We start from the raw sequence: 119,435 nt of genomic DNA, 5'->3' as shown, positions 1-119,435 counted from the left end.
AAAAAAAAAAAAAAAAAAAAAAAAAAAAAAAAAAAAAAAAAAAAAAAAGAAAAGAAAAAAAAAAAGTCTTCTCCAACACCATAATTCAAAAGCATCAATTCTTCAGTACTCAGCTTTCTTAATGGTCCAACACTCACATCACAATGCTCCCATGACTACTGGAAAAACCATAGCTTTGACTAGGCCCACCTTTCTGTTGGAAAAGTAATGTCTCTGTTTTTTAATATGCTGTCTAGGTTGGTCATAGCTTTCCTTCCAAGGAGCAAGCATCTTTTAATTTTGTGGCTGAAGTGACCATCTGCAGTGATTTTGAAGCCCAAAACAATAAAGTCTCTCACTGTTTCCATTGTTTCCCCCCCAAAAAAAAAATAAAAATAAAAATAAAAAAAATAAATAAATAAAAAGCATTTAAGGAAGATATAATATCAATATTCCAAACAATTGCTTTTAGAAAATATAAGAGAAAACACTTCTCATGAATTTTATGTGCCTAGGATTATCCTAGGCACCTATCACAACCAAACACATTATAATACAATAAAAATAAGGCCAGCATCCCCCCACAGACACAAAAATACTCAATAAATAAACTACTACCAAGAATAAGTGGTACATATACACAATGGAATATTAGCCACAAAGAGAATAAAATAATGTCATTGGCAGCAACATGGGTGTATCTAGAGATTATCATACTAAGTGAAGAAAGTCAGACAAAGACAAATATCATATGCTATCTTTTACATGTGAAATTTTAAAAAAATATGCAAATGAACTTATTTACAATACCAAAGCAGACTCACAGACTTAGAAAATAACCTCGTGAGTACCAAAGGTGAGAGGCATAAATTAGGAGGTTGGGATTAACATATGTATGCTACTATATATAAAATATGTAATCAACAAGGACCTACTCTATAGCACAGAGAATTCTGTTATTCTGCAACAACCTATATGGGAAAGTAATCTGAGAAAGAAAAGATATATGTATATGTATAACTGAATCACTTTGCTATACACCTGAAACTAGTACAACATTATAAATCAATTATACTCCAAAATAAAATAAAATTTTAAACTCTACTAGCAAATCTAATCTAGGCATATATAAAAAGGGTAATACAGAATGACCAAGTTGGCCTTACCCTAGGAATTCGAGGTTGATTCAACTTTTGAAAAACCAATGTAATTCATCAGAGTACCAGACTAAAGAAGGGAAAAACCATGATTATCTCAATAGCATTTGACATAATTACACATCTCCTCAAAATAAAAGACTCTCAACGAACTAGAAATGGAAGAAAACTCCTTAACCTGATAAAGGACAACTACAAAAAATCCTGAAATTAATACTGAACATAATGGGAACAAGGCAAAGATAATCTCATTTTACTACCCCTACTCAACATCACAGTGAATGCCCTAACCATTATAATAAGGTGAGAAAAATAATTTCAGGTTATAAGAGTGGAAAGTACTCTATTTGCAAATGACAGGATCCTGTATATGGAAAATCCCAAGAAATATACCCAAAAAAGTCCCTAAAACTACTAAGTGAAGTCACAAGAGAAGAGATCAAAATACAAAAATCAATTGCATTTCTATAAATTAACTTTGATTTATAATTTTAAATACAGTATTATTTATAATAGCACCAAAAAATGAAAACATAGATATAAATATAACATACTATGTATAAGATCTACATGCTGAAAACTATAAAATGCTGATTAAGGAAATGGCACCCCACTCAAGTATTCTTGCCTGGAGGATCCCCATGGACAGAGGTGCTTGGCAGGCTACATACAGTCCACAGGGTCACAAAGAGTCGGACATGACTGAGCGACTAAGCACAGAACAAATAAATCAAAGAAGACCTAAATAAGTAGAGAGATAGATCATGTCCATTATTGACCTCACTCAGTCATTACATTCACTCACTCATTGCACTCAATAATGTTAGTACTAAATTCTCTCCAATTTGATGTAAATATTCAGCATATTCCCAGTCAAAATCTTAGCAGAACCTTCTGTAGGTATCAACATGTTGATTTTTAAGTTTCTACAGAAAGGCAAAAGAATTAGAGTAGTCAAAATATTTGAAAAATTAGAACAAAGTTTGGAGGATTACACTTCCTGATTTCAAGAAATACTATAAACCACACTGGTCAAAAACAGTGTAGCACTAGAAGAAAGGATGGATAATCTTTCCAACCACAATGTTAGAATAAGCAAAACAAAATACCTAAAATCCCAGAATCTATATCTCACACCTTATTTTTTTAAAGGTCTAAATAGATCATAGATCTAAAGGTAAAACATAACATGACACAACTTCTAGAAGAAATAATAACAAAAAAATCTGCATGATCCAAAGTTAAGCAAGAACTTTTTCTGAATGACACCTAAAGCACAATCCATAACAGAAAAAATAAAAAACTGATTAAGTTGAATTCTATTAAAAGTAAAAACTTTTGCTCTGCAAAACACCATCCAGAGAATGAAAAGACAAGCGGTAGACAAGGAGAAAATGTTGTCAAATCACATTTGACGTGTAGCTCAAAAAAAATCATCAGGGAAAAAAATCCACTTCATTTTAATTTTTGTTTGTTTTATTTTTGGGGGGGAGGCTTCCCAGGTGGCGCTAGAGGTAAAGAATCTGCCTGCTAGTGCAGGAGACATAAAGAGACGTGGAAAACCCATTCCATTTTAAAAATGGGCAGCAGGTATAAACAGACACGTTATTATAGAAGATACATTTATGTCAAACAAGCATATGAAAATATGTTCAACATCCCTAGTCACTGAGGAGATGTGAATTAAGCCCCAAGATATCACTAAGCACCTACTAGAATGGTCAAAGGGGAGAAAAAAATACTAACACTATCAAGTGTGGATAAGGATGAGAAGCAACTGGGAATGCCATACATTGTGGATGTGTATGCAAGATGCCAGAGCCATGATGGAAAGCAATTTGGCAGCTTCTCACAAATGTGAACATATAGCTACTATATAATCCAGCAATCGCACTTCTATATATTTATCCAAGAGAAATAAAAAATTTATTTTTACACAAAAACGTCTATGCAAATATTTATAGCTGCTTTATTAACAACCCTCCTCCCCACCAACTGGAAACAACTGAGATGGCCTTCAACCAGTGAATGAATAAGCAAACTGTAATATACACATTCAGTGGAACACTAGTCAGCTACAAAAATTAGTTATTGATCCATGCAATAACATGGATAAATCTTAAATGCATTTGCTAAATAAAAGTGGTCAGACCCAAAAGGGTATGACTCCATTAATATGACATTTTGAAAAAGAAAATTTATGGATATGGAAAACATGTCAGTGGTTGCCAGAGGCTGGGAGGTGGGGGAAAGGATTGACTATAAAGGAGCGGCATGATAGAATCTTGAGGGTGAGGAAATTTCTGTATACAACTGTGGTGGGAGAGAGAAGACCCTGTCAAAATTCTTTGAACTGTACACCACAAAGAGTACATTTTACCATATGTAAATTAAATAAAATAACATGGATTTGGATAGAACACAAGTTGGAATGCAGACTGGGACACATACATCTAGTTGTATTACAAACACATCAAATAGCCATCCTGAAGCAGATGAAGAAGAAAGGAGTGACTCTGGAAAGTGGTATTTGGACTCCGTAGTATAAGGCTAAAGGCAAAAACAACTGTGCCCAAGCAACATGCTCTAACTTTAAATATGTTTCTTATCTGGTTTGGATTTTCAATTTTTAAAACTGCTTTACATGCGTACTAGGGTTGAACAAACAAGTAAATAAATTGTAGAAAATGAGAGCCAGGTTTTTTACAGTCACAGAAAGAAGTTAAAAGAAAGGGTCAAAAGTTATAATAAATTGTGGTGCTGGTTTGAGTGGCAATATCACTATGAACTCATGTTCTATTTATATATCCATGCATTTATATGCATGTAATATATATATATATTTATATATCCATGCATTTATATACATGTAAAATATATATATATATATGCATATATATATATATAGGCTTCCCTGGTGGTTCAGTGGTAAAGAATGAAGGAGACTTGGGTTCAATCCCTGAGTTGGGAAGATGCTCTGGAGAAGGAAATGGCAACCCACTCCCAGTATTCTTGCCTGGGAAATCCTATGGACAGAGGAGCCTGGCAGACTACAGTCCATGGGGTTGCAAAGAGTCAGACATGACTTAACAACTAAAGAACAACAACGTATTACATACAGGCACACACACATATATATATACACACAAGTAGATACAGAAATATACATATATTTATACATATATTTTCTATTTCTCCCTTCGGAGAGGAACTAGAGGCAGTGATAGCCAACATTCAGATTTTAAATACTATTCTTTAATTTAAAAAAAGAAAGAAATAGGGCTCCTTGCAGAAGTGGTTGAATCCAGAGATGAGCCAGGAAAATACAAGATGAGCCTGGAAATTATGCAATGATAGACAGTAGGGAATTGCTTAGGAAGAAAAAAAGGAAAGACACAGAAGCTCCTTTAATGGTCTCTGAATGACCAAAGCTGGAACAATTTCAGCAATAAAAGAATGATTTAGGTTAGTTTAATTTAGTTCAGTCGCTCAGTCGTGTCCAACTCTTTGCAACACCATGGACCACAGCAGGCTTCCATGTCCATCACCAGCTCCTGGAGCTTGCTCAAACTTGTGTCCATCGAGTCAGTGATGCCATCCAACCATCTCATCCTGTCGTCCCCTTCTCCTCCTGCCTTCAATATTTCCCAGCATCAGGGTCCTTTCCAATGAGTCACTTCTTTGCATCAGGTGGCCAGAGTATTGGAGTTTCATCTTCAGCTGCTGCTGCTGCTAAGTCACTTCAGTCATGCATCAGTCCTCAAATGAATATTTAGGATTGATTTCCCTTAGGACTGACGGGTGTGATCTCCTTGCAGTCCAAGGGACTCTCAAAAGTCTCCAACATCACAGCCCAAAAGCACTCAGCTCACTCAACTCACAATTCCTCAGCACTCAGCTTTCTTTATGGTCCAACTCTCACATCCATACATGACTACTGGAAAAACCATAGCTTTGACTAGATGGATCTTTGTTGGCAAAGTAATGTCTCTGCTTTTTCATATGCTGTCTAGGCTGGTCATAGCTTTTCTTCCAAGGAGCAAACATCTTTTATTTTCATGGCTGTGGTCACCATTTGCAGTGATTTTGGAACCCAAGAAAATAAAGTCAGTTTCCATTGTTTCCCCATCTATTTGCCATGAAGTGATGGGATCGGATGCCATGATCTTAGCTTTTTGAATGTTGAGTTTTAAACCAGCTTTTTCACTCTCCTCTTTCACTTTCATCAAGCGGCTCTTTAGTTCCTCCTCACTATTTGCCATAAGCGTGGTGTCATCTGTGTATCTGAGGTTACTGATATTTCTCCCAGCAATCTTGATTCCTGCTTATGCTTCATCCAGCCTGGGATTCTGCATGATGTACTCTGCATATAGGTTAAATAAGCAGGGTGACAGTATACAGCCTTGATGTACTCCGTTCCCATTTGGAACCAGTCGGTTGTTCCATGTCTAGTTCTAACTGTTGCTTCTTGACTTGCATACAGATTTTTCAGGAGGCAGGTAAGGTGGTCTGGTATTCCCATCTCTTGAAGAATTTTCCACAGTTTGTTGTGATCCACATAGTCAAAGGTTTTGGCCTAGTCAATAACGGAGTAGATGTTTTTCTGGAACTCTCCTGCCTTTTTGATGATCCAACAGATGTTGGTAATTTGATCTCTGGTTTCGCTGCCTTTTCTAAATCCAGCTTGAACATCTGGAAGTTCATGGTACACATACTGTTGAAGCCTGGCTTGGAGAATTTTGAGCATTACTTTGCTAGCGTGTGCAATGAGTACGATTGTGCGGTAGTTTGAGCATTCTTTGGGATTGCCCTTCATTGGGACTGGAATGTAAACTGACATTTTCCAGTCCTGTGGCCACTGCTAAGTTTCCCAAATTTGCTGGCATGTTGAGTGCAGCACTTTCACAGCATCATCTTTTAGGATTTGAAATAGCTCAAGTGGAATCCCATCCCCTCCACTAGCTTTGTTCGTAGTGATGCTTCCTACGGCCCACTTGACTTTGCATTCAAGGATGTCTGGCTCTAGGTGAGTGATCACACCATTGTGATTATCTGGGTTGTGAAGATCTTTTTTGTACAGTTCTTCTGTGTATTCTTGCCACCTCTTCTTAATATCCTCTGCTTCTGTTAGGTCCATACCATTTGTGTCCTTTATTGAGCCCATGTTTGCATGAAATGTTCCCTTGGTATCTCTAATTTTCTTGAAGAGATCTCTAGTATTCCCATTCTATTGTTTTCCTCTATTTTTTTTGCATTGATCACTGAGGAAGGCTTTCTTATCTCTCCTTGCTATTCTTTGGAACTTTGCATTTAGATGCGTATATCTTTCCTTTTCTCCTTTGCGTTTCACTTCTCTTCTTTTCTCAGCTATTGTAAGGCCTCCTCAGACAACCATTTTGCCTTTCTTTTTCTTGGGGATGGTTCTGAGCAATGTCTCCTGTACAATGTCACTAACCTCCATCCCATAGTTCTTCAGGCACTCTATCAGATCTAATCCCTTGAATCTATTTGTCACTTCCACTGTATAGTTGTAAGCGATTTGATTTAGGTCATACATGAATGGTCTAGTGGTTTTCCCCACTTTTTTCAATTTAAGTCTGAATTTGGCATTATAGAGTTCATGATCTGAACCACAGTCATCTCCTGGTCTTGTTTTTGCTGACTGCATAGAGCTTCTCCATCTTTGGCTGCAAAGAATATAATCAATCTGATTTCGGTGTTGACCATCTGGTAATGTCCATGTGTAGAGTCTTCTCTTGTGTTGTTGGAAGAGGGTGTTTGCTATGACCAGTGCATTCTTTTGGCAAAACTCTATTAGCCTTTGCCCTGCTTCATTTTGTACTCCAAGCGCAAATTGTCCTGTTACTCCAGGTATGTCTTGACTTCCTACTTTTGCATTCTAGTCCCCTATAATGAAAAGGACATCTTTTTAGGGGGTTAGTTCTAGAAGGTCTTGCAGGTCCTCACAGAAACATTTAACTTCAGCTTCTTCAGCATTACTGGTTGGGGCATAGACTTGGATTACTATGATATTGAATGATTTGCCTTGGGAACAAACAGAGATCACTCTGTCATTTTTGAGATTGTACCCAAGTACTGCATTTTGGACTCTTCTGTTGACTATGAGGGCTACTCCATTTCTTCTAAGTGATTCTTGCCCACAGTAGTAGATATAATGGTCATCTGAATTAAATTTGGCCATTCGGGTCCATTTTAGTTCACTGATTCCTAAAATGTCGATGTTCACTCTTGCCATCTCCTGTTTGACCACTTCCAATTTACCTTGATCTGTGACATTCCATGTTCCTATGCAATATTGCTCTTTACAGCATTGGACTTTGCTTCCATCGCCAGTCACATCCACAACTGGGTGTTGTTTTTGCTTTGGCTCTGCCTCTTCTTTCTGCTGTTATTTCTCCACTATTCTCCAGTAGCATATTGGGCACCTATCAACCTGGGGAGTTCATCTTTTAGTGTCCTATCTTTTTGCCTTTTCGTACTGTTCATGGGGGAGAATGCTGGATCCCACCAAAAAAAGATACTCCACACCCAAGGGCAAAGGAGAAACCCCAGCAAGACAGTAGGAGGGGTGAAATCATGTTTAGAATCAAACCCCATGCCCATGAGAGATGCTCAGAGGGCTCAAACAAAAGCTTATGTGCACCAGGCCCCAGAGACTGAGCCAGACGTGTGTTTGAGTCTCCTGCAGAGGTACGGGTCAGCAGCGGCCTGCTGCAGGGGCAAGGGCTCTGGGTGCAGCTACCTGGTCACACAGCCTGTTGCATAAGCCTTTTTGGAGGTTGCCATTAACCTCACCATACAGCCACTGAGCAGACGACCGATAACCTGCAAAACAATTATAGCAAAGAAATTCTCACACTATTAAGAAAGTTCTAGGACCCAAAACAGATTTCCCAACCTGGGGATCTGGCAAAAGGACTGAGAATCCCTAGGGAATTTGACTTTGGAGGCCAGTGGGATTTGATTACAGAACTTACATGGGACTGGGGAAACAGACTCTTGGAAAGCATGAACAAAACCTTGTCTGCACCAGGACCCAGGAGAAAGGTGCAATGACCCCACAGGCCCAGACTTGCCTGTGAGTGTCCAAGAGTCTCCGGGAGACGTGTGGGCTGGCGGTGGCCTGCTGCAGGGTCGGAGGCACGGAGTGTGGCAGTGCATGCATGGGACCTTTTGAAGGGGGTCGCCATTATCTCCATCACCTCCACCATAGTTTGGCCTCAGGTCAACAACAGGGAGGGAACACAGCCCCGCCCATCAACAGAAAATTGGATTAAGGATTTACTGAGCATGGCCCTGCCCATCAGAACAAGACCCAGTTTCCTCCAGAGCCAGTCCCTCCCATCAGGAAACTTGCACAAGCCTCTTATTCTTATCCATCAGAGGGCAGACAGAATGAAAACCACAACCACAGAAAACTAATCAAACTGATCACATGGACCACAGCCTTGTCTAACTCAATGAAACCATGAGCCATGCCATGTAAGGCCACCCCAGATGGGCAGGTCATGGTGGAGAGTTCTGACAAAACATGGTCCACTGGAGAAGGGAATGGCAAACCACTTCAGTATTCTTGCCTTAAGAACCCCATGAACAGTATGAAAATGCAAAAAGAATGATAGTATTGAATTATAGGGCTTCCCAAGTGGCTCAATGGTAAAGAATCTGCCTGCCAATATAGGAGATGTGAGAAATGTGGGTTTGATCCCTGAGTTGGGAAGATCCCTGGAAGTAGGAAATGGCAACCCACTCCAGTATTCTTACCTGAAATATTCCGTGGAGAGAGGAGCCTGGCAAGCTGCAGTCAAAGGGGTTGCAAAGTGTTCAACATGACCGAGCAAGGCACATATAGGCACCCCACTCCCACAGTACGGAATTATAACCCAAAGAGTAAAATAAATATCCATAAGCTCATACTGATACAAATAACTGAATAAATAAATAAATGGGAGAAAACATAGAAGTCTTCTCTGCACAAGAATTCCAAATAAGAAATGAGGAAAGAGAAAGCCACCATTAAGACATCATAACAGCTAAATCAGTTCAATTCAGTGGGTGAAAGTTTGAGAAGAAACAGGATATTTGCATAGCCTCAGAGTATCTCTCCCCAAATCCTTATTAGTTACAGAGAGGAATACAGGACGATTAGTGGAGAAATCTAACAGACTTCACCTTAAGAAAGTGATGAACAACAGTAATAAGACAGATGTATCATATATCTCCAAATAGGAGGCATGAAGAAATATACAGTATCACTTCTGTGGTATTCTTTCCAAACTGCATAACCTCAATCTAGCCATGAAAAATCATGACAAACGCAAACTGAGGGACATTTTACAAAATAACTGACCAGTAATCTTCAAGACCCCAAGGTCAAGAAAGACAAAGATCAAGGAGAGACAGGACAAGTAAACACAGAATAGGATCCTGGATTATGTCCTGACACAGAGAAAAAGAGATTTGTGGGAAAATTAACGTTTGATGAAATCCTAATGAAGTTTGCCGTTTAGTTAATTGTATTGTACTGGTATTAATTTCTCAGTTTTGATCATTGTGCCATGATCACATAAGATATTAATAGCAGTGGAAGCTGGGTGAAGGGTATATCATACTGTTTTTGCAACTCTTCTGTGAATCTAAAATTACCTGATAATACAAAGTTTGTAAAAATTATCTTGGTTGGGATGAAAAATTTTAGTCACTTCTATTGATTCCTTATGTATCCTCCCAGTACTTATTTACACAGATATAAAATTCTTATCCCCTCTGTTATCCCATAACACCTTGTTTTTTTCACTTAATGTGTATCTTGGAGACTTTCCATATAAGTACATATATATTTTCTTTTCCACTTTTTTATTATGAAGAAAATTTTAAACATAGAGAAAACTGGTAAATATATACCATCACCTCTATTTCCTCATTTTCTTTTCTAAATGTGTGGCATCCCATTGTGTGGCATTAACTCAAGTATATCTCATCTCATAGTTAGATGCTGAAATGTCTGTCTTGATCTACTGTTGTCAGAATGGAGTAGAAAATGAGTCGGAGATGGAATCAAATTGAAAAGCATAGGCTTTGAAACCAGACAGATCCAAGCCCAAATAACCATTCTGTCACTGTCTGTATGGCTCTAGGCAATCTAACTTCCTCAAATCTCAACTGCCTTATCAGTAAAATGGGAATATAATTACTACATCTTAAACTTACAGTTGGGATCACGTGAGGCAACATACAGTCAGCCTTCCATATCCATGAGTTCCACATCAATGGATTCAACCAACCTCAGATATAAGGTTTTCGGGGGGAAAAAAATTCCTGTAAGTTACAAAAAGTAAAACTTGAATTTGCTGCAGAGAGCAACTATTTACATAACATTTACATTAAATTAGATATTACAAGTAATCTAGAGACGATTTAAAGTGCAGGGAGGATGTGCATAGTTTACATACAAATATTATCCTATTTTATATAAGGGACTTGAGCATCCTTGGATTTTGATATCCTGGGGGTGGGGGAGTCCTGGGAACAACACCCTGCAAACGGGGAGGGATGACTGTATATAAAACATCCAATTCAGAAGATATTCAATAGATCATACTGTTACTATGATTTAATCGGAAAATTTCAGAAATACCTGGCAGCTGATTTAAGTCAACTTCAAGAACACCCATGTTTCTTCCTCCTGTTGATTATGTCATCCTATTAATACCAAGAGTACTCTTCTCTTAGGAAATGGAAAACAGAGCTCCAGCAACATCCCTATAACCCTGACTTTATTCTTCAATTGGATCAACACCACAATGTGAAAATCTGTTTGACGACACAATGTGGTTGCTAAAGCTAAGTGACAGAGACCTTGTAAGAAGCACTGCTACCCTAAACTGATTCAACTAACAGATTCATATATTCAACTCTGGGCTGATCACCAGTTCGTTAGAAAGTCAGAGAATCCTCCACATTTTAATCTCTATGGGTGAGTTGTGTCTGACTCTTTGCAACCCTATGGGCTGTAGCCCTCCAGGCTCCTCTGTCCATGCGATTTTCCAGGCAAGAATACTGGAGTGGGTTGCCATATCCTCCTTCAGGGGATCTTCCCAACCCAGAGATCTTTTATGTCTCCTGCACTGGCAGGCGAGTTCTTTACCACTAGTGCCACCTGGGAAGCCCTTTGGAGATGGCAATGGCAACCCACTCCAGTACTCTTGCCTGCGCTTTTAATCTTTAATAAACCTGAAGCCAATACTTCCATCAGAAGGTCTGGACTGACCACAGAAGGTGAAGAACCAGTTAGTGAATTTGCCGTTCTCATTCCTCCATAGTACCACCAACATATGAAAACTTTAATTTTGTGTATGCATTTCTTTTTGTGTTTGCATTTCTTTGTCCATAGAGTACTTTCCAACTCTAAGGGGAAGTGGTTGCAGATAACTTTGCTGCCATTGTTTAATTGCAACGTTAGATCATTCCCAGGTGAGGAAAAAAGCAGATGCCTTTTCCTGGCCTACAAATAGAATATATAAACAGTCAGGAGAGTGTAGAAGCATTCTGTCTGTAGTAGCATTAAAAATTTATTCATTAATTCATTCGCTAAACAAGGATTTACCAAGCTTCTACTGTCTGCGAGGCCCTGTGCTCACTGTTGAAAATTTAAAAATCAAAATGAAGAGAACAAAGGTCTTGCCCTTGAGTAACTTACAGCCCAATCCAGGGGAGGTAAGACACACTGACAATTCTAATGCTGTGAAATAAATACTTTGGGAGGGAATAGAATGCCTTTACAAAAGACATAAATCTTTATATCGGCTTTGAGTTCACCAGAGTGAGGGCATGCCTGGCAGAGCAAGCAGACCCTGCAAGGGCAAAGACATGCCTGTAGGCTTGAATTCAAGGTTTCCTTAGGGGATAGGTGCATACGAGGCTTGCGGATGAGGCTGAAGCTATTAGCAGTTTGGGCTTCATACTTTTCAATGGAAAACGACAAGTTTAAGTGGGAGCTATTAAATGTTTTTAAGCAAAAGACTAAGATAATCATGTTACTTTCTCAAAAGATCATTTTTGTAATTATATGAAAGATGCTTTGGGAAGAATGATTATAAACCCAGTTAGAACGCTATCATAGTACTGTGATGAGAGAGAAAGTGGTCCTCATGGAATCCCTAGGATTTCCATGGCTGAAAAGACCTTACTTTTTGAATGAGGCCAACAAGTATGAAAACTATCGAGTTGGCCAAAAGATGTTACAAAAAACCCAGATGAACCTTTTGGCTAACCCAGTATTTATCAGTTGAAATCAAAAGGGAAATCAGGGAAAAAATCAATAGGTTTAGGCACTTAGAAAAAATGTCTTTTAATATAACAAATTCTCAGGTGTCCAGAAACTGGTTCTCTAACAGATGAACTAGTTTATTGAAGATTTCAGATTCTTTAACTTTGTAATTGCTAAAGTTTTTATATGGTTTGCCAGATGGTAGACAGAGGAAAATAAATTAAAAACACTAAATTTAAACAATTTGGCTCCCTGACTACTGCTTAATATGGAGATTCAAGGAGAACCTGAAAATTCTCATTACACTGAAATGTGCAGATTATGTATTGTGCATACATATACCCCGTACCTCCACGCATAAATCAGAAGTCACTGCAAGAAAAAAACGTAAGAGAAAATGACTCTGTATTGACACTTTAAAATACTCTCCCGCTTTTCATATTAAAAGCTTTATATGGTCCCTTCACTTGAATAATATATGAGGTGCTCATCTCTTTCACCGGATGGGCTTACAGTTTGAAGAATGTCTTACAGCTGTGGTCTGATGGACATTCATCTCACGCGGGGCTCAGCTATCTGACTAAGAACAGCGAGATCAGTTCAGCCAGCCACTCGCTAGGCAAATGAGGACTCATCTCGGATTGACTGCATTCATTTGAGGGCGAAAGTTATTCTCAGCTGCAACCCCAGGGAGACGAGAAGAATGGATTAATTGCCCTCGCGCTGGTAAAAGGTTTTTGCTTAAAGCAAAATCGCATTGTCTTTTCACTGTAGAAGACATCGTTAAGTCTGAATTCCCACTCTTAAAAATCAGAAACGACTGCAGTTTTATTCTCAACGCTATCGTTGAGAAATACCTACTAATCTGTACACAAGACAAGAAATAAATTACGCCGAAGAGATAGAAGACAAGAGAGCGGATCCCCGGTGTTTTACTCTCGGTCTGACCATCATGATCAAAGATGAAGACGGACTTTGTTTTTTTTTTTTCTTTTCTTTCTTTAATGAGAAAAATGTTTGAGCTCGGTTTTACCATTTTTAAATACTCATTTTAAAAATCCTATTTTCCTATTGTTCAGGAAAACTTGATACTTTCCGTCCTTCTAAAAACATTTTCTTTTCTTGGACTCTGGTCTGCTGTAGGGTGTCAAATGACCCAGAAGCACAAGCTCCGGGGCAGGAGAAGCTTAACTGCAAAGCTGGCGCCGCAGGACCTCCGGGAGGAGAGTGGGCGGAAACTACCTATCCCGGCGTGCCCGGCTCGCGAGCACAATGGAGCCTGTCGTCATCCGGGTCACGGGGCTGTGCGTTCCGTGCGCGCCGCTGGATTCCGGCCTGGATCCCGCCCGGGGCGGAGGGCCCTGTAGGGCCGGGAAAACTGCGATTCCCGGCATGCCCTGCCACGGGTGCGCCTGCGTACGGGAGCTACCGCGCCGGGGAGCGGGTGGGTATAAAGCGGAGTCTTGGTGCCTTGGAAACCAGCCTGCCTGCGGCCGGACGGATCCCCGGGCGGCAGAAGGGCTGTGCGGTGGGGCTGCGGGGCCCTGGGGGGTGCGGGGTCCCCGGGGGCGGGTCGGTGGCTCAGATAAGGCCCCCATTGTCTCTCCCTGCCGCCTTCTCGCTGGCGGAGTTTAGTCTCGCCCTCTAGACCTCAGGACCCTGGGGGTTATGGCACTTCTGCACTGGATTCGGGTGAAAACTGTTTCCATTGACCTGGCTCCAGCGACGGAAGGATAGCCACCACAGAGGGTCTGCAGATAAACCCCAGGACAGCTTTTCTTTACATGTTAAGTTGGCGTTATAGGTTCCTGGGAAAACCATTTAGACGTTAATTATTTCTTAGTTTTGCCACCTGTTATCTTCCTTCACTTGCTTGTTAGCTACTAATTATGATGGAACAACTTAATTTTTTGCTCAACTATCCCCGTTTGCTACCCTCAATATCCCATGTACTGTCCGGCTCTGGAGGTAGAAGTGGTTAAAATATGACCTTAGGTGAAGCTCGAGTTGATCAGTCTTGAAAGTCTCACAGTCATCTTGGAGCGCCCAGGGCTAGGTCTTTGAATCTTTTCTGTTCTCTTGTTATCCAGTCTCCACGGCTTTAAAAGCCATGTCTGTATTGACAACTTCAAAATGTATATCCCTATTCCACGGCTTTAAAAGCCATGTCTGTATTGACAACTTCAAAATGTATATCCCTATTCCACCTTCCTCTGCTGACTCCATATCTACAAGTTCAATCATGTATTGGGCATCTTTCCTGTTTTAAATTTAACATTTCCAAAACAACAAATTTGTTCCAAAACAAATTTCCCCCGAAATTTGTTCTTCCTAATGGACTTTCATTGTCTCAACTAATGACAACACCCTCCTTCCAGATCTTCCTTTCCCATGTAATCGATGAGCCAAACTTGTCTTGAAAGTATGTCTGGACACTGACCTCTTCTTACTTCTTAGTGTTCCATTGGAGCACCCTGGTCCTAGCCTTCGGCATCTCCCCTGGATTATTGTAGTTGCTTTCCAGTGGGCTTTCCTACTTCTATTGTCTTTCTGCCATCTTTCCATTGTCTTGGCTACCGCCTAGGCAAAGTGATCCAGTTAAAAGTTGAGTTAGATCCCAGCACTTCTCCATTCTAAAACCTCCAAGTGCTCTGAGAAAGGCAGACCTTTACAATAGCCTCCAAGGCACTGTGTAACACAGTCCCTCTCACCGCATCTCCCAGTGTTCTCTCCTTCACTTTGTCCTCCCCAGTCAAACTGACCTCCTTACTGTTTGCAGACCCATCAGACATTCTGACTTAAGGTCTTTGCACTATATTCACTTTTTCTGGACTTTTCTGTCTCCAGATATCCACATTCACTCCTGCACCTCCTTCACAGGTCTTTCCTTAAATAACATCTCAGTGAGGCTTTCTTTGACCACTTTGTTTAAAACGGCAGTCTGTACCACAGCCTCCATCTCATCCTCTTTCCAACTTTTTCGTCATTGTACTTACCACAAATGAACAAACTAAACATTTTACTTATTTCTTCAAATGGAAAAGTTCCAGGAGAGCGAAGAGTTTGTCTCTCTAGATCATGGCTGTATTCCTTGGTGTCAAAACAGTTTCTGGTTCATGGTAGGCATTCAGTAAATGTTTGTTGGACATATGAGTTAATGAAGACAATATTACTGACAGAATTATTTTTTAGTGATTGTGATAAGCAACACTGAGTCCCTGGCCTGTTTTTGGAATCAACAGTATATAGTTGTAGTTATTGCCGTGTATAAGAATGGAAGCAGAAGCAAATGTTGCCTTTTCAGAATCACCTGATTTACTAGATATTGCTTATGACATTTGTCTTATTCAAGCCATGCTTTCAGTGAGGTAACCTGAGCTTTTTGAAAATACTTTCCCTAAACATAAGGACAGAACTGTATTAATTTGATAATGACACATTTATGAAAGTAATTATGAATTAACTTTTTTAAAAATAAAAGCATATATCTTAGTATTTTTATTATTGTTGCTATTGAACTTCAGGACTTAGGATCAAGGCTACATTCAATGATATTTACTCCTTTTCAGAAATAGCATAGCACAGATATGTTTAAGCCATATAGTCTCTTTGTTAGAATATTAGCAATTAAAGCTCTTTCCTTGTAAGAGAAGTTATGGCTTCTATCCCCTTATGTTAAAGAGTTGAAAGTCTATTATAACTTAATAACTTATAGAATTGCTAGTCTACTGAATATAACATCATAAAGTTCTGGCCACTGGCCTCCAAGTGGCCCATGGATTGTGTGAGGGCGTGATATTTCTGTTGCCTTTGCTTGGACCCGCCTGATAAGGGAGGAGAGGCAGGGGTATGAGTAACTGCAGTGAAAATGAGTCTCCCCTGACCCTCAGCCTCAGCTCAGTAGATTCATGTGATCCCAAGTCCTTCCTATACCCTGACTCTCGCAGGCTTCGGGGACTTCTTGGTGGACCTTAGGCTGTCCTGCTGTCACTGCTGGCCATCGTTGCCACTTTGTTTCTGAGGATTCTCCTGACCTTAGCCTTGTTTGTTTCCCCATGTGGAGAGGGGGTGGGGAAGAAGAATTTTCAGCTAACCCTGAGACCTGTATGTAGTCAATCCTCCAAGGGATAATTGGCTTGTTTAGTTTTTGAATCAACCTCTTAAATGACCTGAACCTCAGTGACAGACTAAGAGAATATTTTGGGGACAACGCCATATATTTCACACAAAAACTAGATGCCCTGCACACCATCAGTTGGTGGCCCAGGCACCTCAATCTCTCCTTCTTTAGGATGAGTTTTCTATAAACCACCTGTCCCTCAGAGGCTGGGGGCCAAGTTTCTTCTTCCTTTTTGTTTGAGAGTATTTTTTTCTCTCCAGAAGCCTGAGAAGCTCCAGTATAGTTCCGGTTCAGGTGGGTGTGAGTGATGATGCCAATCAAATTCTTACCTAAATGTATATACACTTTTCTCTTTTCTAAGCAAATGAAGCAACTTGAGTTCTTTTACATCTTGTTTTATTGACTGAATGCATGCACACCCTGTAAGCATTTTGTAAGCTTTAATGTAAGCATAATGTAAGCATTTTGTACATACTATGGGTACCTTGAGAAAATAGCAGCAAAACTATGATATTTCAATAATTACATGAAAAAATTTTAAGTGGAAATCTACATCCTACTAAAAATAGATGGGGAACTTGTACTCTATTTTCTGTATTTTTTCCCCAAAAATGAACTTTTATATTTGTGTTAGTATATTTGTCTGACTTCTTTTAATCAGACAATCCTTTTTATTATAACCAGCTCCCTGGGCATAACAAGTTGCCCATAAATTGCCCTTCCCTCCCACCTCAGACACTGCTTGTCATTTCCTTTATCTCCTCCTCCTCATTTCTCTACCACCTATTACCTGGGACTACTGTGTATCCCAGGAATGCTATTTTTGCAAGAAACAGGGAAGAATGACTAACGAAAGTTTGTATTTCTCACATAAGCAAAGTTCGGAGGTTACTAGTTTTAAATGTCAGGTTAATGTGAGCTACCGTGGCCTTTTCCATGTTCTCAGATGCTGGTGGTCCCTGACTCTGTTTATATTTAACAGTGAGGCACTGCATGGCTGACTCTTCTGAGGGCCTTCAGAGCTCTGGGCATCGCACAGGAGGAGGAAAGGACTGGTGCCACCATTTCTGTTCTTTTTATCAGGAAAAAAAACACCTTCCCAGAAGCTTCTTGAAAAGTGCCTAAAGCCTCGCTGGCCAGGATATGTCACATGGATGTGCCAGCTATAAGGGAGGCTGGAGATGTGAACTTTTCAACTTCTTTTGGAGAGAGAGGACAAAGGAGCCAGCTGTCTATCATAAACCAAATTAAACACCCTTTTCTTTTTCTCACAACCCTTGGCTGGTTTCTTTCTGTGTTGGCAGTAGCCAGACAGCAGGTGAAAGAACGTGGAATGGAGGGTAAATCCATGCTGTGTGTGTTTCATTGCTCCTCCTCCATTCTCTCCCCACCCCCCACTACTGGTGGTGCCCCCAACCCTGGCCCTAGTGTCATGGCAGTAGAACCAGTCCTAGGGTTTGTCTTGTGGTTCTTCTGTTACCTGAGGAACACTATCTTTGCTCCTGTGGTAACCTGGGCAGGAATCTCGAAATACAGCTTTTTCCCAGAAATGTAGATGAACCTCACTTCACATCTTTGTGTATCCAGAGACTCCACTGGTATCTGCCTGTACTTCTGTCTTCCCCTTTAAGAATGCATTGAAAACATAAGAGCATCTTTATGCCATATCCTTAAGTTGACTGTTAACATAGATCTGTTAAAGAACTCAGAAAGGTTATGTGTGTGTGAGAAGCGCGTTATGCTTTATAGAGGCGCACGGAAAGCCATCTTGGTCAGAAGACTAAAAAGAAAATTTGTACGCTTTGACCTTCATCATTCCATTTCCCTTAGCCCCTGGCAACCACCATTCTATTCTGTTTCCATGAAATTGGTTTTTTTTTTTTGGTTTGGTTTTTAGATTCCATATATGAGTGATATCACACACTTCTTTTCCTCTGTGCAGCTTAGTTCACTTAGCACATGCCCTCCAGATTCATCCTGCAAATGGCAGGATCGCCTCTCATGTGGCTGAATAACATTATAAATCACATCTTTATTCATCCACTGAAGGACATTTAGGTTGTTTCAATACCTTGGCTCTTCTAAATACTGGTACAGTGAACATGGAAATGCAGATAACTCTTAAAGACACTCGGAGAAGGCAATGGCATGCCACTCCAGTATTCTTGCCTGGAGAATCCCAGGGACGGGGGAGCCTGGTGGGCTGCCATCCATGGGATCGCACAGAGTCGGACACGACTGCAGTGACAGAAGCAGCTTTAAGATACTAATTTTACTTCCTTCAGATATTTACCCAAGAGGAATTATTTACCCAAGTGGGATTGCTGGATCTTCTGGTAGTTCATTTTTAATTTTTTGAGGAATCTCCATACCATTTTCCATTATGTCTGTACCAGTTTACATTCTCACCAACAGTGCATAAAATTCCCTTTTCTTCACATCTGGGCCAATGTTTATTGTCTTTTTTTTAAAAAAAAATAGCCATTCTAACAGATGTGAGGTGCTATCTTGTGATTTTGTTTCCCTGATGATTAGTGATGATAAGCATCATTTCATGTACCTGTTGGCCACCTGTAAACCTTCAATAGAAACGTAGCTTTTCAGATCCTCTGCCCATTTTTTAATTGGATTGTTTCTTGGCTACTCTGCTATATGTGTTCTTTATTTACTTTGGATATTAGCCCTTTAATATGGTTTGCAAATATTTTGTCCCATTCTGTAAGTTACCTTTTCAAATTAGAGGATCTAGTGTATAACATGGTGAGTATAGTTAAAATGAGATTGTATACTTGACAGTTACTGTGAGAAGGTCTTTAAGCATTCTTGCCACAACAAAAAAGTTAGCTACATTAACTATACGAGGTTGTTAATTTTGTGGATGTAATTATTTTGATTTTGATAAACATTCTTCAAAGTATATGTGTATCAAATCACATTGTACACATTATATATATTCAATTTTATATTTGTCAACTATGATTTGAGCAAATACCCGGAGATAATGAAGGGCAGAGGAGTCTGGCATGCTGCAGTCCATGGGAGTCACAAAGAGTTGGACGTGACTTAGCAGCTGAACAGTAACGTTCCTTGATAAAATTTTTTCCTTTTATTTAAGTAAAAATAAATAGAAAAGCTATTCTCTGGGACCTATAGGTGAAAGATAGAAGGTAATTGAAGAGCTACTCCAGGATGAAAAAATGTCTTCAACGGCTATAGCAATATTACGTTGGCAAGAAGCTCAGCCTTTCCACAGTGCCCGCCCCCACCATGGGTCTTAAATCCTGCCATCAATTTTAATACTTACTTAATTCCTTCATTGGTTCCAGGGGACCATCTTCAGTGACTTGAACCTGAGGTAGTCTCCACTTTCATTGCCTGGGAGCTGAGGGGAAGAGAGAGTATCTGATTACACACCAAGTTGGGGAGAAAGATGTGTTAACAATATCCCAAGTGGGGCCTTTGTGAGCACACGCCCATAGGTACAGTCTTGCTAGTGATGGTTGAGGTGTACAGTCTGTTTAGTGTAGAAATGTCTGTACAGGATGGAGTTACAGGAGAGTGTTCTTAAAGTTTCCACCAGTGATCTTGTCATCGAACTTTGGAAAGGTGATTCAGTGGTGAGAAAGCTTTTAAGCTAATTCCGCTTCTGTAATTAATACCTGAAAGAGTAGTGTCACTACTCCCAATTACTCTTGTGTGGTCTTGAGGGAGGAGTCTAGTAATTTGATGTCAGTAGCTGTAGAAGAGTCTTTGCTGTGAAGTTAGTTTGCAAGTTATTTTTAAAAGTCACTGCTTCAAGGTATTTGATAAATCTATTTTATGGCAACTGCTCAGAGGTCCAAGTACTGCAGAGTTGTTTTTATCAGAAAGTTTGGATGGCAACATGTTAAAATGAAAATGGCTGGTAACAAAAGAGGTAATAACTCCCTCAGCCAAGTTATAGATCCCAGTGTATGTCTAATAGTAGCAGACAGGATAGGTTGTGATCAGTAGCGAACTACCCAGCAATCTGCGGCTTGTAACAACAGAAGTTTATTGCTCACTCACACTGTGCGGCATGAATGGGCCACAGTTCTGCTCCCGTCATCCTTACTCTGGGATCTTAGCCTGTGGAGAAGGCCCTATCTGGGATGTTGCTCATCTTACAGAGAAGGGAAAAGAAAGCTGATGAATGACATGTTGGCTCTTAAAGTTTCTATGTGTGTCTGTTCAATTGCTTCAGTCATGTATGACTCTGTAACTCCATGGACCATGGCTCTCCAGGCTCCTCTGTCTATGGGATTTTCCAGACAAGAGTACTAGAGTGGCTTGGCATGCCCTTCTCCAGGGATCTTACTGACCCAGGGATGTTCCTGACCCAGGGGCCAAACCCTCATCTCCTGCACATCTTCTGCATTGCAGGTGGATTCTTTATTGCTGAGCCGCCTGGGGAAGCTCCTTAAAGCTTCTACCCACATTTAATTGACCAAGGCAGGGCACATGGCCTTTTCCAAGCTAAACAGGACAGGGATGTATAATCCTCCACAGGAAGGGGCAGTCGCTATCTTGAACAATAATATAATCAACTACGCTAATGTTGTAACTTTATTCTCAGGTGCATATGGAAACTACAATGTCCAGACCAGTCCTCTCTCCAACCCGCATCAACGCTACAGCTTCTGAAACATTCACAGTACTTCAGCAAAGGATGAGAATAGTTGAAGAACAGACCAGTTCTCTGAGGGATGACCTGATAATGTTGGACTTTGGTGACAAAAGGTAGCAAATGAAAAATGAACCCTGTAGGTTGAGTTTTGCTTCACCGGTTACAATAAGGAGTCACAGTACGGATGGTTTGGCAGTTGAAATAAGTATTTAGAAAAGAATTGAGGAATAACCATTTCACATAGAATATTAATTAGAAAATATTTGCAAGATAAAGGGTTGTCCTCCTATAATAGAGCTACTACCACTTCTAAACAGGTATTCTAAGTGTGTTATATTCAATACTTGATTAAAAACAAATGTAATTATTTACATAATTAGAAAAATATTTGATCCTTTTGTAAAAATAGACTTTGATATTAGTTAAGATGAACATCTCACTTGATTCATGCCATTAATATGATCTGTATTTTCTTTGTCCAGATTTATTGTAAATTAAAAGAGAGGTTTTTTTAAGTCTTAAAAATTCATAGTTTAAAATGGTGCTGCTGCTGCTAAGTCGCTTTAGTCGTGTCCGACTCTGTGCGACCCCATAGACGGCAGCCCACCAGGCTCCCGCGTTCTTGGGATTCTCCAGGCAAGAACACTGGAGTGGGTTGCCATTTCCTTCTCCAATGCATGAAAGTGAAAAGTGAAAGTGAAGTCGCTCAGTCATGTCCTGCTCTTCGCGACCCCATGGACTGCAGCCTACCAGGCTCCTCCGTCCATGGGATTTTCCAGGCAAGAGTACTGGAGGGAGTGGGGTGCCGTTGCCTTCCCCGAGTTTAGAATGAAGTACTCAAAAAAAGAACTGTATTTTTCCTTTGTGCTGTGGAAGAAGTTATTCCCATTAAAAGTTAGGTTGTTAAAGGCCTGAGGAATATGGGTGCTTACACAGCCAATATTGAATTTACTGGTGTGATTTTCTTTAAAATTACATATATATATTTCCTGAATGTCTCTTATGAAGATCAAAAATTAGTATGATTGGTGTTATAGCACCTATAGAGTAAATAACTGTTCAGCAGTTAAAAGATTAAAACTGTACCAATGTTGAGTATGTTAGAACAAAATAGGAATTTTTATTATGTCTTTGTTTAAAAATTTTCTAAGAAGGATGTGAGTATATTGCCTCCATGCTAACTAATTCTTAATTTTCTATTATAGAATTAGCATTTAGCATGTTTTATGTATCACTTGTTTTTACATACCAAGCAGGTTTACGAAAAATTCAGATTAAAATGATCATTAAAATGTTGGTAACTTTTACCCCCCACCGCCCCCCCCCCCAGCCCCACTGGTCTCATCCTGCTTACCTAGTTGTTGTTGTTTGGTGGGTAAGTCACGTCTGACTCTTTGTGACCCCATGACCTGTAGCCCACCAGGCGCCTCTGTCCATGGGATTTACCTAATAGTTCTCTCTGCAGTTAAATTTGCAGAGGCTATCAGATATTTGTTAACTAAAGAACTTATTGTTTATTCTCAATAGAAATGCAACACTGACTCAATGCTTTCAGTTTCAGTTCAGTCACTCAGTCGTGTCTGACTCTTTGCGACCCCATGAATCGCAGCACACCAGGCCTCCCTGTCCTTCACCAACTCCTGGAGTTTATTCAACCTCATGTCCATTGAGTTGGTGATGTCATCCAACCATCTCATCCTCTGTCAAGCCCTCCTCCTCCCGCCTTCAATCTTTCCCAGCATCAGGGTCTTTTCCAGTGAGTCAGCTCTTCGCATCAGGTGGCCGAAGTATTGGAGTTTCACCTTCAACATCAGTCCTTCCAATGAACATTCAGGACTAATTTCCTTTAGGATGGACTGGTTGGATCTCCATGCAGTCCAAGGGACTCTCAAGAGTCTTCTCCAACACCACAGTTCTAAAACATCAATTTTTCAGTACTCAGCTTTCTTTATAGTCCAACTCTCACATCAGTACATGACTACTGGAAAAACCATAGCCTTGATCAGACGGACCTTTGTTGGCAAAGTAATGTCCCTGCTTTTTAATATGCTGTCTAGGTTGGTCATAACTTTCCTTCCGAGGAGCAAGCATCTTTTAATTTCATGACTGCAGTCACCATCTGCAGGGATTTTGGAGCCCCCCAAAATAAAGTCATCCACTATTTCCACTGTTTCCCCATCTATTTGCCATGAAGTCATGGGACCAGATGCCATGATCTTCATTTTCTGAATGTTGAGCCTTAAGCCAGCTTTTTGCCTCTTCTCTTTCACTTTCTTCAAGAGGCTCTTTAGTTCTTTGCTTTCTGCCATAAGGGTGGTGTCATCTGCATATCTGAGGTTATTGATATTTCTCCCCGCAATCTTGATTCTAGCTTGTGCTTCATCCATCCCAGCGTTTCTCATGATGTACTCTGCATATAAGTTAAATAAGCACGGTGACAATATACAGCCTTGATGTACTCCTTTTCCCTATTTGGAACCAGTCTGTTGTGCCATGTCCAGTTCTAATTCAGTGGTTGGGATTACTTTATAATATTGTTATATTGGCATCTTTGTCCAGGGGCCAGTTGGAAACTCCAAAATGTTTAGAACAACCTGTGAGCCAGAACATCACTGGACCTATCCAGAATGAGATAATTTATTCAGGAAAAACAAATATTTTGTGGAAGAACTGTGAGTTCCTGGTCAATCGAATGTGCCGCCTGGAAAGTCTCATCCAGTCTTTGAAGATGAACATCTTCCGTCTGCAAACTGAAAAGGATCTGAACCCACAGAAAACAGGTACGGAGAGAAGAGAATCACCAGAAAGTGGGTCCTGTGTGGGTGCTTGATGAGTTCGTGATTCTTTTCCTCACCTTCTTTAAGCTGCTTTATGACCCTCTGTCCTGTCTGGTAGATTTCCTGAAGGAAAGACTGAATACAATACAGGAGGAGCATTCCAAGGACCTCAAGCTGCTGCAACTGGAAGTGATGAATTTGCGCCAGCAGCTGCGAGATGTAAAAGAGGAGGAAGACAAAGCGCAGGATGAGGTGCAGAGGCTGACTGCGACTCTGGAGATTGCCTCTGAGACAAAGGTTTGTGTCCACGTTCTGGAAGACAAATTCACCATTGTGTGTTAGCTGGAGGAGGCAACAGACCCAAAAAACTGACTTTTAAAAATAGGTGATGTTGATGTGAAGATTCTTGACATTTGAAATTTATCTCCATCGATAGTGTAAAGCATTGTGTGCTATTAGTAACTGAATATTTATAGATCTCTTCTATGCGACTTTTGAGGACCCAGAGGTGTGAGGGAGTCTGAGTTCTTCAAAAACTTATATGCTTACTGGGAGAACAAGGCAAAGCAGGAAACTAAAGAGAAAAAATAAGGGGGTAAGAAATATTAAAGGACAGTATAGGACAAATGGAAGCCAATATTGCCAGCTAAGTGTTTTATGTTCAGGCGGGTTTGAGAAGATGTACATGTCTTGTCTAGAACAGATTAGGCTAGGCGTCAAAGAAGAGACAGGACCTGAGCTGAACCTTTAGAAGGTAAAGCAGAGAGGTGTGGATATTTCAAAGAGCACTCACAGAGGCAGCAGAAAATAAAGACTAAGGAAAGAAATATGTCTTCCCTCCATAGGCCAGGCAGTATAACAGAGATTGTTTTGTTTAAAATATGTTACTTTGCTTAATCTCTGCAAAACCTCAAGGTGTAGGGTATTATTGCCCTTATGTTAGTGATAAGAGGACTGGGGCCCAGAGAGAGGTCACTTCTCTGAGATCACACTTCCCTGTATTCTTCTTGTATCTCAGATTTGAACCTGCATCTTTCTCCTGGGTGCAGTTAGGGGGAGATGCATAGGCTAGCCTGACCAGAGTGAAGATTTGTTTGTGTGAAGTAAGTTGGAAAGCAGCTAGGGCTAACTTCGTAAAGGATCTCAAAATCAAGAGTAATCGAGTAGTTGGGCTTGGTTTTAGGGGGAGTGATTAGATTTTTGATAAGAAAGTGAAGGTGAAGTCGCTCAGTTGTGTCCAACTCTTTGCGACCCCATGGACTGTAGCCCACCACGCTCCTCCATCCATGGGATTTTCAGGCAAGAGTACTGGAATGGGGTGCCATTTCCTTCTCCAGAGATAAGAAGTGACATAATGAAAATAAGAAAACTAACCCAGAAATAGTATAGGACAGCAGTCCCCACCCTTTCTGGCACTGGGGAATGGTTTCGTGGAAGACAGTTTTTCCACGGGGATGGTTCAGGATGATTCAGGCACATTGGTTGTGCTGCTGGTCATCTGTATTTGCAGCTGCTCTGCATTGTTAGCTCCACCTCGGATCGTCAGGCATTGGATTCTCCCAAGAAGCACGCACCCTAGATCCCTCACGTGCAGTTCATGGCAGGGCTCACGTTCCTGTGAGAATCGAATGCCGCCGCTGGTCTGTCAGGACACGGAGCTCAGGCGGGAAGCTGAGCCATGGGCGCGGCTGTAATCACGGTGGGAGCTTCGCTCCCTCACCCAGTGCTCACCTCCTGCCATGCGGCCGTTTCTGACACCCCACAGGCCAGGCCTGCTCCATGGCCTCAGGGCTTGGGGAGCCCTGGCGTAGAGTATCAGTTACAGGAGGAGAGGCTGGAGACAGGAAAACTGGTTAGGAATCCATTGCATTATTTGAGGCATGGACCTTACTAGGTCTGAACTACAGTCGTGGCATTTTGAAAAGAAAGGTATGCTGGAATGTGGTATTGGGCAGGGGCTCAAGGTAGGGAAGAAGGCATAGATGACTCTGAGGTTTTACATCTTAGATTGTGGTGCCATTAATAATAATAGGAAAGAATGAATAGTGAAAGCTGCGTTTTTCATCCTCAACTCCTAAGCAAAGTTGAGGCTAGAAGAATGATGTCTATTATTTTAGTCTCCAAGTTGTGTCCGACTTTTTGTGACCCCCATGGACTCTGTGGGGTTTCCCAGACAAGAATGCTGGAGTGTGTTGCCATTTCCTTCTCCAGGGGATCTTCCTGACCCAGAGATCAAACCCACGTCTCCTGCCTTGCAGATGGATTCTTTAGCTTTGAGGCCACTAGGGAAGCCCTAGAAGAAATAGAGTACTTAAAAAAAAAATAGGAATATATCCCATAAGAAAAATATCTAGCAGTTACCAGGTTTTCCTCTGATGATTGAATTTTACATAGGCGATACCTGTGACTAATCATTTTTTAATGATCTAAAAGGGAAAATGATAGAAGTCATGAATCAAAGTAATAAAATAACTTTAAATATCTCATTGTAATAATTTCTTTAGATTCATATTAAGAAGTATTTATAACTGTAGTCAGAATAGTTTTCATGGATTTCCCCCAAAAGTCTAGATTTGATATACCTATGGACAGTTTATTCCTATCAGATTTTAGAACCTTTTCTACTTCTATTTTTAGAAGAATGCAGCTATTATTGAAGAGGAACTGAAGACCACAAAACGTAAAATGAACCTTAAAATTCAAGAGGTAAGGTAAAAGGATGCTGAGCGGGTGGAAGGGGCACTGGAATTGTAGAGGGGGACGCCAAGAAAGTGAATAGAGTGAGAGGAAACCACTGAAGAAGAAAATGGTGGCTATCAGGAAGGTTTTTAGAATATGCTGCTTGAAGTTATACCTGTGTTTATATGACATTAAGACTTCCTTTCACCTCAATAATGCCATAAAACTGAAAAAATAAGTGCGCTGAGTCGGGAGGGAAACAGTAACCATGGAACTCGCGTGGTTGCCCGTCCGCTAGAGTTAGGGGACCCCTTCACACAAAGACCTTTTACATCAACTTAATGTTTAAAATAAAAAGCTTTTAATAAGTCTGCTCATCTAATTTTACCTTATAACTTTCATTTCAGCCTCTATTTAAGTAGATAACAGATTGGAATTATGAAGTAGGTGGCTACTAAAAGTTGTTGGACTAAAAATTTGCAGCTGAAAACAGTGAGAAGAGTCAGAATTACTAACTCAATATACCCTGACAGTGTCCTAAAAACCTCAGTATTCCCTGACAGAATAATTGACATTAGTCCAAATCAAAAGGATCAAATTATATTTAAAATATTCTGTTCTACAAAACAGATATACTATTTTAAAAATTATAAATTTTAGTGTGCTTAAGGTGGTAAGTGTAGCTATATCTGGAACATTCTCTTATGTGAAGTGCTTTATTTACCAGTAATTACTGACAAAAGCATTATTGTTCATTGCTGGAATATATTGTTTCACATTAAAAAAAAATACTTTGGATATTTTAATAGACTTTTTTGAGCACTTTTAAGTTTTTAGAAAGATTGCACATAAGCAGAGTTCCCATATACCCTTTCTCCCCACCCCCAGAGTTTCTGCTATTATTAACATTTTGTATTAGTCTGGTGCCTTTGATTTGTTATATTTGATTATGAACCAGAATTGATACATTATTACTAAGTCCACAGTTTAGATTGTTTCATTTTTTAACTGATTACAGTATACAAAAGAGTTTCACTTCACTGCCCTAAAAATACCCTCTGCTTTACACACTCATCACTACCACCCCCTTTTTCCCAAGCACCTGGCAACTACCGATCTTTTCACTGTCTCTGTAGTTGGAGTCATACAATATGTTGCCTTTTTGGACTGCCTTCTTTCACTTATTTAGCATATGCATTTAAATTCTCCATGTCTTTTCATCGTTTGATCATTTATTTTTATCACTGAAGAATAATCAGTTGTCTGGATGTACCAAAGTTTATCCATCCACCTACTGAAGGATGTCTTGGTTCCTTCCAAATTTAGCAATCATGAATAAAACTGCTGTAAACATTCATGTGCGGGTCTTTTTTTGTTTTTTGGCCATGTTTGTAACTCGTTTGGATAAATACCTGGGAGCGTGATTGATGGATCATACGGTAAGCTTGTGTTTAGATGTCTAAGAAACTGCCAGCCTGCCCTGCCGTGACTGTACCGTGGTGCGCTTCCACCAGCGATGGATGAGAGTTCCTGTTGTCCCACATCCTCATCAGCGTTTGGGGTAGTCCGTGATTCGAGTTTTTGCCATTCTAATAGGTGTATGTATAGGGGTATTTTGTCTTAATTTTCAGTTCCTTGATGATGTGATATTCAGCATCTTTTCATATGTTTATTTGCCATCTGTTTATCTTATTTGGTGAGGTGTCTTAGATCATTTCCCCATTTTGCAGCTGGGCCTTTTTTTTTTTTTAATCTTACTGTTGAGTCTTAGGACTTCCTTTTATATTTTGGATACCAGTCCTTTATCCATATGTGTTTTACAAATATTTTCTCCCAATCTGTAATTTGTCTTTTCTCTTAACAGTGTCTTTTGCAGAGCAGAAGCTTTTCATTTTAATAAAGTTCAACTTGCCACTTTTTTCGTGGATTATACTTTTGGTAATTATATCTAAAATATTAAAAAAAAATATTGCCAAACCCATAGTCACCTAGATTTTTCTGCAGTATTATCTTTTAGAAGTTGTATAGCTTTGCATTTTACATTTAGGTTTTGAATTGCTACTTTTGTGAAAGGTGTAAGGTCTGTATTTAGATTCTTTGTATGAGTTTGTATATGTCCAGTTGATCCAACACCAATCTGTTGAAAAAACTGTCCTTTCTCCATTGGATTGCCACTTAGCGTTGTTTTTTATTGGAAAAGTCTTAATTCTTGGTGCTGTGGTAAAATCTTGAATTTTCGTTGAGCTCGCTGAGGACCTGAAGGAGGACTCTGTGAGTCCAGCAGGAACGTCTTGGGGCATGTGGGACAAGGAGGGTGTGTTCTGCTGGGGCTACCACACACTGCCACACGCTAGGCTTAAGCAGTGGAAGTCTTTGTCTCACTGTTCTGGAGGCAGCAGGTCCAGGATGAAGATAGCAGCAGGCTTGTTTTTCTCTTGAGTCCTTTCTCCCTGGGCTGCAGGCGGCTGCCCTTTTTTCTGTGTCCTCACATGGTCTTTTTTCTGTGCACACATCCCTGGCGTCTCTGAGTACACATTTCCTCTTATAAAGACACCAGTCACGTTGGATTAGGCCCCCCTCAGTGACCTCATTACTGAAATGACCCTTCAAAGGCTTTCTCTCCATTTATGGTCGTATTTTGAGATACTGGGGTTATGGCTTCAACATATGAATTTTGGGGAGATACAGTTCAACCCATAACAGAGCTATACAAGGAATAGAGTAAATGCAGTGTGTATCCTTTCTAAGAGATAAATATATATATAAAATCTGATTCTGATAAACATGAAATAGATTAACTGATTGCCCTTAATAAAGCTTTAGGAATGAGTATCTCAGTAGTATAATTATCAAATGAAGATTCCTTTTGTAAGGCACATAAATTGTATCTTGAGCAAATTATACTGTATAGTTTGAGGTAGAGCTTAGGGGAGTGTGTGATGCTTCTCTTAAATCATAAAGTGGTTGTAATGTGATACTGAAATAGAACCTGAAAAGTACAGCCAAAAGCAAAAACTATGACTCATTGTTAAATAAAACTAATATTTAACTGATCATTGGTTAAGAAAGGAATTTTGAAACTTGAAGGAACTGGATTATTAAAAGCTCAGTTGGTTTGACTATATAAAAATTAAAATCTTATACATGTAAAAAAAAAACCAAAGAAAACATAATGAAATTAGACAGTTAATAATCGTACCTTTTAAAGAACTTTAAATGAAAATCTAAAAATCAGTGGGCAGAGGATAAGAACAGTTCAGAAAATATGTGAAGAACTAATAACCATATTGGAAAATTTTAGTCTTACTCGGAACCAAAGAAATGAAAAAAATATTAAGATATTGCTTTTTATTTGTTAGATTAGTTTATCAGATGATAATCTCTAGTGCTGATGACATTTATTCAAATACTAATAAGAAAGTAAGATTGGAAGAATAATTACAAAATGTATGAAAAGTCTAAAATAAAATAGTGTTTATACTTTTAACCTAGTAATTCCTTTTGTAGGATTTATCTCAAAGAAATAATGAGAAATTCAGTGAAAGGTTTGTTCACAATCATGTTCAGCAGAGCAGTATGGAATAGCAAGACACTGGAAATGTCCAGATGTTCAGGATTAGGTGTAGGGTTAAGAGAATCATAGAACATTTCCAAAACAGTCTATCTTGTAACAGTTTCATGTCAACATACTTTTCATCTTTTTCACTTTGAAAAACTTTTTAAAAACTGTAAAACCATCCTTCAAGAAGACCAATATAAATTATGTATGTACAATGTAGAAAAGGATTATAAAATATACTCAAGTTGTCTTCACTTGAGTTTAAAAATAGAATTTCTTTCAATTTAATATAAGTTTATAAAAGGAATGCATGCATGCTCTGTTGCTTCAGTGGTGTCTGACTGCTTGCGACCCCGTGGACTGTAGCCCCCAGGCTCCTCTGTCCATGGAGATTCTCCAGGCAAGCTCACTGGTGTGGATTGCCACGCCCTCCTCCCGGGGACCTTCCCCACCCAGGAGCTGACCCGGGTTCTCCTGTGTCTCCTGCGTTGGCAGGTGGGTTCTTGACCACTAGTGCCACCTTCCGTTTCCATTTAAATTGGAAAGAAGGAAAAAAAAAACTTAACCTTCTTTGTATCTTTATCTGACTCATAGTCATTTATGGATAGAAATAAGGTCAGTGTACCCAAATTCTTGAATGTTATTTTTGTCTGCTACTTAGCAACTACTTCATTATTTGTTCTGATCTTTAAATTCTGACACAAAAAAATCCAATACATAATTAAAACAGCTTTCAGAGAAATGTTTATAATATTATGGGATAATATATATATATATATATATATATACACACACACACATATATAGATGAAGAAATCAAATTATAGAAAAATAGTTAAACTAAATACAGACGATACACACACTAAGACGTATTCGTGTTTTTCAAACTCCCGACCTATCTCACAAAGCGGCAGCAGCCCAGGGAGGTTCCATGAGAGACGTTCCATGAAGCAGGACTCGCTACTTGCTGTGAGCTCCAGTATTTTCTTTGTGTTCTTTTTTGCCCCCCTTTTCTAATGCTTCTTGCAACTTACAGAGGAGTCTTGACTGCAGTTTGGAAAACAGACTTACATAGTAGGAAAGTGAGGGTAACAAATTTGACTCTGCATTTCTTAGAAAGTTAACCATTAGGGAGAAACAAAAACATGTTCTTGGGTAGTCACAAACATACAAAGAATGGGGGTGAGATGGTATGTCTGTAAACTTTTCATGGTGACTTTGATCTTTGCTAAACTGCTGCGAAGTTCCCTTGGTCTCACCTAACTGCAGTGTTACTCTGTAGCTAAGGAGACAGCTGTCCCAGGAGAAGCACCTCAGGGAATCTCTTGAGAAATCTGGATCAGCCTTGCTACTCAGAATACAAGAAATGGAATCAACAGTGGAGGTGGAACGGAAACAGGTAGTGAGATTTTCTCTCCTTGTTTATGTTGGGGAAGTGAAACCAAAAGGGAAAAGCCAGTGTTTTGGCTATAAACCTATAGTTTTGCTAATTTCCTTTAGATTTATTAAATTCTTTTCTTTCATAATCCTCTATTAATATTCTTACTATGATTTAAAAAATTCTAGTCCAAAATAAGGACTCTGATGCCATTCAGTCCAATACTCTTACTTTATGAATGGGGAAGCAAAGGACAAAGAAGTTATTATGTGTCAGAGTTTATAGAGGTGAACTCTTAGCTCCTAGGAGGGAATCATTCCCCCTACCACATACTCTGTGTTCCAGGAATTGATTTTGGAAGGTATTTCCCTGGTCTTGTATTATATGTACAAGAAAAGAATAATTAAACTGATCTGACATTTGAAGCAAAGAATACCAGTAAGTCAAGTAATCAGGAACGTGTTTACATTGCTGTTTTCAGTTCTCGTTATTTATTTTAGCATAATATTTTTGCCTCCAAAAGTTGTTATTTGAAGTACCTATATGTATGGCTCAGATTGTAAAGAATCTGCCTTCAGTGCCAGAGACCCAGGTTTGATTTGGAAAGATTCCTTGGAGAAGGGAATAGCCACCCACTCCAGTATTCTTGCCTGGAGAATTCCAGAGACAGAGGAGCCTGGCAGGCTCCAGTCCATGGGATCTCGAAGAGTCAGGCATGACTGAGCGTGTCACTCAAGTTCATTCACTCACATAAGATTCTAAATTGCAAGCACCCAAGGCAATTAGTAGCTTCAAATCCTGATACCTATAATTAGATTATGTAATGTTTATTATTTTAATTGATTTTATTATTTAATTGATTTAAATGATTCCTAACAGTGGAATTATTAAAAGGATTCTACTTAAGGAATTTGCAAATGATCCGTTATTGCTATAATTTATACTGCCAATATAGAGGCCATTAGCCACATGTGGTTATTTAAATTTAAATTAGTTAAAATTAAACACAATTAAAGCCTCAGTTCCTCACCCTGGCCACGTTTCGCGCGCCCAGCACTTGGTCCTGAGCTGGTGCCTGCTGTGTTGGGTGCGCGGACGTCTCCTGGGTGGCCCCACTCTAGGACACTGTACTCTGCTGAGATCTTCAGCATACAAACTCTGCTTCTTCCTCCAGTAACATTCAGAAAATCGGCTTTACACATGTGCTGTAAGATAGCTTAAAAGGAATTTTTTTTTGCACAATTTCAGGTGCACATTTTGCAGGAGAACTGCATTGCCCTACGCAGTTCTATTCAGGCCACCCAAGAACTACTGGCCCAGGAGCAGCAGCAGAAAGGAGCGTTGGAGACGGCTTCCTCACAGCTCAAGTCTGACCTCGGTATGAAAATAGATGCTGGAAACTACACTTCTGTTAGTTTGTTGAGATTTTATGCAAAAGCTTTCAAGATTCTAAATTCTTGTAGTGGCCAGTGATACTGGTATTCCCACAGAATGTAAAAAATTGCTGACTTTCCTTCTATCCATGGCCCTGAGCGGAAAAAACTAGAATTTGACCCTCTTGATTTTAAACTAATTATTTAGATTTTTACCAAGTTTATTTAATTGTGGACTTGGGACTTTTGGGTTCTGTAAATCTATATTGAATGTTGGGTTATAGAGTGCTAATAAAGAAATGAGGCCATTAATCCTTGCTGAGTTACTGATTCTAACCATTTATCATGTCAGACTCTCCATTCTTCAGGTTATCAGTCTATTTTGGTTAACTTACATTTGTAGAAATGGATGGTTGTAAGGTACTATAGACAGAGCTTAGATTAACTCGTTTAACGTTTTTTTTTTTAAAGAATCCTTAAAGATGACAAAGCTAGAAAATGGAAGTGTCTAGACTTGGTCCCAGGGTACTTGGAGACATGTTTCTTCCAATCCAACATCCTTATCAGACTGCTGTTTGTTAATATATAATTATAAAGGCAGTTTTCAAATAGATCTCACTGTAGAAATCAGTTCCAGTGCAGTGCCTCACAAGTGAGTAACACTTCATGGTTTAAATAGGGCTTTTACAAAAATTATCTCGGGTAACACACAAAACTACCTATACTTTCCAGAGTTACAGGATGAATAAATAGTGAAGTGAGGCCTCAACTGGATCTTCTAACTCCAAACCCAGTGTTCTTATGAGATAGTGTGACTTCTACAGTGTGGCTGTAATGAGGGTGGGGAATACTGAAAGATAAATGAAATTTAAAAAATAGAGCAAAGAGTAATCCATTTAATGGTTTTACTTGCTGCTTTTAGCAGAAGGTACTCTTTTCATATAATGGTCAAGTAGTGAATTGTTCTGTGAAATTCTCACTGATAATGCCCCAGGATAAGTTTCTGTCTTCCTATGATTGCATACTTAAAAAAACACACATTACATTTTATGATACTATGACAGTATCCCATTTGAGCCTTACAGCAAACTTGTGAGAAAGATAAAATATACCTCATTCTACAGAAGAATAAAAAGATGTATATCGAAGGGCCCCCAATAAATAGAAAAGCTGGGACTAAATAACTTTCTGTTATTATTAGTTGTCCTTCTGATTAAGTGATTTTTTAAAAATGTTTCTTTCTTGACAGATTAATGCTTTCCTTTTGAATTTTTAAAGAATATATGAAAGACCATTAAAAACATTAAGATTAGAACAACAGTAATTCAAGCTAACATAAAGAAAAGGAGACCTGTCTCAATACCAACTATATGCTTCATATTGAATAATATATGCTTTACACGCATGCAATTTTATTATTTAAAAATACAAATATTGATAGTTATTATAACTAGATTAGTAAAAGGAATGCCTTTAGATATTTGCTTCAATGAAGTTTAAAATGTACCTTTTTATTATTAGCAATAAACATGTATATATATGTGTGTGTTTATGTGTATGCATGAATACACACACACTAAAGTGATTACATTGTTTTCCTAAATAGAATAAATTTTCCCCTTTGATTCTTTCTTTGACTAGTGGAATTTCCAAGATAGATCATATAGTTTACCTTTTTGATCCTTCACATATGTTAAATTAGAGTTTATTTAAAATAAGTCTTGGACTCATTTTCAAGAAGTATACTTTTCCTGAGTATATCGTAAATGTGAATTTTTATGTGTTTTATAATTTTTCTGGCTTTAAATACTTAAGTGACAAAACTAATAGATCTTTATGAATTTTCTGTGAAGCCAAATATTAATCTCCGAAGAGTTTACATCTTTTGGCTACTAGTATATCAAGGCCTTCCCTGGTGGCTCGGTGGTAAAGAATCTGGCTGCTAATGAGGAGACTCGGGTTCCATCCCTGGGTCGGGAAGATCTCCTAGAGAAGGAAATGCCAAACTGTTCCCCTACTTTTGTCTTTGGTTTTCTTTTCACTATATATACAGACTCTCTGAGTGGTTTCAAATCCCAGCCCCGACCTCAAATCATCCTCCTGAGTTCCAGATGGTATCTTACTGCCAACTAATCATCTACATTTAGAGACCTTGCAAATACCTCCAAACACATGATGAAAGCTAAGTGTTGGAGTCATTCTTACTCATTGTATCTCCCCAACCTGCTCCTTGCCCTAAATTCTCTGTTTAGTTGGATCCACCATCCACCCGGCTGTCCAGGGCTGCACCCTAGATAATTTTCTGGACACATCTGTTGCCTTCACTTTACTTGGTCAGTCAGCAGATCCTGACAGTCTTCTGCTTATTCTTCTGCATTCCCATTGTCATTACTTTAGAGCCAGCTTTCATTGTTTTACACTCTGGTTACTGCAACAGCTACTAAACTGATCTCCCTGTCTTTATGGAGCCTTTGTCAAAGTAATCTAACAAACAGCTTTGTCCGTTTGCCTCTCCAACTTGAAATACCTCAGAAACTCATCATTACCTGTGTATTGAGTAAAATGTGACCTCATTTACCATTGCATGTGACTGTGGACTAGTTTTCCATGATTTAGTTTCAAGTCTATAAAAACATGATCAAAATACTGGCGTTCTGCTTATTTCTGCAAATACAGACTAAAAAAATTTTTTTTAAATGAAAATTTCTCAGGAGAAAAAAATAACATGTGATTTCAATGTAGTTGTAAGTTATTAACATCTTAGTTATGTGAACTTTTTGTCTTTAGTTTCTAGAGATGACATCATTTCCAAGTTGGTTGAAGAAAATAAGGTAAGTTTAGAGATTTAGAGTACAGAGGTTTTCTTTCATCTCTTCATTAAGTAATATTTCCTCATTCATGCTGGTTTATAGTCCTTCTGATTCTTCTAAAATCTTTATTAAAAGTTTCAGTGTATATGAGTTTATATCCAGAACTGTTATCAACTGGATATTATGAAATAAATTATTTCAACCCCTTGTAAAAGAATGAAACTAGAACACTTTCTAACACCATACACAAAAATAAACTCAAAATGGATTAAAGATCTAAATGTAAGACCAGAAACTATAAAACTATTTTTGTTGATGGCTGCTCAACATCATGAATGTATGTACTTAATACTGTTGAACTAAACAAACTTAATATGTAAATATTTTAAAGTGAACTGTACACTTTAAAATGGTAAAAATGAGGCGATACAGAGCAATGTGTGTTCACTGTAAGGGCAGACCGACAATATTCTTCCTACTTGTGGGCTGCCTCTCTTCAATGGAGGCTGTTCTTCCCGTTGCCAGAGAGAACGTGGGGTAACGAGTGAGAGAGTAGGAATAGGGCATGCTCGGGACATCAGGGTCAGGGATCCAGAGGGCTTAGACTGTGCTGTGGCCACTGAGAGATGAAACACAGATCTTTGGTAATCTGATGGCTGCAAGTGCTGAAAGGAAAAAAAAAATACAATAAAATGGTAAAAATGAGTATAGTTCCCTGTGCTATGTATATAGTAGGTCATTTTTGGTTGTTATTTTATGTTAATCCCAACCTCCTAATTTATCCCTCCCCACCCTTCCCCCTATAAAGGAAAATAATCTGAAAAAGAATGTATATATTATTATATATATTCTTATTATATATGTATATATTATTGTGTACATAATATATATACCTTACATATACATATGTTAATATATAATATATTATGCACATAAACAGAATATATCTTAACATAATATAAAATATATATTATGTATATATAATGTATTAATATATATAATATATAGTTAACATATATATAATATAGACTGTTATATATAGAATTATATATATAATTAACATTTATATATATAATTAGCCATTATATATGTAATATAGAATGTTAATATAAACATTTTTATATAACTGAATATATAACATTTATATATAACTGAATAAATATATAACATATATAACATTTATATGTAACTGAATCACTAAAACTAACAATATTGTAAATCAACTATACTTCAATTTAAAAAAGACATTTCATTAAAAAGATTTTAAAAGTGGTTAAAAACTGGCTACGCCGGGAAGATGCTGCTGGACCTGTCGGAGGAGCACAAGGAGCATCTGGCCTTCCGGCCGAAAGTGGACAGCGCGGTGGTCGCAGAGTTTGGGCGAATCGCGGTGGAGTTCCTGCGGGTGGCTCGAACCCCAAGATCTACGAAGGCGCTGCCAGAAAACTCAGCGTGAGTGGTGACACTGTCCAACATGGCATGGAAGGATTAATATACCTCCTCACTGAAAGTTCGAAGCTCATGATTTCTGAACTGGATTTCCAAGACTCTGTTTTTGTTCTGGGATTTCCTGAAGAATTGAACAAATTGTTGCTTCAGCTTTATCTGTACAACAGAAAGGAGATCAGAGCTATCCTGAGTGAATTGGCACCAGACCTTCCCAGTTACCACAGCCTTGAATGGCGACTGGATGTACAGCTTGCAAGCAGAAGCCTCAGGCAACAGATTAAACCATCAGTGACTATAAAGCTCCACCTTAATCAGAATGGAGACCACAACACCCACGTTCTGCAGACAGACCCAGCCACCCTGATGCACTTGGCTCAACAGTTGGAACAGGCCTTGGAGGAGGTGAAAACAGACCACTGCAGGAGAGTCGTGCGCAACATCAAGTAGTCCCAGTTTGTTTTCTTCCCGCCGAATCACTTGTGAATTGGTGATACGCGTGCGCAACATCAAGTAGTCCCAGTTTGTTTTCTTCCCGCCGAATCACTTGTGAATTGGTGATACGCGTGCGCAATATCAAGTAGTCCCAGTTTGTTTTCTTCCTCCCGAATCACTTGTGAATTGGTGATACGCAGCAGTTATTTTTCAAAATCAATTTTTTAAGTTGATAGTGATAAATATATTGAGATTTCATAAAATTTCTTTCCCTATGTCAAGATCCTGAGGTCATGGTCAAAGGCTAAGTGAAATTTCTTTCTCGGTGCTAAATATGATCAGCTTCTTGAGTTAAGATGTAGCTTGTATTGTAAATGTGTAAATAGGATTGAATCAACTGAAAGTGAATCTGTATGGTTCAAATCCTCTGTGTATATAAATGACTATATTTTTTTGATGCTTTTTCTGACTAGTTTATTGTTTTCCTCCTTATTGATCTAAACTTAAAAATAAAGTTCACAGTGTAATTCTATTACTATTCTTAGTATTTCTAGACAATTTAATGTTTTTGACTTTAAAGCACACCATGATGTTAATAGCCACAGAATAGTGGGAAGTGAATATGAATTTTTTAGATGCAACATTTTTTAGGCAGGTCATGTGTTTTATTTGGCTGTGAATATACTAAGTACTTACCTTGTTGCTTAAGTTTAAGTTGCCATGCTAATAAGCTTAAATAGTACTCAGATTTGTGTGAATATATTGTAGTTTATCAAGGATTCATTTTTTTCCCTATTACCAAAGCATCTGAGAGACACACTGCCATTCAACATTTATAAACAATGGATGCAGGCATATTGTAATCAGTTCTTAATTATCTAGATATAAATTACAGTCACTTTTTAAAATTGTTTGAATAAAGTATAAAGAGGGCAAAGGGAGGCCATGTTTACTACATTCCCGGCAAAGTTCCCTTCTCCCTTAAATGAAAAAAAAAAGTGGTTAAAATGATAAATTTTGTTATGTGTATTTTACTACAATAAAAATAAAAGAAATAAATGTTACTACTTTTATATCTTAAAATATTTCTAAATCAGTCTCATGGTGTCGATGTTATATGATGTTTATTTTTCTTGATGCTTCTTCTGGAAAACTAGAAAAGTGAAGGAAGAGGACTTAGACTTTGTTCATCCCCATTTGACTTAAGTACTGGTTAGGTAAACCACCCCACAACTCACATCTCTATCACCTTCCTTCATCTTAAAGGGAACATTTTTTTTCACAGAATGAAAGCACTTTCTTCTGCTCCACAGGTATCCCTTGATGAAAATATCTTCCCCTACTTATAATTTGAAAAGATCCTTGCATCTGTTTCTTTGAAATAATAAGATGTTACTGCTACTTGGAAGAAATGTGTATGTAATTAAACTAACAAATATTTCATCTTAGTATAGTTTTCTTGACATATGAATACTAGATAAATACCAAGGTTTGTTTTTTCTAATTCAGATTTCTAGGCAAATTCTTTCTTATTGGAATCCCAGTATGAAAATATTTTTAGCAAATCTTTTTGATAACTTATAAACAGAAGTTTGGGAGTTGAAGATAGCAAAATTTTAAAAAGTCCTTTTCTATGTATATCATTAGAACCTGAACTGGTACTGGCCGCAGTACAGAACGGGTATTTTGATAGAGGTATATGTAATAACTCTTACACAAAGAAAATGAGAGATTATTTTTTTCCCCTGTAGAATATACAGATGTCTTTCAATAAGGAACATGAAGGAAATGCATATTTGAGGTCTGAAATAGTATCTCTTCATGAAGCATCAGAAAAAGCACAGGTAAATCTTCCCATTTCTCTCATGTTTAGACATTAGTTTTGTTCAATTAAGTAACCAAGAATAATCCTGGTTACATATAGTCATACCATTGCCATCATCTAAAATTTTTATTTCCTTAAGATTTGTTTCATTTATGAAGCATCATCAAGTTAACTCCCAATTCCCATTTAGGAATTCTCTAAATTCCTATGATACATAGGTATCTGAGATACACTGTTACATCATGCACTAGTCTATACTTGTGTGCTGACTGATTTACTCGTTAAATATATACCTTTTATTTCCCCGATTGAACTTCTAAGCAGTTCAGTGCCAAGGGCTCTGTCTTATTCTTTCTTTGTGTCTTCTTTGTCAAAGCACAGTAAGAAGCTAATAAGTAATTGCTGATACTGAAGGTGTATGGATCATTTAATGTGGGGTGGTGGTCCCCACGTTCAGCTAATGTTTTGTGCATATGCATGCATATGGAGAGGAGTCACCACCGATACAGGAAACGATGTTGTTTCTTATAGGGCCTGATGAAATAGTGTTGATCAACTGAAAGAACTCTTTGTTAGTACAATTTGATGTTTCAGTGTTAGGATCATAGTGTTGCTATGCTCTTTATGATAAAATACAAAATGTGTTCTTTCATAAAATAGTGACAACAATAACTACTAATGTGTTCAGTCACAAAGTCATCTCTGACTCTTTGTGACCCCATGGATTGCAGCACCCCAGGCTTCCCTGTCCTTCGCTATCTCCGGAAATTTGCTCAAACTCATGTCCGTTGAGTCAGTGATGCCATCCAGCCATCTCATCCTCTGGCGTCCCCTTTTTCTCCTGCCCTCAATCTTTCCCAGCATCAGGGTCTTTTCCAATGAATGGGCTCTTTGCATCAGGTGGCCACAATATTGGAGCTTCAGCTTCAGCATCAGTCCTTCCAGTGACTATTCAGGGCTGGTTTCCTTTAGGATTGACTGGTTTGATCTTGCTGTCCAATGCACTGTCAAGAGTCTTCTTCAGAACCACAGTTTAAAAGCATCAATTCTTAGGTGCTTAGCCTTTTTTATGCTCCAGCTCTCTACTGCTATTCTTACTATAAATGATAGTTAAGATTCACCGAACCCTACTGTATACTATGTTACCAACAAATTGTCGTCCTCTCAGTAGCTCTACTATAGAAACTATTATTTTTCTCACTTTAAAGGAAAGAAAGCTGATATGCAGAGAGGTTTAATAATATAACTAATATGTGACACAGTTGGAATTTGAGCCCAGCAATCTAACTCTAAAGAAAATTAGCTATTTCTTTTCAAAGAGTAAGAGTTCTTCTGTGTCTCACCTCTCGAGTGTTACTCAATGAATAGTTTGTACGTCTGGGTATAACTTTAAAATGTTCCTTAGTGTATTTCTGTCTGTTTTGCTATACATACTACTTATTATCCTGTCCACATAGTCTTTCATCTATCTCTCCTTTCTTGTTACTAATTTTTGAAGGTTTTATTAATTCTTCAGTTATTTGCCCAATTCTTAAAGAACTTGTATATTAAAACATAAGATCCTTACCAAATATACTTTGCAAAAATAACTGAGAATTAAGATAAATATTTTCCACAGGAGTACAAATTAAAAAATACCAAAAGGACAAAAGAATTATAAACTAACTACATGTTTAATAGATGTGTTGCACGAAAGACTTCTATTTCATTTTGGAAGATTAATCCTGTGAAATGGTACAGTCATCTGTATTTCGCTTTTTTGAATACTGTAATTGGTGATGAAGGAGCTTAGCTATTTTATGTTACCAGCTAAACAGTTCTAAAAACTCATCATCCAATTTTGGGAATGGATTTGTATAACATTGGCCATGCATCTACATTGTAAATCCCATTCTGTAGGTATCTTGCTCCAATTGACCAGCATGCAAAATGCAAAAGAACAAAAGATTGGTAAACTGCCAAATGCTTCAGTTGTTCTACCAAATCAACAAATTTCTCCTTTTAATTTAGAATTATTTAGGATGGTGATTCCAAATATTTGAAAGTATTTTATAATTAAATATCCATTGGGTTAAATAAAGTTCACATATATGGTGAAATAATACCATGAAATACTATGTAATTGTTAAAAATAATGATGCATAAGTAAAAAGAATTATTTATTGGAGAGATCTGTGATTTGCTATATATGTTGTCTTAGATTTTGAATGACCAACTGACCAGAAAGTGTTCAGAATTGAGCAACATGCTTCAGACTGTTAAAATGGAAAATACCAGAATCATTGCTGACCACCAAGCCATTCTGCAGGTACTCATTTTTATTTTTTTCACAATAGTAAAAGATGCTTATTAGTTTCCATAATCAATAGCCAGACAAAAAATGTAATTACAATTGCAAGCCATAATGGAAACATGATTAACCTAACAATATAAAATAATTACATACAATTTGGGGGAGTCAAGCAGAGTTATATGCACATGTTTTCTTCCACCCAGTGTCCTTTGGTTAGTGCATTTAATCCATTTACATTCAAGGTAATTATGGATATGTATGATCCTCTTACCACTTTCTCACTTGTTTGGGGTTTACTTTCTGTAGATCTTTTCCTTCTCTTGTGTTTCCTGCCTGGAGAAGTCCCTTTAGCATGTGTTGTAAAGCTAGTTTGGTTGCACTGAATTCTCTTAACTTTTGCTTGTCTGGAAAACTTCTGGTTTCTCCATCAAATCTGAGAGTCTTGCTGGGTGGAGTATTCTTGGCTGTAGGTTCTTCCCTTTCATGACTTTAAATATATTGTGGCATTCCCTTCTGGCTTGTAGAGTTTCTGTTGAGAAATCAGCTGATAATCTGATGGGAGTTCCCGTGTATGTTATTTGTCGTTCTTCCCTTGTTGTTTCTAATATTTTATCTTTGTCTTAAATTTTTATCAGTTTGATTACTATGTGTCGTGGTATGTTCCTCCCTGCGTTTATCCTGATGGGGACTCTCTGTGCTTCCTGGACTTGATTGACTATTTCCTTTCTTGTGTTAGGGAAAATTTCAGCTATTATTGCTTCAGATATTTTCTCACGTTCTTTCTCTCTCTGTTGGTGCATTTAATGTTGTCCCAGAGGTCTCTTAGGCTGTCTTCGTTTTTTCTTTCATTCTTTTTTCTATATTCTGTTCTGCAGCACTGATTTCCACTGTTCTATCCTCCAAGTCATTTATCCATTCTTCTGCCTGTTACTCTGCTATTGATTCCTTCAAGTGTGTTTTCATCTCTGTCTGTCTGTTCTTTAGTTCTTTTAGGTCTTTACTAAACATTTCTTGCATCTTCTCCATTGTTTTCCTGATATCCTGGATCATCGTCACTATCATTGTTCTCAATTCTTTTTCTGGAAGGTTGCCTAACTCCGTTTTATTTGGTTGTTTTTCTGCCATTTTATCTTGTCCCTTCATCTGGAATGTAACTTCCTGCTTTTTTAGTTAAATCAGTTAATCCTGATTAACTTTCTGTAATATGACGTTTGTTCTAGCTGATGTGGGCTTGTGGTTCTTCTTGCTTCTTCAATCTACCTTCTGATGGAGGAGGCTAAGAGACTTGTTAAGCTTGATGATAGGAGGGACTATGTCTTGATCTGGTGAACGGGGCCATGCTAAGTTCAATTCAGTCGTTCAGTCATGTCCAACTCTTTGTGACCCCATCCAGCACGCCAGGCTTCCCTGTCCATCACCAACTCCTAGAGCTTGTTCAAACTCATGTCCGTTGAGTCAGTGATGCCATCCAACCATCTCATCCTCTGTTGTCCCCTTCTCCTCCCACCTTCAATCTTTCCCAGCATCAGGGTCTTTTCCAATGAGTCAGTTCTTCACATCAGGTGGCCAAACTATTGGAGTTTTAACTTCAGCATCAGTCCTTCCAATGAATATTCAGGACTGATCTCCTTTAGGATGGACTGGTTGGATCTCCTTGCAGTCCAAGGGGCTCTCAAGAGTCTTCTCCAACACCACAGTTCAAAAGCATCAATTTTTCCGGCGCTCGGCTTTCTTCACAGTCCAACTCTCACATCCATACATGACCACTGGAAAAACCATAGCCTTGACCAGACGGACCTTTGTCGGCAGTGTAATGTCTCTGCTTTTTAATATGCTGTCTAGGTTGATCATAACTTTTCTTCCAAGGAGCAAGCATCTTTTAATTTCATGGCTGCAGTCACCATCTGCACTGATTTTGGAGCCCCCCAAAATAAACTCACTGTTTCCACATGTATTTGCCATGAAGTCATGGGACCATATGCGAAGATCTTTTTCTGAATGTTGAGTTTTAAGCCATATTTTTCCACTGTCCTCTTTCACTTTGATCAAGAGGCTCTTTAGTTCTTCACTTTCTGCCATAAGGGTGGTGTCATCTTCATATCTGAGGTTATTGATATTTCTCCCAGCAATCTTGATTCCAGCTTGTGCTTCTCCCAGCCCAGCGTTTCTCATGATGTACTCTGCATATAAGTTAAATAAGCAGGGTGACAATATACAGCCTTGACGTACTCCTTTCCCACTTGGAACCAGTCTGTTGTTCCATGTCTGATTCTAGCTGTTGCTTCTTGATCTTCACACGGATTTCTCAGGAGGCAGGTCAGGTGGTCTGGTATTCCCATCTCTTGAAGAATTTTCCACAGTTTTTTGTGATCCACACAGTCAAAGGCTTTGATGTAGTCAATAAAGGCAGAGGTAGATGTTTTCCTGGAAGTCTCTTGCCTTTTCTATGATCCAGTGGATGCTGGAAATCTGATCTCTGGTTCCTCTGCCTTTTTGAAATCCAGCTTGAACATCTGTAAGTTCATGGTTCACATACTGTTGAATTCTGGTTTGGAGGGTTTTGAGCATTACTTTGCTAGCGTGTGAGATGAGTGCAATTGTGCGGTAGTTTGAACATTCTTTGGCATTGCCTTTCTTTGGGATTGGAATGTAAACTGACCTTTTCCAGTCCTGTGGCCACTGCTGAGTTTTCCAAATTTGCTGGCATATTGAGTGCAACACTTTCACAGCATCATCTTTTAGGATTTGAAGTAGCTCAACTGGAATTCCATCACCTCCACTAGCTTTACTCATAGTGATGCTTCCTAAGACCCACTTGAATTTGCATTCCAGGATTTCTGGCTCTAGGTGAGTGATCACACCATTGTGATTATCTGGGTAATGAAGATCTTTTTTGTATAGTTCTTCTGTGTATTCTTGCCATCTCTTCTTAATATCTGCTGCTTCTGTTAGTTCCATACCATTTCTGTCCTTAATTGTGCCCATCTTTACATGAAATGTTCCCTTGGTGTCTCTGATTTTCTTGAAGAGATCTCTGGTCTTTCCATTCTATTGTTTTCCTCTATTTCTTTGCATTGATCACTGAGGAAGGCTTTCTTATCTCTCCTTGCTATTCTTTGGAACTCTGCATTCAAATGGGAGTATCTTTCCTTTTCTCCTTTGCCTTTCGCTTCTCTTTTCTTTTCTCAGCTATTTGTGAGGCCTCCTTAGACAACCATTTTGCCTTTTTGCATTTCTTTTTCTTGGGGATGTTCTTGATCACTGCCTCCTTTACAATGTCATGAACCTCCATCCATAGTTCTTCAGTCACTATGTCTGTCGGATCTAATTAATTCTTGAATCTGTTTGTCACTTCCACTGTATAATCATAAGGGATTTGATATAGCTCATACCTGAATGGTCTAGAGGTTCTCCCTACTTTCTTCAATTAAGTTTGAATTGTGCAATAAGGAGTTCATAATCTGAGCCACAGTCAGCTTCCCATCTTGTTTTTGCTGACTGTATAGAGCTTCTCCATCTTTGGCTGCAGAGAATATAATCAGTCTGATTTCAATATTGACCATCTGGTGATGTCCATGTGTAGAGTCTTCTCTTGTGTTGTTGAATGAGGGTGTTTGCTATGACCAGTGTGTTCTTGTGGCAAAGCTCTATTAGCCTTTGCCCTGCTTCATTCCTTACTCCAAGGCCAAATTTGCCTGTTATTCCAGGTGTTTCTTGAGTTCCTACTTTTGCTTTCCAGTCCCCTGTAATGAAAAGGACATCTTTTTTTGGTGTAAGTTCTAGAAGGTCTTGTAGGTCTTCATAGAACTGTTCAGCTTCTTCAGCACTACTGGTTGGGACATCAACTTGGATTACTGTGATATTGAATGGCTTTCCTTGGAAACACACAGAGATCATTCAGTCGTTTTTGAGATTGCATCCAAGTACTGCATTTCAGACTCTTTTGTTGACTATGAGGGCTACTCCATTTCTTCTAAGGGATTCTTGCCCACAGTAGTAGTGTAATGGTCATCTGAGTTAAATTCTCTCATTCCAGTCCATTTTAGTTCGCTGATTTCTAAAATGTCAAATGTCAGTCTTGCCATCTCCTGTTTGACCACTTTCAATTTACCTTGATTCATGGACCTAGCATTCCAGGTTCCTATGCAATAGTGCTCTTTATAGCATCAGACTTTACCTCCATCACCAGTCACATCTGCAAGTGGGCCTTCTTTCTGCTTTGTCATCGTCTTGTCATTCTTCCTGTAGTTATTTCTCCACTGATCTCCAGTAGCATATTGGGCACCTACTGACCTGGGGAGTTCATCTTTCAGTGTGCTATCATACTGTTCATGGAGTTCTCAAGGCAAGAATACTGAAGTGGCTTGCCGTTCCCTTCTCTAGCGGACCATGTTTTGTGAGAAATGTGTCTGCTCAGTAAAGTTTTAATCCAGTTATCTTCTGATGGCTGGGGTTGTAGTTTGGCTTGAGGCAACCCAGCCCTGGTGTCTAAGGGTCTATAGTAGGATTAACGGTGACCTCCAAGGGGGACCTTCCAGGACTGCTGCTTCCAGTGACTCTGTCCCTGCAGTGAGCTCCTGCCAGCCCACACCTCCACAGGAGACCCTCCAGCACTAGCAGGTAGTTTTGGTTCAGTCTCCTGTGGGGTCACTGCTCCTTTCCTCTGGGTCTTGGTGTATGTACGATTTTGTTTGTGCCCTCCAAGACTGGAGTCTCTGTTTCCCCCCAGTCCTGTGAAGGTCCTGTAATCAAATCCCACTGGCCTTCAAGGTCAGATTCCCTGGGGATTCCTAATCCCTTTGTCAGATCTCCAGGCTGGGAACCCTGATGTGGGGTTCAGAACCTTCACAACAGTGGGAGAACTTCTTTGATATTATTGTTCTCCAGTTTATGGTCGCCCACCTGGTGAGTATGGGATTTGATTTTTATCGTGATTGCCCCCTCCTACCGTCTCGCTGTGGCTTCTTCTTTATCTTTGGACATGGGGTATCTTGTTTTGGTGGGTTCCAGCATTCTCCTATAGATGGTTGTTCAACAGCTAGTTGCTATTTTGGTGCTCTCGCAGGAGTAGATGAGTGCATGTCCTCCTACTCTGCCATTTTGAACTGGAAGTTCTGCTTATTCTTTAAGACTCATTGTAATACAGAAGCTTGATCACTCCAATCAAAAAAGATCAGTTTTGTCTTTCAATTTTTACTCCTAGGACCCTAAGCAGACTATAATCACAAGGTTTTCTCGCTTTCTCTCTTTTTTTTTTTTCCAGCATATGTATATACCAAGCATTGTGCTAAGGATTACATATATTACCTCCTTTAATCCTAGCAGCTGTTATATAAAGGGATATTTGTCATCCTTATTTTACAGATAATAAAAAAGTTTAGAAAAGTTAATCAACTTGTCCAAAATCACCCAGCTAGTACGGGATGAAGCAGATATAAATCTAGGTTTGACTCCAGACTTGGTGTTTAATAATTTATGTTATGTCGCCTTTTATGCTGCATTCTGTAGTAGTACTTTACGTGTGTGACTCGTTTCCTGTACTGCTTTGTGTTCTTCCTAGGACACTGTCTTATATGTCTTATCACCCGTAGTGCTGAGCGTATCTTGCATCTAACAGATTCTCAATAAATATTTTTCATTATTTCAAACATTGTGTGTTTACCCCATGTAAGTATTGTTATGATACTAGATCTGGATAGAATTATGGTAGTGAACAAGACAAATCCCTACTTTCATGAAATTTACCACTTAGTAGATTGAATAATGTGACTTAGATACATAACAGTTTCATAAACATTTTGAAACCTTGGAATATGACACAGGTGAGATCCCATTTTATCAAGTAGAAGGTGTGAGGGTTTGCCTTGTAATCAATATTGTTCAAAACAATGTATTTTAAAGTATGTTTATAAAAGTAATTATTAGCATGTACTCTATTTATAAAAGCTTTATAAATTGTGGATAGAGGGAGTATGCATAAAAATGGTGAGCCAGAGAAAAATTAATTGTGCAAAAACAGTTACAGACTTCTGCTCTCACAGTATCTGAGCACAGTTTCAGATACTCTCAAAAGAATTTACACTAAACTGTGAAACATGATTGTCCCTGGAGAGTGGAATTATTTGGAAGAGGTGTGGAGGAGTTAGAGGTGGAAGACTTTTTTTACTTTATATACATTGATGTTGTCTTACTTTTTAAAGTATAAGTACCATGTTGAAATTTTAAATTACCAAAATATACCTAATATAGTTCTATATCCAAAAATTTGTTCATGTTAGGAGTTGTATAAATTTTTCAGCAAGCTGGGTAAATGATGCACCTTGATTGTTGGCAAGAAGAGCTGTAAAGTGATAAAATTGTGGTCAGGTCAGGGTAGGGACAAAGAGAAAACTGGACATTAAGATAAATTCTTTCAAAAAGAGGTTTTATTTATATAAATTAAATTTTACTTTTGTAAGTATCAGTATCTTTGATTAGTTATTTAGAATGATATCCTATCAAATGACTTCTGGCATCTCAGCTTTTAATGTTACTTCTAACAGGAGGAACAGAAAATGATGACACAGACATTTCAAGAACAAAACTTACTGCTGGATGCAGCCCATGCCAGTATCACAAGTGAGCTACAGACTGTGCAGAATGAAAAAACACAACTCCAAGTGCACCTGTAAGTAAATTGTAGGCAACTTTTGTATTTTTCGCTTTTGCACTTGTATTTCGTATCTTAATGCAAATGTTCTGATTCTGCATTTGCTGGGCCAGCCACAAAAATAAAGACACTGCCCTCACGGAACTAATTTTGTTAGAACATTTTAGTAATTGCTCTCAGGCAGGAGATACATTCCATAAGAACATTAGTCATAAAGAAGAGCTCTCATTCAGCTTTCATATCTCCTTGTTCTCTTTCTGCAGGGACCATTTAATCCTTGAGCATAACCAGTGTATCCAGAAAGCAGAAGAGGCTGAGAAGAGGGCAACCGTCCAGAAAGAGCTGCTGGAATCCACTATTGCAAGATTGCGAGCTGACCTGGAAGCGTCAGTGCAAGAGAAGAAGTCTCTACAGGAGGAGAAAGACAGACTTCAGAAAGAGGTAGGTGGAGGCAGATTTGTTACCTCCTGGTTGTGGGTGGTGATCTTCTTTTAAAATTGTATTTTAAGTGCAAAAGACAAGAAAAGAAATACAACCCGGATGGAGTTTGTCTGAGTTACCCATGAAAGAAGTCTTTGGGTGGGTAATCTATGTCTTTTAGCCATGTGAGTAGTCTGTGCCAAATAGTATACCCTTACATAGCATTAGTGAACGTTAACTAACCATTCACACATCCTCATGTTAGTTAAGGGGTCAGATTTTAAAAATCCATTTTCCCCAGTGGGAGTGGGACAGTGTAGCAGAAACAGTGTAAGGGAAAACAGCCCTGTCTTCCTAGTTGGGAAGGAACTAGCAGTCTGACATGCAGACGTGTCTTTCTAATTTCAGGGCTGTTTGTGAAGTCTCCTGCTTCAGAGACTCCCTGAGTGGCCCCTTTTCTGAGAGGATGTGCTATCTCTGCAGTGTAGGTATTAACTCACATGCAGGGTGTGTCTGCTATAGTAGAGCCTGTCAACTGTTTTTAAAAGACTGGTCTCCTTTTTTTCCCCCCTTCTTGGGCAGGTTAATAAAACAGAGAAAGAAGTAGCAGAGGAAAAATGCAACTTGGAAAAAGAATTATCTAAAAGCAAGGTATTCCACGTTTTCTTTCTTTTTGTGTCATTATATTTTATTTCCTTCTGTATTGTTGCCTGCTGTATCAGCTTATCTTAGTGAGGAGACAGGTTATATTGCTGAATAGCAAAATGTAGTGGAGTAGAGAAGCTGCGAAGCTGGATGCCCTCAGAGCACTTCAGTCACTTCAGCATAAGGCTGCTTCTGGGAGAGGTTTGTTTGTTGAGCGTCTTGTGTTTGCCAGTGAGTCATCACTGCCTCTGACCCTAGTGTTCACCAAACAGTTTAGCTAGAAAGACTCCCAAGTGTGAGCTCATGGGCCTGTGGGAAGCAGAGGGATGATTGCTGACAGTGCTTTTTAAAAAAAAATAAATAAGGCTAATTTAGGCTTCTTATTAGTTCTTGCATTTTTGTGAGATACCCCTTTCTAGGTTCTATAAAGATAGAATGGCCAGAGAAACGAATACAGTCCTTATCGAAATAGAGCAAAAACGAAAAAAAACAACTTTAAAACATTGCTGTTTGCATTTCAGAATTTAAGAGAGTAAGGATTATGTATCGTTGTCATCTGGAGTATATCTGGGACACCAAGGACTATTAGGCCGCCGTGCTCAGTAAAACCAGCAACGGGTGTCAGAGAGAGCCATCAAGCCTTGTCTGCTTGGCTTCTGGCTCAACCAAATAGCATCCGTATCACCTACCACATATGTGAACCTCTTTAGAAAATCACTGTATTTCTCTCGGGCCATGCTGGGTCTCGGCTGCCATGCAGGCTTTTCTCTAGCTGCGGCTGAGTGGCGGCTGCTCCCTCGTTGGGCGCGCGGGCTTCCCACTGCAGTGGCTTCTCCCCCGCAGAGCACAGGCTCCAGGCGCACAGGCTTCGGTAGGGGTGGCCCCCAGGCCCTAGGGCACAGGCTCCAGGCACACGGGCTTCGGTAGGGGTGGCCCCCAGGCCCTAGGGCACAGATTCAGTAGTTGTGGAACACGGGTGTAGTTGCTCTGCAGCATGTGGGATCTTCACAGATTGGAGGTTGAACCTGCGTCTCCCACATTGGCAGGTGGATTCTTGACCACTGAGCCACCGGGGAAGACCCATCCATGTGAACTTTTAGTTTAAGAACTACAGAGAGAAAAAAAGCTAAATTCTGTACGGGAGCTCCGAGACAGTTCACCAAGCTGGCAGTACCTTCTGTGGTTTACTCACTCACGTCGTGATTCAAAAACAGTCCCCCTAAAAGACCTTTAAATAAAGCTGACTTCCTGTGGCTAGGATTTTGCTGGTATCAATGTGGCCTCAGTATGCTTTTTAAAATTTGGAAAATTGGTGGATACTATTAATTCATTAATACTTTTTGCTTTAAAATGCTAGTGAATATTTTGTGGCTATGGTAAATGGCTATTTATGATTACAACATAGCATTATTATTTTGCTTGTCTGATTTCATTTGTCCTAATGTAGACTGAGTATATGTTCATGGGACTGAAAGATACTATACTTGCTTATTTGCTGTTGTTCCCTCAGCAAGTTGTGTCCAACCCTTTGCAACTCCATGGACTGCAGCACGCCAGGCTTCCCTGTCCCTCACCATCTCCTGGAGATTGCCCAAGTCCATGTCCATTGAATCGGTGATGCCATCCAACCATCTCATCCTCTGTTGTCCTATTCTCCTTCTTCCTTCACTCTTTCCGAGTATTAGGGTATTTTCCAAGGAGTCAGCTGTTGGCATCAGGTGGCCAAAGTATTAGAGCTTCAGCATCAGTCCTTCCAAAGAGTATTCAGGGTTAATTTCCTTTAAAATTGACTGGTTTGATCTCCTTGATGTCCAAAGGGACTCTTCAAGAGTCTTTTCCAGCACCACGGTTCAAAAGCATCAATTCTTCGGCACTCTGCCCTCTTTTGGACTTCCCTCATAGCTCAGTTGGTAAAGAATCTGCCTGCAGTGCAGGAGACCCAGGTTTGATTCCTGGGTCTGGAAGATCCCCTGGAGAAGGAAATGGCAGCCCACCCCAGTATTCTTGCCTGGAGAATCCCATGCGCAGAGGAAGGCTATAGCCCGTGGGGTCTCAAGACTTAGTGACTGAACCATCACCACTGCCTTCTTTATGGTCCAGCTCTCGCAAGCCTATGTGACTGCTGGAAAGATCATAGCCTTCCCCATATGGACCTTTGTTGGCAAAGTGATGTCTTTGCTTTTTAACACACTGTCTAGGTTTGTCATAGCTTTCCTGCCAAGAAGCAGTGGCCTTCTGATTTCATGGGTGCTTTCACCATCCACAGTGATTTTAGAACCGCAAAAGAGGAAATCTGTCACTGCTTCCACCTTTTCCCCTTCTGTTTGCCATGAAGTGATGGGACTGGATGCCATGATCTTAGTTTTTTTAATGTTGACTTTTAAGCCAGCTTTTTCACTCTCCTCCTTCTTCCTAATCAAGAGGCTCATTAGTTTCCCTTCACTTTCTGTCATTAGAGTGGTATCATCTACATATCTGAGGTTGTTGATATTTCTCCTGGCAATCTTGATTCCAGCTTGTAACTCATCCAGCCTGTCATAACTTATATATGATGTGCTCTGTGTATAAGTTAAATAGACAGGGTGACAATAAATAGCCTTGTTGTATTCATTTCTCAATCCTGAACAAGTCAGTTGTTCCATATAGGGTTCTAGCTGTTGCTTCTTGGCCCACTTACAGGTTTCTCAGGAGACCGGTAAGAAGGTCTGGTATTTCCATCTCATTAAGAGTTTTCCACAGTTTGTTATGATTCACACAGTCAAAGGCTTTAGCGTATTCAGTGAAACAGAACTAGATGTTTTTCTGAAATTTCCTTGCTTTCTCGATGATTTAGCAGTTTGATCTCTGGTTCCTCTGCCTTTTCTAAGCCCAACTTTAACACCTGGAAGTTCTCAGTTCCCATAATGCTGAAGTCTTACATGAATGATTTGGAGAATAACCTTACTAACATGGGAGATGAGTGCAGTTGTCCAGTGGTGTGAACACTCTTTAATATTGCCCTTCTTGGAAATTAGGATGACAGTTGACCTTTTGCAGTCCTATTGCCACTGCTGAGTTTTCCAAAGTTGCTAACATATTGAGTGCAGCACTTTCACAGCATCATCTTTTAGGATTTGAAGTAGCTCAGCTGGAATTCCATCACCTCCACTAGCTTTGTTCGCAGTGATACTTCTTAAGGTTCACTTGACTTCACATTCCAGGATGTGTGGCTCTAGGTGAGTGATCACACCATTGTGATTATCTGGGTCGTGAAGATCTTTTTTGTACAGTTCTTCTGTGTATTCTTGCCACCTCTTCTTAATATCTTCTGCTTCTGTTAGGTCCATACCATTTCTATCCTTAATTGTGCCCATTTTTGCATAAAATGTTCCCTTGGTATCTCTAATGTTCTTGAAGATATCTCTGGGCTTTCCCATTCTATTGTTTTCCTCTATTTCTTTGCATTGGTCACTGAGGAAGGCTTTCTTATCTCTCCTTGCTGTTCTTTGAAACTCTGCATTCAGATGGGTATATCTTTCCTTTTCTCCTTTGCCTTTCATTTCTCTTCTTTTCTCAGCTATTTGTAAGGTCTCCTCAGACAACCATTTTGCCTTCTTGCCTTTCTTTTTCTTGGGGATGGTCTTGATCACTGCTTTCTGTACAATATCACAAACCTCCGTCCATAATTCCTCAAGTACTCTGCCTATCAGATCTAATCCTTTGAATCTGTTTGTCACTTCCACTGTATAATCATAAGGGATTTGATTTAGGTCATATCTGAATGGTCCAATGGTTTTCTCTACTTTGTTCAATTTAAGTCTGAATTTGCCAATGAGTTCATGATCAGAGTCACAGTCAGCTCCTGTCTTGTTTTTGCTGACTGTATAGAGCTTCTCCATCTTTGGCTGCAAATAATATAATCAATCTGATTTTGGTATTGATCATCTGGTGATGTGCATGTGTAGAGTCTTCTCTTGCATTGTTGGAAGAGGGTGTTTGTATACCAATCCGTTCTCATGGCAAAGCTCTATTAGCCTTTGCCCTGCTTCATTCTGTACTCCAAGGCCAAATTCACCTATTACTCCAGGTATCTCTTGGCTTCCTACTTTTGCATTCCAGTCCCCTATGATGAAAATAACATCTTTTTTTAGTGTTAGTTCTAGAAGGTCTTGTAGGTCTTCATAGAACCGTTCAGCTTCTCGGCATTGGTGCTTGAGGCATCAACTGGGATTACTGTGATATTGAATGGCTTTCCTTGGAAACGAACAGAGATCATTCTGTCATTTTTGAGATTGCATCCAAGTACTGCATTTTGGACTCTTTTGTTGACTATGATGGCTACTCCATTTCTTCTAAGGGATTCTTGCCCACAGTAGTAGATATAATGGTCATTGAATTAAATTCGCCATTTGGATCCATTTTAGTTCACCGATTCCTAGAATGTTGATGTTCACTCTTACCATCTCCTGTTTAACCACTTCCAATTTACCTTGATTCGTGGACCTAACATTCCAGGTTCCTATGCAGTATTGTTCTTCACAGCATCAGACTTTACTTCCATCACCCGTCACATCCACAGCTGGGCGTTGTTTTCACTTTGTCTTCTTCTCTTCCTTCTTTCTGGAGTTATTTCTCCACTGATCTCCAGTAGCATATTGGGCACCTACCAACCTGGGGAGTTCCTCTTTCAGTGTCCTATCTTTTTGCCTTTTCATACTGTTCATGGGATTCTCAAGGCAAGAATACTGAAGTAGTTTGCCATTCCCTTCTCTAATGGACCACATTTTGTCAAACTCTCCACCATGTCTGTCTTGGGTGGCCCTCCATGGCATGGCTCATAGTTTCATTGAGTTAGACAAGGCTGTGGTCTAAGTGATCAGCTTGGTTCAGTTCAGTTTAATTGCTCAGTTATGTCCAACGCTTAGCAGCCCCATGGACTGCAGCACGCCAGGCCTCCCTGTCCATCACCAACTCCTGGAGTCTACTCAAACCCATGTCCATTGAGTTGGTGATGCCCTCCAACCATCTTATCCTCTGTTGTCCCCTTCTCCACCTGCCCTCAGTCTTTCCCAGCATCAGGGGCTTTTCAAATGAGTCAGCTCTTCGCATCAGGTGGCCGAAGTAGTGGAGTTTCAGCTTCAACATCAGTCCTTCCAATGAACACCCAGGACTGATCTCCTTTAGGATGAACTGGTTGGATCTCCTTGCAGTCCAAGGGACTCTCAAGAGTCTTCTCCAACACCACAGTTCAGAAGTATCAATTCTTCGGTGCTCAGCTTTCTTTACAGTCCATTGCTCACATCCATACATGACCACTGGAAAAATCATAGCCTTGACTAGACGGACCTTTGTTGGTAAAATAATGTCTCTGCTTTTTAATATGCTGTCTAGATTGGTCATAACTTTCCTTCTAAGAAGTAAGTGTCTTTAAATTTCATGGCTGCAGTCACCATCTTCAGTGATTTTGGAGCCCAGAAAAATAAAGTCATCCACTGTTTCCACTGTTTCCCTATCTATTTGCCATGAAGCGATGGGACCGGATGCCATGACCTTAGTTTTCTGAATGTTGAGCTTTAAGCCAACTTTTTCACTCTCCTCTTTCACTTTGATCAAGAGGCCCTTTAGTTCTTCACTTTCTGCCATAAGGGTGGTGTCATCTGCATATCTGAGGTTATTGATATTTCTCCCAGCAATCTTGATTCCAGCTTGTGCTTCATCCAGCCCAGCACTTTTCATGATGCACTCTGCATATAAGTTAAATAAGCAGGGTGACAATATAAAGCCTTGACGTACTCCTTTTCCTATTTGGAACCAGTCAGTTGTTCCTTGTTCAGTTCTAACTGTTGCTTCCTGACCTGTATACAGGTTTCTCAAGAGGCAGGTCAGGTGGTGTGATATTTCCATCTCTTGAAGAATTTTCCACGGTTTGTTGTGATCCATGCAGTCAAAGGCATTGGCATAGGCAGTAAAGCAGAAATAGATGTTTTCCTGGAACTCTCTTGCTTTTTTGATGATCCAGCAGATGTTGGCAATTTGATCTCTGGTTCCTCTGCCTTTTCGAAATCCAGCTTGAACATCTGGAAGGTCACCGTTCATGTATTGCTGAAGCTCGGCTTGGAGAATTTTGAGCATTACATTGCTAGCATATGAGATGAGTGCAATTGTGCGGTAGTTTGAGCATTGTTTGGTATTGCCTTTCTTTGAGATTGGAATGAAAACTGACCTTTTCCAGTTCCGTGGCCACTGCTGAGTTTTCCAAAGTTGCTGGCATATTGAGTGCAACACTTTGACAGCATCATCTTTTAGGATTTGAAGTAGCTCAGCTGGAATTCCATCACCTCCACTACCTTTGTTTGTAATGATGCTTCCTAAAACCCACTTGAATTTGCATTTCAGGATGTCTGGCTCTAGGTGAGTGATCACACCATCATGATTATCTGGGTCATGACGATCTTTTTTGTACAGTTCTTCTGTGTATTCTTGCCACCTCTTCTTAATATCTTCTGCTTCTGTTAGGTCCATACCATTTCTGTTCTTTATTGAGCCCATCTTTGCATGAAGTGTTCCCTTGGAATCTCTAATTTTCTTGAAGAGATCTCTAGTCTTTCCTTTTCTATTATTTTCCTCTATTTCTTAGCATTGATCACTGAGGAAGGCTTTCTTATCTCTCCTTGCTATTCTTTGGAATTTTGCATTCAAATGGGTATATCTTTCCTTTTCTCCTTTGCTTTTTGCTTCTTTTCCTGTCACAGCTATTTGTAAGGCCTCCTCAGACAGCCATTCTGCTTTTTTGTGTTTCTTTTTCTTGGGGATGGTCTTCCTCCCTGTCTCCTATACAGTGTCATGAACCTCCGTCTATAGTTCTTCAGGCTCTCTGTCTATCAGATCTAGTCCCTTAAATTTATTACTCACTTCCACTGTATAATCATAAGGGATTTAATTTAGGTCATACCTGAATGGTGTGGTGGTTTTCTGCACTTTCTTCAATTTAAGTTTCGTTAGTTTTCTGTGATAGTGGTTTTCATTCTGTCTACTCTCTGATGAATAAGGGTAAGAAGCTTATGGAAGTTTCCCCATGGTAGAGACTGACTGTGGGGGAAAGTGGGTCTTGTTCTGATAAGTGGGATCATGCTCAGTAAATCTTTAATCCAATTTTCTGTTGATGGGCGTGGCTGTGTTCCTTCCCTGTTATTTGCCCTCAGGCCAAAGTGGACCTCCACCAAAGACTTCCTGGACCCTCACAGGCAAGTCTGGTTCAGTCTCCCACTGGCCACCAAAGTCAAATTTCCCAGGGGTTCTCAGTCCCTTTGTTGGATCCCCAGGTTGGGAAATGTGTTGTGGGTCCTAGAACTTTCTTAACAGTGCAAGAATTTCTTTGGCATAATTGTTCTGCATTTTGTGGGTCATCTGCTCAGTGGTTCTATGGTGGAGCTAATGGCGACTTCCTCCAAGAGAGTTTGCGCCACATGCTGCATTATGCCAAATCCTCCTCAGACAACCACTTGGCCTTTTTGCATTTTTTTCCTTGGGATGGTTTTGTTCGCTGCCTCCTGTACACTATTTCGGACCCTCTGTCCATGGTTCTTCAGGCACTCTGTTTACTGGATCTAATCCTCTGAACGTATTCATCACCTCTGCTGTATATTCATAAGAGATTTGATTGAAGTCATTCCTGGCTGGTCTGGTGGCTTTCCCTGCTTTCTTTAGTTTAAGCCTGAATTTTGCAATGAGGAGCTGATCATCAGAGCCACAGTCAGCTCCAGGTCTTCTTTTTGCTCACTGTATACTACTTCAGCTCCATCTTTGGCTACAAAGAATGTAATCAATCTGATTCTGGAATTGACTATTTGATGATGTCCATGTGTAAACTTGTCTCTTATGGTGTTGAAAAAGGGTGCTTCCTATGGCCAGTACACTCTCTTGGCAGAATACTGTTAGCTTTTTTCCTGCTTCCTTTTATATTCCAAGGCCAAACTTGCCTGTTACTCCAGGTATATCTTGACTTTTGTATTCCAATTCCCATGATGAATCCCAGAGAAAGGCAATGCCAAAGAATGTTCAAACTCCCGCACAATTGCACTCATCTCACACACTAGCAAAGTAATGCTCAAAATTCTCCAAGCCCTGCTTTAACAGTATGTGAACCGTGAACTTCCAGATGTTCAAACTGCATTTAGAAAAGGCAGAGGCGCCGGACATCAGATTGCCAACATCTGTTGGATCATCAAAAAAGCAAGAGAGTTCCAGAAAAACATCCACTTCTGCTTTATTGACTATGCCAAAGCCTTTGACTGTGTGGATCACAACTAACTGTGGAAAATTCTTCAAGAGATGGGAATGCCAGGCCACCTGATCTGCCTCCTGAGAAATCTGTGTGAAGGTCAAGAAGCAACAGTTAGAATTGGACATGGAACAACAGACTGGTTCCAAATCGGGAAAGGAGTACTTCAAGGCTGTATATTGTCACCCTGCTTATATAACTTACATGCAGGGTGCATCATGCAAAATGCTAGCCTAGATGAAACACAAGCTGGAATCAAGATTGTCAGTATCAATAACCTCAGATATGCAGATGACACCACCCTTGTGGCAGAAAGCAAAGAATTAAAGAGCCTCTTGATGAAAGTGAAAGAGGAGAGTGAAAAAGTTGGCTTAAAACTCAACATTCAGAAAACGAAGATCATGGCATGTGGTCCCATCACTCCATGGCAAATAGATGGGGAAACAGTGGAAACAGTGGATGACTTTATTTTGGGGGGCTCCAAAATCACTGCGGATGGTGACTGCAGCCATGAAATTAAAAGACACTTGCTCCTCAGAAGAAAAGCTATGGCCAACGTAGACAGCATATTAAAAAGCAGAGACATTACATTGCCAGCAAAGGTCCATCTAGTCAAGGCTATGATTTTTCCAGTGGTCATGTATGGATGTGAGAGTTGGACCATAAAGAAAGCTGAGGTGAGGAATTGATGCTTTTGAACTTTGGTGTTGGAGAAGACTCTTGAGAGTCCCTTGGACGGCAAGGAGATCCAACCAGTCAAATCCTAAAAGAAATCAGTCCTGAATATTCATTGGAAGGACTGATGCTGAAGCTGAAACTCCAGTACTTTGGCCACCTCATGCGAAGAACTTACTCATTAGAAAAGACCCTGATGCTGGAAAAGATTGAAGGTAGAAGAAGGGGATGACAGAGGATGAGATGGTTGGATGGCCTTACGGACTCCATGCACATGAGTTTGAGCAAGCTCCGGGTGTTGTTAACAGACAGGGAGGCCTGGCATGCTGCAGTCCATGGGGTCACAAAGAGTCGGAAATGACTAAACTGAACTGACGATGAACTGAACTGAACTGACATCTTTTTTTGGTGTTAGTTCTAGGAGATCTTCTAGGCCTCACTGATCAGCTTAAATTCACCTGTTCCTGTCCATTTTAGTTCACTGATTCCTAAGATGTCAGTGTTTACTCTTGCCAATCCTTTGGCTTGACCATGTCCAATTTACCCTGATTCATGGATCTAGCATTCCAGATTTCTGTGCAATACTGTTCTTTATGGCATCAGATTTTACTTTTATCACCAGACACACCCACAGCTGATTGTCATTTCTGCCTTGGCCCAACTGCTTCATTTTTCCTGGAGCTGTTAGTAGTTGTCTTCTGCTCTTCCCCAGTAGCATATTGGACACCTTCCAACCTGGGGGTCTCATCTTTTGGTGTCATATCTTTTTGCCTTTTTATATAGTTCATGGGATTCTCACAGCTAATGTACTGGAGTGATTTGCCATTCCCTCCTCCAGGGGATCATATCCTGTCACTCACCACTATGACCTGTCCATCCTGGGTGGCCCTACACAACATGGCTCATAGCTTAATTGAACTGTACAAGCCCCTTCACCATGACAAGGCAGTGATCCATGAAGGAGTGCTTGCTCATTAGAAAGCTTCTATTAAGCCAAATGACAGTGCTTCTACAGAGTTCTGTTTTTTGGTCTAACTTGATATTTTTTAGATGTGTGTTCATTGTAATGGTATGCTTTCTTAAGTTAGGCTTGTTGAGTTATAATTTACAGAGTGAAATTCACCCTTTTTGTGTGTGTGTGTAAATTCTGTGAGCTTTGACAGTCATTTAACCGCCACAACAGTCAAAGGTGTATAGAGCGTTCCTACTATACTGTCACCCCAGAAAGTTCCCTTGCGCCCTTTAGGAGTCAACCTCTTCCTCCATCACCATCCCCTAGCAACCACTGATCTCTTTCTTTATCCCTGTAGTTATATCTTTTCCAGAATATCATATAAATGGAATCATACAGTATATAGCATTTTAAGTCTGGCTTCTTTTATTTAGCATAAAGCATTTGAGATTCATACAGGTGTGTATCAGTAGTTTATGTTCCATTATATCACAGTTCCTTTACCCATTTGCCAACTGAAGAATATTTGGGCTGTTTCAGATTTTGGCAGTTATGAAAGAAGCCTGTATAAATATTGATATGTGAACATAACATTTTTCTGTTGGATACATATCAGGAGTTGGGCTTCTAGATCCTGCAATAAATACACATTCCAACTGTTTTCCAGAGGATGTGTGCCATTTTCCATTCCTGCTGGTAATGAGTTCCAGTTCCTCTGCATTCTCACTAGCACTTGGTATTGTCACTTTTTTTAGTTTTCAGCCATTCCATTTGGTGAGTAGGGATACATCATTGTGCTGTAATTTGCTTTTCTCCAGTGACGAGTAATGTTGAGTGTCCTTTCATGTGCCTATTTGCCATCAACAACTTAAAGAGTCTCTTCAGATCTTTTAACCATTTTTAATTCAGTAGATTTCTTACTGATTTTTCAGAGCTTTAAAAAGTCTCATTAGTTCTTATGTAAGTTATTACTGTTTGCACATAAATAAACTTTGTATGTGCTCTATATATTTTTTCTTCTATTTCATGCCTTTTTATGATCTCTTAAGGAGCAGAAGTTTTATATTTTCAGTCCAGTTTATTTTTCAAATTTTATGGAGAATACTTTCTGTGTCATATCTAAGAAGTTTTTGCCTAATCTAAGATCGTGTAGACTTTCTTCTTTGTTTTCCTCTGGAAGTTTTTTGGTTTTAGGTACGATATTAAGTCTTTGATCCACTTTGAGTTAATTTTTATGCATCATGCAAGGTATAATCCAAGATTCATTTATTTTTAGGTGAATCATCTGATTGCTCTAGTAAGCTTTATTATTGAGATATGATTAATATGCCATAAGTTCACCTTCTTGAAGTACACGATTTAGCAGTTTCTTAGTATATTCACAGCTTGCACAAAACCCCCCACTCTCCTATTCCAGAACCTTTTTATCAGCTGAGGAAGCACCCAGCGCCCGTGAGGAGCCTCTCTGCTCACCCCGCCGCCCCGGCCGCTCCTGTCCGTGTGCCTGCACGTGGTCAGGTGCTCAGGCGTGTCTGACCCTCTGCAGCCCCGTGGACTGCAGCCTGCCGGGTTCCTCTGTGCAGGGAGTTTTGCCCATTTCCTCCTCCAGGGGATCTTTCTGAACTAGAGATCAAACCCACATCTCCTGCTTCTCCTGAGTTGGCAGGCAGATTCTTTACCGCTCAGCCATCTGAGAAGTCCATTTTACTTTATACAACAATGAGTTTGTCTGTTCTGGACATGTCATATCAAACAATATATGGCTTTTTGGTTTGGCTTCTTAGCATGATGATTTCAAAGTTTGTCCATTTGGTAGTATATATAATGTATATATATTTCATTTTTTTATGACTGAATAATTTTACATAAATATACCACACTTCTATTATCCATTTATCAGTTGATAGACGCTTAGACTTTTTTCACTTTTTGGCTATTAAGAATAACGCTATGAATATTTGTGTACAATTGTTTTTGTGAGCATATGTTTTCAGTTATATAGGAATAAAACTACTGGGCCATGTGATAACTGTCATTTGGAGAAATTGCCAAACTGTTTTACAAATAAGGTTGCTGCACTATCTTAGAACCCCACTAGCATTGTAGGAAGATTTCACTATCTACATCCTCACCTAAACTTTTGTCCACTTTAAAAAAATTATACCCATCCTAGTAGGTGTGAAATATCTCATTGTGTTTCTGTTTATTTGAAAAATTCATCTGTTTAAAAGTGACCATAGTATAAAATCATTAAAAATGAGCAGTTGCATTTAGTACATCCACAACTAGTAGTTGTGTATTCTACAACTACCACATCTGTCTAGTTTCAAAACATTGCATCACCCCAAAAGGAAACTCCACACCCCAGGCACTCCTCACTCCCTCCTTCCCCTGCCCCTTACAACCACCAGTCTGCATTCTGTCTCTATGGATTTAACTTCTATGAATGTTTCATATGAATATAATCATACAATATGTCATCTTTTGTATCTGACTACTTTCACCTACAATAATAGTTTTTGAGGTTCATCCATGTTTCTGCATGTATCAGTACTTAATTCCTTTTTATGGCTGAGTAATATTGTGTGTGATACCACACTTTGTTTATCCGTTGATGGATATTTGCATTATTTCTTCCTTTTGGCTTTTGTGATTAATGCACATATCTTTTCGTACTATGGTTTTGTCTGGATATATGCCCAGGAGTGGGATTGCTGTATCATACGGTAGTTCTATTTGTAGATTTTTAAGGAACTTCAAATTGCCAACATCCACTGGATCATCAAAAAAGCAAGAGATTTCCAGAAAAACATCTGTTTCTGCTTTATTGCCTATGCCAAAGCCTTTGATTGTGTGGATCACAATAAACTGTGGAAAATTCTTCAAGAGATGGGAATACCAGAACACCTGACCTGCCTCTTGAGAAATCTGTATGCAGGTCAGGAAGCAAAGTTAGAACTGGACATGGAACAACTGACTGGTTCCAAATAGGAAAAGGAGTACATCAAGGCTGTATATTGTCACCCTGCTTATTGACTTCTATGCAGAGTACATCATGAGAAGTGCTGGGCTGGATGAAGCACAAGCTGGAATCAAGATTGCTGGGAGAAATATCAATAACCTCAGATATGCAGATGACACCACCCTTATGGCAGAAAGTGAAGAAGAACTAAAGAGCCTCTTGATGAAAGTGAAAGAGGAGAGTGAAAAAGTTGGCTTAAAACTCAACATTCAGATAACAAAGATCATGGTATCCAGTCCCACCACTTCATGGCAAATAGATGGGGAAACAGTGGCTGACTTTATTTTTTTGGGCTCCAAAATCACTGCAGATGGTGATTGCAGCCATGAAATTAAAACACTTACTCCTTGGAAGAAAAGCTATGACCAACCTAGACAGCATATTAAAAAGCAGAGACATTACTTTGCCGACAAAGGTCTGTCTAGTCAAGACTATGGTTTTTCCAGTAGTCATGTATGAATGTGAGAGATGGACTGTAAAGAAAGCTGAGCACTGAAGAATTGATGCTTTTGAACTGTGGTGTTGGAGAAGACTCTTGAGAGTCCCTTGGACTGCAAGGAGATCCAACCAGTCCATCCTGGGGGAAATCAGTGCTGAATATTCATTGGAAGGACTGATGTTAAAGCTGAAACTCCAGTACTTTGGCCACCTGATGTGAAGAGCTGACTCATTAGAAAAGACCCTGATGCTGGGAAATATTGAAGGCGGGAGGAGAAGGGGACAACAGAGGACGAGATGGTTGGATGGCATCACCGACTCTATGGCCATGAGTAAACTCCAGGAGTTGGTGATGGACAGGGAGGCATGGCGTGCTGCAGTCCATGGGGTCACAAAGAGTAAGTCAGACACGACTGAACAACTGAACTGAACTGATATTCCTCACAGTGGCTGTACCAACTTACATTAATACCAGTAGTGTGGGAGGGTCCCCTTTCCTCCACAGTCTTTCCAGCATTTATTGTTTAGACTGTTGATGATGGTCGTTCTGACTGGTATGAGATGATAATCTCGTATTTTGATTTGCATTTCTCTAGTAATTAGCCATGTTGAGCATTTTTTCCTGTGCCTTTTAGCCATCTGAATGTGTTCTTTGAAGAAATGTCTGTTTAGGTTTTCTGCTCATTTTTTGATTAGATTGCTCTTTTGATATTGAGCCACGTGAGCTATTTGTAAATTTTGAGCACTAATCTCTTGTTAGTTGCATTGTTTGCAAATATTTTCTCCCATTCTCTGAGTTCTTTTCTTTCTGTTTATGGTTTCCTTTGCTATGCAAAAGTTTTTGAGTTAAATTAGGTCCCATTTGTATATTTTTGTTTTTTTAATTTATTTTACTTGGAGGATAATTACTTTAGTTTCAATTACTCTAGACTTCCTTGGTGGCTCAGACAGTAAAGTCTCTGCCTACAATGCGTGAGACCCGGCTTCAAACCCTGGGTCGGGAAGATCTCCTGGAGAAGGAAATGGCAACCCACTCCAGTATTCTTGCCTGGAAAATCCCATGGGCAGAGGAGCCTGGTAGGCTACAGTCCATGGAGTCGAAAAGAGTGGGACACGACTGAGCAACCTCACTTTCACTTTTCACTTTCATTCTAGAAGATGGATTGAAAAAGATATTGCTGCTATTTATGTCAAATAGTATTCTGCCTTTGTTTTTCTCTAAGAGTTTTACAGTATCTGATCTTATATTTAGGTCTTTAACTCACTTCAAGTTAATTTTTGTGTATGGTGTTAGATTATTGATTTGAGATATTTTTCCTTTTTAAAATATGTTTATACAGCTAAAAATATCCCTCTAAGCACCAATTTAACTGCATACCATACATTTTGTTTATCAAGTTTTCATTTTCATTTATCTCAAAATATTCTTCAATTTCCTTTGTAATTTTCTCATTCACCAGTTGGTTATTCAAAAATATGTTGTTGAATTTCCCATATGTGAGAAATTTCCCATTTCCCACAAATTTCCTTCTTTTATTGATTTAATTTTATTTCATTATGGTTGAAAAACATACTTTGTGTAATTTCAGTCCTTTCAAATATATTGAGCTTTTTTTATAGTTGTAACATGTTGGTATATTGTAGAGAATGCATCATACAGACTTGGCGAAAATGTGTTCTGTTGTTTGGAGGAGTTATAAAGATGTGTTAGGTTCAGTTCCTTTATAGTGTTGAAGTCATCAATTGTTTTTTCATTGATCTTCTAACTGTTCTATTATTGAGGTCTTTGTTACTGTTGAATTGTTATTTCTCCTTTCAGTTCTGTCAATTTTTGCTTTATTGTTTTTGCTTCACTGGGGCTCTGTTAGATGTGTATTAATTTATCAATGTTATCTTCTTAATGGATCGGTCCCTTTTTAAATGTATAATGTCCTTCACCTCACAGATTTTTGTTTTAACATCTACTTTGTCTAATGTTGGTGTAGCCACACCATTTCTTCTCAGGTTACTATTTACACTGTATATCTTTTTCCATCCTTTTATTTCCAACCCATTTGTGTCTTTGGATCTAAAGTGTGTCTCTTATGAACAGAAGATAGTTGGTTTTTTTAAAAAATTCATTCTGCCTAGCTCTGTTTTGTCGTTGGAGTGTTTAATCCGTTTATATTTAACATAATTACCCATAAGGTAGGATTTACATCTGCCACTCTGCTATTTTTTTAATGGTTTATATACTTTATTGTTCCTCTGTTTCTCCATTACTGCCTTCCTTTGTATTAGATATTTTTGTGAACTGTTTTAATTCCCTTAATCTTTCTTTTACTGTATATTTTTTATTTATAGGTAACAGAGTTACAAGCAAAAATAGCTGTATGTTGTACCTATATATTGCTACATTTGCTGGTACCCTTTATTTCTTTGTGTAGATTCCAGTTATCATGTAATGCCCTTTTATTTCATCTTGAAGACTGCCCCTTAATATTTTTTGTAGGGTGATTTTTATAGCCTCACAATCCAGACCCCACGAAAGGATGGACACTGGTAATGTTACCCGACACGGTTTAAACTGAGATAGAATTGAAATCTTAGCAATATTGAATCTTCTCAGACAGGAACACAATATATCTCTCCATTTTATTTAGGTTTTTGATTTATCTTGTCAGTATTCTGTAATTTTCAGCATGTCAAATATTGGATTTTTTTAGATTTTTACCTAAAAATTTCATGGATTTTGATGTTATAAATGGAACCTTAAAGAAATAGAGAATTTCCAGTTTCTTTTCTAATATATAGAAATGCAGTTGATTTGACCTTGTGACCTTCAACCTTACTGAAACTCTTACTCAGGCACCTTTTTTATAGATCTTTTTGGAGTATAGAAACTCGTGTCTGTCGTAAGTAGAGACAGTTTTATTTCTCCCCATTTCCATGTCTTTTGTTACTTTTTCTTACCTGATTGCACCAACTAAGCCCTCCTGTTTGATGTTGAATAGAAATGGCAAGAGCAAATGTCCTTGCCTTTTTCCAGGTCTTAGGGGAAAACATTCAGTCTTCCACCAATACTGGTATTAGCTGTAGGTTTTTTATAGGTATACTTTATCAGGTAGAGATGATTCCCTTTTGTTTCTGGGTTACTAGGTTTTTATCATAAATTAATAAGAATTTTGTGAAATGCTTTTCCTTTATATGTTAAGATGGTTATATGAATTTTCTTCTACAGTCTATTGGTGTGAATTATACTAATTAATTTTGAATGTTGAACATGCTTTGTATTACCAGGATAAACTTCACTTAGTCCTGATTTATTATCCTTGTATGTATTGCTGGGTTCATTTTGCTAATATTTTTTGGAGGATTTATTTTTACATCTGTATTTATATGCTTGAGTTAATATTTAAATAAGTACACAAGTCAATATTTAAATAAGAAGGACTTCTGGTAAATGCACGCTATGCAGTTTGTTATAACCCACCTGCTAAAGACAACTAGAAAAGCAGGGGAACGTGTTCATAAGATACCATTTATTTTATGGTTAAAAATGTCATTTTAAAGACAAGATATCATTTTTGGATCTGCATAGATTTCTTTTCTCCCTTTGTTTTTCAAAGGTAGACATAAATGCATTAACCTGCAACGTGCAGACTCTAGAGGAAAAGAATAAGCAACTGACAGATAAGATTGCTTCCCTAGAACTTGAGCAAGCATCTTCTGATTACCATTGGGTGGGTATAAAAAGGTCAGTCTAAAGTAGGAATTAATAACTAAAGAGTTTTTTACAAATCAGGATAATTAGGGGATGGGTTTCTTCATTTGTTTGTGTTTTGATGATATTATCACATGTCCTGAATAACTTAGCAGGCCAAGTATGTCAGAGAGCCCTGCAGTATTCAGGCAATAGATTTAGGAGAACAAGGATTGAAAGCAGCTGTTAAACACCTGCCTACACAGATGATCTGTAATGATGAAAAGTACCAGTGTTTCTAACATTTTAAAATAATTTCTTTTCCATAAATTGTGAGAAAGAAACTTGTATTCTTCCCCCCGACAGTTCTGTTGGGAAATCAGTAGTAAGTTAGATTTCTTAAAGCTGTTTGACAAGGTTATTACATTGCAAATAAATGAAAAGGAAAGTGAAAGTGAAGTCACTGGTTGTGTTTGACTCTTTGTGACCCCATGGACTGTAGCCCGCCAGGTTCCTCTGTCCTCTGGACTCTCCCTGGGGAAGATCCCCACCCAGGGATTGAACCCGGTCTCCCGCATTGCAGGCAGACCCTTCACCATCTGAGCTACCAGGGAAGTCATTACAAATAAACATAAGTCTTACAACATCTCCAGGTGAAGGAGACTTAAAGAGATTGTTCTGTTTACTAACAGCTAGTAAGTTTTCTGTGTGCTTTTGAATACTTAAGGATTATCTGTTTCTTTTATAGTATGTAATTCAGCTTTCAGAATTCCAAAGAAGGTGTGAAGTCTGTCTTAATCTGAGCTAATTCCTCCAAGCTCTGTCATAAGCTGCTCATTACTTCAACTATGAAAAATTACAGAAACTAAATCTAAATCCTGTTAGTTTTCATGCCTCTGGAGCCAGACTATTTGTGTTTCAATTTTGGCTGTGACCTTGGGTGTGATCCTTAACCTTTCTGAACGTGAGTTTCTTTATCTGTCAAAATGGGGATAATACTATTATTAGGAGGTTGTTGAGATTAAGTGAGTTAATACATGTAAAGCATGTAGCACATTTTTAACTTTTATTGAATTCTTAGTATCTCAGCTATCCCTGGAAAAAGCCTGTTAAGTTCCTTTCAGAGCAACAGGGTGCATTAGCTCTAAATCCTGGTATTATCTCAGGCCCAGCCCTCCCTCCCTCCAAATTAAAGATTTGTCCTTGTCCTTTGCTTTTGGGCAGACCTCAGCTGGGCGTATCTACCCACCAGGTTTGTCTCTCAGTGTGCATGGCTTTCATGCCTGGACTGCCAGGGAGCAGACCTGTGGCCTTATCCTTTTAGTGACTTTGACAGATCTTGCAGGTCACTTGGTCAGTGGTGATTCTTGCCTGCTCACCACACCTCTTGATTAAGGTCTCGCAGTAATTACCCATACCTCAATTCCAGCTTACATGTCTCCGCATAATCGCTAACCAGGCCTGCCTGGAAGTGTTGCATTTGGCTGTAATGAGTCTTGAGGAAAGAGGTTGAGATTTTATGACTTTTTTTTTTTTTTTTAATCTGAGCAATATCATTAAACCTATTGCCATTCATTGCTGGCAGTATATTTTTGTTCTTTAAAAATTAACACTTAATCCTCAATAAAAACTACCCTCTAGCATAACCTCTTATTTTGGAGATGTGCATATGAGGGTGTGTCTTATAAGCCACACCATAGATTTAAATTCAGATCCAGTTTTAACCCATGGCTTCATTTACTGTGTGACCTGGACAGGTTCTTAACCTCCGTGGCCCTCAGTGCCAAGGGGATCTTCGCTGTGGAACTCCCCTGAGGGTTCCCAGAGCCTGCTGTGCATGCTCATTAAAACAGTTACTGTCACTTCTAAGTTAGAAACTGACCTGTTTCATGCCTCTGCTTTCCTGCTCTTACAGTGTAAGAATAGTTACTTATCGCTGTGCTCCCTGGCCTAGCATAGTGCCCGTACGTAATAGGTGTTTAAGAAACCTTGGCTGGGTAGAACACAAGGAGGGTCATGTGTATCTTGCCAGACTGAGACTCAAGTGTGATATTGTGAGTAAAGTACCAGTCACAGGGCCAGCATACAGCATTCCTGTGTAAACACCATGCTCGTTTTTTTCTCACACTTCCTTATGTTAGGTTTGTGTTTGCCATTTCAGTCTTTAGTGACTGTAATTTTTAAAAATTTTTATTGAAGTATAGTTGATTTATAATGTTAATTTCTGCCACACAGTAAAGTGATTCCGTTTTACATACATGTATTCTTTTTCCTATTCTTTTCCAAACTATGGTTTATGACAGAATGTTGAATATAGCTCCTGTGGTGGACAGTAGGACCTTGGTGTTTGTCCGTCCTGTATATAATAGCGTGTATCAGCTAACCCCAAACTCCCCTCCATCCCTCACACGCTCCCTACGCCCCCTTGACAACCACAAGTGAGTTCCTATGAATGACGGCGTAAGTTAAGTCCATTACCACAGGCCATCATGAAGGGAACCACAGTGAGAAAAGATCCAAATGTGGGAAGTTTACTGTTCTGGGTTCAAATTAAATGACTAGTCTCCTCACTTTTTGTTGGTATTTTAAACATACATTTTCAAGTGGTAGCTCCAGAAAGAAACAGAATTATTTCCATATACAACTAGGATTTTAATGACTTGAAATTAAACAATGTATTAAATATATTAGTTCTTAAAACTCGGATGACATTTAGTCAGTGTACACTTGTGAGGGTGACAGAATCGGTTCCATCTGCATGGGCCCATGTCATACTGGTTGTTAATAGAATAAAATTCTTACTTACCTGTCTGCTTGTAAAATAGCTTTGTTGTTGTTGTTCAGTCGCTAAGTCGTGTCTGTTTGTGACCCCATGAACTGCAGCACTCCAGGCTTCCCTGTCCTTCACTGCCTCCCAAGAGTTTGCTCAACCTCTTATCTACTGAGTCAGTGATGCCATCCAACCATCTCATCCTCTGTCACCCCCTTCTCCTCCTGCCCTCAGTCTTTCCCAGCATCAGGGTCTTTTCCGATGAGTTGGCTCTTCACATCAGGTGGCCAAAGTATTGGAGCTTCGGCTTCAGGATCAGTCCTTCCAAAGAATATTCAGGGTTGATTTCCTTTAGAATTGACTGGTTTGATCTCCTTGCTGTCCAAGGGTCTCTGAAGAGTCTTCTCCAACACCACAGTTCAAAGGCATTGCTTCTTTGGCATTCAGCCTTTTTTTATTGTCCAGCTCTCACATCCATACATGACTATTGGAAAAACCATAGCTTTAACTATACAGACCTTTGTCAGCCAAGTGATTTCTCTTCTTTTTAATATGCTGTCTAGGTTGGTCATAGCTTTTCTTCCAAGGAGCAAGTGTCTTTTATTTTCATGGCTGCAGTCACCATCTGCAGTGATTTTGGAGCTCAAGAAAATAAAGTCTGTCACTGTTTTCATTGTTTCCCCATCTATTTGCCATGAAGTGAGGGGACCAGATGCCATGATCTTGGTTTTCTGAATATTGAGTTTTAAGCCAACTTGTTCACTCTCCTCTTTCACTTTCATTAAGTGGCTCTTTAGTTCCTCTTTGCTTTCTGCCCTAAGGGTGGTGTCATCTGCATATCTGAAGTTACTGATATTTCTCCTGGCAATCTTGATGCCAGCTTGTGCTTCATCCAGCCTGGCATGTAGCATGATGTACTGTGCATATAAGTTAAATAAACAGGGTGACAATGTGCAACCTTGACGTACTCCTTTCCCAATTTTAAACCAGTCTGTTGTTCATGTCCAGTTCTAACTGTTGCTTCTTGACCTGCATGTAGGTTTCTTAAGAGGCAGGTGAGGTGGTCTGCTATTCTCATCTCTTTAAGAATTCTCCAGTTTTTTGTGATCCACACAATTAAAGGCTTTAGCATAGTCAGTGAAGTAGAAATAGATGTTTTTCTGGAATTCTTTTGCTTTTTCTGTGATCTAATGAATGTTAGCAATTCATTCTGGTTCCTTGTATATTGCTAAGATTATTTAAACAAAGGATAGTTTGAGTTCAGCATTCCACAACTCAGAATCTGAGATATTCACTCATTTAAATGGTCTCTTTCTAATTTCTGGTGTCCCATCAGTTTTCTTAAGTCTAGGGCCTGTTTAAATGATAATTTAAATTACTGCCTTAACATCTACCTTATGTTAGCAAAAAAGGAGGACATTATTTCTAAAGTTTATTTAAAAGATTAATAGAATTATTTATGCCTTTGCCTAAAAAAGGAAATTTTATTGAAGAAAAAGTTGCCATTATTTTAAAAATTTGTATAAGAGACCCAGACTGTCCAAGTTCTTTTAAAAAAATAAAAGTCTTCAACATACCAGGAACACAGAGTATTTTTGAGTGTTCTTATGTGTAATGGCACATTTTTGGTTAAATCTAGCTCTTGATTTTTTATAAGCTTTATCTACACTTTGCAATACTTTGGGCACCTTGATTTATAGGACTTGGAACTGAATTTTAAATTTTAAGTAGTTAAGCTGTTATTTCAATAGTTATATGGTGTAGCTTTGTTTTTGTAGTGTTATTGGCCATCCTTGTGATACATTTTCTGCTGAAGACTTGATCAAAACATAGCCCCAAATGTTCATTTGTGGGATGATTTTACATTTTTTAGATCATAGTTTCTAAAATGTTGCGTTAAAGGAGGACGGTATGTCTTCCATAGACAAAAAAAAATTAATGTTATGATAATATATCATTACTAGCCTTCTATTTATTGCTAGCAGTCTACATTTCTGTTAGGTTACTTTGTAACTGATACTTAATTGGTCTTAATGCTTTAAAAAAAATTGCCTTGGTGGGAGCAACACACAGTGATTAAAAGTGAAACTTTAAAAAACTGAAAGTATGAATATATATAAATAAGTATGAAATAAATATTGATCTAATGTGACAAATGCCTAGATGGCCATACTAGTTAGTAACCCACTGATCCCTAATATTGGGTATACATTTTTATATTGAATGTACATAATTTTATAGTAGAACTAGTCACTATAATTTTTCCATCTTTTTTTTTTAAGCCTAGAATGTCTGAAATGGCTTAATTCTTCTAGTCGAGGCAACTACCAAGAAGAAGACAGTGTTTCAGACTAATGTGATCTCTTAATATGCTATCATGAAAATATTTGAACAGAGGAAAAAATGAGCTGCATGTTATATAGTAATCTAGTTTGGAATGTGTTTTTACTTTTATTTGGAAAATATTCACAATATATAAGATGAAATAAAGTGCACCACAGATTGGCTATGTTGAAGACAGTGAGGAACGTCTCTTGTATAAATTAATATCCCAACATACATGTTTTTATCTTTAAAACTTTTTGAATGTAAATTCTTTGGCTTTAAATGCTAAAAAGGAGCCTTGTTCTGTTATTCACAGATTAAGCAAATATAAGCCAGAAATAATGATTTTGTCAGTATAGGATATTTACTAACATTAACAAGACTTTGAACTCAAAATTAACTGCCAATGATCCATAGTGCAGCTAGTTAGCCTCTGTGATTAAGAATGTGTGTATTATCCCTACCATGAACTTATGAAGATGATTTTCACTTAATGGCAAATATCAGTGTTTTCTGTTATTAAGATATAACAGTGAAACTGATTGTGGAAGGTGAAAATTTCCATCTTCAATCACTAGTAGTGTTCCTCAAGTATACCAGTAAGGTCCAAAATGTAATCAAGAGAATCTATTTTATACTTATTTCCTCTGACAAGGAAATATATACCTATTTATATATACCTATTTCCTCTGAGGAAATAGGAAATATACCTATTTCCTCTGAGGAAAAAGGAAAAAAATAACTGTCATTATTAAAGCTGTTTTTAATGATTAAAAATGTAATTTCGTGAACTATGGAGGCTTCAGTAATGTTTTTCCTAGGTAACATTGTGTTGAGTACTTTGTCAAATAATGTTTCCAACAAGCATTTATTTTGCTTTTTCAGTTTTTTTTTCCTCACTGCCTTTTAACTATGGTAACTGAAATGTCTTCTCTTGTCCAAGTGGTTGTGACCATTTTCTTAAGGAGCTACAGTTATCCCTCAGTATCCATGGAGGATTAGTTCCAGGACCCGCACAGATACCAAAATCTGTGGATACTGGAGTCTCTTATATAAAATGGTATATTTGCATATATTCTAGACATCCTTCCATATACTTTAAATCATCTCTAGATTGCATATAATACCTAGCATGATGTAATGCTATTATAAGGAGTTGTCAGTTGCCCATATGTGGCAAATTCAAGTTTTGCTTTTTGGAACTAACTGGAAATTATTTTTTTCTCATATATTTTCCATCCGCAGTTGGTTGAACTAGTGGATATGGAACCCTATGGATACAGAGGGCTGACTGCATGTAATCCTCAAACTGCATATCTGTAACCACTAATAAAACCATCCACATCTGGCTTAGATCGCAACTACAAAGGGATAATTTATGTAACAAAAATAGAGATAGGAAACAAAAACAAACTCTGTGACTCTTAAGGCACTCATACTTCCATTAGAAGTTTCCCTGTGTGTTGCAGGGCTTCCTGGGTGGCTCAGACAGTAAAGAGTCTGCCTGCAATGTGGAAGAGAGACCTGGGTTTGATCTCTGGGTCAGGAAGATCCCCTGGAGAAGGACATGGCAACCCATTCCAGTATTCTTGTCTGGAGAATTCCACAGACAGAGGAACCTGGTGGACTACAGCCCATGGGGCTGCAAAGAGTTGAACACAGCTGAGCGATTAACACACATACATGTGTTGCATATTACACTATGATCAGCTGCCTAAAGAAGGACAAAGGGGCAGCAGGGGCAAATAAATATGAATCCTGGCTTCATCACTGTGGAAATAGTAAGGGTATAAATGCTTATTTAAGAAGAAAAATGATTACTTATTCTATGTCTAGAGATACTGATACCTGTGTTTGTTTTATTAGCTTGCCCAACAACAGGTGGAAAACGTCTTGGGAAAAATTACTGACAGTAAAAATAAACTGGCCTATGAAAAGGGAAAACTTCAGGTATGAGATTTCATTTTCTGTTTTTTTTTTTTCTAATTTTCTAATGCCAGTTGTGAAGCTAAATATTGCTGGACTTTGAAGAGGACCTAGCTTGGTCATTTACCAATTCTGTAACTTTGGACAAGTTTTTAAACCTCCGTAAGCTTGGTCCCTTATTCAAATCCAGCTGACCTCTATTTATACACTTATAAAATAATGCTGAAACCTAAAAGTGTGATCCCAAGGTTCATTCTGTGACAGAATGAAACTTTATTATAATTATTTTATGCATAGTCATTTGCTGCCAATGTAGAAAGCCTATGGTCTGTCTCTTTTTATTGAAGTTCTGTTGATTTCCAATATTATGTTAGCTTTGAGTATACAGCAGTGATTCAGTATTTTTATAGATCATACTCTAAAGTTATTATAAAATATTGGCAATATTTCCTGTGCTGAACAACAGATTCTTATAGCTTATTTTATCCATGGTAGTTTGTATCTCTTAATCCCTCACTGCTGTCTTGCCCCTTCTACCATCCCTCTCCCCACTGAAAACCACTAGTTTATTCTCTGTATTTATTGGTCTGTCTCTGTTTTGTTATTTTCATTCCTTTGATTCTTCAGATTCTTTAGGTTTTAGATATAAGTGCTAACATACAGTTATTTGTCTAACTTATTTCACTAAGTACAGCATCTTTCAGGTCCATCCATATTATTGCAATGGCAAGATCTCATTCTTTTTTATGACTGAGTAATACCCTGCTCTGTGTGTGTGTGTGTCTGTGTGTGTGTGTGTGTTCGTGTCTATATTCGTGTCTATGTGTGTGTGTGTGTCTGTGTGTGTGTGTGTATCTGTATGTCTGTGTGTATCTGTGTGTGTGTATCTGTCTGTATGTCTGTGTCTGTCTGTGTGTCTGTCTGTGTGTGTGTCTGTGTCTGTGTGTGTGTCTGTGTCTGTGTGTGTCTGTCTATATGTGTGTCTGTGTGTGTCTGTGTGTGTGTGTCTGTGTGTGTGTCTGTGTGTGTGTGTGTCTGTGTCTGTGTGTGTCTGTCTGTGTGTGTGTCTGTGTGTGTCTGACTGTGTCTGTGTATATCTGTGTGTGTGTGTCTGTGTGTGTCTGACTGTGTTCGTGTGTGTGTCTGTCTGTGTCTGTGTGTGTGTCTGTGTGTGTGTGTCTATGTGTCTGTGTGTGTGTCTGTGTCTGGTGTGTGTGTCTGTGTGTGTGTCTGTGTGTCTGTGTCTGTGTGTGTGTCTGTGTGTGTGCCATATCTTGATGCAGTTGTCTGTTGATAGGCCTTTAGGTTGCTTCTGTATCTTGGCTATTGTAAATAGTTCTGCTCTGAACACTGCCTATGTCTTTTTGAATTAGTATTTTCATTTTCTTAACATACATACTCTGGTGGAATTTCTAGATTGTATGTTAGTTCTACTTTTAGTTTTTTGAGGCACCACTATACCACAATTTACATTCCCACCAACATTGCACTCGGGTTATCTTTTCTCCATATCCTTGTCAACGTTTGTTATTTGTGGTCTTTTGATGTCACATTCTGACAGGTGTGAGGTGATATCTCATTGTGGTTTCGATTTGCATTTCCCTGATGATAAGCAGTGTTGAGCACCTTTTCATGTGCCTGTTGGTCCTCAGTATGTCTTCACTGGGAAAATGTCTATTCAGGTTTTCTGATCATTTTAAAAATTTGGTTGTTTGGGATTTTTTATATTGAATTGTATGAACTGTTTATATGGTTAGAATATTAACCACTTATCAGTCATAACATTTGAAAGCATTTTCTCCTATCTGGTAGGTTGTCTTTTCATTTTGTCACTGGTTTTCTTTGCTGTGCTAAGGCTTTCAAGCTCAATTATGTCTCTCTTTGTTTATTTTTGCTTTTGTTTCCTTTTCCTTAAGAGACAGATTCCAAGAAAGATTGCTATAATATATGTCAAAGTGTGTTCTAGGAGTTTTATCTTCTAGGAGTTTTATGGTTTCAAGTGTTACGTTCAAGTCTAATCCATTTCAAGTTAACTTTTATAAATAGCATAAGTTAGTGGTCCAGTTTTCCAAACACAGTTCACTCAGTTGTGTCCGGCTCTTTGCGACCCCATGGACTCTGGATAAATCTGTGCGCTGATCCAAGAGGGGTGTTAAAAGTCCTGTACTGTGATTGTCCTGTTGTCATTCTCTCCCTTTATGGCCATTAATATTGGCTTTATATATTTAGATGCTCCTATTTAGATGTATCTATTTAGGCATATGTATGTTAGTGAACATAAATCCAATTCTTCTGTGCATCCCTTTGTCATTATATAGTGCTGTTTGTCTTTTGTTACAGACTTTGTTTTAAAGTCTACTTTATCTGCTACTTCACCTTTTTTTCCTCTTCCATTTACATGAACTGTCTTTCCATCCTCTCACTGTGTGTGTGTGTGTGTCTCTGAGGTGAGTCTCTTGCAGACAGCATATAAATGGGTCTTGATTTTTATCCAGTCAACTGCCCTGTATCTTTTGATTGGAGCTTTAATGCATTGATTTGTAAGGTGATTACTGATAAGTGTGTCCTCATTGCCATTTTGTTGCAGCGCCCCTGGTCAGTAACGTCCAGGTAACAAAAGACGCCTCAATACATCCCTGGTCCGTGACGTGTTGTGTGCGCTCCTCCCCCCGCCCACAGCAGCAGCCTTCACGCTGGTGTGGAGCTGCTTTGGGGCTGGAGGGAGGAGCAGGAGCCTGCGGGCTGGGGCGGTCCCCACAAGTCAGAGTTGCAGTTTCGGCCCCCGCCCCCACTTTGACACACCCTGGTTGTGGTTACCCTCCCCCTCTTCAGGCACAGCGCTGGGTTTGATCGGCTCCATCTCCCCCAGTTGCTCACTCGCCCTGACAGTGCCAGCCTTTGCCCTAGTGGGGAGCTGCTCCAGAGCAAGAGGGTCTGGAGCTGGCGTCTGGTGTGGGCTCGGCTCCTGGCCCCAGGCTAATTTCTGTTGGTTTCCTCTGCCTTGTTCCTAGGAGTAAGCAAGCCTGCGTGTGCTCTTTAGGAGTGGGGTCTGTTCCTTACAACTCTCTGGTACGGCCCACTGATTTTCAAACCAGCTAATGGGACTCATCTTTCCAGTGTTGGTCCCCAGAACTGGGATTCCTAATATGTAGCATGAGCCCCCAAATCCCCAGGGAGGATCTCTGATCCTGTGATAGCGCTTTTTTTTTCTGTGTCTCTACTAGGGGCACAAATCCTGACCTGATCACGTCTCCCTTCCTACCAAGCTGTGTTTGTCTTTCTTTACAGCCTTGGTTGTAGACATCTTTATCCAGGTTCATTTGTTTTTAACGAGAGCTGCTCCACATATAGATGTATTTTTGATTTATTTGTAAGGGTAGATGAGCTCAGTGTTGTCCTACTCCACCATCTTGGTTTTTATCACATATGTTTTCTTTTTTGCTGAATTTCTCTAACATTCCTAAAAAGAAATAATCCTGGAAATTAGGTCTCAAGGCAATGGAATTGACTTGAATGCATAAGATGATTCTTTAATCCCCTGTTCTTTAATTCCACTGTTCTTTAATTTAATGTGGGTTTTGCCTCTGTAGTATCCACAGAGCAGGAAACTTGCCACTAATATGATTAAGTCTGCCTTAAACCAACTTTGGTAGAAACACTGAAGTCTGAATTAATGGTTCTTAGCTTCAGCTACACAGTAGAGTCCTCTGGGGAATCTTAAAACCACCTCATGCTGGGAAGTGTATGATGTCTGCCATTTACTTTCAAATGAATCATTAGAAAAATTAGTTTTTTACATACATAGAAGAAGTGATAGATGGATATATGATAAGTGAGTAGAAGAATGTGAATGGCTACATTTGGATGGCAGGTGTCTGTATGTTTAAACATTTTCAAAATAAAAGGGGAAGAATCCCCATGAAAAGGCTTGCACTCCAGAGCAATTAAATCAGAATCTCAAAGAGTACATTATATAGGCTTCAATACTTTTTAACCAACTCCCCAGTGATTCCAATGTGCAGCCATAGTTGAGCACTGGACTGAATGCTATGAAGCAATGTCCGGTTAGGCTTGGCAGCTATAGAGCTGATAGAATAAGTAATCTCACTAGAGGCTTGCCACACACCTCAGTGTTAATCTTATCTATTCAAGGGACTTAGCCATCGGGTTAGCAGACATGATCCAGCTCAGAAACAGCAGGAGAGCTGTTTGACCACTATTTGCATGCTTTTAATTAATATTTTCTGGAGGCAATGATACATTTAAGTATAATCTATACTTGTGTAATCTTGCACAAGTCTTAATTTTCTTGAGTTTCATCTTACCTATGAAGTGAGCTGGGGAAACACACCTCTCTCAATTACTTTCTCACTAGAAAAGACTGTAGCAGGCTGGATATTTAGATTATTACAGGCACAAAAGAACTTTCTCCTTTGTGAAACTAATGTTCTCATAGAAGCTGTGGCCCAGAATATTGACCTTCTTTTAGCTTTCCCAGGAGAAATGAAGTATATTTTTATGTGTGTGAGAAAAATCACAAATACTCATAGGCAACTTGAAGCCAAACCTTTTCTGGGTGTGGATTACATTTTAAGGTTTGTTAGTGAGTCTGATGTTACTTATCTAACATTTTAAACCTCAGTTACATGTTTGAGATTATCCTTATAATCTTAAGGAAAATACGTGCATTTTTTCTGCCTATATTCCTATAATAAGGGCCAAAGTGTTTTGATAGTCTTTGAAAGCTGAAACACTTTTGAAGCTATTGATTCACTGGTGTTTTGTTTTTGTTTTTTTTTTATTATTTGGAGGCTAATTACTTCACAACATTTCAGTGGGTTTTGTCATACATTGATATGAATCAGCCACTGGTGTTTTTATGTCAAGCTTTGTGCTGAAACACTACAAAGATACTGATCTCATCAGCCCAAGGGAAAGTGCTCTTATATAGCATATTGGTGGTGGCGGTGTTGTTGCTAAGTCATCACGCCTGAGCCACCAGGGAAGCCCGGATAGCACATTAATTACTCTTTTTAATTGAAATACAGTTAATTTACAGTCGTGTGTTACTTTCTGTGTGCAACAGAGTGATTCAGTTATACATGCATATTCTTTTTCATGTTATTTTCCATTATACTTTATTACAAGATACTGAATATAGTTCCCTCTTCTGTACAGTGGGACCTTGTTGTTTATCTGTTTTATACACAATAGCTTGCCACCTCCCATCCCAAACTCCTAATTTAGCCACCTCCTTCACTTTCCCTTTTGGTAACCATAAGTTTTTTTTTTGTGTGTGTGTGTTTTTAATACCTGTGAGTCTGTTTCTGTTTTCTAAATAATGTCATTTATATCATATTTGGCTCAGACGGTAGAGAACCTGCCTGCAATGTGGGATACCTGGGTTCGATCCCTGAGTTGGGAAGATCCTTGGAGAAGGGGAAGGCTACCCACTACAGTATTCTTGCCTGGATAATGCCATGGACAAAGGAGCCTGGCAGGCTACAGTCCATGGGTTCTCAAAGAGTCGAACACAACCAAGTGACTTTCACTTTCATATCATATTTCAGAGTCCACATATAAATATCTATGTTATTTTTCTTTTTCTGTTTGACTTCACTTAGTTTGATCTCTAGGGTGATCCATGTTGCTACAAATGGCATTATTTTGCTCTTTTTATGACTGAGCAATATTCCATTGTGTGTGTGTGTGTGTGTGTGTGTGTATGTGTGTGTATATGCATGCACCATTTTCTTTATTCATCTGTTGATGGACATTTTGGTTGCTTTTATGTCTTGGCTATTGTAAATGATACATTATTCTTGCCAGGTAATCTAAAGAAAGAGCTGCATACTAAACATAATCAAAATAGTTTGTTTTCTCTCAATTGGATTATAATTAATTAAAATATTATGTATCAACCATATTAGATAAGAGATTGCATTTTTAAACTAATAATATAAATACTGGGTTTCAGGTGTTAATATAGACTGTCAGAAACTGCTGCCTTGCATTCAAACTTGATTTTGATTTGATATTTGGTGCTGTATACTGTTACATTGTCTAAATATGTCCAAATGTATTTATCCTTTATGTTGATGGATATTTAGGCAGTTTTCAGTTGCTTACAAACAATGCTTGTATGATAAATTCTTATACTTGTCTTTGTACTCACATCCAAAGAGTCTCTAACTGTAATTATTAGGAGAATTACTGGGTTGTAGCCTGCCAGTGCAGGAGACATAAGAGACACAGGTTCAATCCCTGGGTCAGGAAGATCCCCTGGAGAAGGAAATGGCAACGCCCTCCAGTGTTCTTGCCTGGAGAATCCGATGGACAGAGGAGCCTGGTGGGCTACAGTCCACAGGGTCACAAAGAGCCTGACACGACTGAAGTGACTTACCATGCGTTCAGGGTGTACATAGATTGAATTTTACTAGATTCTCTCAAATTTCTCCTGAAAGTTTATAAAGCAGTCTGTATAAGAGAATGTAGAATGACAGTGTTATGAATCTTATAAAGTAGATGAATCTCATAAAATGATACTACATGATGTTTTAAAAGTGAAAGTGTTAGTCACTCAGTTGTGTCTGACTCTTCGTGACCCGAGGCTGTAGGACTGTGGCCCGCCAGGATCCTCTGTCCATGGATGTTTAGGGATACATTTATAGTAAAATTATTTTAAAGGAATAGGAATGATAAACACCAAATTCAGGATAGTAGTAAACTCTAGGATGGCAGGAAGAGATTTGTTGGATTAGGCTACACAGAGGTATATTTGTATGTTTTATTCTTTTTATGCTGAGTGATGGATAGATGGGCTGTTACTATATAGGTCTGAAAGATTTCTATCACCTTTTTCCTTGTCTTTAAACGTATGTCAGTTAGTGCTTTATGCTCACCAATCTACCATCAGTCCCATCACTCTTACACCAGCTGCATTCCAATATTATGTTAGCTACTTGGCCCCTTATCATAGGCAGCTGCTTTTATGATCTTAACTTAAAGGTTGTGTAAGAGTTTTGTTTTAGTAAATCTCACTAAGCCATGACATAAAGAGAAGTACACAAGGAACAGCTAGGGAATTTTCACAAAGTAAAGGTGTCCGTGTGACCGGCCCTCAGAGTAAGAAACGGAATGTCCCCAAAACTCATTCCGTAACCTTCTGCAGTCAGGCTCCCACCTTACTCTCCATCATCTTGACTTCTTTAGCCAGATCAGTTTTACCTGCTTTGAACTTTATATAATTGTAACAGAATATACTTTTTGTGTCTTGTTTCTTTCACCCAGCATTATAATTGAGAGATTCACCCATGTTGTTTGTTGTGTTAATGCTTCTTTGGCTTGAATTGCTGCATGGAATTATATGAATATTATTAAGAGTGCTGTGCTGAAGTTATCAGTCTTATGACTATATTATCATATTTCAAGTCAAAATACGTAACTTTGGCAGTTCAGGTTGTTTCCGTTATGAAACTCAATCTAAACTATGAAGGAGCTAACAGTATAGGCTTGTCCTACTTAATTTCTAGTTTATCATACGTACTGAAAAAAAAATCCTAGGAAATTTCTTAATAGCATTCATTTAGAATGCTTGCACTATAAACACATGAGACTAAGTTTTTCTTCGGTGTCTCAGGTGTCTCACCGTTTCTTTTCTGTTTGGTTCTGTCCTGTGCAGTATGTGGGGTCGAACCTGTGCCCGTGCACTGGAAGCATGGGGTCCTAACTGCTGTTACATTTTCATAGTTTTATATTCTAAAATATATATAACAGGCAATAGTGGGGTAAGAAATTAAGTGGTACAGACTACTATGCATAAAATAAGCTACAAAGATACAGTGTATATCACATGAAATGTAGCCAATATTGCATAATAACTAAATGGAGTATAATCTTCAAAAATTGTGAATCACTGTGTTGCACATTTGAAACTTACATAATATTGTAAATCAGCTGAACCTCAATTTTTAAAAATACATCTCTATATTTAGATCATTTGAAATAATAGGAGGAAATGACCTTGACCTAAATACTGCTTTTTTTGAGACTGCCTAATAAGCTAGCTATGGAAGCTATTTTTCATGGATTTAATGACATAGACGCATCAGATCTCTGAGGGTAGCAGGATTTATTTGCTTCTATGTTCTTCCCCATTTGAATGTCCTGAATTAAAGATCCTTTTGAAAAAGAGACCCACTGCAAAAACTAAAGTGGCTTATAGATGCGAATAAGCCATCTAACAAATTTCAGAGCATTTTATTGAGTACCTCGAGGCTGGGGGTAGGGTAATTACCTGAGGAAAATTACACACAAAAATAATGTGTGTTTTGCTTGAAGAGAGGCAAATTTAAAATTCTTTGAGTGTTTATCAGTACTTTTCCACTGAATTCTAAGATTATCAGCAGTTTGCTTGTATTTAAAATGAGAATAATTGTTACATCAAAACACACCTTTAGGGGCAGCCATCCTAATTCTGAACCTTAAGTGGAAACCACTTAACGGGGAGCCACACAACGTGTTTTATACTGTTTTAACGGGGAGCCACACAACGTGTTTTATACTGTTTTAACGGGGAGCCACACAACGTGTTTTATACTGTGTTGCTGTTCAGTCGCCAAGCCATGTTTACTCTTCATGACCCCATGGACCGCAGCATGCCGGCTTCCCTGTGCCCCACCAGTTCCCAGAGTTTGCCCAAGTTCATGTCCACTGCATTGGTGATGCCATCCAGCCATCTCATCCTGTCACCCTTTTCTCCTTCTGCCTTCAGTCTTTCCCAGCATCAAGGTGTTTTCCAATTAGTCAGCAGTTCGCATTTGGTGGCCCAAAGTATTGAGCTTCAGCATTAGTCCTTCCAATGAATATTCAGGGTTAATGTCCTTTAGTTTAGGATCAACTGGTTTGATCCCCTTGCTGTCCAAGGGCTGTTAAGAGTCTTCTGCATCATGACAGTTTGAAAGCATAAACTTTTTTGGCATTCAGAGTTCTTTATGGTCCAGCTCTCACATCTGCACATGTCTTACTGGAAAAACCCAAGCTTTGACTATATGGACCTTTGTCAGCAAAGTGATGTCTCTGCTTTTGAATACACTGTCTAGGTTTGTCATAGCTTTTCTTCCAAGGACCAAGCTTCTTTAATTTCATGGCTGCGGTTACCATCCGCAGTGATTTTGGAGCCCAAGAAGAGAAAATCTGTCACTGCTTCCACTTTTTCCCCTTCTAATTGCCATGAAGTGATGGGACCAGATGCCATGATCTTAAGTTTTTTTAACATTTAGTTTTAAACTGGCTTTTTCACTCTCATCCTTCACCCGCATCAAGAGACTCTTTAGTTCCTCTTTGCTTTCTGCCACTAGGGTGGTATCGTTCGCGTATCTGAGGCTGTTGATATTTCTCCCGGCAGTCTTGTTTCCAGCCTGTAACTCACCCAGCCTGGCATAACTCATATATGATGTGCTCTGTGTGTAAGTTACATAGACAGGTGACAGTAAACAGCCCTGTCATCCTCCTTTCTCAGTCCTGAACCAGTCAGTTGTTCCATGCAGGGTTCTCACTTTGGCTTCTTGACCAGCATATAGGTTTCTCAGGAGACAGGTAAGATGATCTGGTATTCCCATCTCTTTAAGAGTTTTCCACAGTTTGTTATGATCCACACAGTCAAAGGCTTTAGTATTGTCAATGAAACAGAGGTAAATGTTTTTCTGGAATTCCCTTGCTTTTTCTATGATCCAGCAAATGTTGGCAATTTGATCTCTGGTTCCTCTGTCTTTTCTATATCCAGCTTGGACATCTGGAAGTTCTCAGTTCATGCAATGCTGAATCCTAGCATGTAGGATTTTGAGCCATAACCTTACTAGCATGAGAGATGAGTGCAGTTGTCCAGTGTTTTGAACACTCTTCAGTACTGCCTTTCTTGGGAATTGGGATGAGAATTGACCTTTTCCAGTCCTGTGGCCACTGCTTGGTTTTCCAAACTTGCTAACACGTTGAGTGCAGCACTTTGATAGCGTCATCTTAAAGCTCTGCTGGAATTTGATCACCTCCACTAGGTTTATAGGTTTTTTTCTGGCTTTGGGTGACTGACCACACCATTGTGGTTATCTGGGTCATTAAGATCTTTTTTGTACAGTTCTCTGTATTCTTTCCCTCTCTTCTTGATCTCTTCTGCTTTTATTAGGTCTTCACCATTTCTGTCCTTTGTTGTGCCCATTTTTGGATGAAATATTTCTTTGATATATCCAATTTTCTTGAAGAGATCTCTAGTCTTTCCCCTTCTGTTGTTTTCCTCTTTTTCTTTGCGTTGTTCATTGAAGAAGGCCTTCTATCTCTCCTTGTATTCTGTGGAGCTCTACATTCAGTTGGGTGTACCTTTCTCTTTCCCCCTTGCTTTTCACTTCTCTTCCTCTTCAGCTATTTGTAAATCCTCCTCAGACAATCACTTTGCCTTCTTGCTTTTCTTTTAGGATGGTTTTGTTCGATGCCTCTGTACAATATTATGGACCTCTGTCCATAGTTCTTCAGGCACTCTGCTTACTAGATCTAGCCCCTTGAATCTATTCATCACCACCGCTGTGTATTCATAGGGGATTTGACTTAAGTCATACCTGGGCTGGCCTAGTGTTTTTCCCAGTTTGTTTTAGGTCTGAATTTTGCTATGAGACGCTAATGATGTGAGCCACAGTCAGCTCCAGGTCTTGTTTATGGTGACTGTCTACAGCTTCTCCATCTTTGGCTACAAAGAATGTAATCAGTCTGACTTCGGTATTGACCATTTGGTGATGTCCATGTGTAAAGTTGTTTTATACTGTACACTGTGGAAAAGAGAAACAGAACCAGGCAAAGATGAGAGAAAGGAGGATGCTGCTGATAGAACAGGAGGGATTTCCTGAGACAAAATGTGTTCTCATGTAGCCTTTCCAAAAAAAGTTAATATTAGCCCTCAAATTTTAACAGTTCCTGAAAATGATCAGTAGCTACAACCAAGAGGAGTATGCCCTTCACAGGTGGGAAATAAAAGATTCCAAGAGAGGAAGAAATTTACTTAAAAATTTTGGATGAAACTTTTTCTGATTCAGAGATAGGCTCAGTAATGTTGATTTGTATGAGAGGATTGGAAATAAGGAAGAAAACATAGAGAAATACACAATTTGGAGATTTGTACATAAATATTAATGATTGACTTCCCCAAGTGGGGCTTCCAGGTGGCACTAGTGGTAAAGACCCTGCCTGCCAATGCAGGAGAAGTAAGAGACTAGGATTCAGTCTCTGGGTTGGAGGAGAAATGGCAGCCCACTCCAGTATTCTTGCTTGTGGAGAATCCCGTGGACAGAGGAGCCTGGTGGAGGTCCATAGGATCCCACAGAGTTGGACCAACTGGAGCAACTTAACATGCACCTTCCCCCAAATAATCATCATCTTTAAAGATATGAATAGTCAGCTTTATGAATTTGTTTTCAAGTATAATTCAGCCTATAAGAATTCTGTTAATTCAGCTTTTGTAATTCTCTGTTGGTAAAACACAAGATTCTGTCTCCTCCTTACATACTGGCAATTCTAATTATTTATACTCAGGTTTCAGAGTGCTAGATACCACAATTCCTTTGAAATAGAAATGGAAATACATTGCCCACAAAGTCTCACTGTTCATGAACCGTGTTAATTTGGAGTTTCCATAAGTGCTATAAACCAAATAAGTTATCTCAGTACTTGTATATGGCTATGGCCTACTTTTATTTGTCAAAGTAACTATTTTAGTTGACATAGAATCATTGAAAATGTAGGATTGCTTTCTTAAGAATTTGCTGTGATTTTTCCCCCCAAATTCTTGGCTTTTGTTTTGTTTTTTACTTTTTTTGAGTGTATATATCTGTATATTTCATCAGCAAGGCTCATTTTATTGCTCTTCTATTTTTTTTCCTCTAGACAAAAGTTAAGCAGCTAGAAGAACAACTGCATTCTCTTACTGAAACCAGTTCACAGAATGACCATCTACGCAAGTTGAATAAGGCACTAGAAGGCAAATATGCTCAGGTGTGATTAATAGCTACAAAACAGATTGCTTTTATGTTTTCATTAGCTTTTAAGAAACAGGCCTTTGTCCCCACCTCACCATACAATCCCAGGCAGATGAATATTCTCTCACTGTGCTCTCACTGTGCAACAGACATTTTTTAAAACACCCTCTATGTACAAAGTTCTGCTTCATCCTAGAGGGTTTCAGAAAGATGCCAGAATCAGGATCGGGACATTCAGCTTGCTTATGCTCTAACTGGAGGATTAGGAATGTCCTCAGTAGATTTTATTATAGAAGATTATGGCTTTCAGAAACAAAATAGATTGTATTGGGAGCATCCTTAGGGAGCATTATTATGATGAAAGCATCAAGAATCATGTTGTTCATAGAGAAAGTGGGTTTCTTTGATGTGAGCCTTAAAACTTTTGGCCGATGCGAGGAACAAGTATCTTTGATTTTTTAGTTATAGGCAAAGACAGAACTTGGTGCCAGCAAGACCCACAACAGCGCACTTGAAAGAGGTATTAGTAGTGAAGGTGCTTACTTGTCTGCATCGTGGCTATTGAGACTGAAAACCTGTAATAAGTCACATAATACTTTAACAGATGAAGAGAAAATTAGGCAAATAAACATTTAGGATATAAAGCATTTAGTGAAGAAAACAATCCAGGAATATGTGTTAGTAAAAAAAAGTGACTCATTTCAGTGATTTACAGTTTACCACATTATCTGTTTATTTTTAATTCGTAACACTCAGTGTTAGCATGTGTAACGTCTGTGTCCGTAACGTTTGTGTGTGTTATACCTCTGGTAACCGAGGAACTAGAATGTGTCTTCAGATGGAATGCTGCTGACGTTCCGACCATCTGACTTCACTGGTAAAGGGGGCTTCGTTAGATACGCTTTCTTTCTTCACCAGGACATACTTCATTCTGGTATTTTTTTTTCATTCTGAAAGCAAAGGACACATTTTTAAGTATATTTTCCATCACAGCTTTGTTTAAAACATTGTGTTGCTTCTCACAGTTAACGGGGCGCTCATTGAGAAATAATCCTAGGTTTAGTTGATTTGTTTTTCTCAATTGGTGATGCCTCCAAGAAGAAGGAAATCTCCAGAGAGGCCTGCTTCTTCGAGATTCCTTGAAAGCTACAGGCCTCCTGGAAACAGTGTGAAGGAGCGGACTTCCTCGGTTGGTTTGCCCAGTGTCGCGCCGAACCCCACACGCCGTGTGACCTTTGCACCCACCCTGGCTTCTGTGAGGTCTTCTCAGGAGATTGGCGACTCTAGGATCTCTCTAAAGACTCTTTTGAATGCCATTAAAACCATGGAGGGAAGACTAGAAGGTAAAATAGACATTCTTGCCTCAAGACCATTAATAAATGATGAGTCACCAAATTTTCTTAATCGAGATTCGGTAAGTGAAGACCAGAAATCATAACGAAATTTCAGATTTATAAAACAATGAAGAAAAGTAGTAACATCTAGAGAGATAAAGTTTAGAGATGTGTGTCGTAACAAGGAAACAAACTTCTTCTCAAACAGGATAGACTAATGTAGATTGAAACCATCATTCTGGCTATCTTATACTTAATTTTTCTTTTGGACACAGAAATGTCCAATTAGGCTTAACACTAACCATTGAGATTTTTTAAATCTAATTTTCTATTTCTTAAAAATTAGTGTGTTAATAATCTTAACATTTACAGTAAAATGTTTGGATAAAGGCTGATTTTAAAGTAGAAGTATGTAAATAGGAGCCCTAATATCTTGGATGCTGGCATATATTTCCCCAAAAAAACTTACCAGAGTATCTATCTATGTTTCCTATTTAAAAACAGAAAGTACTCTAACTTGTCTTAGAGTTGACTACTGTTTAGATATTTTTGTTAAGTACTTTAGATAGCGGCCGTTTCATATTTATATAAACACTGGTAAAACTGTAAAAACTATATTCTTCCTAATGTATTTTTCCCATTCAATAGGTTTTCAAAACGTCTAAGTTAGCATCTTTTGTACCATGCTTGGATCCCTACAGAAAAAGTATTTTAAATGTTACATGTTAAAAGTTATAGGGAAGTATAATGTTGAGGGAGATGTGGGGAAAAGGCTTTCTTTGTTGATGTTTGGAGTGCCGTCTTCCCACAAAGGACAATTTGGCTTTATTTACTTTTATTTCTTGGGCTTCCCTGGTGGCTCAGATGGTAAAGAATCTGCCTGCAATGCAGGAGACCCAGATTCGATCCCTGGGTCTGATCCCTGGGTTGGGAGGATCCCCTGGAGAAGGGAATGGCTATACCCAGTCCAGTATTCTTGCCTGGAGAATTCCATGGACAGAGGAGCCTGGCAGGCACGATCCATGGGGTCGCAACACAAAAATCAAACACAACTGAGTGACTAACACTTTCACTTTTTCACAGAGGAGCCTGGTGGCCTACAGTCAATGGGGTTGCAGAGAGTCGGACATGACTGAAGGGACTTAGCGTGCACACACAGTATATAAGATGTATTAAGATATACAAATATATATTTTATATATATATATATCTTCAGATACATAAGATATATAAATATCTTCAGATTTTAAAATAAGATATATAAATATCTTAATGTAGGTTAAAACAAGGTTCAGAAGAGTGTACAAAATATTTCACTTTTTGTGTGCAAAAGGGTTGGGAGGATGAAGAATATATACATGTGTTCACCTTTGCAAAGAGTATCTCTAAAATGAATTGTAATAAATTGGCAATGTTATTTTCAAGAAAGGAAACTGGGTGGCTGGGAGATTTTTCACTGTATCCTTTTGTATCTTAAAAATAATGTGAATGTGATACCTATCTTGAATAATTTTATGCACATTTTATTTTCAACAAAAGCAAAAGTGGACAAAGGATGGTCTTTTCAGCAAGCGGTGCTGAAGCAATTATGTGTCACATGCAAAAACAAAAAACAAAATACCTTTGATCTGTACCTCTTACCGTATATAAAAATTAAAATGGATGAGAGCCCTAAAGGTAAAACCTAGAACTTTAAAACTTCCAGAAGAAAACATTGGAAGAAAGCTTTGTAATCTTGAATTACACAAAGATTTCTTAGCTTTGACATCAAAAGCATGATCCATAAGGGAAGGAAAAAAGAGAAATGACAGCTTATGCTCTTCAAAGACATTGTTAAGAAAATGAGATAAGCTACAGGCTGGGAGAAGAAACAATTGCAAATCACATATGTGATGAAAGTGTTGTCTCCAGAATTTATTAAAATCACAAAACTCAGTAAGAAGGAAGCAGTTTGGAAAAAGAAGAGGCAAAGTATTTGAACATATATTTCAGTAAAAAGATACGTGGATATAAATAAGAACTTGAAAAGATGTTAAACATCAGGCATCAGGGAAATGCAAATTAACACCACAGAGAAATACTGCCTCACACTGGTGTGGGTGTGTGTTCAGTCACGTCTGACTCTTTATGACCCCATGAACTATAGCCCTCCAGGCTTCTCTGCCCATGGAATTTTCCAGGCAAGAATACTAGAGTGGGTTACCAGACAGTAAAGAATCTGCCTATAATGTGAGAGACCCAGGTTTGATCCTAGGGTCGAGAAGATCCCCTGAAGAAGGAAATGGCGGTCCACTCCAGTATTCTCGCCTGGAGAATTCCATGGACAGGAGAGCCTGGTGAGGACTACAGTCTATGGAGTCACAAAGAGCCAGACACGACTGAGCGACTAACACTTTCACTTTCACCTTCAGGGGATCTTCTGGACCCAGGGATCAATCCGCATTTCTTGCATCTCCTGCCTTAGCAGGCGGATTCTCTACCACTAACACCACCGGGGAAGCCCACCACATACTAGTAGAATGTTTAACATTGAAAAACTGATTGTACCAAGTGTTAGTGAAGATATGGAGGAGCTCTCATACATTGTTGAAGGGAGTGTGAAATCAGCCATTTGGAAAGTAGTTTGGTAGTTTCTTTAAAAGTGAAACAGGGGACTTCCCTGGTGATCCAGTGGCTAAGATTCTGCAATCCCAATACAGGGGGGCCGGGTTCCATCCCTGGTCAGGGAACTAGATCCCACATGCCATAACTAAGACCTGGTGCAGCCAATTTTTTTTTTCAAATGAAACATATTACTACCATATGGCCTATCTCTTCCACCCCTATGTATTTACCAAAGATAAATGAAAGTTTATATCTACACAAAGATTTGTATACAACTGCTCAAAGCAGTTCTATTTGTAATAGCTTAAAACTATCACTTCATGGCAAATAGATGGGCAAACAGTGACAGACTTTATTTTCTTGGGCTCCAGAATCACTACAAATGGTGACTGCAGCCATGAAATTAAAAGACCCTTTTTCCTTGGAAGAAAAGCTATGACAAACCTAGACAGCATATTAAAAAGAAGAGAAATCACTTGGCCGACAAAGGTCTGTATAGTTAAAGCTTTGTTTTTTCCAGCAGTCATGTACAGGTGTGAGAGCTGGACAATAAAAAAGGCTGAATGCCAAAGAATTGAAGCCTTCAAACTGTGGTATTGGAAAAGATTCTTGAGAGTCCCTTGGACTGCAAGGAGATCAAACTAGTTGATCCTAAACATAATCAACCCTGAATATTCATTGGAAGGACTGATGTTGAAGCTTCAATACTTTGGCTGCCTGATGTGAAGAGCCTACTCATTGGAAAAGACCCTGATGTTGGGAAAGATTGAAGGCAGGAGAAGGGGGCAACAGAGGACCAGATGGTTGGATGGCATCACTGACTCAATGGACATGAGTTTGAGCAAGCTCCAGGAGATGGTGAAGGACAGGGAAGCCTGGCATACTGCAGTCCATAGTGTTGCAAAGAGTCGGACACGAGTGAGCGACTGAATAGAACAGAAAACTGGAACAACTCACATGTCTAGCAGAATACTGTTCAGCAACAGGAAGGAAGAACTATTGATACATGCAGAAGACTGAGTGAATCTTAACTGTGCTGAGTAAAACAAACCATTCAAAAATGAGTATAGTACATCCCCTACATACAAATCTTCAAGTTGTGAACTTTCAAACTTGCGTTCACATGTCCAGTCATGAAGGTTAGTTCTATTTGAGGCAGCACAGGGTTTGAATATAGACTAGTACTTGAAGTCTGCAGCAGCTGTTCAGAATACAGTCCAGTTCAGTCCAGTTTAGTTGCTCAGTTGTGTCCGACTCTTTGCGACCCCATGAACTGCAGCACGCCAGGCCTCCGATCCATCACCAACTCCCGGAGTTTACTCAGACTCATGTCTCATGAGTCGGTGATGCCATCCAACTGTCTCATCCTCTGTTGTGCCCTTTTCCTCCTGCCTTCAGTCTTTCCCAGTGTCGGGGTCTTTTCCAATGAGTCAGTTATTCGCGTCAGGTGGCCAGACGCGAAGTATTGGAGTAGCAGCTTCAGCATCAGTCCTTCCAGTGAATATTCAGGACTGATTTCCTTTAGGATGGGCTAGTTGGATCTCCGTGTAGTCCAAGGGACTCTCAAGAGTCTTCAACAACACCACGGTTCAAAAGCATCAATTCTTCGGTGCTCAGCTTTCTTTATTATTCCATCTCTCACATCTATACATGACTACTAGAAAAACTATAACTTGACTAGAAGGGCCTTTGTTGGCAAAGTAATGTCTCTGCTTTTTAATATGCTGTCTAACTTGGTCATAACTTTTCTTCCAAGGAGCAAGCATCTTTTAATTTCGTGGCTGTGCTACCAAAGAGTCCAGTGCTACCAAAGAGCTATGACCCTGTAGTTCAGACGGTAAAGAGTCTGCCTACAATGCAGGAGACCTGTGTTCAATCCCTGGGTCGGTAAGATCCTCTGGAGAAGGGAATGGCAACCCACTCCAGTATTCTTGCCTGGAGAATCCCGTGAAAAGAGGAGCCTGCCGGGCTACAGCCCATGGGATCACAAAAAGTCAGATACGACTGAGTGACTGACACTACCCAGATGTCACTGGATCATTTTTTCAAGAGGGTCGCTGGAAATGAATCGAGCACACAACCAGAACCTGTGCCGTCTGTGCCAGGCATGAGTGAGACTGCACCTTGCCCTCTGTCTCCTCTTGCTGATGAGCCTGTAGCTCTTAACCATCTCCCACCTCCACTCCCTCTTCCAGCCAGTTCTCACCTGTTCACTTGATGCCAATCAGCTGCTGTTCTACTGTGCTTTTCAAGGCACTATACTGTAAGGTTAGAAGTATTTTTGTTTGCTTGTTCTTTATGTATTGTCTGAAGAGTATTATAAACCTATTAAAGTACAGTACTGCATAGCTGGTTGTGTTAGTTGGGTACCCAGACTAACAGTTGGACTTAAAAACAAATTGAACTTATGAACACGTTCTTAGAGCTCATTTGTATGTAGGGGACTTACTGTACATAAAATACCTCATTTATATAAAATTCTAGGAAATAAAAATGAATTTATTGTGACAGAAAATAGGCCAGTGGAGGCCTTGGGTGGACATGTAGGAACAGGGAGAGAGAGAATGGGGTTGATTACTAAAAGGCGTAGGGGAAGTTGTTAATGGAAATTGTTCATTATTGTGATGATGATTTTAAGAGCTTATACATATTTCAAATTGTACATGTTAAATGTACACAACTTACTGTATGTCAGCTATATCCCAGTATGGCTGTTTTTAAAAATGTTCATTTTTGTATAAGTAATTATTTTTGTATAAGTATTTTTGTATAAGTAATAAGTATTTAAAATGACATTCTTGAAATGACAAAAACAATAAAGATAGATAACAAGTTAGTGGTTGCCAAGGAGTATGGAATGGATTTGGGGAGGACATGAACCCAAAGAAATAGTACAAGTGAGTTCTTTGTGGCAGTGGGGCAGTTCTGTATCTTGACTATGGTGGTGGTCACTGGAATCTGTGCGTGGGATCAGATTACGTAGAGTTATATGTATGTGTGCATACACAGATGAATGCAGGTTAAAAAATGGTGAAAATTGTAACTTTTGTAGTCCAGTTAATCTGACTAACAATCATGTAAGATTGTGAAGGTGTAAAGATGTCATTATTAGAAGCAGGGTGAAGAGTGCGGGGGGACTGTCACTAATTTTGTAACATCCTGTGAGTCTATAATTATTTCAAGATAAAATCTTTTTTTTTTTTTAAGAGTAGTATTTAAGATAGTATGATGATCTGAAGTGATTGTGTAGATACACTGAAAGTGTTTCAGGGATGTAAAATCGTAATACTTTTAATTAGGATTAGAACGCTATTTAGAACACTTTTATAACTATTTTCTTGACGCTATTTGATACTTACTCATCTGCTTTTATTATGTATTATGTTAATTTACATCATATTTTCAAATTCTGTGATAACCAATTTCTCCCCCAGTTTTCGGCTTACCATCAGAGGGTTTTTTGGTGTGTTTGTTTGTTTAGTATTTTAAAGGTTTTGTTGGTATATAGTTGATTTTCAGTGTTATGTTAGTTTCTGGTGTACTAAGTGAATCAGTTATACATACATCCACTCTTTTCCCATGTAGGTCATTACAGAGTACTGAGAAGAGTTCCTTGTGCCATACAATAGCCATCCTAATCATAGTCTTATCTCCCTTATCCCTCATTCCAGGCTTTTCATATTGACATATGTATTAGAGATTTGCCCATGTTTATTAACAGATTTTTTTTTCCTTTGTAGTTTTAAGGGGAAAAACAGCTACTAGAGCTAGTTTTTATTTGCAGTTATAGATAAACATATTTAATTAAACATTTTAAATTTGGCTTCTAAATTACTGTGTCTTATTCTAACCAGAGCTTCCCTGATGACTCAGATGGTAAAGAATCCGCCTGCAATGAGGGAGACCTGGGTTTAATCCCTGAATTGGGAAGATCCCCTGGAGGGGAGGACATGGCAACCCACTCCAGTATTCTAGCCTGGAGAATCCCCATGGAAGAGAAGCCCGGCAGGCTAACAGTCGATGGGGTCATAAAGAGTCGGACAAGACTGAGCGACTTAAGCGCAGGACGTTCTAACTGCTGATTGTGCTTTGGGAAAGTCATTTGTTATCGTTTCTTTCTTTTCTGCTCAGGTGAAATCCCTTCTCGAAAAGAATGAAGAGGAGCTTTCACAAGCAGTGAAGGGTCGTGATGCAGCCCTGAAAGAGAGTCAGAAGTTGAAAGGGGACCTTGAAACTCTGGAGGACAGGGAGAACAAGAAGGCAAGACATCACCCCTTTGTGAAGTCTGTAACTGACATGAAGCGCTTCTGAAATTTTTATGAGCCACGTTCTTTCATTTCTTGTTACCTTTAGTTTAAAAAAAAAAAGAGGATTGATCAGAGGAGAATTTTCCTTTCTAAAGGAAAGATAACTTTAGAAAAACTTTAAAATTCCCTTAAAAATAGATGCTTTAACTCACAGTGGTTTTTTTTCTTTCTTAATCAAAGGTCTATTTTTTTTGTTGAACACATCTGACCTTGGTAATAATAGCCACCTACTTATGTCTTATTAATGTGATAAGACTTTGTTATGAATCTATGTTAAATCACATAATGCTTTCTGCTTAGTGTGTGTTCTCCGTGGGAGGTGAGGTCACATCCCAGACTCCTTCCCCTCTGAAGAGGGCTGTGACTTAACGCCATTCTTCAGCGGCTCCCACTCTCCCTCATGTTCTTTTTTCCCTCAGATCATTCTGATGGGCTTCAGAGGTGTTATCTTCTTCTGAGCTCATGGTAAGATTAGCTGAGCAGGGCCTGTATGGGCCACCCTGGGACTACCTCCAGACCCAAGAAGTTGTCGGTCCTTATGTCTCTAGTTAATACTGATGTGTGTGCCGGGATATGACAATAGTCAGGAAGCACTGCAGACTTTTTAACTGGAGCCATAGGATCTGGGGTCTCGTTTTCTTTTTCTCAAAGTCAGAATAACTCAATAAACAAAATAAAAATAAAATATACTTTAAAGCAATTATCCTCCAATTAAAAATAAAAATAAAACATAGTAGAAGCATACCTCACACCTATCTGTGGAAAATTTCTGGGGAATTGTAAATGAATAAGAATTTTATATTCTCTTGTTTATTTAAATACAACTGCTTTGATTAAAAAATCAAAAAATATATTTATATATACACACTTATTCCTCTTAGCATTGTACCAGACCTGGTTTCGATACTCTTCTAGTAGTCACAGGACTCAGCAGCAGAAGAGTAACTCAGTTCAGTTCAGTTCAGTCGCTCAGTCGTATCCGACTCTTTGCAACCCCATGAATCGCAGCACACCAGGCCTCCCTGTCCATCAAAAACTCCCAGAGTTTACTCAAACTCATGCCCATCGAGTCAGTGATGCCATCCAGCCATCTCATCCTCTGTCATCCCCTTCTCCTCCTGCCCCCAATCCCTCCCAGCATCAGCGTCTTTTCCATGAGTCAACTCTTCACATGAGGTGGCCAAAGTATTGGATTTTCAGCTTCAGCATCAGTCCTTCCAATGAACACCCAGGACTGATCTCCTTTAGGATGGACTGGCTGGATCTCCTTGCAGTCCAAGAGACTCTCAAGAGTCTTCTCCAACACCACAGTTCAAAAGCATCAATTTTTCAGCACTCAGTTTTCTTCACAGTCCAACTCTCACATCCATACATGACCACTGGAAAAACCATAGCCTTGACCAGACGGACCTTTGTTAGCAAAATAATGTCTCTGCTTTTTAATATGCTATCTAGGTTGGTCATAACTTTCCTTCCAAGGAGTAAGCGTCTTCTAATTTCATGGCTGCAGTCACCATCTGCAGTGATTTTGGAGCCCAAAAAAATAAAGTCTGACACTGTTTCCACTGTCTCTCCGTCTATTTCCCATGAAGGGATGGGACCAGATGCCATGATCTTAATTTTCTGAATGTTGAGCTTTAAGCCAACTTTTTCACTCTCCTCTTTCACTTTCATCAAGAGGCTTTTTAGTTCCTCTTCACTTTCGGCCATAAGGGTGGTGTCATCTGCATATCTGAGGTTATTGATATTTCTCCCAGCAATCTTGATTCAAGCTTGTGCTTCTTCCAGCCCAGCGTTTCTCATGATGTACTCTGCATATAAGTTAAATAAGCGGGTGACAATATACAGCCTTGATGTACTCCTTTTCCTATTTGGAACCAGTCTGTTGTTCCATGTCCAGTTCTAACTGTTGCTTCCTGACCTGCATACAGGTTTCTCAAGAGGCAGGTCAGGTGGTCTGGTATTCCCACCTCCTTCAGAATTTTCCACAGTTTATTGCGATCCACACAGTCAAAGGCTTTGGCGTAGTCAATAAAGCAGAAATAGATGTTTTTCTGTAACTCTCTTGCTTTTTTGATGATCCAGCGGATATTGGCAATTTGATCTCTGGTTCCTCTGCCTTTTCTAAAACCAGCTTGAATATCTGGAAGTTCTCGGTTCACGTATTGCTGAAGCCTGGCTTAGAGAATTTTGAGCATTACTTTACTAGCGTGTGAGATGAGTGCAATTGTGCAGTAGTTTGAGCATTCTTTAGGATTGCCTTTCTTAGGGATTGGAGTGAAAACTGACATTTTCCAGTCCTGTGGCCACTGCTGAGTTTTCCCAATTTGCTGGCATATTGAGTGCAGCACTTTCACAGCATCATCTTTCAGGATTTGAAATAGCTCAACTGGAATTCCATCACATCCACTAGCTTTGTTTGTAGTGATGCTTTCTAAGGCCCACTTGACTTCACATTCCAGGATGTCTGGCTCTAGGTGAGTGATCACACTATTGTGATTAATAACTCCAGAAAGAACGAAGAGATGGAGCCAAAGCAAAAACAATACCGAGTTGTGGATGGGACTGGTGATAGAAGCAAGGTCTGATGCTGTAAAGAGCAATATTGCATAGGAACCTGGAATGTTAGGTCCATGAATCAAGGCAAATTGGAAGTGGTCAAACAGGAGATGGCAAGAGTGAATGTCGACATTCTAGGAATCAGCGAACTAAAATGGACTGGAATGGGTGAATTGAACTCAGATGACCATTATATCTACTACTGTGGGCAGAAATCCCTTAGAAGAAATGGAGTAGCCATCACAGTCAACAAAAGAGTCCGAAATGCAGTACTTGGATGCAGTCTCGAAAACAACAGAATGATCTCTGTTTGTTTCCAAGGCAAACCATTCAGTATCACGGTAATCCAAGCCTATGCCCCAACCAGTAACGCTGAAGAAGCTGAAGTTGAACGGTTCTATGAAAACCTACAAGACCTTTTGGAACTAACACCCAAAAAAGATGTCCTTTTCATTATAGGGGACTGGAATGCAGAAGTAAGAAGTCAAGAAACACCTGGAGTAACAGGCAAATTTGGCCTTGGAGTACGGAATGAAGCAGGGCAAAGGCTAATAGAGTTTTGCCAAGAGAATGCTCTGGTCATAGCAAACACCCTCTTCCAACAACACAAGAGAAGACTCTACACATGGACATCACCAGATGGTCAACACCGAAATCAGATTGATTATATTCTTTGCAGCCAAAGATGGAGAAGCTCTATGCAGTCAGCAAAAACAAGACCTGGAGCTGACTGTGGCTCAGATCATGAACTCCTTATTGCCAAATTCAGACTTTAACTGAAGAAAGTAGGGAAAATGACTAGACCATTCAGGTATGACCTAAATCAAATCCCTTATGAATATACAGTAGAAGTGAGAAATAGATTTAAGGGACTAGATTTGATAGACAGAGAGCCTGATGAACTATGGATGGAGGTTCATGACATTGTACCGGAGACAGGGATCAAGACCATCCCCGTGGAAAAGAAATGCAAAAAGGCAAAATGGTTGTCTGAGGAGGCCTTACAAATAGCTGTGAAACGAAGAGAAGCTAAAAGCAAAGGAGAAAAGGAAAGATGTTCCCATTTGAATGCAGAGTTCCAAAGAATAGCAAGGAGAGATAAGAAAGCCTTCCTCAGCGATCAATGCAAAGAAATAGAGGAAAACAAAACAGAATGGGAAAGACTAGAGATCTCTTCAAGAAAATTAGAGATACCAAGGGAACATTTCATGCAAAAAATGGGCTCAATAAAGGACACAAATGGTATGGACCTAACAGAAGCAGAAGATATTAAGAAGAGGTGGCAAGAATACACAGAAGAACTGTACAAAAAAGATCTTCATGACCCTGATAATCACGATGGTGTGATCACTCACCTAGAGCCAGACATCCTGGAATGCAAAGTCAAGTGGGCCTTAGAAAGCATCACTACGAACAAAGCTAGTGGATGTGATGGAATTCCAGAAGAATAACTAGACTGGGATCAAAACATTGTCTTATTTCATCTCCTATTAGGTGGGAAACTTTCAGCGACAACTGGCGGAAGCCAAAGAAGACAACTGCAAAGTGACAATCATGTTAGAGAATGTGTTGGCTTCTCACAGTAAGATGCAAGGTGCTCTGGAAAAAGTGCAAATAGAGCTTGGCCGGAGGGATTCAGAGATTGCAGGCCTCAAGAAAGAAAGGTACCAGAGATTTTTGTCTTTGTACTTACACTTTTCTGCTGTGTTGTAGTAAGGAACAGTGTGTGAACAAGCAGCAGTCACTTTATATTGCTTCCTTTATGAAAAAAAGTACTGAAATGGTGTTTAAAGAACTAGCACATTTGGGAGAATCTGGAATTACAGAAATAATGTCCAAAAATTCACATATTCTGTAGTAGGGTAAATTAATAGGTATTCCAGCAATTCATGTGATAAATGCTGTCTTATCCTTGCTGTTTTCTACACCATTTAAACCTGCCCTTGGGTCTACAGAATAGTAATTTTCAAGATTATTAAAGCCAGGCATCTACTTCATTTTGAATTAATTATCCATTTATTAGTATACTATTTAATAAATTATTTTAGAGGAAGCATTCTGAGAACTACTTTCAGCTATAAGAGAACTCCTTTGAATGTTTAAAAAATTACATGCATATTTCCCGTTTAGGTTAATGAACAAATGGTTTGAGTTTAATAAGGCCTCTAAGTATAATGTATTACTGGTACATATTTCCTCTGTGTTATGGGAGAATTATTGACTTTTATATTCTTCATCGTGCTAAGTTTTTTTTTTACATTATGAATCACTGTTACCTCTGAACTTAAAGAAATCAAGGGGATGGTGTTAAAAACAGTAAATCCATGGCTAATTCATGTCAATGTATGACAAAAACCACTACAATATTGTAAAGTAATTAGCCTCCAACTAATAAAAATAAATGAAAAAAAAAAACAGTTTACTGTTCACAATAAAATTCTAGGTAAAAAGCAGAAATCTCAAGAGTAAGCCAGTCCATCTAGAAGTGATACATTTTTGTGCCAGTGATATATATATATATGTATATATATATATAGTATAAAATTACCCATTTTTCACTTAGTCATTAACATGTACTGATAGTTTAATATACCAAGCAAAATTGAATCATAGAGATGGGACAGATTTTTAATCCCCAGGAGAATTCGTTTCTTACTCTGACGCTGGGGTTGCAGATTATCACCTGCCAGCTCTCAGATATTCTGAGCATCTGTAGCCCATGACCTAATGCCATTTCGGCTTCCTGGAAGAGTGCCCTGCATGTCCCAGTGGTATCATTTCTAGATGGTGCTTTCCATTTCTAGAAAGTGGTCACTTTCTCTGTGCTCTCCATCTTTAGGGCCCTAAATCAGCAGCGGGTACAGAAGCTGGAAGCAGAAGTGGACCAGTGGCAGGCCAGAATGCTTGTCGTGGATGCCCAGCACAACAGTGAGGTAGGAGCCAGGTTTTTATGGATGATAATGTTAGTTTTGTTTTTTTTTTTTCATTTTATTGGGATAGCACTGTTTTGGAAAAACGGAGTAAAATAATCAGGTAAATTTCCTTCCCACTCAAGTCTGAGTTTTAAACAATACATATTCCCAAATGGGAAACTGGTCTGTAATCTTGCAGTGAGTCATTTGGCAAACCAGGACCATAGTTATGCCTGATTCTTCTTGTCTTATATGGTCTACATTCTTTTCATATATTAATGCGTAAGGTATTGCAAATGTTAAGGGGTTTAGAAAATAACATAACTTCAGTTAGAAGTAGGGTAGTCCCACTAAATAAGGAAACACATGCATTCATAGGTATATACATATATAAATATGTATCTACACATGTGTACACATGTAAAATACACAGGGATATTTCATATGAATAAGCTTTTTCTAGAGGAATATACAAGGAGCAGTTGCCAGTCCGTATCTCTGTAGGCAGTGAGGTTAAAGAATCAAGAAGGGGAATTTAACTAATTTAAAATTTTAGAAATTAGGATAAATAAGTTTGCTCTGTTTTCGAAAACTCTGTAGTGACCAGTGGAGCATACCCTTCCCATCACCTTCTAAGAGCCCACTAAGCGCTGTCTGTAATGAGTTCTCACTTATACATACCCCAGGCCTCTGGAGTCTTTGTTTCTGGTTCCAAGTAATTATTGTTTCAAAGTTTAAAGAGGGAATATACAGTGTTATGTACTTCTAGTATCTTTTACAGTGGAACAGCAGGATTAAAAACAATCTTCTTTTTCAGATGGAACCTCTACAAAAAGCTCTAGATGTAGCTAGAGAAGACAACAGGAAACTGGCTATGAGCTTGGAACAAGCTCTCCAGACAAATAATCACCTACAAACAAAGCTTGATCATGTTCAAGAGAAACTGGAAAACAAAGAACTTGAGCGACAGAATTTGGAAACCTTTAAGTAAGAGCAGTATAGTCACAGTGAAATTAGGGAAGAGCCTCTGGGAGAGTAAGTCTGGCTCATTCACATAAACCACTTAAAGCCTTTTCCCTACTTTGAGCTGGTCCTCCTGCAGAACTGCGTGAAGGAGACGGCACAGCTAAACAGCAGAGGATGCTGGTTGGGATACGGTCCTCTTCAGCTCTTCCCTCATCTGGTGTTGATCTTCTGTACATGAACGTTAAACCAATTCGGGAGGGACATATACACATTTCTGCCAAACCTTTTCTATCAGAAGCTTATGTGTCCTTTAAAGGCATCATTTGGAAAAGGAACAACAGAAGCCTGGATGGAAATAACCCCTCCAGGAGTGGGATAATTCCATTTAAGTAGATGCTCGACCATTAATTGTTTTCCATTTTGCCCTGAGATTAGTTAGCTCAAATCCTTCTAATTCAAGTCAAGCCACTAGACTTTTTTTCTTAAACTGTATCTAGGCAAATATGATTTAGATATTAACAACATCCCATGAAAATTTATACCCAAGGGAAATATATTGTGCACATAGAGTGAACATATTGATATAGCAGAGCATATTTATATAAGCTAAAGCTAAGGAGGGTATTTTTCATGTTTGTAATCTGTACAAATTTTATATTCTGGTGAAATGTTGCTAGCTCTGGACTATTCAGTATTGGTTAAAACAAGAATATGTGTTTCATTCTTAAGGGTGGATCTCTATATTAATGACTTTGTTTTTTAAGGCTGTAGGTAAATGCTTATTTTTCTTTCTGTTAATGAGTTCCAGATCACTGATTTCACATGGTGACTGATCTGCTCAGTTGTAAATCATACTGCCTAAGATGTTTTCTAAAGGTGATTTAAATCTCTCTTTTTCAAAACAGAGAACGGATGAGTGAAGAATCCAAAATAGAAGCAGAATTGCATGCTGAACGCATAGATGCTCTAAGAAAGCAGTTTCAAATTGAGAGAGAAACTGCCAAGAAAGCAGCACAGCGGGAAGTGACTGAGGTATGGAGGCACATGACCAAAAGACACAACATCCGTCCTCTAGGTGATTGCCAGCGAGAGGGTTCCTGAGAACGGCTGCAGTTGTTCCTTAGCTCTTCTAGTCCTCCTTTCACCAGCAAGTGAGATGCAGCTCTAAGCTGTTTGATATACAGTTATCTGCCCAGTGAAGGGATGCCTTGATGATAGTCTTCCCCTTGGAGAATAATAACTTGAGTGGTAAAGAGAAAGGAGAAGACTGCCATCTGCTAGACAGATAGCAACTCACCTATCTCCTCAGTTCACTTCACTAGCATCCATCATGCACCTACCTTCTCCTGAGAGGCATATTTAAAGGCATACAGTAGAAAACGTGGTCTGTTCTAAATGACCCCTTATTTGTCACCTCCACTCTTACATGAGATGAGTAGGGAAGACATCAGAAGACTCTCTGGTATTTAGAAGCTATGTACAATTTTAAATGAATTCAGAGTAAAGGAAAGTTTGTTTTAGGCTGGCTGGGTGATAGGAGGAGGAGGGAAGCTTGACCAAAGAACGGGACTGAGACTGGCAGAGCTTGCAGGGGTAGGACACGCTATGTAAGAGGATAAGCAAATGAAAAATGAACAGGATATGTGAGCAAAGGAAAAGCATTTGCCTGTCTTGATTAAAGCAGGGACTAGGAAATTCCTGAGAAAGACGGGCTAGCTTAATGGAAGCCAACTGGTAGACGATCTTAACTACCAGAATATTGGCTGGAAACCGTTAGGTAAAAGTAAAGAAAAAAAAAAAAGTAAAGCACTGTAGGTTTCTGAGAAGGATGTAAGCACAGTTTTAAGTAGGTTAGTCTGTTGGTGGTGGAGAGTAAATAATAATGAAGATAAACTGGAAACATAGAGGCTCACGGGAACTAGAGCAGTTACTTTGGCTTCAGATGATTGGGGCCAAGAAAAGTGGTTCTGTTGGAAGTAGGGAACAATTAAATAAAAAAGCCATTTTTAATAGAAAAATCAAACACAAGAAATGTATCATAAGCAAAGGGGAGGGAGTAATTAAAATAATTCCAAGACTTAGCTGGAGTAGCTGGTCTATATTTTGCCAGATTTAGTGCATTGCTTTGCAATTTACAAGGAGCAGTCTCAAAAATCAGATTCAGCTGTTTATATGGTACTTTGTAAATTGCAAAAGCACTGTATAAATATTATAATGAAAACAATTTCTGTGGGAAACAAAAATGGACACTGAAGTTAAAGATAACCTTTAATCGGAGATAGTTGTTCAGAATACTTAGTTTAAACCCTTTTAACAGGAATCAGTGAAGATCGTGAACTTTGCAGGAGACCAAAGAACGGTGGTAAGAGGGAGCTGTCTTGAGCAGTTAGCCGCGAGGGGCCTTGGGGTGCACTGCTTAAGTGCCTCAGCTCTGCCTCTTAAGAGCAGTGTGGTAATTTACTATCTGCAGACGACTGAACTTTTGAGTCTGTTTCCTTGATCATAAAATGGAATTTCTGAATGTTTCCTTGATCATAAAATGGAAATCATCACAACTACTTTCCAAGGTGGTTTAGAGGATTAAATTGGAAAATATATGAAAAGTAATTATAACAGTCCTGAACATAAGTACAAAGTGATAGTTTTTAAGGCTTACTCAGTTTTGACAAAGCTGTGATTGAGGTAATGGTGTAATATCTAACAGAAATTTGGTTGGGTGATAGAAGACTAAATAACACTGTAGTGTGAATTTAGGAGCTGAAGGAATGAGCTAGTATAAAGAGAAAAGGTAACATAATTTTGGTTCTTTCTTTGACATGTTAAACACTTACCAGCCATAGAGAATACCACCTTCCCTTCTTCTCCCTTCTCAGCTGCCTCCTCTTCCTAAAAATCAAGTGGTACTTTTTAGGTGCTTCTTCCTAAAAATTCAAGGATACAAGAGGAGGAGAGGAACTCTGTAAAATGATTTAAGTAATGTTAAAAGATAAATTGAGGCATAATAAAATTAAGAGTTTATTTGAACAAAAATCTGTTTGAATTGGACATTATGCAATTGATTGCAGTAGAAGGCAGTCCGAGGAGTTGTACAAAATGGAAGACTCTTATAGGCAGAAGGGAGCAGGAACAAGAGAGTTAAACTAGGCAGAAGAGTAGATGGGTTACAGCAAACTTACTTCCTTTAGGGGATGGCAGGTGTCTACCAGGCAGATTCCCCAACTAATGCTGATCAGACGATTCCTGATTGACTGGTTTGAGAGTCCATTTCTGGGAGAGCCAAAACTATTTAAGTTTGGTGACAGTAGGGCTTAGCATAAGTGATTTTGTTTGGGGCCGTTGTGTTGTTTTTTATTAATAATCACTGTTATTTTACCACAAGGCAAGTTTCCTAAAATTTCTAAAAGCAGTAAGTACAAATTATTATGTAAAATAAATAAGCTATAAGGGTATATTATACAGCACATGGAATATAGCCGGAATATAATCTAAAAAAATTTATAACAACTGCAGTATAATCTATATTTTAATCACTCATATACCTAAAAATATTATAAATCAACTAAACCTCAATAGAAAAGCAATAATATAAAAATACTTATATTCCAATTAAAAATAAATGCATGCAACAATACTCTGTAGCTGATAGGTATTTACATGTGTGCTTAGTCGCTCAGTCATGTCCTATTCTTTGCTACCCCAGGGACTGCAGCCCACCAGGCTCCTCTGTCCATGGGATTCTCCAGGCAAGAATACTGGAGTGGGTTGCCATACCCTCCTCCAGGAGGAGATCTTCCCAACCCAGGGATCAAACCCAGGTCTCCCGCATTGCAGGCAGATTCTTTACCATCTGAGCCACCAGGGAAACCCAAGAATACTGGAGTGGGTAGCCTATCCCTTCTCCAGGGGATCTTCCTGACCCAGGAATCAAACCAGGATCTCCTGCATTGAAGGCAGATTCTTTACCAGCTGAACTACCAGGGAAGCCCATTCCATAAACTACCATATAATTTATTTTCACTTCTCCAAACATGACATCACAAGTGACAGAGATGAGCTTAATTTAAAAAAAAAAAAAAAAAAAGCTTTAAAGCATGATAATGATCACTGAGCAATTAGTGTGTGTCAGGCTCTATATTCTTTTTCTACCTTGTTTGACTGTTACATGACTCCTATGAGGTGTAGCCTATTCACACAGTTCTCCAGAGATGAACCCGGGGCTTAAGGATGTTATCTGAAATTACTTGACTAGTGAGTGGTGAAGTTGAGATTTAAAGTGTCTGATATAAAAGCCATGCTCTTAATATATGATGAACATATATTTATATGGTTTATGTGTTCTAAGAAAGATTGTGTTTTTTAGCATTAAATCACTAAGAGTGTTTCTCCACAAATCTCTTACTGCCTCACTTAACCTCCTTTTTAAAAGAATAGTCCAATGAGAACAAAATATAGGGACACAGCTAAAATTAACCTTCTCTTACTGAATGGGAGGTTAAAATGTTCTCATTTTCCCTTTGTGTGCCACAGATGAAGAAAGCCCTTGATGAAGCCAACTTCAGATCAGTGGAAGTGTCCCGGATGAACCGCGAGCTGCGGCAGAAACTTACGGAGCTGGAGAAGCTCCTCAACAGCAGCAAGGAGAAAATAAAGAACCAGAGGGCCCAGATTAAGCTCCACTTGTCGGCCAAGGCGAATAACGCTCAGAACGTGGAGAGGATGAAGGTTGTTGAGAAACCCTCGGTCTCCCATCCCCTCCTAGTATCTGATGAGGATCCAGGCAGGCAGTGGTGTTGGAGGAAGATGGTCAGAGCTCTAACACCGCCCTGTGACCTTGGGGAATTATAGCTACACCTGGGGCATGGGCAGATTGCCTTGCAGGGGGCGGGAGCTGTCTCTCTTTCCAGCAAAGATGTTGCTGTGTGAATGTTCAGCTGCTCATTAGCTGCCAATGCCCCATGCTGGCTCCCGGCTGTCCTCCCACAGGGACTGTATAGGACTTGGCTCTGTTGGCGTCAGTGGGCTGGATGGAAGAAGAGCCCAGCAGGAACTGATAACTGGGTCTCGTGTGGGATTCTTTCTGTCATCCTATAGGCAAAAAGAGCAAGCCAGTTTCTCCACTGATTATCTTTCTGTTATTTCCACATTTACTTTCAGCAAATAGAAACAGAACTGAGGCAGATGGAGCTAATTAAGGATCAGTATCAGAGGAAGAACTATGAACAGGTAGATGATCTCCACATACTGTTTACCACTCATGTAAAGTCCCAAACTTGGGCAGCTTCGCCAACCGTCTCCCTTTGTGCCCTGCAGTCACTGAGTATCCAGAAATTTGTGTCTGAAATGACTAACCTGCAGAAGGAGATGCAGCTGTTGGCCAGGAGCCAGTATGATACCTCAGCACGGAATAAGCAGCAAGAGCTGCGCCTGGAGTCTGAGCGGAAGCTGAGGCAGGAGCTGGAGAGTCGGTGCCAGGTGCAAAGGCTTCCTAGGATTCCTCTCAGAGATGACCAGCAAATGCCATGCGCTTTTCTAGGCTCTAGAGAAGAAAACAAATTTACAAGTTGTTCATATTAGCTAAGACCTCAGAATCATATCTAGGAAGAAGCCTGTAGCTTTGAATATGGCACCTCATTGTCATTTTCAATGTTAAAAAAAAAAAAAAACCTCATTTTTAAAGAACAGTTTAGGCTCACATATGCAAAGTACTAGTTACTGAGTAAGACTTCTGAATTTCATAGTCTTTCAGGAACTTTAGACTCCTTGGTTCTTACCCGTAGCTCAGATCTCTCTGTTGCCATTACAGGACTTTTGCCTATTCCCAACCTAATGAAAAGCATATTTTATTCCTGAAAAGGGATTTCAGGAGAGCATCAAGCTCTTGCCTTCCAACAGAGATTGTCTGCTACGAATATTATTCACTCAGTTCTAGAAAGAAATGTTAATCACCTTTCCTCAGGAGAATCAATAAATCAAAATCTGTCATCATGTACAAATGTGTATACAGTCAGTTAAACTGAAAACAAGTTTTTAGCTTGTAGTCTGGTAGCACCTGGAATTGGAAAGTATCCCATCATACTTTCATAATTTGGTTTGTCTTTTATTACAATATTGAAGGTTTTTCTCCCATATATGGCACATGGGAGTTTGTAAAAATCTTTGTATCACATTTTCAGGAATTGGAAGAAACTATCAGACACCTAAAGAAATGTAAAGAGGCGACAGAGAATAAGCTGAAAGAAGCCAGTGTGGAATCAGAGCAGGTGAGCCAGACACATGGATGACCCTGAAACACAAAAGTCTCTGTAAAATCCTCCATTAACACAGTTGTCAGAAGTGCATAAGGCAAGAACCAATACCTTACTATCACCTCTAACATGTTATAAAGAACAAATAGTTTTAGATTAAGGTTCTGTGTCTTGACGAGAGATCATAGAATACTGAAATGCTGATATTAACTTGATAGTCCAAGTCCCTACCACTAGATATAAGGGAAGACCAGCATGTGTTTGAATTTTAGTGATTATTATTTGACATGAACTAATAAAAGTAAAAACACTTTTCCACCAATAACTAGAAATATAAGGTAGACCTTATTAATTTGTGAATTTGATTTCTCTTAAATAGGCCTTTTTGAAGGTATTTAAAATCATACATTTAAAAAAATATTTTGTGGAAATAGAGCCGATTTATAACATTGTGTTAATTTCTGCTATGTAGCAGAGTGCTTCAGTTACACATATATTCTTTCTCATCGTGATTTATCGCAGGATGTTGACGGTAGTTCTCTGTGCTGTACAGTAGGAGCCTGTTGTTTATCTGTCCTGTGTGTCCTGGTTTATATCTGCTAATCCCAAAGTCTGACTCCTTCCCTCCCCCACTCCCTTCCCCCTTGGTAACCACTGGTTTGTCTCTATGTCTGTGAGGCTGTCTCACAGATACGTTCATTTCCGTTATACCTTACATTCCATGTGTAAGTGCTGTCCTGTGGTGTTTTCCTTTCTGACTCACTTCGCCCGGTGTGACCATGTCTAGGCCCGTCTGTGTCGCTGCTAACAGCATGCTTGCTTTCTTTCGTGTGGATGAGCAATACTCCACTGTGTGTGTGCACCATATCTTCTTTATCTGCTCCCTGTCGACGGACGTTTAGGTGGTTTTCATGTCTTGGCTCTTTGTGAATAGTGCTGCCATGACCATAGGGTGCATGTATCATTTGGAATGACAGTGTTGTCAGGTGTATGCCCAGGAGTAGGATTTCTGGATCATATGGTGGCTCTGGTTTTTTTAGGAACCTGCATGCTGTTTCCGTAGTGGCTGCACCAGGGTGCATTCCCACAAAGAGTCTAAGAGGGTTCCCTTTTCTCCACATCCTCATCAGGATTTGTTATTTATAGACTTTTTAATGATGGACATCCTGACCAGTGTGACATAGTGTCTTCTTGTAGTTTTGATTTGCATTGCTCTAGTAATTAGCAATGTTGTGCATCTTTTTGTGTGCCTACTGGCCATCTGTATGTCTTCTTTGTAGAAATGTCTATTTACAAAACAAAAACCTGGTTTTCAGTTGGACTTTTTGTTGTTGATTTATAGAAGCTATTTGTAAAATCCTACATTTTTTAGAACTGGAAAAGATCTTCGAAATTATTAGTCTACCACGACCACCCCTATTATCCAGAGAAGGAAGGAGATTCTTTGACTACAGGTAGCACAGTGACGTTGCTGCCAGCTTGTCCCTTTTATAGCCATTAAATTACATGACAGTATGACTGTGAGAATGGTATATTAAATGGATTATGGACTCCTGTTGTGAGTTTGCCAACTGTGACACTTCCTATGCCTAAGTAAAGTTAGGTTTACATTGTTTAACTCATCAGTTACCACGTCTGTAACAGGAAGTTGTTACCTACCACTGTTTCTCTGATAGATGGCTCGGAGTAAGTCTGCATGTACGTTAGCTCCCTTCTCATTCACCATACAAGAGGAGAGATATAATGTGTGATGCCACTACAAGTATCTTTCCCTCCACTTCTGATAGAGTGCCAGAGAAAAGCGGGCTTTCATTTGTGTGGGAGAAGTGTCTACCATCAGGATGCACAGGCTGGAAAACACTTAGCTTTGTGGCTTTCTAAGAATTAATGACAAGGAGAGCTCCGCTTTCTTATCTCACACTTGTACCCACACTGTGCCCTGGTTAATAGGAGACAGGTACATAGTAGCACAAATTTGAGGACCTGTTACATGGCAGGCGCTGTGCTAGGTGATGGAGATTAGAGGGTGAACAAGCCAGATGAAGCCTCTGCTCCCAAATTTGCCTTCTCAAGCAAGAGAGAAATATACTACTCTCTGAGAACTGAGTCAAAACATGAAAATGCTGTCATGAAACATAAGTAATCAAGAGAGGGAAGTCAGTCATTTTACTTTTTATTCTAGAGGATATGTTGTGGAGCCATTTTGAAGCAACCTTTATATAAAACCCTGTTGGCTCCATGTTCAAAATATCAGAATATCCCAAGTCCTTAGTGGAGTGCCAGGCACATATCGGCACTCAGATATTTGTCAAGTAAATGAAACTGATTCCAGATCATCTTCAAAGGCAGACTATTAGAGGGACTGTTTTCAAGTCTAACAAAGATAATTTGGAAGTTTGTGCTTAGGGGCCCAAGTATAAAATATTTTGATAAAGGAAATAAAGAGTACAATTTACACTAAGCTACTCCAGTGTTCTTACTAATTTATTCTTATTTATACTTATTTATTTATTATTACTTTCATAAAACACAGCAGAAAAAATCTAGTCTTTATAGTTTAGGGACTCTGGAGAAGTATTTAGTCTTAGAGAACAGAACTCAAATTCAGAATGTGGCTCAGACCACCACATTAATTTTCAGTGCCATCTGACACTTTCTTGCCTACCTTTCCTTTTTTTTGAGTCCTCTCTCACCTCACTTCACATCCAGAAAATATTAACAAATGCATGTGAAGTAGCAGGGCTGCATGCATTCTTTAACTCCACATTCAGAAATTATTCTCTCATCTGTAGGAGGATGTGTACATGCAAATAGGTTGCAAAGACCATGCAGTCAGAATGTAAGTCTTTAATATCTAGGTAAAAAGTCTCTCAAACTGGCTATAGTAAGAAAACTTTCACACTAATGTGAAACCCACTTGCTAGTTGTGGGGGGAAATAAAGCTTTTAAATTATACAGTGTAAAAAGAGTCAAACTGGTACACAGAAAAACTTAAACTGTTTCTTTGTTGTAATTTTTAATAACATTTGTACATTCAGATAACAGCTAACCTGGAAGAAGCTCACCGCTGGTTTAAGTGCAGGTTTGACGGTCTACAACTTGAGCTGACCAAAAACCGGTTGCAGAGGCTTCCCCGGGAAGACAGGTGGCAGGAAGAGGTAGAATATTTAACTGTCTTAAGCAATTCTGGATTTGTTCCTTCTCAGATTTCTAATTACACAAGTCCTCTCTTCATCCAGCTACTCACTCCACTAATTTGTAGATTTCTTTACCGTACTGCTTAGAAAACCAGTGAACTGAATTTCTTTCTTAAAAGTTCTACTTCTCCCATGCTGTCTAGATTAGAACCACCTATATTTATGGGGAAGAAAATGACCTTCATAAAGACAAAATAGGTCCTCAGCTCTCCAGTTGTTTTGAACAGTTTGGGGTGTGTGTTCTTTCCAGCAGGACCAAGATAAAAGGCACAACAGCACATCAAACCAGTCTGCTCTGCATCGATGGGAGAGTAAGCAGAATAGACTTGTGCCCAAGAAGTGCCAGTCTGGACTAGAGAGAAAGTGATGTCCTTGACAGAGCAGCTTCTTCAACTTAGAACAGCTTCATCACCCTGATTGCCTGAGCCCAGCAACTAGGGCTGGCCTGTTTCCACAGTCATCAGAACATGAAGTCTTTGATGTGGGCTGAGGATTTTGGACCTAAGTTTATCCTTTTATGAATTCTATGATATCAGTTCAGAACCATCCCATCTTTTTTGTCCCTTTCCCTATTTTCCACCCAATAAATTTATATTCACGTGTTTTATGATAGGAGATGATGTTGCATGATACTTGGCTGTTTTTCCTAAGTAAATTTCATCAAAAAGCATTTAATGAGGTACTGATGATATACTTTGAGTGAAATGTTCTAGTCTAACATCTAGAGGATAATCCCTGGAAATACAGTAACCTGGAAAAAGGTAAAAACTGTCCCACTGTCTAGTAAACATATTTTTCTATGTGAGGTAATTACTAGCATACCTTTAGTAAAACCATGTCTCTATTTTTATATAAGATATCTCAGAGATTGTATTTGCAGCTTCCTTCGACATTTACAGAGTTATTGAATTCTGCTCCATGAGATTATGCCTGACCAACCAAGCTGTCTCTTACCATACAGTAAGCAATAAATTCAGCTTTACCTTTTCATTTCAGATAGAGTAGTGGATTAGTTAATCCAGACCTAAAATATGTAAATAGCTGCCAGAATGCCTAGCTTAATTGATGTTCAAGTAATGATAGTTGCTGATAATAAATAAGAAACCATAATAAATCAAGTGAGCAATTATGAAACTGGAGAGAATATCAAACTCTCAGAGGTTGATGAGCCTACCACTCCATAGCTGATATAAAAAAACACAGCTGAATTTACTGCTGCATTTGTTTTACTGTGGTAGGGAAGAGCTATGTTGGTCAAACAGAATCCTCCCTGATCAGAGCCAGCCTCTGATCTTATATAGGATTTTAAGGAAGCATGGAGTTCAAGCACTGGAAGACTTTCAGAAGCTTAAATGGGTTGACATCATCTGTAGAAGTGGTTACTTGGGTAAGACCATTGTTGATTAACTGACATTCAGAGGCAAGTTTATTGGAGTGTGTCCATTTCTGTATCTGCATGAATGGGCAGCTGATAAAAGCCTCAAGTTGTCAAACTCCTCTGGTGTTTATCTCTTTGGATTCTATAAGTATGGGGCTTCCCTGGTGGCTCAGATGATAAAGAATCTGCCTGTGATGCAGGAGACCCAGGTTTGATCCCTGGGTCGGGAAGATCCCCAGGAGAAGGGAATGGCTACCCATTCCAGTATTCTTGCCTGAAGAATTCCATGGACAAAGGAGCCTGGCAGGCTACAAGTCCATGGGGTCACAAAGAGTCGAACACTAGTCAGTTTGATGGTATTGGGGAGTCAGAATCTTAAAACAGCCTAGGAGCCCCGCAGAAGAATTATCCTTGGTCCTGGGATGGCATGAAAACCGTGGTCCTGAATTCTGCATAGGAATAAGGTCCCAATTACTGCACAAGAGAGATCAGCCTTAGTGGGTTGTAAACACATTGTCCCTGAGTGTGATATACTTGCCAAGAATACTAACATCCTCATCCAGAACAGGAGAGAAGAATTAGATTGGTGATCATTTCTAGTCAGGCTTATAGTTAAAACTGCCTGTTTAGTGTGATGATTTGTTAAAGTATTTCTATGATATTTTAAAAGTGTTTCTATAGTACTTGATGAGTGTCTACTGTACATACTACCTTCTATTATGACCCTCTACTTTCATGTGAAATAACCAAAAACCAGACAAAAATATGACACTGATTTTTAAGACACTGAACATCATGTAGCAAAGCCCTGTGATCCCTTGAGAGAAAAGGAACAAGGGAAGTGAGCTCTTCTGTTGCCTCAGCTTACAGCCTGGAAGGTGAAATCAGGGTGGGTCCCTGAGTTGAAGGAGGAGAACTCAGAGTCCAGGGAAGACACTGGCTGCTCGGGTTCCAGGACAGAGCATGAGATGGGAGAGAGCTGCACAGAGGGGAATCTCAGAGATGTCCTAAAGGCCCCCTCTGCATATTCAGCTGACTACTGGTCAGCACTGGCTGGAGACAGGGCCACTCAAAAGGGCTAGAAGCGACAATGCCCGGCACACACACACACACACGGTCCTAGGTCCCACCAGCCAGAATCAGACACTTCATGATTCACAAGCATTGGGTAGCCTCTGAAGCAGGGTCTTGCCTCAGTAGAGACCAGTGAGCCCTGGAGCCAACAGTGCTGTGCTCCTTACTTAACACCATGACCCCAAACGACCCATATCCAAAAGCAGCTGCATTTCAAAACAGAGCTTAAGAATATTTAGAATACAAAAATACACATATCAAGCTAACATCATGATTTCTGGCATCCAAAATTATGAGACATGCAAAGAAGCAGGAAAATAGGACCCCTAATGTGAAAATCAAATTGATCAAATTGACCCTGAACTAATACAAACCACTTCAGCATTTTTGCCTTGAGAACCCCATGAGCAGTATGAAAAGGTCAGAAGATATCCAATATGCTACTGGAGAAGAGTGGAGAAATAGCTCCAGAAGGAATGAAGAGGCTGAGCCAAAGTGGAAACAATGCCCAGTGTTGCAGATTAGTCTGGTGGTGAAAGTCTGGTGGTGATGCAGTAAAGAGCAATATCACATAGGAACCTGGAATGTTAGGCCCATGAATGGTCAATCAGAAGTGGTCAAACAGGAGATGGCAAGAGGGAACATCAACATTTTACGATCAGTGAACTGAGATGGACTGTAATTGTTCTGAAGCAAGGAGACTAAGCCATGGCTACTGCTGATTTTAGAGACGGGCGATGCCATGTTAACACCCCAAGAGCCCAGCCTAACCTTTCCATGTTACTGTGAAAAGAGAACTATGAAAATCCAGTAAGAGTGCATCTGGACTCTATAATGAACTTTGCTTCAGTTAGCCTGTCTATGAAGTCTTTTACCCTTGGGTATTCTGTGACCATAGTCAAAAGAAACTTGACAATTTTTTGGTTAGCTTTGTTGACCTGAGTTCAGTCCCTGGGTTGGGAAGATCCCCTGGCGCAGGGAATGGCTATCCACACCAGTATTCTTGCCTGAGGAATTCCATGGCCAGAGGAGCCTGGCAGGCTACAGTCCATGGGTTGCGAAGAGTCGGACACAACTGAGCGACTTTCATTGAGGTATAACTGACAAATTGTAAGAAATTTAAAGTATACATTGTAATAACTTGATAAGCACTGATTGTTCTCATCTAATTAACACATCCATCACCTCACACCTTTAAAAAATATCTGGTGACAGCATTTAATTTCTACTCCATTAGTAAATTTTAGTTACATAATACCCTATTATCAACCACAATCATCACGGTATACATTATTCATCTTATAACTGAAAGTTTGTACCCTTTTCCCAACAGCACCTTATTTTTCCCTACCTACCTCCCAAAACCTGGAAATCACTTTTTCTAATCCCTGTTTCTGTGAGTTTGACCTTTTGGATTCCACATATAAGTATCTTTGGTAATTTCTTGAGTCATTTCTTTAGATATATTAATGTCACATCAACTATGATCATACTGCAGCATATTTTCTCTGGAAGTAGATCCTGCCTGTTAAATCTGTAGGTGTCACAAAGAATAAAATAATATTTCTCCAAGAGTGATCCCAAAATATGAGATGTGAGTGGAGACTTAGAATTGTTATAAATTCCCATTTTCAACAGTGGCTCCAGTAGACCAAATCAAATTAAGTTTATTTCTTCTCAAGCTTCTGTAATAACATTTTCAAATTCATCAACTGTTATCATGACAGTCATTTTTACATTAAGACAAAATTCCTCTCTCACTCTCACTGCAAGTTATTTTGCTTTTCTTTTTGCTTTTTACACAACTTCTACACTTTGGTGTGAAGATCTGATGTTCCAAAGTGATGGGATTAGTGAAGTGAAGTGAAAGTGTTAGTCACTTCGTTGGGTCCCACTCTTGATGACCCTGTGGACTGTAGCCCCCAAGGCTCCTCTGTCCATGGAATTCTCCAGACAGGAAAACTGGGGTGGGTGGCCGGCCATTCCCTTCTCCAGGGTATCTTCCAGACCCTAGGATTGAAGCTGGGTCTCCTGCACTGCAGGCAGACTCTTTACCATTTGAGCCACTATTAAGTGTAGATAACACTAATACCAAGAACGTTATATTATTCCACTTGGGAATTTAGAGGAAGGATGAGGAACTGTTGTAGAGATTCATGTCTCCCTCAGAGCAGCCGTGATTAGATTTTGGATTGTCTTTCAGGTTCTTAGCTAGTATTGGACAATTATTTCATTGCCCCTTTAACTTGCACTATATCTCCTGATTTCTTTATGTATAGGCTTCCAATTCTTTTTTTTTTTTTTTCATTTATTTTTATTAGTTGGAGGCTAATTACTTTAAATATTGTAGTGGGTTTTGTCATACATTGACATGAATCAGCCATGGATTTACATGTATTCCCCATCCCGATCCCCACTCCCACCTCCCTCTCTACCCGCTCCCTCTGGGTCTTCCCAGTGCACCAGGCCCGAGCACTTGTCTCATGCACCCAACCTGGGCTGGTGATCTGTTTCACCATAGATAATATACATGTTTCGATGCTGTTCTCTTGAAACATCCTACCCTCTCCTTCTCCCACAGAGTCCAAAAGTCTGTTCTGTACATCTGTGTCTCTTTTTCTGTTTTGCATATAGGGTTATCATTAACATCTTTCTAAATTCCATATATATGTGTTAGTATACTGTAATGGTCATTATCTTTCTGGCTTACTCACTCTGTATAATGGGATCCAGTTTCATCCATCTCATTAGAACGGACTCAAATGAATTCTTTTTAATGGCTGAGTATTATTCCATGGTGTATATGTACCACAGCTTCCTTATCCATTCGTCTGCTGATGGGCATCTAGGTTGCTTCCATGTCCTGGCTATTATAAACAGTGCTGCGATGAACATTGGGGTGCACGTGTCTCTTTCAGATCTGGTTTCCTCAGTGTGTATGCCCAGAAGTGGGATTGCTGGCTCATATGGCAGTTCTATTTCCAGTTTTTTAAGAAATCTCCACACTGTTCTCCATAGCGGCTGTACTAGTTTGCATTCCCACCAACAGTGTAAGAGGGTTCCCTTTTCTCCACACCCTCTCCAGCATTTATTGCTTGTAGACTTTTGGATAGCAGCCATTCTGACTGGCGTGAAATGGTACCTCATTGTGGTTTTGATTTGCATTTCTCTGATAATGAGTGATGTTGAGCATCTTTTCATGTGTTTGTTAGCCATCTGTATGTCTTCTTTGGAGAAATGTCTGTTTAGTTCTTTGGCCCATTTTTGATTGGGTCATTTATTTTTCGGGAATTGAGCTGCAGGAGTTGCTTGTATATTTCTGAGATTAATCCTTTGTCTGTTTCTTCATTTGCTATTATTTTCTCCCAATCTGAGGGCCGTCTTTTCACCTTGCTTATAGTTTCCTTTGTTGTGCAAAAGCTTTTAAGTTTCATTAGGTCCCATTCGTTTATTTTTGCTTTTATTTCCAATATTCTGGGAGGTGGGTCATAGAGGATCCTGCTGTGATTTATGTCAGAGAGTGTTTTGCCTATGTTCTGCTCTAGGAGTTTTATAGTTTCTGGTCTTACATTTAGATCTTTAATCCATTTTGAGTTTATTTTTGTTTATGGTGTTAGAAAGTGTTCTAGTTTCATTCTTTTACAAGTGGTTGACCAGTTTTCCCAGCACCACTTGTTAAAGAGGTTGCCTTTTTTCCATTGTATCTCCTTGCCTCCTTTGTCGAAGATAAGGTGTCCATAGGTTCGTGAATTTATCTCTGGGCTTTCTATTCTGTTCCGTTGATCTATATTTCTGTCTTTGTGCCAGTACCATACTGTCTTGATGACTGTGGCTTTGTAGTAGAGCCTGAAGACAGGCAGGTTGATTCCTCCAGCTCCATTCTTCTTTCTCAAGATTACTTTGGCTATTCGAGGTTTTTTGTATTTCCATACAAATTGTGAAATTATTTGTTCTAGTTCTGTGAAAAATGCCATTGGTAGCTTGATAGGGATTGCATTGAATCTATAGATTACTTTGGGTAGTATAGGCTTCTAATTCTTAACAAAATTTTTGGTCTGGTTTTTACTCAGGGGTCAATTTTATCTAGAGACCTTGTTTACTTACTGTGTTTACTTTCTAATGTGCTCTAAAAACATCTGATCACATATTTTCTAAAAATAGTTTCACATTAATTTTTTTCTTACTATAACAAATTCCCTACTTTATATTTGTGCCTATTAAAGGAGGGAAGGCAAAACCTCCTTTACTTCTGCCATGGAGCCTACCCCAAATTCTCAACTGCACATGGAACCTTCTCCAGGATAGATCACATCCTGGGCCATAAATCTAGCCTTGGTAAATTCAAAAAAATTGAAATCATTCCAAGCATCTTTTCTGCCCACAATGCAGTAAGATTAGATGTCAATTACAGGGAAAAAACTATTAAAAATTCCAACATGTGGAGACTAAACAACACACTTCTGAGTAACCAACAAATCAAAAAAGAAATCAAAATATGCAGAGAAATGAATGAAATAAAACACAACAATCCAAAACCTATGGGACACTGTAAAAGCAGTGCTAAGGGGAAAGTTCATAGCAATACAGGCTTACCTCAAGAAACAAGATAAAAGTCAAATAAATAACCTAACTCTACACCTAAAGCAACTAGAAAAGGAAGAAATTAAGAACCCAAGGGTTAGTAGAAGGAAGGAAATATTTAAAATTAGGGCAGAAATAAATGCAAAAGAAACAAAAGAGACCATAGCAAAAATCAACAAAGCTAAAAGCTGGTTCCTTGAGAAGATAAATAAAATCGACAAACCATTAGCCAGACTCATCAAGAAACAAAGGGAGAAGAATCAAATCAACAAAATTAGAAATGAAAATGGAGAAATCACAACAGACAACACAAATACAAAGGATCATAAGAGACTACTATCAGCAACTATATGCCAATAAAATGGACAAGTTGGAAGAAATGGACAAATTCTTAGAAAAGTGTAACTTTCCAAAACTGAGCCAGGAAGAAATAGAAAATCTTAACAGACCTATCACAAGCACAGAAATCAAAACTGTAATCAGAAATCTTCTGGCAAACAAAACCCCAGTACCAGGCGGCTTCATAGCTGAATTCTACCAAAAGTTTAGAGAAGAGCTAACAGGTGTTAGCTCCTACTCAAACTCTTCCAGAAAATTGCAGAGGAAGGTAAACTTCCAAACTCATTCTATGAGGCCACCATCACCCTAATACCAAAACCAAACAAAGATGTCACAAAAAAAAGAAAACAGGGCAATATCACTGATGAACATAGATGCAAAAATCCTTAACAAAATTCTAGGAAACAGAATCCAACAACATATTAAAAAGATCATACATCATGACCAAGTGGGCTTTATCCCAGGGATGCAAGGACTCTTTAATATCTGCAAATCAATCAGTGTAATACACCACATTAACAAATTGAAAGATAAAAACCATATGATTATCTCAGTAGATGCAGAAAAAGCCTTTGGCAAAATTCAACATCCATTTATGATTAAAAAAACAAACCCTCCAGAAAGCAGGAATAGAAGGAACATACCTCAACATAATAAAATCTATATATGACAAACCCACAGCAAACATTATCCTCAATGGTGAAAAATTGAAAGCATTTCCCCTAAAGTTAGGAACAAGACAAGGGTGCCCACTCTCACCACTACTGTTCAACATAGTTTTGGAAGTTTTAGCCACAGCAATCAGAGAAGAAAAAGAAATGAATCCAGATAAGAAAAGAAGAAGTAAAACTCTCACTGTTTGCAGATGACATGATCCTCTACATAGAAAACCCTAAAGACTCCACCAGAAAATTACCAGAGCTAATCAATGAATATAGTAAAGTTGCAGGATATAAAATTAACACACAGAAATCCCTTGCATTCCTATACACTAACAATAAGAAAACAGAAAGAGAAGTTAAGGAAACAATTCCATTCACCATTGCAATGAAAAGAATAAAATACTTCGGAATATACTTACATAAAGAAACAAAAGACCTATATATAGAAAACTATAAAACTGATGAAAGATATCAAAGAGGACACAAATAGATGGAGAAATATACCATGTTCATGGATTGGAAGAATCAATATAGTGAAAATGAGTATACTAATCAAAGCAATCTATAAATTCAATGCAATCCCTATCAAGCTACCAATAATATTCTTCACAGAACTAGAACAAATAATTTCACAATTTGTATGGAAATACAAAAAACCTCAAATAGCCAAAGCAATCTTGAGAAAGAAGAATGGAGCTGGAGGAATCAACCTGCCTGTCTTCAGGCTATACTACAAAGCCACAGTCATCAAGACAGTATGGTACTGGCACAAAGACAGAAATATAGATCAATGGAACAAAATAGAAAGCCCAGAAATAAATCCACGCACCTATGGACACCTTATCTTTGACAAAGGAGGCAAGAATATACAATGGAGAAAGACAATCTCTTTAACAAATGGTGCTGGGAAAACTGGTCAACCACTTGCAAAAGAATGTAACTAGAACACTTTCTAACACCATACACAAAAATAAACTCAAAATGGATTAAAGATCTAAACATAAAACCAGAAACTATAAAACTTGTAGAGGAAAACACATGCAAAACACTCTCTGACATAAATCACAGCAGGATCCTCTATGACCCACCTCCCAGAGTAATGGAAATAAAAGCAAAAATTAAAAAATGAGACCTAATTAAACTTAAAAGTTTTTGCACAATGAAGGAAACTATAAGCAAGGTGAAAAGACAGCCTTCAGAATGGGAGAAAATAATAGCAAACAAAGCAACTGACAAAGAATTAATCTCAAGAATATACAAGCAACTCCTGCAGCTCAATTCCAGAAAAATAAATGACACAATAAAAAAGTGGGCCAAAGAACTAAACAGACATTTCTCCAAAGAAAACATACAGATGGGTAACAAACACATGAAAAGATGCTCAACATCACTCATTATTAGATAAATGCAAATCAAAACCACAGTGAGATACCATCTCACACTGGTCAGAATGGCTGCTATCCAAAAGTCTACAAGCAATAAGTGCTGGAGAGGATGTGGAGAAAATGGAATCCTCTTACACTGTTGGTGGGAATGCAAACTAGTACAGCCACTATGGAGGACAGTGTGGAGATTCCTTAAAAAACTGGAAACAGAACTGCCATATGACCCAGCAATCCCACTCCTGGGCATACACACCGAGGAAACCAGAATTGAAAGAGACACGTGTACCCCAATGTTCATCACAGCACTGTTTATAATAGCCAGGACATGGAAGCAACCTAGATGTC

The 119,435-nt window shown here is 39.1% G+C and overlaps 1 protein-coding gene, 1 non-coding gene and 1 pseudogene across 6 annotated transcripts; all 3 read left to right on the top strand.

Annotated features, from left to right (window-relative positions):
* Positions 1 to 13,754: 13,754 nt before the first annotated feature.
* CCDC150 (coiled-coil domain containing 150) lies at positions 13,755 to 110,276 on the top strand. 5 transcript variants are annotated; one of them, XM_043445267.1, is made up of 27 exons: positions 13,755 to 13,870; positions 21,141 to 21,304; positions 23,751 to 23,971; positions 24,087 to 24,265; positions 26,606 to 26,674; positions 31,489 to 31,605; positions 32,833 to 32,962; positions 35,745 to 35,788; positions 39,400 to 39,492; positions 41,674 to 41,781; positions 48,309 to 48,433; positions 48,679 to 48,856; positions 49,418 to 49,486; positions 66,436 to 66,549; positions 73,471 to 73,554; positions 85,456 to 85,563; positions 93,617 to 93,745; positions 97,846 to 98,015; positions 99,191 to 99,284; positions 100,081 to 100,250; positions 101,135 to 101,261; positions 104,757 to 104,951; positions 105,384 to 105,452; positions 105,540 to 105,701; positions 106,403 to 106,489; positions 109,513 to 109,632; positions 109,925 to 110,276. In XM_043445267.1, the coding sequence occupies exons 2-27, from the start codon at positions 21,147 to 21,149 to the stop codon at positions 110,036 to 110,038; spliced, it is 3,234 nt and encodes a 1,077-aa protein (XP_043301202.1). In that variant the 5' UTR covers positions 13,755 to 13,870; positions 21,141 to 21,146; the 3' UTR covers positions 110,039 to 110,276. The 5 variants fall into 5 exon arrangements, with proteins under 5 accessions (XP_043301202.1, XP_043301203.1, XP_043301201.1 ...); XM_043445266.1 differs by lacking the exon at positions 13,755 to 13,870 and adding an exon at positions 13,888 to 13,954 and having other exon boundaries at positions 109,922 to 110,276; XM_043445268.1 differs by lacking the exon at positions 105,540 to 105,701 and having other exon boundaries at positions 109,922 to 110,276.
* On the top strand, positions 32,875 to 38,385 carry LOC122426394 (annotated as a pseudogene).
* On the top strand, positions 36,117 to 36,425 carry LOC122426953. The gene has a single exon (XR_006265301.1). It is a non-coding gene; the product is annotated as a small nucleolar RNA U85 (small nucleolar RNA).
* Positions 110,277 to 119,435: the final 9,159 nt, after the last annotated feature.

This window comes from Cervus canadensis, chromosome 24 (assembly GCF_019320065.1).
Source record: "Cervus canadensis isolate Bull #8, Minnesota chromosome 24, ASM1932006v1, whole genome shotgun sequence".
In the NCBI taxonomy this organism is placed as follows: Eukaryota; Metazoa; Chordata; class Mammalia; order Artiodactyla; family Cervidae; genus Cervus; species Cervus canadensis.
Note: the sequence above shows the minus strand (reverse complement) of the source record. Positions and strands in the feature narration are given on the sequence as shown.

What these genes read in the sequence shown, in the direction of transcription:
- CCDC150 (XM_043445266.1), top strand. Translation starts at nt 21,147, where the DNA reads ATGGAAACTACAATGTCCAGACCAGTCCTCTCTCCAACCCGCATCAAC. An exon ending in TGAACCTTAAAATTCAAGAG is followed by an intron (nt 26,675 to 31,488) that starts GTAAGGTAAAAG and finishes GTTACTCTGTAG; the next exon opens with CTAAGGAGACAGCTGTCCCA. An exon ending in GCAGGCCTCAAGAAAGAAAG is followed by an intron (nt 98,016 to 99,190) that starts GTACCAGAGATT and finishes CTCCATCTTTAG; the next exon opens with GGCCCTAAATCAGCAGCGGG.